Source organism: Stenella coeruleoalba (genome assembly GCF_951394435.1).
Source record: "Stenella coeruleoalba genome assembly, chromosome: 17".
In the NCBI taxonomy this organism is placed as follows: domain Eukaryota; kingdom Metazoa; phylum Chordata; class Mammalia; order Artiodactyla; family Delphinidae; genus Stenella; species Stenella coeruleoalba.
Genome location: NC_137163.1, coordinates 5,103,809 through 5,247,987, shown reverse-complemented (window position 1 = coordinate 5,247,987; position 144,179 = coordinate 5,103,809). Strand labels below are relative to the sequence as shown.

The following is a 144,179-nucleotide window of genomic DNA, read 5'->3' as shown; positions in this document are numbered from 1 at the left end:
ACTAGAGAAAAGCACGTTTCTGCCTGTGCCTCTGCCTCTCCTGACTGTGCACATATGCTCTGATTGCTGCTCTCTAGGATTATTTACTTATTTGCTCAATTGGAGGACATATAGGTTACTCCATCAAACATAGATTTTTTTTTTCAAAAAAGTGATTTAAACTATAGGAAAGTGCTTTGCAAACCATAAATGGTAACTTTTTTTCCCTTAATGTATAACCTAAGCATAATGAAAGCACAGTTTTGCTTTAAATATTAAAAATAATAAATGTGAAAAACCTAGCAGAGTGCCTGAGACACATACATGCTTTCTGTTTTTCTTACTATCATCGCCATCATTATGATTTATTATTATTACTGTTTTTATTACTACTAAGCCCAGTGACTTCCCAAGCCCTTGGTGAAGGACTCCAGGTATTGAGAAGTAGACATTTATTAGGCGGTGGTGGTGAGCCTGTCCATTCTGACTGAAAACACCCCACACACTGTGCCCAGTTCAGTCTGAGGCCATGGCTGTGGGCTTTGAGTTACCAGAGTCTGTGGGCTTTGAGTTACCTCTGGGTGGTGAACAATGTTGTTCGATGGATGGCTCTCTGAAAAGCCAGCTATCCGTCATGCTCGGAGCTATTAAACCTGAAAGCTCATTACAACAATAATGACTGTTTTGATGTTTCCAACTGCCTTCAGTGAAGTGGTCACTGGAGGGACCTCAGTGAGGCGGCAAGCACTGGCCGTGCAGTAGGTACGAGGTCCTACTGGCCCCTGGTTTTCATAGGTCTTACCTTCTAGGGATAATGCAGGTGCAGCGTGACGTGGCACTCGGGGGCCTAATTCAAAGTCACCGCGTTCTTTCCACTGCTCACACTGTGAGGGCTTGTTCTCAGATTCCCAATACCTCTTATACTACAAAGCACCACATCATAGTTATTATTATTATTTATATAACTCTCTAGAGTTTAAAACACTCCACCAAGCCCATTTTGTCATACAATCCTCAAAATAAGCCTCTAAGCACAGAATAGTTTATTATTTTTTTTTTTGCAATTTCTGTTTGGTCCTTCTTTTATAGTTTTCATTTCTCTGATGAGATTTGCACCTGTTTGTGCATTACACCCATTTTCTGCTTTAAAGGACAGAACAGCTCACATTTAACCACTACTATTCAAAGGATGTTTCTGAATCTCAAAAAGTTATGTGACTCATCACAGATAAGCCTCTAGTAAGAGGCTTCAGGAAGACGCATCCATGCCTGTGCTGGCTGCCCTGGTATTTTATTTTGTCTTTGTGACCAATAAAGGGCCAAAAAGAGAGAGGCAGCCAAGAGAAACTGCCCAAGATTGGCCATGACAGGAAAGCTCAGAGGGACGGAAATGAAAATGTCTGTATTTCTTCCTGGGATGCCTGTTCTCCTTCATCTCGGAAAGGTAGCGGAGGGCCTGAATTCGGACAGAACACCTTTAGGCTTCCCCACTCTGCGACTCTTGAGTTCTTGTACATAGAATTGCATAGGGAAGAAAACTTAAAAGTCAGCAGCAACTACTCTTATGCTTTGGGAAGGATAGGATGGGTACAGACTCCCTAAATGCTCATCATTGAGACTGTGCACTTACTTCATGGTGAGAACACTGATCCTTAGGGTTGGGAAGTAAATGCGTAAGCCACATAGAGGGCGGTGCTAGAAATGTGATTAGAATAGTTTCCAACAAGTCCATGAACTCTTCTAAAAGTCTTCTAGAGAAAGGAACAGGATAGTATTGAGTTGCATGATGAATGATTCCCATAAATGTACTGGCAGAGCTGGAGGAATCGGATCCCTGGCCTCCTAGCGCACTCCTCTTTGCATTATAGCACATTGAATGGCTTCCAAGGCTTGTGGAAGGGTGTAGGAAAACTGAAGTGCAGTCAGCCTCCGGTGATTAGGTAGGATGAGATAGGAAATAGGTAGCAGGACAAAGTGTAGAAGGAACTGGGGCTGCTCAGCCAGGGAAGAAAAGACTCTATGTATGGGGAAATACATGACTTGTCTTGAGAAAGGCTGAAGATACTTGGATGGAGGAGTTTCAAAGTTAATCAGTCCAGCTAGTGGTTATGATCATGGCCTATGCAGCCAAATTGACTGAGGTTGGAGACCAGCCCTTTCTCTTACTACTTAATCATTTAATTTCTTGGAGTCTAGTTTTCCAGTCTATAATAGGGAGAATTAAAGTACCAATCTCATACTCTTGATGTAAGGATTGCATGAGTTTCTACCTGTAAAACATCTAGCACAGGGCTTGGTAAATAGAAACCAGTCCATGTTTAAAATATCATTACTATTACTTCCCTCAAGATGTAGAACCAGGACCAATGTGGGGAAAATGAAAGAAACTGAATTCAGCTCCAGCTCAGAGCATGCTGAGAGTCAGAAGTATCAGGAGATAGAAGAGATTGACCCAGAAAGAGGGAATCTCTGATACCGGACTTACGCAAGTAGAGAAATCCATTTAGCATTTAATGACATCAAAGCAATAGATTAGAATGAGTCAGAAATTCTTTTTGAAATGTAAGGATATGTGAAGATGCCATGGTGTGGAATCAACATTTTGAGGAGCCATTCCACATGACCATTTATTATATAATAGCTTTATTAGATAATATTTTGGAAAACATTTTCAGCCTTATATTATCAATGGTAGACTGATTGTATAATATGTTGTTCAGATAAGGACGATTTTGAGAGTGAAATGATGATGTCATTAATAATTGATGCTGGCACTGTCCTGGGTAAACACAGGCTTATGATAACCTTAGTTTCTGAATATTTATTGCATTTATATATAATGAAAAGCATAGCTATGTATATGATGCAAGAACTCAGTGTAAGAAAAATTCTGCTTTGAACCCATCATGAGCTAGGACTTAAGACCAACCTTTTTTTTTTAATTTGAAAGGAAGTATTTATCTAATTATTTTTATTGAGGTGAAATCTGCGTAACATTAACTAGCCATTTCACAGTCTACAGTTCGGTACCATTAACTACATGAACAGTACATTTAAAGAGTACCTCTGGGGCTTCCCTGGTGGCGCAGTGGTTGAGAGTCCGCCTGCCGATGCAGGGGACGCGGGTTCGTGCCCCGGTCCGGGAGGATCCCACATGCCGCGGAGCGGCTGGGCCCGTGAGCCGTGACCGCTGAGCCTGCGCGTCCGGAGCCTGTGCTCCGCAACGGGAGAGACCACAGCGGTGAGAGGCCCGCGTACCGCAAAAAAAAAAAAAAAGAAAGTACCTCTGTATAGTTCCAACACATCTCTATCACCTCATAAGTATTCCTTCACATTCATTAAGCAGTCACTCTCCATTCATCTCTCCCGTGACTCCTAATCTTCTTTTGCTCTCTATAGAGTTAAAATTATTCCAAATATTTTATATAAATGGAATCATAAAATATATAATTTTTTGTGTTTTGTTTCATTCACTTAGCATAATGTTTTCATGGTTCATCCACATAGAAAGTATTACACCGTATTCGTTTCTGTAGTTGAATAATGTTCCACTGTATAGATATACATATTCTGATTTTCCATTCATCTGTTGATGGAAATTTGAGTTATTGACATACTTTGGCTATTATGAATATCGTTGCTATGAACATAACCGCACAGTATTTGTTTGAATTTCTGTTTCTGTTCTTTTGGGTACCTAACTAGGAGTGGAGTTGCTGGATTGTATAGTATTCTATGATTAGAAATTTGAGCCAAACTATTTTTTACAGAGGTTACACCATTTCATATTCCCACCAGCATGTGCTAGTGTCCCAATTTTCCCAATTGTCCCAATCAGTGTCCCAATTTTCCCATACACCCACTATATTTGTGCTTTTCCACTTATTTTATCATCACCATCATAGTAGGTATGAACCAGTATCACCTTTATTGCGTTTTTAATTTAATTAACAATTGTACATGCTCTTAACTTCATTTCCTTAATTACTAATGACTCTAAACATGTTTTCAGGTCCTTTTTGGCCCTTTGTTTATCTTTTTTGGCCCTTTTTTGGCCCTTTGTTTATCTTTTTTGGAGAAATATCTATTCGAGGCTTTTGCTAATTTCAGTAGGATTGTTTGGTTTTTTTGTGGTTGAGTTGTATGAGTTTTTTTCTGGATAATTGGCCCTTATCAAATACGTGATTTGCAAATACTCTCTCCCACTTTTTAGGTTTTTTTTTTCCCTTTCTTGATAGTGTCCTTTGGTGGACAAAATATTTATTGTACTTTTGATGAAATCCCACCAAATGTTCTTAATGCCCTTGCTGAAAATCAGTTGACCATAGATGTATATCTATGAAAACTCAATTGTATTTCAATAATATAGATGCTTTTTTTATGTTGGTACCACACTGTTTGTATTACAGTAGCTTTGTAGTAAATGTGTTTAAGCTATAAGGAAATATCTAATGAAAGAGGTCTGCTGCACTGCTTTAACGCAGGACCAGTTTTGACCACTTAGGCATTGATTCTTAAAGTGGAATGCAGAATAGTCCAGTTCCAAATGGTATCACTGCTAAAATACTCCAACATTATCTCATAAAATCTAAATCTAGTTCATTATAACATGTGAAGTTGTGCAATTGGATTTAGATTTTAGAAGATAATGTTAGAATATTTTAGGAGTGGCCTCATTTGGAACTGGGACTGGCCTTTCTATTCTGCACTCCGCCTTTAAGAATCCTTATCTATATAGTCAAAATTGGTCCTGGATAAGTAACGTCACAGACCACTTTCATTAGGTATTTCTTTGTATTATAAACACAGACACCTGGTAGTAATATGTAGTCCTTTATTGTCTTGATCAGCTTTTCCTCTTTATATTATTTGAGATATAGAGTCTATGATCAGATGATCATGGAACATGGGAAGATACAAAGGCCAAGATGTTGATCTGAGATATCTCAGGATGCTGAGAACAAAGATGATAGAGGATTCATTTTAGGACAGCCACCTCCACATAATAATGAAGGCCCCAGTGCAAGGCTCACTCTTTCCATGACTATATGGCCTAGGTGATCATAATGGCAGAAGAGAGTAGAAAAAGGCAGGACATGGAGAACTACTGTCTCCCGTTTCTTCTGGGAGAGGCATTGGGACCAGTTAAAATGTGCAAGAAATGCATAGTGCATAATGCAAGAAAGGCATAATCATAGGTGGTGTCTTCCTTGTGCCTCGCGCTGTTTACGTGCTGATTCTACCTGGGACTATCCAGGATGACACAGACATTCTCTGTCCATTGTAAGTTCCCTGTCCCTGGAGTGTGCTCATGTGGCCTAAACGAATACCTGGAGGGCATGTCGCAGAGAGGACTGAGTGCCTGACCAGGAAGGACTAGATTACCTTTAACATCTCTGAGAGTTACAGGATCGTAAGATCTGTACCTACAAGAAATCTTCCATGATACTCGTCAACCTAAATGGAAAAAAGAGCCATCTCCAGATTATATATCTGTGCCTGTATCATATCCTCATATCCATCTCTATCTATAGACATACGTGTGTGTGTGTGTATACATATATACACACGTATATACATATATGTGTATATATATATATATATGTATATACAGTCCACAAATACATATTTGTAACCATACTTTGGAATTTAACTTGAGCTTATTTAGATCTGTTAGATATGTTTTTCTCTTTACCTCTATGGAGTGCATCTTCTCTAATAAGAGTGGTAATAATTATTATGTCTCAAATTCTTCTGTATCTTATATACACCTTTTTCATTTCAGATGTGTCTTACAATAACTAAATTATGGAAGGACATTCGTTCTGCAGTTGGCAATTTTCAGAATAAAGCTCAGTTTTACCCTTAGAGTGGATTAAAAAAACCTGAACTCAAAATCCTATTCAATTCCGTTTTCTGACACTTTTTTCCAGATACAGCCACCACATTTTCTCTCCAGAATTACTGACGTAGAACCAGTAAACATGTCCCCTTAAGGAAAAAAAAAAAAAACAAAAAACTCACTGTGAATAACTTCTCTTTCAAAAGAAAGGCTTATTGGATTTTTATACCAGACAACACAAGCACTAGTTAAATACAGAATGATGTTCACGTCCCTTCTGGCGCTCGAAAGGCCGGTGTCAAGGTTTCTTAAGTCCAAAGGTAAGCCAGAAAAAAAAATCTGCTTTCATCTTATTGGGATGGAATTCTGGCTGCAACTAGAAATTAACAAAGTACCTAAGCAAGAAGCATGTCTTTATTTCTAAGGTTATAATCTGGTTGTACCCATCTGGAGGTAATGAAGGAAAAGTTGCAGTTTATTAATTTTAAATTGGCACTCATTACTTTTGCAATCAGAACCCTTTCTTTTTTGCAATAAAGAAAACTTTTTTTGGTGTTTGACTTTAAAAAATGTTAAAATCTCTGCTGACTAAATGATTTTAAATGTTTGGAAATTCTCCTGTGGTAAACAGCAATGCAGATAGAAATACATCCTAATGTCACCTTGAAACAGGTGCTCCTTGTCTGGCTGTGCCCTTTCCCCCCATCAGAACCATGGTTCGGATATTTAGGGATCTTCTTCTTGTTGGGGTGTTTGAAGGTACACAGTAAGCACCACACGTTTCTCTGCCTGTATTCTGAAACAAGTGAAAAATAACACTTAGAAGGCACTCAGCAGCCAGAAAATGAACAGTCTACATTGATCACTGATGAGGAGGTCGGTTGGAGGACACAGTGTACCTGAGAGCTAAGATGAACGGGGTCTCTCCCAGCAAATTCCTCCGCAGTCCATCTAGGTGTGGGACGGCCCACCTAACTGAACACTTGTATTCTGCTTTTCCATTTCAGTGGCCTGCTGTGCAAAGCAGATGGAATTAGAGTCTGTTTTCCATATACATGCTCCATGTCTATGTTTATATTTTTCTTTGAGAAGTTTGGGAATTCTCAGCCAGCTGGTCCTCTAGCACTTCTGAGAGTGCTATAGCCTATACACTTAAAATCAGAAGTTGGCAAACTTTTCCTTTAAAGGATCAAATAGTAAATATTTTAGGCTTTGTGGCCATACAGTCTCTGCTGGAACTACTCCAGCCTGCTCCTGGGGCTCAAAAGCAACGTTAGACAATCCATAAATCAAAAGCAGCACCCCAATAAAAATGCACTTGCATAAGCAGGTGCTGGTCATTTGCCAACCTCTACTTTAAACTGTCCCAAACAACCACGTTAAAAATGCCAGTTCAGTAATCTGCACTATGACATGAAAATGCATATAAGGATATGGATTCAGGAAAGAACGAGGTGGCTCTGAGTAGCCTCAAAGGTTTTAGTCCAAACATAACAAGATTTTCCTTTCCTTTCCTTTTTTTAAACTGCCTGTCAGATTGTGAGCATCGCTGAGACTCTAAGAACAATAAAGGGATTCAGTGCCATTACTGGGAAAATGAGTGAGAGCCAATGGATGGGAATCCCGACATGCCGTTGACCTAGATAGTCTAATACTGATGCGTGGAATTAGAGCGAGATTCTTTCCCAGAAAGAAATTTTAGTTTGAAACAAATTTAAAATTCCTTCTAAAAGCCAAGCTTTCAAACTAGTATTAATTTTATTTATCAAAGAAGCCTTTTCAGAATAATAGAAAGGCATAAATGTTGGAGAAAGGTGGATTTGTGTTTTTACACAAATTTTCCAGAAATTCATTCCACACTTTTTAAAATTCCTAGGCCATATTCAAGACAGTATTCACAATACTGGGAATATAAAATTATCAACAAAAAGCAATACATGGCCTGTGCTCTCACGCCACTTGTAGCGTACACACTTTGTGCTTTGGATAAAATTAATTGACTTTTTCTAGGTTCAGCTTCTTCAACTGCAAATTGTGAAAAAATAGCTCATATTTTTTCTAGATGATAGGGATTTAGCAGTGATAGGGATTTAATGCATTTACTATTTGAAGTGCTTCACATAAATGAGGGTAATTATTATTTTTTAACTAAATGTATTTATTTTTATTTATTTTTGGCTGCATTGGGTCTTCGTTGCGGTGCGTGGGCTTCTCATTGCAGTGGCTTCTCTTGCTGTGGATCATGGGCTATAGGCATGTGGGCTCAGTAGTTGTGGCACACAGGCTTAGTTGTGGCACGCAGGCTCAGTAGTTGCGGCACGTGGGGTCTTCCCGGACCAGGGCTCGAACCCATGTCCCCGACATTGGCAGGCAGATTCTTAACCACTGTGCCACCAGGGAAGCCCGATGGTAATTATTTGATGCCTAAAAAATAGTGGTTCCCTTCCCTAACACCTGCACCTGGACGCATATCCTCTTAACTGTTACTAATTGGAAATCCTCATAGATCCTAGGCATATGACATGTTGTGTTCAGTATAGGTTAAAAGCTTAGTACATTAATTAAATCTATATAAGAAAAATCACAAATTTGTTTTTGATTTTTAAAATGTAAAGGATGTAATTACATTTTGAGAGTCTTAGTTACATATAATTTATAGGCTAATGTAATGAATGATTACAAATTTATATAAGAGGTACATTTTTTGTGAGATAACCACTACAGAAATGGTAAAAAAAAAAAAAAAAAAAAGCCTTGAAATTTGATGATAAGTATTGTAAACAGGCCCATGACAATGCAGGAAGATGCCAGATGGGTGGAACAGAGAGAGCTCTGACCATAATATGGTCATCTCTCCCATTCTGCAGGTTTAAGTGGGGGCGGGAAGGGGGACTAGATCCAGTGAAAATGGAGTTTTTGTGGTTTATTAAAGGGTGTGAGCCATAGATTCTGAGTTTAGGAAGATAAGCCCTGCTCATCTCTCTTGTCCAAATAATGCTTCCAGGTGCTGCCAATCAGAATTTAAAAGAAAATTCCAAAATCTTTTTTGTATTCCTTCAACATTATGATGTTTGGTCATCATTGCCTTAATATCATTCTCTGAACAAAACCTCTTCAGAATGAGTTTCAGTCTTAGAAAGTCCCATAATCACAGAAAAGGACCTGTACCTTTTAGATACACACAACTCGCTCACAGTTACATTTTCATTTACCCTATTTATTTTTAGACCCCAATAATTTCCAATGTAGTGAAACAATAACCACAAGAGATAATTTTTAATTAATAAATTTTTTAAATGACTAACATTATCATATATATTTACTAGTAAGCACACTCATGGCTATTCGTAAGTCAGTAGATTGTGGTCATGGAAGGAGCATTGCAGGCAGAGAAGGTAAATACCTATCAATAATATGTGTTTCTTCCAGTGAGAAAATTTGCTGCCTTCATCATGATGAAGGAGGTACAAAGTTATCAACTTGGTACCACGGGATGCTGCCATACTGAGGACTTACCATTGGTCTATGCCATTGGCAAGTTAGGCACTCATTTGTGATGGGGCCAACCCAACCTTGTTAGTGGAAGTTCAGGTTCTTAAGTCCATGGCTAGCAAGTCTGACACCAGGACCATTTTGTATGTGTTCCTGCTGACCAAAAAAAAATGATGGCTAGAAAAGAACATCTCAGAACATCCCACTTTGTATACCTACTTACTGAGAGCATTCTGAATTCGCTGAGAAGTCATATCAAATAGAAATATGTGTAATCTCTGTGTCTCTTCCAATAGATTCATCTACATACCTCTTCTTTAGACCTCTTTGTACCAGAATTCTAACCAACTCATGAACCAATGAAGGTATGCACATCTGACCAACTTTAAGTCTCACAAAGTGGACTTATTAGGCTGCTCAAAGTTCTGCCTACTGTGAGCATTTTCCATCATGCCAGTTTTTCAAGAACATTCCTGATTGGCTCTCCAAGACTATAGTATTCTTCTTTTGGTGGATGCCAGCAGAGCTGTTGGAGCCATCTGTAAAGTAGACCTGAGAAACATGTTATTGTTTATTTATTCATTTCTTAGGTAACTGGTCATAAGGAGCTTTCATAAAGTCACAAATGTGAATTGAAGGAAAGAAAGCAATGTCATAGGATGGGTGTCAGTAGGATCATGAACCAACTTGGTCATACAAATATGCAACTTACTTCTGACGTCCAGCCTGGCTTGGATGTGATCTCTTACATACCAGTTGATGAAGAATCACTGCTGAGCATGCACTAACTTGATGGACACTCAGCTGAGGAAAGGCAGATCAGATCATATTGACATCCCATGGTCAGAAATTCAGTCTCTTCAGGATACAGTAGCAAGTCAGAAACTCTTTTATTAAAAAGAGAGTAGTTATCTTCAAAACAAAGGGTTTGGCTTTGTGCAGAAACCCTCAGCATGTTCTGTGATCTTCTGATTGGGACATATCAAAAGGACAATTTTACAGTGATACTCTGAATTTTATTGAATCTATTGAATCGTAGTGCCCAAGTGGAAGAGATGCTTAAACTGAAGCCTGGGCCTGATACAGATTCTTTTCTTTTTCCATAATCGAAAGTTGTCAGTCCCATGGATTACTTAGAAAAGAAGTTAGACTAGCAGATTCAATGAGTCATATATTATCTCCAAAATTCAAAAAGACCCATTCCATGTTGTCCTACTTTTTGTTTTAGTTGTAAAGAGTTCATTGTACAGTACATTTTCTTTGACTTCAGAGGGAAGGTGCCAACATCCTCCCATTCACTAGACTCCCAAGATCTTCAGTAAGACGTGGGACACTGAATTTTCCCATGGTTTATTACCCTCTTTGCAGATCCCCATGCATTGTACTGAGGCATCTATGTTTCCTAGTGGTTCTTCTTCATCAAGTTTAATCAGCCCGATGATTCAATGCAGTATAGCAGTGAAATGTTTCATGGAAAGTCAAGGTTATCAAGATTCCTATGGACATTTACCAAAAGAATAAAGATAATTGGCATAATCCTGGATCAGATGGGAAAGGTGACCTGTTCTTTCTACCAGGTGAAAATTATTCTTTTTGATAATTTTTCAAATTGACGTCGAGGAAGAGGCATTTTAAGAGTCAGTAGCTGCAGACCAGGTGTCAGGGGCTGTGTTGTCTCCTTGCAGTAAATACACAACATCTTGATTAGCCACTGAAACTGATGTCACCAGTTATTAAGTTTATGACAATCTACAGCCATACTCCAAGATTCATCTGCCTTATGTACTGGCTAAATAGAGTTAAATGTGGATGTAATAGAAATAAATGACCCTACAGTTTTCAAGGCTTTGATGGTGGTCCTAATTTCCTCAGGGATGTAGTATTGCTTTCCCTTTTCTATCTTGGTGGGAAGAGCAAATCCCTAGTACTTCCACTTGTCTCTTTTGGCAGAACTGACTTGACTCAGGAGGTCAGAAAGCCTATGGGGGATTTTGACAATTGCAGATTGTTGGCTGGGTCTTCAGCTACAGTGGGTCCACTGTCAGAAGGAGTTGGACCAAACTCCGTATATCACCTGATAAACATATAGCCTCATTGCTTTGATTGCCGTAAAATCAGAGCCAGTATCTAATAATCTCTGAAAAGTCTGGGCATATTTCTTTTCCCATTGTGCAGCCACTATGGTTAGGAAGCAAAGAAGCAAACAACAGCAGCAGCAACAAACCACATACGTGTGATTAAACAGCTATTTGAGGAGTGTTTGCCCAAAGCTCATTCAGAGAATAAAAGAGGAAAAATTCCCAGCTCATTTTGTGAAGCCAGTACAATGCTAACAACAAGACCTGGAAGTAGCTTCAGGAAGATTACAGGCCCATCTTCCTTGTAATCAGAGGCAGAACACTCTCTCTCTCTCACATTCTCTCTTTCTCCCTCTCCCTCTCCCTCTTCCTATCTATCTATCTATCTATCTATCTATCTATCTATCATCTGTCTATCATCTATCAGTTACATCAATTACAATTCTAGGAATGCAGTGTTGGTTTAATAGTTGATAATCAGTTTTATCATATAGTAAAATAAAGGACAAAATCATGTAATTAGATTAATAGATTCAGAATGCACCTTAGATAAAAACTCAGCAACCGTTTTCAATAAGAAATAATCTTAATAAACTAAAAGTAAATTATTTCTTAATTCAAAAATTTACAAACATCTCCCTTGATAGTAAAAAGTGGGAACTTTTTTTTCTGAAGCTGGGAATGAGACAAGCATGTCCATTAACACAGTATCCATCCAAATTTATGTTGGAGATCCCAGGAAGTACAGCAAGGCAAAAAAAAAAAAAAAGCATAATGTTTGTAGGGGGAAAAGAAAGAATACTTATATTAGTCCCAGATGAAAGAATTGTGTACATAGAAAATCCAAATGGAGTTACACATAAATTTTTAGAATTAATAAGTGAATTTTGTAAGATTATCGTATAGAATACAGTATACAAAAATCAGTGTATTTCCGTATACCAGCACCAAACAGTTAGAAATTGAAATTTAAAAAATTACTATCCTAAAACTCATATGGGAAAAAAAGGGTTAAGAACAGTAAAATAATGTTTGGGGAAGAACACAGTGGGGAGACTTGCTCTCCCAGATATTAATACTAAGCATAAAAGCCATGATAAAGATAGCATGCTATCTGCACGATGAAAGGCAGACAGACAATTGGGATTACAGAAAGAACTCAGGTAGAGACTCAGGCATATTTGGACACTTGATTTATGGCAAAGATGTCATTTGAGAACAATAAGTAAGAAATGTTTTCATTTAAAACATTGGAAAAGTTCGTTATCAATATTGGGAAAAAATTGAAAATTTACCTCTACCTTACTCTGTAGGTTAAATTATTTTCCAAGTGTATTATAAATTAAAATGTTAATAATAAAGTTTCTATATTATATAGCAGCATACCTTCAATACATCAAGGTATTAAAACAATTTTTTAAACAGAATACAAAAAACACTAAAAATAGAATGTGTATGCTGATAAAATTCACCACCTTGAAACTAAGAATTTCTGGAAAGGTGTGTAGTAGTCAATGTTCTCCAGAGAAACAAAACCAAAACCAGCAGGGTGTGTGTGTGTGTATGGTCACATTAATTGTAATATCTTCATGCTATAAAAAATGTAAGTATCCATTGATAGGTTGGATCAGTAGAACGGATTAATACATTTTAGCCAATGTACGCAGAGAAATTGTATGTGGCAATGGAGAGGAATGAAGTCAGTCATCTCAAAAGTTTATGGCCAAATTTCAAAGCACAACATGGAACAAAAGAAACCATACATATAAAGCACTTATATGTTGTAATTCCATATACAGAGAGTTCCTGACACAGAAAAATCAAAATCATAGTGTTTGCGGTTATATGCTAAGGTGATAGAACTGTATAGAAAATGAATGAGAAGCTTATACTAAGTGTCAGTTACCTTTGAAGAGGGAAGTAGGAGATAATCTTGGAAATGAAAGGCTTTAAATCTTGGAAATGAAATGCTTTACGGGTGCTGGTGATAGTCTATGTCTTCACCTGAATGGTAATTACACAGGTATCCTTTTATAATGAATCACTGAGCTTGGAATCACACAGATCTCGTTTTGAATTCTGGCTTTCTTAAACTTAGGCTGATAACATCACTTCTGAGTGTCCCTTATCTATTTAAACTGTGGGGAGTGTAGGGGGTGCCTTACAGGGAGGTGAGGGACGGCCACATTTGTAAGGCTCCCCCACCCAAATGTTCCCCCAGATATAGGATTTCTTCTACGCACTTCCACCGCCTTCCCATCAAGGCACAAGCACAACTGGTACCCTTATTTGGAATGCAGTGTGTGGGGATTGGGACTACTGATGTTTCAAAGGGAAGCACGTGAAGCGAGGGCCTGCCTTTGTAGAAAGATTGCTTTATTTCCAGAAAGTTTTCCACAGGGGAGCACTGACTCCACGTACTTGCAGGAATCCAGAATCCCATCTCTAACTTTCAAGATCAGACCTCAGAGTTTTGTTCTTAGAGACAGAAGCGGTGGATTGCACGTTTTTAAACTTTTAGTTGGTGATATACAAATTGAGTAATAATGTTAAGAAACATTAAGTATTTTGATGGAAAATGAAGTATGAAAGGCGACAGAGCTAAATACAGAGTATGGAGCACGATCTTAAGTTGGGAGCACGTATCAGGGAAATCCTCTAGTCGTGGGATGTCTGATCTGAGACCTGACTTTTCTGAGGAGTGAGTCTTGCAGATACAAGGAGGAAAGGAATTCCAGGCAGAGGGGGGAAAAAAAAAGACTTAGTGTGTTTTGAGGACAGTAGAGAACCCAGTAGGTAGACAGAATGAGTGGGGGTGTGTGAGGAGGAGTGGAGAGTAGGAGGCAGATTGCCTGGCTCCCCAGATTCTCCACTAAAATGTAGACTCCAGCATCACGTAGTAATTGTCCTTACCTTACTTCAGTCTCTGTGACAGCACTTTACTTACAGTCTCTAACTGCAGTTGCCTTAAAATTTTTTCTTAATGTACCTTTTGCAAATATTTTCTCCCAGTTTGCGGCTTGCCTTCTCATTTTCTTGACATTGTTCTTCCCAAGTCTTCTTTCTTTTTTTTAATTTTAATGAGGTCCAGCTTACCCATTATTTCTTTCATGGTGTTGTACCTAAAAAGTCATTGTCATACCCCAAATCATCCTATGCTATCTCTTAGGAATTTTGTAGTTTTGCATTTTACATTTAAGTCCATGATCTGCTTTGAGTTAATTTTTGTGAAGGGTGTAAGATATGTGTCTAGGTTCATTTTTTCACATGTGAATGTCCAGTTGTTCCAGCACCATTTGTTGAAAAACTATCTTTGCTCCATTGCATTGCCTTTGCTCCTTTGTCATCGATCAGTTGACTAAGTCTATGTTGTTTTATTTATTGGTTCTATTTTCTGTCTCTTTGACCTGTCTATTCTTTCACCAATACCACATTGTCTTAATTATTGTAGCTTTATAATAAGTCTTGAAGTAGAACAGTGTCAGTTCTTGGACTATGTTCTTCTTCTTTAATATTATATTAGCTATTCTGGCTCTAATTTTTTTTCAAAGTATTTGTTAGAGAGATCTTGCTGAAGCCACTGAATGTTGCCTTATGTCTTCTACCCTACAGCCTTGCTTAGTATTTCTTAGGCTACCATTGATAAAAACAGTTTGAGTAGCTTATTCCAGATGGTCTCAGCACTGACCCTTCTCTCTCAACTTGACTTGTATAATGCAAGCCAAGTGAGTATATCACCATATATTCTACTTTTATCATCAACGGATAGATTGATTAATTCATTCATCATTCAACAATCATTATTGTTTGTCAAAAAAAATTCCAGGCTCTGTTGTAGGTTCTGCGTCACTGAACACAAATGTCAAGTTTCCTGCCATCATGGAACTTTTATTTTAATGGGGGAGAATATCATAAAGATGTATAGTGTATTATAAATAATATTATTTGGGGAAGGTATTTCCTAAAATTTCCAATACATAGGATAATATGTTGAGAGTTGGTAGAATAAGTCATTCTGCAATTATTTTCTCAAAGAAGTGGCTTACATTTAGGAAAATGTCTGCTTTCTTATACCAGTGTGTTAAGTGACCATAATTTCTAGTTTGCCAAGGACAGTCCTGGTTTATACTGCTATCTCATTGCTATTAATAAGAATGCCCCTTCATTATAGAGCTTGGAAAATAAATTACAAAGTTATTCTAACAATATGGTTCTTTTTGTAGCCCCAAACCTAATTTCATCATTGATTAAATGCAATTTATAAAGAAACTTCCGCTGAACCAAGCCCCGTAGAAATACAGAGAATGTGCACATTTCAAACATCAGTGCTCACTTTACCACCTGGGTTATAAACCACACCCATCCCAGATGAGAGGTAGGATTATCTGTCTGATTTCAGATACCCCCCTCCCCCCACTTCACAATGGCTCATAAACCAGAGCCCTTTTGAAGCCTCAAACTGTAAGTAATCTCCAGGGTTTTTTCAAAGTAAAATACCGTATTTTTCGTAATATTTATGGCTTTCTTTGCATTTTAACATGTGTAAAACTGTGTTATCTTTTTTATTAGACCCGATCTTCTTTTTATTTTATGTCACTCTTTATTATTTTTGTGATGAAGCTTTCAAGTCCTGTACATCCCCAAGCACATTTTTCCTGTAAATTCTGTGGTGTTTATTACACAGTTTTGCATAATGCGGTGATTTTGAGGTACCCACGTGCCTCGTTATAGCAGAACTGGCTATATTTCATTATTGAGTCAGCAGTACATTCTTTTGTTCAGCAACAAATATTTATAAACACCTCCTTGACTCAAATCCATGAGTTTGAATATGTTGTTTGTGTCTAACTAATGAGTTTCATGATTAACTCCTCTGGTTTTCCCGGACAGCAATTAAACTGCGAACTCAGTTCTTAGCCCAGGAATGGGATCAAGAAACTGAAAAATGAGCACTGCAGACATAATTTTTAAATTCCCACTATGCTTTAGCTACTTTACTTAATCAACTTAGCATTTAATTGAACCTCATAAGATGGGTTTATAACCCCATTTTTACAACTGAAAAAACAAAGCCTTGTCTTAGTGTTTTACAGTGTACCCATTCACGCATTTACGTACAGTGTACATGTTCTTACATTTATGACCTGGTGAGATCAGAATTTCAGCTATGGTCTATCACTCTATGTCCATAGTGGCTCATATATTTGTTTTTTTGCACAATTTTGCACAATGTGTTTGGATTCTCAGTAATTAACACAACTTTCTATAAGGAAAAAATGTTTTTAAAATAAATTTTGTGAATGAGTAGATAATTTGTCATTTTAACTCTGTGGCTGGTTGTTACAAGTATGAATCACTTTGATAGTTTGAAAAAATAAATCCAACAACTCCCAAGTTTAAGTCATCTTGATATTCTGGTGTCTGTTACAAAGTTTGATTGCAGAGAAGAAGAGAGGGAAGGAGCAAAGGAGGATGATTAAAAGAGAAACAAAGGCATAAAGAAGGAGGGAAGTGGATTAATAAATAAATACCATTTATCTGTAGTTGATATTTCGTTTCTAAATTCCTCCCTATCTGGGTCATCTGCATGTAGAAAGCAATGTACTTTCCTTGTCAGAATAAATTACCTTGATTATTCATGCTGATGAATCCCAGGACTCACTCCCTGTAATACAAAGGATTTTATGGTCTTCAGCTCGTCCTTCAGATCTAGAAAAGCATGCAGACCACGAAGGTCAATTACAATACGCGACTAATTATGTTTCCTTGTCCTGTACCACATGGAAGCAATGGAATGAATGTGCCTGTAATTAAGGCTTGAAAACCCACTACTGAATAGCCAATGGAAGCCTCATGATGCAGGAGGCCTCAGATGAGATCATTCTTTTCATCTTTCAAAAAATTATATATGTGTGTGTGTGTGTGTGTGTGTGTGTGTGTGTGTGTGTGTGTGTGTGTGTGTGTGTGTGTGTATATATATACACACACACACACAAATAGCTGTTAACAACCGGTATATTCCTAAGATTCTAGATCACACATGTAACTTGAGTTGCTTATAGAACAGTCATTGTTGGACTTGGCAATAGTTAGAAGTATGAGAAATTTGGTTTCTTAAATAATAATAATAATGACATCACGATAATTTAGAGTGAAATCGGGTCTCTTGGAGAGTATACCTTGACACATCAATTAATTCATCCTTTATTCATAATTATCGTGTCATCTTGCATTACCAAAGTGAAGCTGCGGACTTATGCAGCTCCATCGTGGAACAAAGTGTGCATTAAAATTAAAGAAATACAAAATATGTGTACAGAAATGAAAAGGAGACTGATTTTTTCATTAAATCCAATTGCATTCAGGGTCACTAAGCCTCAACAATCTCTCTCCCCATTAATGTGCAAGAAAACAGCATTGGAACTAAAGCCAGCTGAGTATCTATTGTATCCTCCTGGAGATGTCTGTTATAAACAAAAGGAGAAATGAATTTGTCCACTTAAAGAAGCCAATTATTTTTGGAGGCTCATCGGGTGAATGGAAGCCGTTTTAGCTTTATCCTAGTACTTATGTAAAGCAGCTTCGAGGCTTAAAAGAACCAACTTTACAAGTGTCCTCAAGCGAAGTGGCTAAATGCTGTGATTTCAAAAATAAAAGACTGACTATTTGATTAGCTGGCTGTTTCTCATGGAGTCATTTGCTCTATCTAGCTGTGAATTCACCTGACTTCCTCTGTGAATATATGTGTTCCGTATCCATAAATAGCAATGCATAGCATTTTCAAGGTTCTTCAAGTAGTGAATCTGTGACCATTTTTGTTCTTACCAATTGGTTGCTTGATCTAAATACATTCAGTGGTGGGTTCTGCTAAGCTAAGAAAAGTGCAATTCCAGGAGCTGTAAGAGATACCGATTGAATTACATTTCCACACCACGTATATGTATTAACTCTCCCTCTCCCTCTCGCTGAGCCGACTTGGAGCGGTGCATACTAACTGGTGAGCCGCATAATGCATTCGTGTGGTCAGAGCTGGAATCGCAACTTGTTACGATTGCATTTGACTCGGGTCTGATCCTGTGCAACAGGTAGAGTGAGTAATCGTTCCCGGTTTGCACGTTGGAAAGGAGGCTCTGAGAGCTTAAATAGTCATGATAAGTTTACATACCATTTTCCAGCAGACCCAGAGTTCAAATCCGTAACTGTCTGAGTTCAGATCATAAGAAAGCAAAGTGGTTAGAGACAGCGCTCCTGAAGTCAGATTTCCTGGTTTTGAAACCTGGCTGCAGTGCTTACTGACTCTTAGCCTTGGACAAGTCCCCTGACATCTTAGATCACAGTTTTCAATCCGTCAAATGGATTTATGAGTCTTACCTGGTAGGGATGGTGTGAGGAGTCACTGAATTTAGGCAGGTTGAGATCCAGTACAGTGTCCATACTTAGCACAATAGACTACATAGTCTATCTAGCTAAAAAGGCCTCTATTCACACAACGAGCCTCCAAAAATAATTGGCTTCTTTAAGTGGACAATTTCATTTCTGCTTTTGTTTATAACAGACATCTCCAGGAGGATAAAATGTAAGCATTCAGTAAACATTGATATTTTTTAAAAATTTTGCATTCCGCATTGTATTTTAGAACTTTCAAAGGAATTTCATTTAACCCTTAAGGCAAATTTGAAATCAGTTAATATTCTTACCCCAGTTTTATACATCGCTACAGAGGGAGGAAAGTGGAGGAAGGAGGGAAGATATTCATTTTCTATCTGAAAATAACAGGTCACTGTCCCTTCTAGGTCCTTTGTGTGTTTTAATTCCCTAATCAGCTCAGCGTCTGTATTTGCTAAGAAAACACCTTGAAGGTGGGAAACAAAGTCCCTTTGCTAAGGTCTCATGGCTGTATGTGCCACACAACCAGAATCTGAAACCAGTTTTGAATGATTTCAAATTCTCTACTCCTTTGGCCCATGGACCGAATTTGGCCCACTGCATGTTTTTGTATGACCTGCGACCTAACGATGGCTTTACATTTTAAAATGGTTGAAAAACGCATCGAGAGAAGAATATTTCATGACCTGTGAAAACTATCTGAAATTTAAATTTTGGTGTCTATAAATAAAGTTTTATTGGAACACAGCCAGGGTCCTTCATTTATATGTTGTCCGTGGCTGCCTTTGCTCTATAACTGTAGAGTTGAGAAATTGCAACACAGGTCTTATGATCTCCCTTATAACGACCAAATAATATTGCATTGTATGTTTGTCTCACATTCTGTTCAGCCACTTATCATTTCCACTTACAGAGCTGTGGACATGGGGACTTTACATAGATGGCAGGTGAAGGAAGAAGGATTCAAGCCCAGGTCCTGTCACCCAGAGGCCTGCTGTTTCCCAGATGGCTCACCATCTCCCTGCAGAGGGAAAGACTCAAAGCTTATGATCTCTCCAGGACAGTCGGAATCATGAGGCACATTTCGTCCCTTACGCCCCTTGCTTGAACTACGTTCTTTTCCCTGGCCTCTAAAACCTTCTCTCGGAGTCAGCTGAGGATCACTGCTTCTAATGGGTCTTCCACCACTGACTTATCCCTGACGGGAGTCATTGACTGGACAAGGGTCAGTGATGGGTTCCCCAGAGAGTCAATGTTCTGTTAAAATCATGAGAGAATAGAACTCCAAGGGACATCTGACCCCAGTCCTCATTTTACAGATGAGAAAACTGAGGCACAAAATGAGAAAATAATTCCCCGTAGACACACAGAAAAAGCCAGAACTCTAAGCCAGAGCTCCTGATGGCCAGGCCTGTGCATTTCCCTCTAGATCCTCCTGTGCAGAAGAGATTCCAGGGTCAGCCAGAGGTGGTGGAAACAATAGCATGTCCGCAGGACTTACTGTCACAACATCTGCCTACTTGGATGTTTAACTAATAAGCAGTACCTACAGACCATAGAGGAGAGGCTTAAATGAAGATATAAATTCTTTATCTTCATTTCTGGCAAGATTAGCTACACCTCCCACTACCCACCTCTCTAAAGAAGAGAGAGGAGGATTCAGAACACTTCTCTTGACATTCTTCCCACACTTAATTTAGTTTTCTTTCCAAACTATCAGCATCCTCTAGACATCTCTATTTCCCCTGCCATGTGCGATTACATCAGAAACTGCCTTTTCTTCTATCTACTTGCAGCCACAAAGCACAACTCAGGAACTGTGCTCTGTCTGCCTACATAAAGCGTTACCTTCATCATTAGATCATCTGCAAGTGCTTTGATTGGTTGGTTTATTGTTATTATTGCTATTTTCTTTTCTGTCCTCCCTCCCTCCCCTCCCTTTCTCTCTCTCTGCCTTTCTTTCCTTCTCTCTGTCTCTCTCTTTCTTTCTTTCTCTCTTCCTTCCTTCTTCCCTTCCTTCCTTTCTCTTAGCCTCCCTTGTATATTGTAGATTTTCTATAACAAATTTTAGTAGATTTCCAATAGGGGAACACCCTCTAAATTTTAAGTGCCCTTTGTCTAAGAAAGGGTCACTGGTAATTCTCTACAGAAAGGCAATATATGTGTATGGGGGTATGGGGTGGGATAGCACAGAGAGTAATTTCAGCTAAGCAAGGAAAACTAGCACTGGAAACAGGCCGAGCGAAGGGTCAGTGTGGATGATGGAGTCTGCTAATAGTTAAGTTGCGCGACTTTTAATTGCTAGCACACAGTGGTAATTTAGCCTGCCTGCTGGCAGCCGATGCAAGAAGCTTCTCCTCCACCTCCTTCTCTTCTTCCTCCTTCTTTTCTCTTTCTTTTTCTCCTTTTTTTTTTGGGTGGGGGCTGCTTTTTTCTCACCCTCCCACACGTCCTTTGTGGCTGAGACTAGACCTTATTCATCTCAGCCCTCAAGATCTACCCAGGATCTTGTTGGTTGAAGGAGGACCCTGTGCCCAGTATTGGTGTCTGTACCACCCAGTGCCTCTCCGGACCCCCTTTTCCCTCTCTCGCTTCCACTGTAGAGGTAGAGGTAGACACATCTTCCTTCCGCAGGTAGGGGTAGCATGTGGCACAAGTTAGGGGAAAGAGACATAAGTAGGAATTCACTGCAGGATGTCTGGAGGCTAAATTAATCCATCTTCTTTCTGCTTCTACATAAACATTATGGCTGACACATGCAGAACGACTTATGTTCGTGGCAGAAACCCCTTTGTACCACACACAAAGGTCCTGATTTTGTTCAATCACAGCCTCTCTACCACTGTCCATCTGCCATCAGACTTTCTGGCTTGTGAGGAGGATAATAAGTCTTTGCTCCAGTAAAATTTTGGGCGCTTTCTATGTGCCAAGCGCTCTCCTAAGCAAGACAAGGAGATATTTTACCACATGCAGCTATGAACTGCAGGTTATCCTGACTCTATTTGAAAGAACCTGCTGGCCCTGAAGCAGTCTGTGATTGGTGAGCATGACGGTGAAAATACTACCGTCTGTAAAAATGTCTCCACAGAGTACAATACACCCATGGTGCGGTAGCATCTTCATATTCACAAACTATGGCCACAGCCTTAATCTTATATGAGCTCCACAGTCCTGAGGCTGACAGGGTGGGTAACTATTTGCTCAATTAACAGATAAAGACCATAATGGAAACAAAACAAATATAAATGACATTTCCCTAGTTGTGAAGACAGTGCTGGAAAAATTCAAGAGCTTCTCTCTTCTTGTGCTAAATGTTTAGTCAGACACTGAGCATGACAGGAAGGAAGCATGAGTGCCATCTGGCATAAGTGACACTGCTGGTGTCCCCTGACTTGAACGATCTGATTTTTAGCAGGAACATCTGATTCACAACCATTCAATTTCAGCTCCTGTGTTTAACACCCTTTGACAAGTATGTGTATTTTCAGTCGGTGCCGTTTGAATGAATCTCTTTGCTTTCAAACTAGGGTGTCTACAGGTTCAGTCTGTGAGAGTCCAAGTAGTTCATTTCACACTCACTCAAGGTCAATAGAAGAAAGTGGGGTATTCATTTCTCATTGAATATCTGCAAGCTTAAAGTCATGTTAAGCTCTGTTCTAGAAGCTGTGTTCTCCCATCAGAGGTCTTTGCTAAAAAAAGTTCTCTGGGTAGCCACCTGTACCCTGCCATCATTGAGTATTTGTGGCATCTGAAACTCTACCAGCAGTGATCATTTCTCTCCCTCCCCCTGACATAACCTTAGCTCTTATGAAATATCCTGTATTCAAATCATAATATTTTCCTCTACAATGATAATCCACTTTATATCAACCCAACTCCCAGGAAATCTCAGTTCCAGAGTTTAAAGGGTGGGTTAGAACAGAATGGGGAAGATATACCATGTATCTTGCCCTGGAATGTAGGCAAAGGTTATGAGTAATAACAAAGGTGAATGTCAAAATGAAAAAAAAGAAAAAAAAAAAAAACCGAATGAGAAGCACAGACAGTAACCTTGATGAGAGTACAGAGAAAGCAAGAGATTATTGAAACTTCAAAAATTGAGAAAAATCTAAAATAAGATTATAACATATATATATATAGATGTGTGTGTGTGAGAACATTACAGGCTTGTGAAAAAGTGTAAGCAAAGGCCCAGTGGTACGAAAGTGCATGGTGTATTTGGAGGAATTGACATGACCCACCGAACCTCAATAGTTAATATGAAAGAATATTGTAAAATCAGATTTAAAAGATGAGTGGCAACTACAGGATGAAAGCCTTTGAATGACAGAGCTAGGTGTTGGGCACGAGTGCTGTGGGCAGTGGAGGATCTTGGGAGTGTTTGGGCATGGCGGTAAATTGCACTTAGCAGAGAGCTGGAAGCCAAGTATCAATACAACGGCCTAGGTAGGAAGCGGTGGGAGAAGACTAGAAATACACGGATCTCCCCCGAGCCAGAATACATTTGATTAAAAACGTCTTCTTTGTCCAATAAAAACTAACGCATCCCATAGAGGGTCTCAAGGGTCCTGACAATGGCTCCCATTTTCAGTCCCTTTCTTCTGGGATGCAGCATGCCTCCAACTCACTGACCTCTTACGTAACTTTGAACTTGCAATTCAGAGTGAAACCCAGTGATGGGGCTATTAAAGAAAAATAAAGGAGTGTTAATGGTTCCCAACCTGCATAATGAGCTCCATAAATGAGAGGGAGGGGCAAAGGCAGCAGGAGCAACTGAGAGAAGAAAGAAGGCTCTGTACCAGCCCTAGTGAAATTCCTGGAGGATGACTCTAATGGAAACTTAAAGACCCTAAAAGGACTTGAGAGATTCAGTTTTAGCATAACAATGAGCGGGCTCTTCATAACAGATATTGGTGTTATTCAGGATCATAATCTTTAATTTTCCTTAATGGACTTCAAATAGTATGGAAAAACGCAAACTTTGCAGTTTTGAATTTTTATCAGAGTTTCTGTGACTATTAAAAATGCACTCTGGGGCTTCCCTGGTGGCGCAGTGGTTGAGAGTCCGCCTGCCGACGCAGGGGACAGGGGTTCGTGCCCCAGTCCGGGAGGATCCCACATGCCGTGGAGCGGCTGGGCCCGTGAGCCATGGCCGCTGAGCCTGGGTGTCCGTAGCCTGTGCTCCGCAACGGGAGAGGCCACAACAGTGAGAGGCCCACGTACCACAAAAAAAAAAAAAAGAAATGCACTCTGAATCTCTGGCCTGGCAATGGTACCGTAACATTTATTGTAATTGGTGCTCAGGCGATTCTAATCGAATCAGAATCGAATCCATACAGATCATACTCAGAGAAATTCTGCTCTGCCCGCCACTTATTGACGTTGATCCTCACCAAGACCATTTTACAGATATTTCATGTACAAGGAAACTCGAGGGGTTCAAAGACAACCTCAGAGAAACACATCTTGAGAGTGGTACAGTTGTTTCTTTCTATTTTTATTTTATTTATTTATTTTTGGCTGCATTGGGTCTTTGCTGTTGAGTGCAGGTTTCTCTAGTTGCGGCGAGCAGGGGCTACTCTTCGTTGCGGTGCGCGGGCTTCTCATTGCAGTGGCTTCTCTTGGTGCGGAGCACGGACTCTAGGCACGCGGGGCTTCAGTAGTTGTGGCTCATGGGCTCTAGAGCACAGGCTCAGTAGTTGTGGTGCATGGGCTTAGTTGCTCCACGGCATGTGAGATCTTCCCGGACCAGGGCTCGTACCTGTGTCCCCTGCATTGGCAGGCGAATTCTTAACCACTGCACCACCATGGAAGTCCAGTTGTTTCTTTTTATATTGTTTCCTTTCATTTTTTATTCGAAGTATAGGTGATCTTCAATATTATATATTACAGGTGTACAATATAATTATTCACTATTTTTGAAGGTTATACTCCACTTATAGTTATTTTAAAATATTGGCTATCTTCCCTGTGTTGTACAGTATATCCTTGTACCTAATTTTATACCTAATAGCTTGTACCGCTTAATCCCCTACCCCTCTACTGCCCCTCCCCCCCTTCTCTCTCCCTACTGGTAACCACTAGTTTGTTTTCTATATTTGTGAGTCTGTTTCTTTTTCTTTATATTCACTGGTTTGTTGTATATTTTAGAATCCACATATAAGTGATATCATATAGTATTTGTCTTTCTCTGTCTGACTTATTTTCCTTAGCATAATAGCCTCCAAGTCTATCCATGTTGCTGCAAATGGCAAAATTTCATTCTTTTTTTATGGCTGAGTCATATTCCATTGCATAAATGTATACTACAGCTTCTTTATCCATTCAGCTTTGGCTGGACACTTAGGTTTGCTTCTGTATTTTGGCAATTGTAAATAATGCCACTATGAACGTTGGGGTGCCTGTATCTTTTCGAATTAGTGTTTTTGTTGGCTTCTAACCCAAGTGCTACTTCTCCGTCTACTCTCCCCTGGTTTATAGATGATGAAACTAAACCCATAATGCCAACAGTTGGATTAGTGTCTATTCCAGAATTCAAACAGATGTTTCTTGCTTCACAAGTCCTTTCTACTTCGATCAGCAGTTCTCTTATGAATTTCCCCAGACTTGTAATTTTTCACTTACCATTGTTCGGCATTGCGTTATATATTCTCGCCTGAGTTTTGCACTTGTATAAAAAAGTCCACTCCTACTGCCCCCTGAAGCCCTTGCAGGGAATCAAATGTGGCATTTGGCTTAGTATTTCCGTTATGATTTCAGGCACATGATAGGTGTATGTACAGGTGAAGGTGAAAGTACAGGAACTGAAGACAAGATGAGGGGGATATATTCTGGTCTCTCTTCATTGGGGGAGTGACCCCAGCCCCCAGCCCCCCGCCCCGTCCAGCACAAGCAACTCCTCTGTGGAAGGAGATGATCATGTGTGGGGCAAGGAACCTAAGTGAGGAATTGGAGGTAATTTGAACTCTCACCTCATCTTTTCTTCCTTCTTCAAACTGTAGGTTTTGAAGACATACTTTAGCAAACACCAGAGCTCTGCCTTCAAAAAAAGGGATCTTTGAATAACACAGATAGCAGTGGAGCTGCTCCAGGTGCAGCTGAACCTCAACACAGATCCTGCGGTGGCTGCAGGGGTCACCTTCCAGAATGTTGACAGCTCTGAGAAGCACATGGGAAGAACCTGCAGGGCCTCAAGTTCCTGGGGTGAGTAGGAAATAGAAAGAGCAAGAAGTCTGGTCCCCGTAGGATCTGGGAGAGGGTTAGTTTCTGTTCCTTTTGGACTAAAGTCACTTTTCACACTTCAAGTCACTTTGCTGAAGCTGAGTTTAACATATAATAGTCCTACTGTCAGTGATCTCTAAGGTGTCCTCTGGCTTTTCTAGTCTATGTTATAAATTATAATGCGGAGATGAGGTTAGTACTAAGGCTTAAAATTTTCTCAGTAGACTGTGAGCCTCATGAGAGCATCCACCCATGGTAGACAGTCAAGAAACGCAACAAGAAAGAATCTGAGTGGCTTTAATTTTGTAAAATGCAGATGACCCCCAGATCGTTCACACTTGGTTTGGGAATGTTTCTTATCGCTGGCTTCGTTATGTCAGAGAATGTTTTAATATGTGTGTCATAAAACACTTAAATCATTGGTATGGATATTAGATTTACATTCCTTCGTGTTTAAAATTTACCATTTATAATCTGTCAGTTTCTGTAATTAAAGTAGCACAATGCCTCACGCATGACAACTGCTCAATGAATAGTTGATAGACATAAGTAGATGTATATACTTATATTGACATTAAGATAGGCTAACATGTGGATGTAGCTATGTGTGTGTGCATGTGTGTGTGTGTGTCTGTGTAATGATTCAACTCCCAAGCATGACTATATATGGTTAGTTAAGGAACAAGCCCAATTAACTGATCCATGTTACAATAAATCTTTTATTCAAGGCCTAGCTGACATCTCTTAGAAAGCCATGAGAAATGATTAATGAAGGCTTAAAAGGCAAATGCATGCTTTGTTCCATGCTATTTTTTTAAGTAGCCCACTTTAGCTTCCAATCAAGGTGTAAATTAGTGCACCAGACATTGAGAGCTCACACGCTGAAAGCATTAGAAGGCGTGTGCACTCAAGCACACATGCTCTTACTCACAGACACAAACAGCCTGTTGTCTGACCTTCACATCCACATATCCATAGCCTATTTTGTTTTCAGAATAAAAAGCACATGATGTATTGTCAAAGTAATTGCTGAATGTGCCCATAATCATTCACCCTGAATTAATGTTCGGGCTCCACGGGCAGAGATATTTGTGTTGATGTCTCAGTGGTGTGGACATGCCAGGACAGGGCTTCAGCAATGGGCTCTAGATTCCCAGCTCAGGACTTTTCTAGTACAACTTGTAGAGTTCTGGGCATATGTAACATCTGTCTAAGTTGCTGGGTAGGCTACCCCAGAGGGCTGTGGTCCAGCCTTCGGTGAGCTGGGAATGCAGCCCTCTTCCACCTGAAGAGACCCTGACTTTTCATCACCTCTTGTGCCCCACACTTCGCTCTAGAAGTTCCAGGAAGGGATCTCCTTTAGGTCCGACTTCAGCTTTCCCTTAGTGAACATGATACACACTTCCATTTTTAGTTCAGTGGCTTTATGCCTCTCCAGGTCAATGCATCTTCTGATTCAGCTCACTTGTAGCACCCTGTTCTCTGGCAGAAGCCATGATTCCAGTCATGACCTGGAATCCTCACTCTGGCCCAGAAAATTGAACCCAAACACCTAAAAGGTCAGGGTGTGGCCTATCAAGGAACTCAGTGTGACACAGTGAATAGCAGGAACTTCAAAGACTAAGACTAAAGCCCAGAAAGGGAGGAGACGCCCAAGTCCATACAGTGAAATGAATTCAAGGGCCCGGGTCTTCTCTCTCCTATTGACAGTGAGTTGTATTTTGGAGTTTCTTTTCTTTTTTCTTTTTTTAAGCCTGCAAATATGCTTGTATAGAAAATCCAATTTCCCTCCAGGTAAGAATAAAAGGGTAGTTCCCTGTACTCACCTAGCTGGACACTCCAATGATTATTCCACAAAGAAAGCTAAAAGCTACTGCTATTTGCAAGAAAGAGGAGCTGCTAATTTCTAACTGACTCTCTCCGTCTCTCTCTGTCTGTGTCTCTCTCTCTCTCTTTCTCCCACCCTCCCTGCCTCCCTTTCTCTTTTACTCTCTTTTCAATAAAGAGGATCTAATTACTGCAAAATGCTAGATTCCATTCTCATTGACAAGTTTGAGAAAATGGGGCAAAACATCTGATTCAACCCCCAGCCTTTCTCATGGTCTGTGAGTAGCATTCCACCACCCAGATGTGTTCCTAGAGCTTTATAATCAGGAGCCTGTTAACTCTGTTCATGCTGAATTCTTTTTAGAGTCTCTCTGGCAAAAAGGGAAAGGAAGCAAGTCACCCAACTAAAGAATGTGGCTTAGCTCGCCATCTGGTTCTACAAAAACTAAGTCATTAGCCGCTACAGGCATGACCTTTGTCATAGCCTGAAAGGAATTCAGGGCAGGGATCAAGAATTAGATGCTCTGTGCTCTGGGAAAGTGGACAGAAGGGGCCTTCAGATAGATATTTTCAGGAGAAAATTTGATGAACCCAAATTCTTGCATCTTCCTATACATAGAAAAGCAGTAAAATCATTAAATAATATATCTGTTCCTCATGACAAGCAACAGCTAAGACCCTGCCTCCTGCTGAGAGATGCTGCTATGCTACTAAATTTTTGAACTTCCAAACAATTTCAAGCTCTAGATGCCAGATTTTCCTAAAAGGCAATTTTTCAAAAGCAAATCTCTCTTGATTTCTTGTTATATATTTGCAGTTGTGCTAGATGCCTTTGGTCAGCTCAAGGACTGGTTCAGAAAACTCTAGTCAACAAGTAGCTAGGGTATAATAAGCCAAGTTCAGCAGCCATGGAAGGTACAAAGTGCCAAGGAGGCCAGGAGCAGAGGGGTATTCATTCCATCTGTAACTGTGAAGGGAAAGCTCAAAAAAGACTAGAGAAGAGGAATTAATATTAGAGATGAAAGTGAAAGAAGTAAGTCTTATCCTAGGAAGGGGAGAAAAAGCCTTCCAGGTTGAAATAACAGCAAGTGAAAAGGTACAGGGGGATGATAGCGCATGATTTGATAGAAAAAATGATGAGGAATCAGACGTAACTGGAAACAAACCCTAACTTGGTTTCGTTCAGCTGCTTTCCCAGTGACTCAGGCTCTGCAGACATTCTACATTGTTAGAACCATCCCACTTGGGCTTCTAACACTTTCCTGATAAAAGGGAGTAAATGTGAGATGAGATTTAAAAATAGCCACTCTCCAAGACTCAGCACCTGGTGGACTGGTCATAACAGCAAGATTCCCAGAAGGTCCCTCTCTGCTCAACTCCTTGGTCTCCAGCCCTAGCCATACCTAACACTCCAGAATTTGCTGTATCTCTCCCTTTCTCTCCATTTCACATGGTTCAGTCTCTGGAACTGAAGTTCTGCCTGTCTCCTTCTCTCTGACCTATGTTTTTCTTCCTTCATGTCTTAGTCTCCATGGTAGGTTTTTTGGTTAGTTTGTTTTGCTTTTTTTAAAATTTTTTTTTCCAAGCTCCGTAAGCCTCATAGCCATGTCTCTGTTCTCTTTTTTAATTAACATCAATTCTGGAACTTGGAATAGATTCTATTTGGGGAGAAACATTGATATTTGAATATCTATTGCACAGTGGAATTTGGTGAAACCTCTCTGTTTCTGTCTCCCCTCTTCCTTCCCTCTTGCTATTCTCTATTTTATTATATTTGAAAGTCACCACAGGTTCACTCATACTTTTGGATGTTTAAGGTTGTTTTCAGCAGATTCCCCCAAGAAGGCCCACCTGAGGGAACATATGGAATTTATGAAGAGACTTGGAGTTGACCTAGATGAACCCTTTGCCCTTGTATCAACCTGATGTCTCCTTATCCTTACAGGTTATTCCTACTTTCTCAATAGGATTCAGAGGGATTTAGATGGCTTGTAAATTCAATCAATACATTTAAGTCCATGGAGATTGATCTATCTGTATTTTTTTAGATAGTAATAATAACAATACAGAAAAAAAAAACACCATGCTGGTTTTCTGTTACAAAATATAATGCAAGTATTTCTTTAGGGTTTAAGTTCTCTCAAACAATCTCTGTAAATCTTTTTCTTGTATCTCAGTGGTCAAACGAATGAAATGATTCCTCTTATAAACTGTGCTGGGCTTTAATTACAGCTGGATTGGTGTAGATTGGAACTAAATGCCTTTCACAATCAGACAGTGTGTCAGAGCTGGCAGGCACTCGACGCAGGTTACCCTGCATCCCTTGCAGTCTGTGCCATGTTGGCCAAAGGCCTGTTCTTGAGCTTGAAACATGTATTTTGGCTGCCCGTCCATGGCTGCGTGAAACATAACACGTGTAAGCAGTCTCCCAAGGAATGCAAATCTATATTCATGGAGAAAATGCAGTTGTCTGCCTGAATTCCACACTGAACTTTCTTAGGTTCCCTAATTGTACATATCAATGGGGCCTCACCTATAGGTTCAAGTTCAAGTTCATTCTAGTTCCTGGCCCTAGTACAAAGTATACCAAGAGCTGGAATTAATAGAGATCTATCATCCCAGAGTTTTGGTATCTCCTATGCCTTGGCTAAGCCACACATAAAAGAGAACAAAGAAACTACCATTTCTTGAAGTTACTCAGATATATATATATACATATACATATACATATAAGTATATATATAGCCGCTAATTCTCATATTAGCCAGAGAAGAGTGTATTTGTATTTGTATTTGTATTCTCATGTAAAGAAACTTCATGTTAGGTTAAAGCTTAGCGAGATTAGGAGAAATGCCAAATCACATCACCAGTAAGAAAGGACTAAGGATTTAAATCTGTGTCTGATTCCAAGCCTGTACTTCTCCCAGCAGAGAGCTCTGACCTGAGGCTCAGAATCCTCATTCCTCTTCAGCTTGGCCAAGTTCAAAGACAGTGGTGTTTCTCTCGGAAGGACAGTTTAAAGTCCTTGCTTTAGAAGTGACTGGAGCTTTGCTAAGTACTTGGTGTACACTGTCCTGGAGGAAGAAAATTTTCTCTGCCCTTCTAGGTCCTTCTGGCTGGTCTGAGAATTAAATCGACATGAGACAGATTAACAGGAGAAAATCAAACACAAGTTTAATAACAGGTACACTTGGGAGAGACCCAGGAAAACTGAGTAACTCACCGAAAAGGCTGAAACCCTCATGTTAAAGACCATCCTCAACTAAAGACAAAAGAGACTGTTGGGGGTAGTGGGCCTAGTGGTTTGGGACTTTGACGGGGAATCAGGCAACTCACATGGAGATAGAGAAGCAAATGTTGGGTGATGCAGAGACAGGGGAACCCAGAGTGGACTCTGATCTCTAGGCCCTGACTAGTTCTCCCACCACACTTAGCCCATATCCCTTGCAGATATCTTAGTGATAGCTCTATTCCTGAACAGACAGACCCTCTATCCAAATTCTTTTAAGCAGTTAAGGGGAAGATCAAAGCTTCTTCCTGAGTCTTTTGTGTTCAGCTCAAAATAATCTGAATGTCAAAAAGACATGGGGGGTGGCAAATTTTCTCCCCTACAGCACAATCTCGTAGAACTGTCAGCACAGATTTATTTGAATAGCACTGCTATTCCCATTTCACAGATGAAGGGATTGAGGCTCTAGCTACAGCATATCCCAGAGAATCACAGTCAGAGGAGGTTGCTGAACTTCATTTAATATTTCTATTTCCAATGCTATTTTGACCGTTTCCATCCCACCACTTACTGCACCTCATCAGGCATGTACTATTATTAAAGCTTTTTGAAGAGGCTGTTACCTGATCTGATTTTTTTTTTAAGTTTTTACCTGAAAGTAAAAAAATGACTCAATTCAAGGACAGTTATGCCACCTCCGAGACACAGTCTTTGTTCTGAAAAATCAAGGCCATATTCAGCTTGCTTTCCTCGGAGGACAGAAGTCTCAGAGCCCATTGCCGGTACCATCACAGCAGGAGGAATTTATAGCATTAAGTGTAAGGAAGGGTAATTAAAATGTTGTCGGTACTCATTTTTTTTTCTCTCCCGGAGTTTGTTTTATGCGTGCTGTGCCTTAGGCATCATCTGTTGCCCTGCAGGATGTAGGAGCTTCCTAATTTGGGCTCCTGTTTCATTTTGGAATCTTGATGAACTACAACAGAATCCTTGGGCTCTGTGCCCTGCTTGGAGGCTGTGGGCACAGCTCCTCCAGAAATTTTCCAGCCAACCCACTGAACATCCAATGGGTGACAACTCACTTTTACTCAACTCTTCTGTGCTTCTTGGCAAAACTCTAAAATAGCTGAGACCTCTGGTTATTCAGGCCCCCAAATTTTGTTCTATTTTCTAAACCTAAGTTTCTGTTACGAACTGAATTGTGTCCCCCCCCCAATTTCACATGTGGAAACCTAACCCCCGATGTGACGACAATGAGGAGATAGGGCCTTCAGGGAGGTAATTAAGTTTACATGAGGTCATAAGGGTGGGACTTTAACCCAATAAGATCGGTGTCCTTATAAAAAGGGGGATAGACACTAGAGAACTCTCTCTCTGTCCACGTGTGCACAGAAGAAAGGACAGGCAAGGACGAAGCAAGAAGGTAACCATCTGCGAGGCAGGAAGAGACTTCACATCAAAAGCCGAATTCTCTAGCACCTTGATTTTGGACTTCCAGCCTCCAGAATTATGAGAAAATGAACTTTCTGCTGTTTCAGTCCCCCGGTCTGTGGTATTCTGTTGTGGCGGCCCTAGCAGACTAGTACGGTATCTACACACTTTCCCCACAAAGAAGCTGTTTTCACTTCCTCATTAGTACTAACTCACTGTCCTCTGTGAAGCATGTTTTCACACCTTGAGGACTCAGCCCAGGAAGACCTGCTGGTTGTGTGTGTGGCCTCCTTTGTGTCCCAACCACGCCTGGCATGACATCTTCACAGTCACCACGACGGACAGTAGTCTATAAATTATCTGCTTTCACGTCTCCCAGAGCCAATGGTGACCTCTCAAAGGCCTACATGAGTGTCTGTTCATTTTTAAATTCCCAGTGTGAAAAGTGCTGCTTGACACATTACAGCACTCAATCAGATCTGCATAAATAAACAGCTTTACCGTATTTCATTGAATCTGCACAATGAAAAATATTGGGTGGAGGAAGTAAAGACCATATTGTCTTAAGAAACTTATTTGTAGAAGAGATTAGATATTGCTGGCTCAACACTACAGGAAAATAAATAACCACACGGAAATGTGAAGACAGGGCCCTCCGTGGACTCCAGCGTCTTGTATCTTTCTGCATCCCTCACTGTGAGCTGTTTTCAGTAAGATTTCCGAAACTCATTCCTACTGTGCTGCGAATGACTCATAACCACTGGGTGAAGGTGGTGCCTCAGTAGCAACTGAGAGGTTGATGACGTAACAAATTGCAATCAGTCGCGGAAGCCCTACATCTGTGTTTTTGTTTTCTGCCCGTGAAGTGGTGAAAATAACCTCACCTCTGCAGAGCTCACGAGTGTGTTGTATGAGCAACTGACATAAGAATGGGGAGTAGTTTTATTTTCTGAAATATGTCAGACAATCATAAAATGTAACATGGGGAGGGAGTTAGCTTAGATAGTCTCTAGGCTATCTTGGAAAATTCCAAGATCCAGTACTCATCTATAAAAATAATTTGTTGATACACCCGGAATGTTTGATATGTTTTTTCCTTAAGAAAGGAGAAATAACTGTAAGCATTGCTCTAAGTTCAACCTTAAAATCATTGTTATTATTAAACTCTCAGAGGTTTCCACTGCCCCACCACAGTGTCCGTGGTCCAGCAAACACTTCATCTAAAACTACATCTCCCAAAACACTTGTCACCCATCACTTAGTTTACAACCCCCGCAATACTCAAGCTCTTGGAGATTCACTGGACACAGCATGCTATCCTATGACAAATTTATACACCCACTCTCACTTCTTTGTAATATTCTCCCACAGGTGGTTTGATTAAGAACCTATACATCCTTTATATCTCATCTCACATATCATTACTCAGGGCAATCAAAGAATGTTCTCCCTCTGTAAATTATACATATTACCATCATAACAATTATAGCTTTATATGAATCTCTTTTCCTGCCACTACCTGTTTATCTAAAGGAGTGTTTCTCTTCCTTCGAACTCTTTAGCTTTGGGGCTTGACAGTTCTTTGCTGTGCTGGGCTGTCCTGTGCATTGTAGGGTGTTTAGCAGCATTCCTGCTCTTTACCCACTGAATTCTAGTAGCATCCCTAGTTGTGACAACTAAAGACGTATCCAGATTTTGCTGATGTCCCTTGTGGGAGCAAAACCACTCTGATCGAGAGCCACTGATCTAGAACCTTCTAAGAACAGGCATAAACCCTTGAACATGACCTTGCAGAAGACAGTGTAGGCTAAACAGTGGGCCACAAAAGATGTCCACATTCTAGTGTTCACAAACTACGGATGCTACTTGACACGGCGAAAGCGACTTGTAGATGTGTTGGGGATATTAAGATGGGGAGATTATCCTGGTGGGGCTGGTGCAATCGATGATCCTTGTAAGAAGGTGGCACGGAGGTCAAGGGTAGAAAGAGAAGATCAGGGAAGGAGGCAGTAGCCAAAGCGCCCAGGTGGCTCTGGAAATTAGAAAAGGCAAGGAGACGAATAATCCCCGAGCGCCTCCCAAAGGAATTGTGACCTGCTGCAACTGTGATTTTATTCCAGTGAAGTTGATTTCAGACTTCTGATCTCCTGAAGAGCTGAGATGCATTTGTAATCATAAAGTCTTCGTGTGATTGCCCAGTTAATGTCACACACCCTTAGTCTTTGAGCTCTCAGGAGAGCAGGCTCCTTGACTGTCTCCACTTACCCTTAGACCCTTAGCTTCTAACAGAGCATGTGAACAGGGGTAGGTGCTGAATGCATATTTGCCGAATGAATAAACTACCATCAAGGAACATGGTACCTTACATTTTGTTGCGTTCCAAAATACAGAGCGGGGACTTCTTTGGTCCAGTGGTTAAGCTCTGCACTTCTACTGCAGGGGGCGCAGGTTCGATCCCTGGTCGGGGAACTAAGATCCCGCATGTTGCGTGGCCAAAAAAAAAAAAAAAGAAAGAAAATTTCTTGAACTGAATAAAAAGGAAAATACAACATATCAACTTAAAAATATTATATGGAGAAAGTAACAAATTTTTAAAAAGCAAAACAAAAGCAAAAATATAGAGCCGAACACATCATACACTCCCAGGAATCAAAAATTTTGTTTAATTCTTTTAAAGTGTTTTTAGGTCAACTACTTATCCCATGGGCTTTCACAGGTAGGATATTATAATGTTAAAACATGGGGATTCCGGAGCCAAACAGGCATGGGTTTGAAACATTATTCACTAACTGGGATATTTTGTCATATCACTAAATCTTTCTTGACCTCAATTTTTATGTCTATAGAAAAAGGACAAAAATACTTGGGGGCATGCATCTTATCTTGCCAGGAAGTAAGTGCTAAAAAAAATTAACACTCACACTGATGTACATGCTAATTCCTGTGAAAGGGACACAGAAACTGAATGAAAAAGCTCCCAACGTTAGAAATCTAACAATTTCAGCACCAAAAGAAAAGTATTATTAACTCAGAGTATAAAGCCAATATGCCTGAGTCCATACTAATATAAATAAGTGATTCAATAAATAAATGAACGGAGGAGAAGAGACAAATCTCCCAGGCAGAAGAAGTTCAAATAATATATGCAGATACATTACTCTCAGGAGGTAGAGCATAACCCCTGACTCCTAAAATGTGGGCTGTGCACAGTGAGCTCTTCCCAAAGAGTACAGTATGAAAGAGGAAGAAAAGAGTGACTTCATAGTGGAGAAACCCGATGAAAAATACCTCAGCCAGGGGATCAAGGTCAACGTCAACAGTGACGGCCATGGTGAGAAAATGTACCATTAACTTAATATGATGAAAATGATTTTGCCTCTGTGGTCTTCCTCCCCCAAACCCGTAACTAATTATGAGAAAAGCCTTAGACTAATCCCAATTAAGGGACAATCTACAAGGTAGTTGACCAGTAGTCCTCAAAACTGTCAAGGTCAGCAAAAAAGGAAAGTCTGAGAAATAGTTATAGTCAAGAGGAGCCTAAGAAGACATGGTGGCTAAATGTAATTTAATATCCTGGATGGGATCCTGGAGCAGAAAATGGACAGTAGGTAAAAACTAAAGAAATCTGAAAAAAAAGAAAATGATGAACTTTGGATAATAATAACGTTCCCATATATTTTTATGAATTGCAACAGATGTACCATTCTAGTGTAAGATGTTAGTAATAGAGGGAACTGTGTGCAGAATATATAAGAGCTTTTTGTATGCTCCACAATTATTTGTAAATCTAAAATTGGTCTGAAATAAAAAGTTTTTTTAAAAAGAGGTCTGGCAGATAAAGTTTCAGAGTGCCAGTTAAAAAAATAAGGACTAAACAAAAGACTTCATTTATAACACTTGACATATAGGAAATGCCCAATAAATATAGTGGTGTAAGGTGCTCATGACAGAGTGAGCACTTACCACGTGGGTGGACTGATTCCCAGAACTGTGAGCCCCTGGAATAAGGAACGGTGAGCTCTTTCTCTCCGTGATCCTCAAAGCCCCAAGGACTGTTTTTCCTTAATTAGATTATTATCAAGTATATTTCTTATTTCTGTTGTCTTTAAAATAAGTGGCCCTATATATATACCAAGTGTTTTCTTTAAAACTTTGATGATGCTTTACCACCTGTCAGAACCCAATTCATATGTGAATCTCCTCATCACATCCATATAAACAGGAATGATTCATGTGTTATCCCAACTCTCACTTCTTGTTTTCACTTTGTACTTATTGCTGTTATAAGATTCTTGAGTATTTATGCATTTTCTAAACCAAAAACTCGGTATAATATTTGAACATAGCTTATAAAAGATGAAGGGAAAAATTGATATGTGATTGGAGAAAATAATCAAACAGATGAAATCAACAGCTGTACAACCAATATGGCAAATGCATCTATCAAAGCATGCTATTAGTTTAAACTCTGTCACTGCAAGTCCCAAAGAAACATGCAAAACATAATACATGCTAGTTCTCCACAGATGGATCATAAAAGCTTTTAGGTGACACTGCCTGGGTTGTCTAAGAATGACTTGTCTAATCAAAAGAGGCATCTTCTATTAGAATTAATGACTCAGCACATGGATTAGAGATTCCATTTAAATTCTCTCCTCTCTTCTTATCCATTCAAGAGATATCTTTAATTTTAGGGCTGAAAATTTATGAATTGAATCTCTGGTTCATAGGTAAGCATTCTACAGTGTTCACAAGTAATATCTTTCTGTGCTATAATGTATTTATTTAAAATCACAAAACAGTCTACCACAAGATGTTTACTGCCTGTGGAATCAAAGAATTTCAAAGCTGGTGAATGAAGTGAGTTCACTCAAGTGGTTGTTTTAGAGTCAGATTATTAAGCAAATCTCTTCCTTTCCTTGTACTGTGACATTGATTCTAGAAACCTCTGGTCTTTCTAAATTCTTTGGAGGAAGTGCTATGAATAAGTCATTTGAGATATTCAGTATTTGTGTTATAATATAGTAAAGTCATAGTAATATGAGCTTAAAGATGGAATGAACTCCAAGCCGTGACAAATACATGCCAAGAATGACTCCGCCCTAGACACCCTTCCAAGACAGATGGTGCTGGTGCAAATGACAGTGAGGACACCTGGAGCCCATTTAAGTCCTGTCAGGGGCAGGCATCATGTTAGATACTCATATAAAGTATTTCCTTAGACCCTCACAGCAGTTGGGAGTGGTGGGTTTCATTGTTGCCACTTTACAGATGAAGAAACACAATCAGCAATATTAAGTCGCCTAACCAAATCACACAGCTCATAAGAGGAGGGATCAGGGTTTTCTGGGGAAGGATGACCCCAAAACGTTTGCTCTCATGTTGACGATACCTCTTGAATCTATGTAAGTTCCATATTTATATGTGTTGCACATAGGCAGATGCTTCTTTAGGAGACAATGAAGCAATTCAAAAAGTTTACCATTTAAGGGTCAGGTTTACTCCACAGATTTGCATGAACAAATTTAATAAATTTGCCTGTGAACAAATAGTGTCATATAATGACATTTTGAGAATACCAGGGAACTCATTTAGTGCAACTGACTCAGTTTACAAATGGGGAAATCAAGACTGAAAGAGGACACGTTGTCTGTGTGTTATTATCTCTACACAATTTTTGGTGGAGTTGAAAAAGGGCAGGAAAGGTTCTATTTGTGTTACTTCATGGTTGTGTTAGTTTGATAGGGATGGCATACAAAGTACCACAGACTGGTTGGCCTGAACAAGAGAAGTTTATTTTCTCACAGCTCTGGAGGCCTGAAGTCTGAGATCAAGGTGTTGGCAGGGTTGTGAGGGAAGGATGTGTTCCAGGCCTCTCTCCTTAGTTTGTAGATGGCCACCTGCCCCCATGTCTTCCCACCACCTTATCTCTGTGTCTGCATCCCAGTTTCCCTAAAGACCTCATCTTAATTTAATGATTTCTGTCAAGACCCTGTCTCCAGATACAGTCACCCTGTGAGGTACTGAGGTTAGGACCTCAGCGTACGAACTTTGGAGGCAGGATGTGGGCGGGGACAGGCACACAGTTCAGCCTTAGCAGTGTTTTTTATCCCCACAGAGTTAAATGGGCAGAACTTTGAACTTCGAGGCTTTCAACTTCTTCAGAAAACTAAAACATGATCCACAACTCAACAGAAATATTAAAAAACAAAACCCTCTGCTTTTTAATAAAACAAGAGGATGAGTCGTGCCAGGCACCACGTACGACAAATCATAGAGAATTTGAAAAATACAAGCTTTGGGCATGAAAATTCACAGAAAATTTAACTTCCATCTTTCTCAGGGCTCCTTTCTTAAGTACACCTCCACCTCCTTTTCTTCTTTTCAGTGTCTCAGACAGTATACTTTTCCCCACTTTATTTTATTTTTTAATTTATTTATTTATTTTTGGCTGTGTTGGGTCTTTGTTGCTGCACGCGGGCTTTCTCTAGTTGCGGCGAGCGGGGGCTACTCTTCGTTGCGGTGCGCGGGCTTCTCATTGTGGTGACTTCTCTTGTTGTGGAGCACGGGCTCAGTAGTTGTGGCTCGCGGGCCCTAGAGTGCAGGCTCAGTAGTTGTGGGGCACGGGCTTAGTTGCTCCGTGGCATGTCGGATCTTCCCGGACCAGGGCTTGAACCCATGTCCACTGCATTGGCAGGCAGATTCTTAACTACTGAGCCATCAGGGAAGTCCCCCCACTTTATTTCAGAGTCAATTCAAATTCCTTATGATATTAAGAACCCCTTATGATATCAGAACTCCTTATTATATCAGAACTTTGGCTCCCCATGTTGGGCTGGGTATACTATGAAAATGATTCATGCAATTAAAATTGCCCTTCAAGGGTAACTTTTAAAACAATAGAGTATTGGGATGTGCAAACAGATTCCTAGTTCTCTAAACAGTTGTGTTCTTTCTTTCACATCTTGGACAAATAAAAACATACCACTGACAGACAATTATTTTTTAGCCACATATATTTCTCAATTCATGATAATGGCTCTGAGAGTGAGAGTTTAAATGCCCACGTGTAGATGAGCACACAGAGCCTGAGATGCGTGTGGAATATATTCAGTCACACGTTTAGTAAGAGGAACATCTTGAAGGATATAAAGTATCCGTCTGACTAGCTTCAAAGCCAGGTTCAAGTTTTACACCATTGCTTGTAGAACCTAAATTATCAGCTGCGATTTGAAAAGCCATTGACCTGTGAGTAACATTTCTTCCTTCTCTGTCTCCCAGCCTTCAAAGTCCTCCCTAAAATTGTTGGATGTGCTCAAGGATGACAACCCCATGGTTCCCCCTCCTGTCCTCCGGGATCATGTGTTTACTTCCGCTATCTCTGTCCCTCACCACAAAGACAGAGGACCAAACCCAGCCCTCCACTGGGTTTCTCCCAAGAAAACACAGCACAGACTTCCTGTCTGTTGTGGAATGTGGTGAAAAATGGGGAGGGCCCATCATGAACCATAAAAGAAATAATCCAACAAACGCACAAGAAAGGAAACAGGATAACGAAGGCACAATTTATATTAATTTGAAGATATTCTTGAATTCTTAACTCCTTTCTCACCACCATTCCCCTTGTAGTTCCTCCACCCGGGATCTTTGATTTGCCTCAGAGACAACCAACGCTAGTTTATTCTCCCTCCATCTCTTTTTTCTGCTCACCCATCCCCGCTTTTCTCTTGTACCCTCCCTTCTTGGAAGAATAAGCCTATTTCTTACTGTGTCTCCCATAAAGAAATTATCTCCTTTTCCTAAACCTTTGGTAAGAGATTGGGGTGAAGATCTTACGAGCAAGAAAACATGAGGCTCAGCAATGCTGTGAAGGGGTTTATCAAGATGGCAGGACTTCCTGGGGAGGGAGGGGTGGTTATGTGGTTGGGATAATGATGACGTTTTCCCTTAAAGGAAAAGTAGGAATTGACCCAGTGAGGCTCGGGGGAGGGGAGGAAGTTGGGGGAAGACAGGGCATTTTAGGCACAAGAGACCATCTTCCAGAGAAAGTAAAACTTTTCCCTAAGGCATCTTTTGCTAAGTTAGTGCTGAATCTCTAGGAAAACAAGTTGAAAAAAAAATGCAAACAAAACAAAAAATGTTCTTACTCCCATAAAAATTCAGGGGCACCTATGACCAAAGTAGTTTTTTATGAAAAATCTGGGCACACCTTCTTTTCCATCACTGTGCCCGAGTACCTGTGTATTGGGGGGGGCGGTGGAGCCCGAGGGCATTTCCTCTTTCTTCCCCCTTCAGCCAGCGCACTATGACTTCTGCCCCAGCATGCATGGTGCATCCTTTCTCTAAACAAGCTCTCTTTGTAGCAGGGATACTTGAGAGTGCGTTGCCAGGTGCTTATTTTTCTGGGACCTGTGAAAACCAGCGGAATTGTCTCGTACTCAACAATTTAGTGTGAAAGACATGGGTGCTATTATCTCTAAGGCCTCTGAAAGATTATAACTAAGGGTGATGGCGTTGAAAGAGAATTTCAGATTTTCTCTAGCAGCAAGGCCATAAGTTGAGGACAGTACAGCATTCTGGACAATTGAACCTCCACATAGGCACTCAGTCATAATTGGCATTGATTTAACAGTCCACACCTCGCCCCCTGCATCATAAATTGTTTGGAAATGACAGGGGACTAAAATGAACACCTTTTAGGGACAGCATTCTCCCCAAATAAATATCAAAAAAGATAAATGGCCAATTTTATTGCACTTCGTACCTCCCTCTGTCCCATGGAAATCCCATCAGGTGGTGGTAAACTAGAAAATCTTTCTCAAAGCAAAGCCAGGTAACCCAGGACAATCCAGATAGGATCCATCTCTGGTTGAGTGCCATCCTGGAAGATCCTGTGTAAACCATGGCAAATCCCAGCTGTCGTTGATTGAGGGCTGCTCTGAGAGATGTTAACTGCCCAGAACTTCTGGTCCTTCCTCTCCACCCACAAGCAACCAAAACCAGGACTGACAGCTGGAGAGAAAGCCCTTGGACAGAGAGGGGCTGGCTCCTGGAATGAAAAGCTGTAGGCAGACACAAGATCTAGGAGGACGGTGATATGGCTGGGGCACCCCGTGGAGCTGTTGTGGAACTCAGATGAGAAACTGGATGTGAACTCAGGGTGTGGATGCCAGGTCGGCATCAAAGGAATCTCTGTGCGTTATTCTTATTAGTACTAGTGATAACAGAAGTGATTTTCCTAAGCAATCAGGAATGAGCCACTGGCAAAAACAAACGAAATAATTCTTTGATGTACCTACAAGCAGCATAAGCCTTCCCACAATTGTAACTTATTAATGCAGGAGTCACTGCAATGCAAGGGCTTCCTTTTCATCCTTTGTTGACTGTGTGTTGTGGAATGTGGCCACTCAAGTCCAAGAGTGTTTGCTGAGGCACTTGGCCATCTTTCCCTGTGGGTGCTTTGTGCCCAGGACTTAGTAGGAAGAATGGGCTATTTATTGAATGAATGAACACCTTCACACTGCACCTCACTGTCTTCTAATACTCTGCAAATTCCTATTCTTTATTCATTTAAGCAATGGAACTGTTGTTTCTTAAAATATATCTGCCTCTTCCTTTCCAAGAACTGGCACCTACAACCAAACTGATTTATGCAGAAGCATACTTTTGTATATTCTGTGAATAATGGTGTAAGCAATTATTAAGCTTCAGGTTTTTCAACCCTTGGGAATGATTGATTTTTACGACTGTTTCCATCTGAGTTAGTTTTAGTCTGCTCCATGATGTAAACAGACTGAGAGCCCAGGGCATATTAATCCACGTGGCCCATCATTCCCCAGGGCTGTGTAATTCCTTCAGTTGGAAGACAAAAATAAGTCTCATGTTTTCCCTACTAAATCACTTAATAGATATCACAAAAAAGGGAAGATGGGGTTAAGTGGTATTTATTACGGGGCAAATATAGTCAGGTGCACTCCTGGGTGACTGTAATTTGCAGCGATGACAAGCATAGTGAAGAAGCAGCTCACTGCCCCTCAGTAGAGATTTGTGCAGAGTTGAGACAGTCCTGGTCATCTCCACAGGCGGGCAGCACCCTTTTGAGTAAAGGGCTCCAGGGAGAGAGGGAGCCTCTGGAAACTTAGCTCAGAAATAGAAAGTACTATCCTAGCAAACTGGTTCTAAAAATACACCTGGTCCTCTTAGGGAAAAACAAAGTTACCAGTAAGATACTGTACTGTGAATAGACTAATGGTTGCATTTTTTTTACCTCTTTGCTGTGCGTGCTATTCATTACCTTATATTATGCTCCTGAAAAATGAAATTCTATTTAAAACGTGATTATAAGTCTTCCTTGGTTCTTTTACAGTTTTGAGCTTATCGCTGTTCTTTTTAGTTATCCAGAAGGTACTGATTTTGGGCTTTTATTACTCCTGAGGCCTTTTGAATTTTTTGGATATGTGATTTCGACTTCTAGTTCATGGGGACAAATATATTTAACATGCTTGATGGAATCTTATCTACCATGTTTCCTTAAAAGTATCTGAAAACTATTGGAAAACTGGCTTATTCCTATATATGAAATTATGTATCCTCACATGTTCAATACGTATCAGGTGTCCCTTTTTAACACTTTGGTACATTTAAAAATACATAGACATATGCTCCTCAGACTAGCATATGCCTAAGGATAATAAAGATATTGTTAAGACATAGCTTACTCCATTCTTGTCCAACAGAATCTCCTCCAACCAAAGCAAAACTCCCCATGAAAGTCCTATGTATACTCTTTTTGATGTGTTTTGGGTCCTGTAGGTTGTCATTGATCATTTCCAGGGCCCTCCCTACGAGGAGTTAAACTTTTCTTCTTTCTAAATGCAATGCTTTATGTGCCAATTTCTATCATTAGATGGTGATGTGCTTGTTCTTGCATATCACTGAGTTGTATTCTCCTAACCCATTCTCTTAGGAGAAAAAATAAGACCATTTATTGAGCACCAGCTGGATGTCAAAAGTTGGCTTTATTCTCGAGTAAAAGGCAGTTACGTTGACCTCCAGAGAATGCACCTGGCCGATTTCCAGGGGACATGATTGGTGGAGGGTCCCTGCTGCTGTGCTTGGAAGCCAGTCACTGTGTTTGCTGTCAGACCACACTTCCCATGACTGCACCCCACCTGTGATGCGTGGAGTGTGCGTGGGAAGGCAGACTCCTTTCTGGGAACCCTTTGTCAGCCGACCTTGGCTCAAGTGCGTGATGGCTTTGCTAACCCTTCTCTAGATGACACGGATGTCTAGGATGCTTCTACCCAACCCTCTCTCTTCCTTCTTCACTGGGAGTCAGGCTCCTATCACCATCTGGGAGTCTCCTGGTCTCTCTAGCTGTCTCCCTACTTCCTTACACAGTATCTCCCCTAATAAGATCTAGATACAAAGCCCTGGCGTTGGCTTTGTGGGTGCCCTGGACTGACACAGCAGCCAAAGAGACGCTTGACACTTCTACTCCTCTGGAGCTTTCGTGGGAAGGGAGGAAAGAAAGTAGGATAAAAAGGAAGGAAAGATGGAGGAAGGGAAGGAAGGGATTTAAGGCACTAATACATAAATCATTGGAGGAAGGGGTTACTGTTCTACTACAGCTGGAAAAGATCTTCTGAGGAGGTGTCTGATTTCAATAATGAGAAGGAGAGTTCCATGCTAATATAAAAAAATTACCATGAGAAAAAATAAGAACAAGTTCAACAGTCTTAGGTAGGAAGTTTTACGTTATCTGAGATACAAGATGAAGGCTGGTGATGTTTAAGGAAAGTATAGAAAGGGCTGAGGTAGAGGAGTAGGCAGAAGCTAGATTATGGGGAACTTGTGAAGCCATTTTAGGCAAGTGCTATCATGTGCTCTATGATCTTGGAAAGTCCCTCAGGCCACCTGTGCAGAAGACAAGCATGGAGCAGAGAGAGGAGTTTGGAGGCTCTTGTATTCTCACAGCTAAGACATGAATGTGCTGGGACTTAGTTTTTAGTAGCAGAAATGGTGTGAACTGATGAGAGTTGGAATATATTTTGGAGACTTACGATTAATTGAATATGAGGAAACTGCATGCCTGATGGTGACATTTATTAAGATGAGAAAAGCTGTAGGGAGTAGATTATATGCAGAGAATAGAATCAGTGTTTTAATTTAACATATTAAGTTTGAGGTTCTTAATATAATATTGTAAGTCAACATACCTCAATTAAAAATTTTTTGATGTTCTTGTTATTAATCCAAGCAGAGGTTTGGAGAAGACATTTGGGTATATGCCTCTGGATCTCAAGGGAGAATTCTGAGACGGGGATACAGATTTGAGTCTTAAAACTATTTGTAGTATTTTAAACCAAGGAAATGTATAGAATCACCTAGAGAGACAATGTAGTAAAAAGTGAAAAAAAAAAAAAAGTGGACAGCACAGCACAGAGATATCGTAGTGTTTAGGTCTTTGGGGAAAGAAGAAGATCCAGGATAAGATACCAAGGAATTGCCAAGAGGCTGGAACAAAACCAGGCAAGTACAGAGTAAAATAAAATAATAAAATAGAGTTTCAAAGAGGAGAAAGTGATCAGCTCCACAAACACTGCTGAGAGGCCTAGAAGCAGGAAAACAGAGAACTGATCATTGATTTTGCAAGTAGTGACGTGACTGATGATCTGAACATGAGCCATTTCAGTGGAGAATAAAAGCGGAGTGTCTACCCTCTCCCCTAAGAAGAACGAGATAATATTGAAATGTCAACCTTCAACTTCCTCTCTCCAGACCGCCGCCTTTCTGTATTTACACGGGCCTCGAAGGCCAGAGGGGCAGCGTCAGGTCAAACACATGCTTACTGCATGCCTTAACCTGATGGTGTACTTTTCCATTTGTGACCACTTTTCACTATGGAGACAGGTCAATTTGATTACATTTGTGTGTGGTTATGGGAAGAGCCCCAGCGTATGGTTTCAGGCTGCCTTGGATTCCGAATCTCAGGGAAGAACTGTGTACACCCACCAGATTCTGGCGTATCACTTGGCATTGCAGGTGTATGGCTGTTCTGTTTCCACTTAACGCACAGCTATGTCTCCCCCGACGAAGGAAAAATACCCCGAAACCAGGCTGGAGCCTCCAGCTCCCCTTCCTCCTCTCAGTCACAGGTTCCTGAAAAGCCCTGAGAAAATCAGAAGCTTCCATAATAACTGTAAAAGTTTACATGCTGATAGGCAAGAAATCTTACCCAAATATGGTTTTGAAGATGTCGTCAATAAAAGCTTCAACATTTCTTCATCTACCGAACACCCTACCACTGTCCTTAGGCTACTTTACTAGCGAAGGATGAACACCAAGGCCACCGAAAGGAGAAGGGGCAAGGACGTTTTCTTCCTCCTGGTTTGTTCCCTGGGTTAAAGGGTCATCCCACATGGGAAACAATGGACTAGCTGGAAAGAACTCTGGCTTTGACGAGTCCCTGCTCTGCTCCGGGTCACGTTAGTTGATTTGTTGTCCATTTTATGTTAAATAGCAACAGATATTTGGGCAGGTTAACCTCTTTATCCTCATATCTAAGGTGGGCATAATCAGAGATAAAACCGTAGGCTTGTTGAAAGAGTTCAATAAGAAAATATGATACATCACCAGGAAGAGATCTGACTGACTGAAAGTACACAGTTCAAAAGGCAGTGATTTTGATGAACTTGTCCCTCATTTTTCTCAGACTAACAAGACTCTGAAATATCTCAGCCCTTGATTTCACATCCATAAAATATCTAATTTAGGCTCAGAATCTGTCAGTGTCCCAGCAAGAAGCATTTGGTACCCCAAAAGGGGCTATGGGTGAGAATTCAATAAAGGACCTTGTGTAAAGGTGTGAGCAGAGATAAACAGGTAAAGGGGGCAGTGAAGATGAGATCTTAGATTTAACACCCCCAAGCTGTTGGCGAGGGAAGAGAGTAAATACCAGACTGGAGAGAGCTATGACAAATGAGATAGGGGGAAGACAGCAGTACCTGAAGCTGAGGGAAAGGAGGACAGTTCCCAGGAAACACAGCTAAGAGTGGATGAGGCAAGGTCGAGGGGGGCGTTGAATAACTATGCTGATCTCCCTTTTTTCCCCCCACCCTGTCTCCTACTGGTGCCTTCCATTGGCCCAAACCATCTGGAAGCCGAAGGCAAGGGGTCAGCTTAAACCTCACTTACTCTTCATCTTTGCATCAATGAAATGGTTCTAAAGCATAGATTCGAGACCTCTCTCTCAAGGCTCTTGAGAAGATTAAGTCAAATGCTTTGTAAACTCTAAAGATTTCCACAGAAATAAAGGGTGATTCCTGGCCTTCACTTAGGAGACAGTCCTTACAGTTTCCCTTTGTTTCAATAAATAAGATGCTTCATAAGTTATGGCCGTGATTTTCTCTTTACCCAGGAAACCACGTTCCTTGATTGTTTTTGTCTTTTGTATGGCTACTCTTCCTTAAAAGCCCAGCTCACGGGCTTCCCTGGTGGCGCAGTGGTTGAGAGTCCGCCTGCCGGTGCAGGGGATGCAGGTTTGTGCCCCAGTCCGGGAAGATCCCACATTCTGTGGAACAGCTGGGCCCGTGAGCCATGGCCGCTGAGCCTGCGCGTCTGGAGCCTGTGCTCCGCGACGGGAGAGGCCACAACAGTGAGAGGCCCGCGTACCACAAAAAAAAAAAAAAAAAAATCCACCAGCTGAAGGTGTCTCTTGGTATAATCCTATATCCTATCCCAGTGTGCCTTCTGAAACATTTCTATGTTGGAGTGGTACCCACAACACCAAAAACTGTATTGATAATTACTCTTGTTCTCCAATTTATTTTAATAGAAAACAGACCTGCGCAACATGAAATATCCTATTGGTGTGAAACAGTTAATTCCCTAGGCTCCCAACTTGCTCACGGGAAATGAATTAGGCTCTGGAATGAGTCCAGCTCATGTATTCTTTTACTCAGGATTCATTCATTGGCCTCAGGCTTATGATTACTGGTGAAAAATAAATATAAAACATTTAAATTCAATGTGGAAGTTAAATAAGGAAGCAGGGACGTATCCCTGTAGGTAAATCACCAATAAAATAGATTCTTGTACCATTTACTGAAGGCTGACAGTGAAGTTCCAGAGAGCAGAAAAGTGTGGTATATTTAGAAAAAGACACAAACCGTTTAGAGTTGTGCAGTCGCTGGGTCAGACTTTCTGGAGAGTAGTCAGTGGCGGTATTGGTGAGTCCAAAATAGACATTCCTATTCATGACCCATGATGGCAGCCCTGCATTGTCTCATGGGGTTTCCTCCCAGAAAGCATGCAGAATGAATGTGCGTACAGAAATGTGACCCTGCCTCTGTGATAAAATGAGTTTATCCCTTATTTTACTAAATGGCCTAACAAATTATAGGAAAGTTTAGCATACACAATAGTCCCTGTGAAGACTGTCTGCTTTCTGGTTTTCACACGTGTAAGAATCGGATATGTTCACATTTTTATGCCAGGTGCATTACATTCCAATCTTATGCCCATTTCTTCTTGTTTGCAGTTTACATTCTAACCTCGGCCTCACAGCCTTTCACAGTGTGCCCTGTAGACTGCCTTCTCGGTGGCTGTGCCCTGTCATCCCCTCTACTTTAAAAAGCCTTCATATAAATTGCCCTTCAGAAGTCCTACCAGCGTTCAGAAACCAGCTGAAATCTCACATTCTCCAGAAATCTTTCCCAAATCCTTCTTACCTAGTGTTTCCTCCCTATAGATTCTACACTAAATTGCTGCATTGGGCTCTTTCTATAAAGGAGGGCATGAGAAAATACTATTTTTAACAAAGGCTCCCGTGATTTTTATCATCAAGAAACCTGGCAAAGCAGTTCTCTAGTCAAAATCCATTGTCCAAGCACTTTATCTTTTTCCCAAATGCTGAGAAAAACTTTGCAAAATAAGGATTATTAACTCAATAAGGGGAAACTTGTTCAGCAAGGTTAAGAGGCTTGTGTAAAGCCACAGAGCTAGTAACTAGTGTACATTCAAGGCTTGCTCTGCCCTGTGTTAAAGCTAGAACTCTTTCCATTAACATCACTCTGGTGCCCCCAAAATATTTGTGTTATGTGGTGCTATTTTATTTTATGTTACTTCATTTCATTTGAAATTGGCACACAATGATTTTTAGGGATGAGCATCTCTGAATTTTCCAGGAAAGATACCTGAGGCTTCTCGAAGCTAAAAGAAGTGCTGAGATCACATTGCGTGTGTTACCTCTCACCCCTAGTAAAAACCCTACAGTTAGTACTTCTTTTCAGGATGCACTCCAGGCAACTAATTTCATGATTCATACCCAATCAGACCCTGTCACATTCCTGGCTGAGATGGTGGAAATCTAACATTAGGGCAAGCAGATTGATTAAGCACTTGAACATTGATGTACTACTTAATAATAAGGCCCAGAAAGGAGGTCTAAAGTTGTTAAACTGCAGCGAGGGTATTCTGTGGAAGGTGTTTTTCTGCAGCCATTCCCTCTGCCCTCTGGTCCTTCCTGAATCACTCTCCTTTTGTTGTCAGAGACACCCAGTTGATTACCTTTTTGTGTCTCCCTTTTCAAGCTCATTCGCAAAGTCAGGAGTAATTGTGCGTTCAGCTTTGGTGTGAAAACCCACGATCCCGTAAAAGTAATTGTTGCTTTTCATTCCCTGGCAAACAAGCTTTAAAGAAACAAGAGAACATTTCATGTCAGCTCTTAACAGCTTTCCTTTTCAACCTAAAACATTTATCAGTGTTTAATTTTTGAAGAGCCGCATAGCCACAAAAGGTGGTGTATACAATCATGGCAAGAGAAAGAACCCCAGGAGAAGCAAGACAAATAAATGTCAAAGAGAATGGCTATAGTACTGATGGTGACTGAGCTTCTGCAGCCTAAATTAGCAGGGAACGCAGGGACCTGTTGTTGCTGACAATGCTGGGATCCAACTAGCCTGAGGTTGCCGAGGCAGGGACCGGAACTGATTATCTGGTCAAGCTCCCTTGATGATGGACACTGGGATGTCTGCCCTTGGCTTCCTACATTGGAATTGCCTCTCTTTCTGACAGCACTCTATCAATGAGAGAAATTGGAAGGTGTAAACAAGCTCCCAGAGTAGCCAGATCAAGGGATTCTGCTGGCTTGACTGTACACTACAAATTTCACTCTCCTGTAGTGTATTCATCTAAAGTAATACAAAAGAGGAAGAAACTACCCGTTCTGTGTCCAGAGAAGTGATCTTTTTTTTTTTTTTTTTTGCGGTACGCGGGCCTCTCACTGTTGTGGCCTCTCCCGTTGCGGAGCACAGGCTCCGGACGCGCAGGCTCAGCGGCCACGGCTCACGGGCCCAGCCGCTCCACGGCATGTGGGATCTTCCCGGACCGGGGCACGAACCCATGTCCCCTGTATCGGCAGGCGGACTCTCAACCACTGCGCCACCAGGGAAGCCCCAGAGAAGTGATCTTTAAGATGCTCCTGTGAGCTCTTTCAAGCCAATCAATCAGCAGCCTCTTAGCAGGCCTTCAGTTAGAGTTGAATGAATATGAATGAAACAAATAAATGAATGGGGAAATTTACATTTGTACTTCATTAAAAAGATTGTTGTCATACATAATATTGGATTCTAAAAATTAAGACTGAATATCAAGAAATGTGATTAGACAAAGTATTCTTTAATGTCTAACTTTCCTTTATCCATCCACTCATTTAAAAATATTTAGCAATTGAATTCCAGATGTTAGAAACTGTAGAATTAGGCATTGGAGATACATTAACCAAAAACACCCACGTGGCCTTGGTAAGATTTCCCTGTTTCTATCCAGCCAGCTTTATCAGCACAGGAGAGCAGTCTCCAGAGCTCTGTGTCCTCCTGCAGACCTCTGCTCTCACCTCCCTGCTGATGCTCAGAGCTGGGGTAACACAGTCCTATTCTGGTCCATGATGTTGACGTCATCTGCAACCGTAAGGTCAATAACCCGGCATCCCTTGAACTTCAGTGATGGTGTGTAACTCATCTTTCAATGAAAACCATCCACATAGATACCCTCGACCTCATCCTGACCAACAGTTACATACTGCTTTCCAAACTTTCCGTCTTCTAACCAGCACCTCCTATTATTTCAACTTATGTCCTCTGGTATCCAATTTCAACAATTCTTTCATCCCACAGAAGCCCATACTGTATTACCTTACCATTATTGCTTCTGTCACTGCTCATGACCCGACTTTGATATTTAGTTCCACTCAGAGTCCACAGTCCATCACTATTATCATCCTTTTAAATCACATTTCAATATGCTATCCTCTCTTTCTCCTGAAATCACAAAATAAAGCATTGCCCTAGTGAAAGGAAAGTCTTTACACTACTCTCTGCCAGCACCTGTAGGTCTGGACAGGGCTGAAGAAAAGTGGAATTAAGCTCGTGGTTTCATGTCAGTTCTGTAATTTCTAAACTGAAGTTGGCTGTTAGTGCTGCTGTCAACCCTATGTTATTTCATCAGTCTATTGAATCTTCCACCTCCCTAGATAGTTATCATACAATTGATTCTCTCCCCTAAACCCTCAAATGCCACCTCCAATTTTCCCTCTTAGGTAGTAAGCTTCTACCTGTTACATCGAGAAGACAAAACCATGATTCCATCACCATATTTATCTACCTGCTCTCTTTCCTGCTCCAGTGCTGAAGCAACCCAGCCTATGACCTCTTCAGTCCTTTACGAATACTTACTCCTTAGAGATTTCATCCCTTCTTGTCTCTTTTCTTTTGAAAATACCCGATGTCAAATTATTCAATTCAATTGTCCTGTGATGGTGTTAGCTAAAATTGGAAGTAAATGTGTGTTTTTTTCTCCCTAAACCTTAATTCTTCTCACTAATTGAGGCCTTGAGAATTCTTCTCTGAATAAAAAAAGAAAACAAGTAGAAAGAAGATTGGAGGTAACAAATAATGTTTAGGCCCTGTTGAAATTAGCTCCCGGGCTGGACATAACACAGGTAAAGAGACGAGTACCCTTGGGACTTGATGCTGCCTGGAATGGTCATCCTCACAGCAATTACAGAGACATGCGGGACACCACTGGACCCGCTCTGCTTGAGATCTAAGCGACAGGATCTTGCACTGCAGCCTGGACTTGCTACACAACTTTGGTTTTTGACACTCCTGACGGAAGAAATTCTCATTTGAGCACTGGCTTCTAGGAAATCAAGTGGAAGGACTTTAAAAATGTACAGAAGCAGAGGAAGAGCCTTGAGAAGGCATTGCTTCTGAGACAAGGTGGAAGGGGGCAGGGCACAACCATTAAAGAATGAAACAACAATTAAGAAGAACAAGGTATGACAGAAACTGGTTAGAACCTACTAGGTTCAAGATGGTGAAAGATTCGACTTCCAGGAGACCTTGAGCCTCATTTTTTTTTTTTTTGAACTCTAGTTAGAATCATTCATTTTTATGATTTTAAATGTCTTATGAATTCTGAGAACTCTCAAATGTATATCTATAATCCAAACCTCACTCCCAATTTTAGGGTCACCATCCCAACCACCAGTCCAGCATCCCTAGTTTATATGCCCCCCCAAAGACCTCTAGACTTATTACTCCTACTATTTACTTGGCCTCTCATCTGACCACCTACTAGATATCTCTAGACAACACATCTTCCAGCCTTCTTTACTTCAGTTAATCACGTAACCAGACACCCCATTTGGGGGCCTTCTCTTACAACCCACATTCGATACATCATCAAATTCTGTAGCTTCTACCTTTGAAACAGTTGGAATACATCCAGCACTTGACCACTGCTTACTTGCTCCACTGTCACCATCCTGACGCAGCCCCATTCTTCTCACCTTTAATTCATCATTTCATCAACCTCCCAGCTGGTCTCTCTGTTTCCTCTCTTACTCTCCCCTCCCCCCGTTCATACTCAATACAGAAGATAAAACAGCCAGTATAGAAATCCAGTTAAGTCTTAAATCAGATCATGTTATTTAGCTTCTGAAAATTCTCCCATATCGTCGCATCTGTACATCTCTGTAGTTGTCTACAAAATCCCACGGGATCTGCCCCCTGTAATTCTCTGTGAACTCACCTCCTTGGTTTACCCTGTCAACCCTCTATTCCAACCTTGCTTGCCCCAAGCATGCGTGCTTCCTCCTGTCTTCACACTACTATGACCTTGACCTCAACCTTGCATCTTCTGGGCTTGCTCTTTTCTTTCCTTTAGGTCTCTGATCAAATGTGGCCTATCTGATGAGGCTTTTGCTGACATTTCTATATACAATTGTTGCTCATCCCTGACACTTTTTAGCACCTTTTCCTGAGCCTTTTTTATTTTTCTTCATGGCAGTTATCATAGTATGTTCACATAAATCCATCTGCCAACACATAGAGACATAAGTTTATTATATGTACCTTCCCACAGAATGTAAGCTGTTTGAGAACAATGATTTTATCTGTTTTGATTGCATCTTAAATATCAAAGCTTAGAATAAAAAAAAAAACAAATAGTGTAGAAGATTCATAAATACATCTTTTTGTAAAAATGAATAAATGAATGAATTGTTTCTATTCTCATTGAGTCAGAGTTTAGGAGGGAAGATGAACATCATAATCCCATAAACTTCCTCACGAACAATTTAACATTTGCAATTCAGTTGCTTTAAATTAGTCTTACAAAAATTACAAAACTTAAGTATCTGTTAAGGCTATATTTAATAAAATATCTTAAATGTAAACAAGAGAATTTCCTGAGACACTCTGTAGAAGCAATATGCACGTTCACATCCAGTGTACATATAGCAAATATGTACATATGACTTAAAACTTATGATCTCTGTTATTTATTAAAACTTATCACCTCTAGCTCAAAACTCAGTGAGTGAAATTTGTGTGCTACTAATTTGAAGGATCTCCAGCTCCTTCAAATTCTGCTCTAAAAGTTTGAGTTCCCTTGTATGTGTTATTCCCTTGTGTTTTTTTCCTCCCCTTCATGGGCTTCTGCCTGAATCCTGGATTAAGATACAAAATATAAGAAGTAAAAATGGGGGAGTTGATAATTGGCCCAGCAGCAGCCCACACTTAATTACGATTATGAGTCACATCTTAACATAGACAAAGTTGTCCTTTGCAGAACTCTAGGCATCCACGCTGTCACAGGCAAGGCAAAATAGGGGGAAAGGAAATGGGCAAATACCTTAAAATAGTTAAGAGGATTGCCAACCCTGCAACTTAGCCTTAAAGAAATTCTCCAGCTGCACCAAAAATGAGGTGTTTCTCTTTGGTTTTCAAAGCATAGAGTTAGATCAACTGCTGAGAGTGAACACGGGAATTACAGTGTGAAGTTTGGGGAAAAAAGAGAAGGTGTGAAACACCCATCTTGGAGAGTAGGAGACCAAGATGATGAGAGTAGGGTAATATGTATTCTGTGCTACTTGGAGAGTCTGTTAGAAGTGTGAAATCACAAAATTAAAGCAAAACCAATCTTCTAGGCTGTGTGATTTTCTCCAGTCATGTTCACAAGTACAAGCACACAGGTTTATTTTATCTAGGATTGGGATTTTGTGAAGAAGGAAGAAAAGGGCAAGTGGGTTGAAGTAGGCCATATTAGAATGATTTGAATGATGAGACCCGGGATTCAAGCAGAACAAGGAGACAAGTAAGGGCAGACATGAGGGTCAGCAGTATTTTTGGGTAGGTCACAGAGCTGCCGCGGCAAGAGTCCTTGAGCAAGCAACCTGAAAGGATAATTACGGCGACATATCCCTGGCACAGGTCTGCTTTTGAAAATGCTATCCTTTTAGGTAGTTATGACAATCAAAATACTATTGTACTCAATATAAAAGAAGGAAAGTGCCCGGTTCCCATTAGCAGCAAAGCAGTCCTAGAGCCTTGCTTTTCTCTGAACCGGCTGTTGGTGTCTTAATCGGCTTGCTTCTACTGCTAGTTGGAATCCTGGAGAGCTAATAATCCAAAGTCTCTCCCCTCAACACTTAATGCTGGCATGACCTCACCTCCAACAACACCCCAGCTCCTTTTACCCAAAATCTTAGCTCAGGAGAGTGTTGGGAAAAAGACTTTCAATGATTAAGCACCAACGACATGCTGGGTTTTGTGTCGGAATACACACAGACATGTATCTACACACACAGCACAGTAACTTACACGCAACAGATATTGAAGACTTTGTTGACAACAAAATGAATGGATGCTATTTTATATGCCAACAGGTAGAGATTTTCATTTGTTGTTTGCTCACCAGAGCATGCATTGAACTCAAAATTAGTGACTACTTTTCTTTCCAGAAACTCTTTGAAGAAATATAGTAGTTGCTATCACTTTTGGTGTTCAGTTTAAAAAAATTAAATTAGAAATACATTTTAAACCTCTGCAGGTTAAAATGAATAACAAAAAGCATTCTAATCAAAAGCCCCATGATAAAATATTTAAGCTCACGACTGGCTTCACTCAAGCTTAGAAATAAAATAACCTAATGGAAGAGGTGGTACCGTATAATCCCCTTCCTGGGATTCATCGCGTCTTGCCTCTCAGAGAGGACAGCTGGTAGAGAGAAAATGGAAGTATTTCAACAGCAGATTTGTCATCTCATAAGCCAGCATTATTTACTTTAAACCTTGCACTAAGAACACAACCACAGAGAATTGTCAATGAATAGTTCATTGGTATGCAAAGGAGATTGTCAACAATTTGCTAATATTTAAATGGAAGATTATCCTGAAAATAATTATAGGGACAGACTCTTCAAAGAATATTTTATTGGCAGGTTTAAAAATTAGCATTCAGTAATGAGATTTGCTTGTAGACTGGGGGAGAAAATATTAATTGAAAGAAAACAAGAGTGATTAGTGTGTTTGGGGCCTAGAGAAGGGCTGGAGAAATTTGAACATTTTTATAAAGGATGAGAGCAAATGCATTACATATACTTGCTACTTTTTGCTAAAATTAAATAAACTAATATTTTTTAAAAAAAGATAACCTAAGCTGTGGCTGTCTTTTGGGGCAAAGCTAAAGAAACAGAGTCCTAGTTTCTGTATAAACTCAGTTCTCATTGTGGCCAAAGTGTATATTCTTGTATCTGCATCACTGGTTTCCTGAGTGTGTCCCATGCAACACCCATATCAAGAGACAGGATGATGGACCATGTTGAAGACCCCGTACGTTTTAACCTTCATTTGAATATTTATATAATGCATCTAAAAGGCTCTGAGATTTCCTGTAATAAACACATCTGATGACTTTTATTTTAACACACACACCTGCAAAGAAAACATTCAATTCTTTTCTTCACTCTCACACTACCCTGCCACACTCACACTTCTGACACCAGGCAGGTGGGTTTACTCCCCACACCAAGCAGTTCTCTGCAACACCAGCTGGCTGTCCCACAATTCATTTCAATTCTGACACTAATCCAGGAGCCCACCAAGAGTCACCTCATTATAACAAAAGACAGTACCATTGCCCAGAAAATTCCAACGGTTTTAGGACCCCTGTGCCAGGAACCAGGAGCAGAGACAAATATATATATGTTCCTATTATTGCACAATATGATTCCCATCTTATTTGACAATGCATTTATGCATCTATCCATTCATTCATTCATTTATTCACTGTATAAAACCTTTTAAATTGTGAAAACAGTGCTCCCTGTAACATACCACAGATAAGAATGGACTGGAACATGCTGGGATTTTCCCTTGAGACACTTTGTTATAACTTCCAGGCCACATCATACCATTTAACCTTCCATCTTATGGACCTGTGGAAAAGTAAAGTAAGAGAGAGCAAATGTGGCTGGTGAATCTCAGCAAACCTTTTTAGTCACTTGAACCACCATGTGCCGTTAGAGTAATGTCTTACTTCTGATCGGATGCAGTTATTCTCACAAGCATTTTAAGATCCTAAATTAGAATAGTTTTCAAACCTTCCTACTCATCACATCTCCCTCCTAATGTGGCCTCTTCACCTTGCCCATCCATACCCATGTAATGGGATAGAGGGTATTGGGGTGTTGGGGGAAGCAGCCCCTACCTGGGAGGAAGCTGACTGAGGCAGCCTTTGACCTAGGAGGTCTCACTCTGTCCTTGGATAAACCAGACAAGCCTTGTTGGGTTCTTATGTTGTTCTCTGATTAATTTCAGTTTTGTTGGGGGGAGTCTGGATTTTGCCTTACGCTAGAGGGAAACAATGAGTGAAGCTACTCTTCACTGTCAACAGCCACATTGGCTGTAGGTGGGTCTACATCCGGAGGCCTGTTTGTTGAACAGAGATGTTCTTAGTGTGCTGTGAAGAAAAGGAAAGAAAGAAAGAAAGGAAGGTGGCCAGAATTGGGATTTAGGACTTGGCAGATGTTACCTTACCTACAGCTCGGTTCACAGTGAGATAACAGAAGGTCCTATAATGAGGATAATGCTTTGCAAATGGGAAACCGATCCACTTTCATTTACTCCCGAGGCACGCTCCTACGCAGTGATCCACCTCCTGGGGCCCCTATTGCTTTGTGAAACGTGTGTGTGTATTTTAGGGTGAGAGAAGGATGACAGCAGTGGAAAGGCCTAGAGAGGGGAGAGGGAAAGGGATACTGGAGACGATGATGAAAGCACCAGGGCTGAGGGCACTTTAGGGCACTCTGGAAGGAGGTGTCTAACAAATCACCCCCACTTGCACCTGGGCAGCCACGTCCCATGAACTGGACAGCAAGGCTTGGTTAGGCAGAGGGAGGGCCTCTTTTGCCTTCTCAGAGCGAGCCCTTGTTCCTCACCACCAGAGTGTGCCAGCTACCCTGGTTTCTCTCCTGCAGTGTGGAAACTCTTGTAAGCTAGAAGAAAATGCTGAGAGGACCAGATACTGCAGATGTTGCCAAGCATTTGGAGCCAAGCTCCTTCTCACGTGGTCATCATATTTAGGGGTGAAGGGTTTTTTCTCACCCAACTGTTATGGATGTTTTCCTTCCTAGCGTTTTCAAGCTGCATGATCACACCAGAAGTGACCTCACCAACAGGCCTCAGCAGTAAACACCAGCAGAACATCTGAAAAGGACACACTTCACTGTCCTTCAGTTCACTGGGTAGCCCACAAACAGAAGCTCCCTGGGAGCAAAGACCTGGGAGGATGCAGGATGCTTCCGGTATCACAGAACCACAGCTCTCTCTTCTCCATCAACACAAGATCAGGTAACTCACACCTTCTCTCATGCCTCATTGGGGGATGGAGGGCTGGCAGGCAAAGCTCTGAATGACAGTGCTTCTAAACGGATACTATTACCTAAAAGACGTTCCTACTCTCAGTATCTCCACCACACCAACAGAAAATCCGATCTGTTAGCGTAGATCCCACTCAACGCTGCCTCAGACCTGGGGACCCAGTTTATTACAAAGGAGAGGCAACAATGAACACGATTATCATGTACTTCAAATCAATGGCAAGTGACCAGCTGAAATACAGGACATTAGAACGTTGGGCTGGTGTGTTCCAGGATGCTGTATATGCACACCAACGGCATCTACTTTAGGCAGTGCCCCAAGAGTCAGCACACATGCGTCTGTGTTCCAAGCGGTCACAGTAAATTGGCCCTTCTCAAAAAACAAACACCAATATCTCGTTTCTGGAGCTTGTGCTTCCCAACCTTGCAACCTTAGGCTTAGCTGACAGAGGTCTTAGTTTTTAATAAGAGACAGCCCCTACTAGGCTCCAGGGTAAGAGAACCACTGAACTGAAAGCTACAAGCCATACCCTGTCATTTAGGGTATGTGAAAGACACAGCAGACAAAGCTGGTGTTACTTTATTGGTGGTCACGGACCCTGATGACTTTGATTCTCTAGGGTCATTGCTTAACCAGTGTGTCTGTAACCCAGGAAAGCCACTGGAGTAGCTCTCATTCTGTTATATCCAAGGACAAATAAAACTGAGTAATTACAGCCACCGTGGCTCCCCATGAGATGACAATGACAGCCTCAGAGAATCATGCTCAGATCAGCCCACTAAATACACTTCCTAGACAGCCAAAGTGCTGGATGAGGACATTTGGAATGGTTGATGGAGGAGGAGATGTTGAGAAACAATTGCAAGTTTGGGGATAGAGGTAGAAAGGGGGTAGTTTGCTCCACTTCACCTAAATTAAATCTTATTTGGAGGTTGAGGCTGACCATGACCTTGAAGCTGACCTTTGGGGCTAAAGAGGTACAGTGAATCTGAGGCTGTGGAAGGGAAGGTCATAGGGCATGATCCCTGCCTCACACCTTCCCAGGTAAAATTTTAGGGTTTTGGTGACCCCCTGGTTTCTGTTTTATTCTCCCTTTTCCAGCAGAATCCTGGTCTGGACTGAGAAGACTAAAGAGGCTGGTTGTCACCTGACTTAGTTGAATTAGTTGTCCTGACTTAGTTGAATTCACACTGATGGGCCGTCAGAGTCCAAGGCCTCCCCTTTGCTTGTCTTTTTGCAGGGGAGACAAAGCAGCCCCAGTCAGGACGCAAGTTCGACGTTTTGTTTCAGAAAATTGAAAATAAGGCGGAGGATTCTAATGAGTGGCTGGAGTCTAGATACTCAAAAGTCTGAGCCCCAAAACCAAATTCAGGGCACAGAAATGACATTCTGGTAAATGGCATTGATTCCAGAGGTCAGATCTGTGCAAAAATGTAATCTAAATGGAAATAGGCCAAGTCAAGAAAAGTACAGAGGCCAAAAAATTAAAATGAACATCAGAATATATTATTTATATTATATATATATATATATATATATATATATATATATATATATTATAACAGAAAACCTCAAAATCTCAGTGACCTACAACAATGCATGTTTTTTTCCCTTGTTTGGCAGGGACTAGTCTGATCTCATCTGAGTCCCATGAACTTGTCTATAGGCTACAGGTAAGACCTGGTTTTATTCCACACGTCTCTTTCTGAAGTCCAGCCTGCAGAGGCAGTGACCACGTGAAGCTTGTCCTTTGGGGGGATCATAGCAACATAAGAGGACCCAAGAAACCATACAAATGTTTATAGTCTCTACCCATGTCATGTTCCTTCACATTCCATTGCCCAAAGCAAGTCATGGCCAAGCTCAAAGTCAGTGGGACAGGGATATATATTCCACCCCAATTGGCGAGAGAGAGAAGTATTTGCTGAGTAATAATAATCTAACCTATCACTGCTGGGCAAATGGTGGCTTTCTTGACCAATCCTTAAGAAAAGATGGGCACATGGTATTTGTGTTTGTGCAATTGACTTAAAAAACTATTGCCCATGCTAGATCCATCCTCAGAGCTGGAGATCCAGCAACTCAACTTGGTCACTTCAACAAAAATGAATCAAACTTTCTGTGACTCAGCTCAACCGAGACCAATATACACATCAGGATGCCAGTTTATTAACTTATTAGGAATTGACTATTTTTGCTAAGTAACCTGGACATTTGTTTTGATTGATCAGAACCTTTTCTTCTTAAAAGCAAATCTATTAGGGTGTCATTTTAATAACAGCTTCTGGCTTGGCAAGTGTGTGAATTCAGAGTAGAATTCAGTGGGATGGTGCCTCACCACTCACGACCTTCGCCTATAGATCCCCGATATAGAGAGAAGCTGCCCCTGGCTAAACAGGCTTGTGGGGTGTTCCCTGTCTCAGCCTCAGAACACACAGCACCAACTGGATTCTGTCACTTGGACTCACGTTTACCGCCCTGCTCCTTATTGAAATGATCTTTCATTATATATCTAAAACAACTCATTAAGCCGGAGGTCATATTCCCAGCTCAAGGGCTGGTTTGTCTATTTCTAAGAACACTTTCTGTATATCAGAGCATCCACGTGAGTTGCTTTCATTTGTCAAACTCTCTGAATTATAAAGGTGTCCGTTTTCATCCTCCATGGTAGCTCTGCATATTAGTTAATGATTTCTATTTCTGGTATATTCTGGATCATTGAGATTTCAAATATTCTGTCTCATTGTTCTATTGTATACTTCTATTTTGGGTTTGGTAAATATGGTTCCTCAACATGGAAAGATAACTGATTTGGGGGCAGTGATGATCTTTTCAGTTCTGACTTTTGTATGATGTCTATACTGATATCATAAAATAGTCATTGAAATATTACTTGACATCTGGCTTAATGCTACTGTTCCGTAATATGGTACAAATAAGTCTTTGGCATTTGAGAAAGCTGAGTGAACATTTTGAGGATCTGTTTTCTAATTTGTAAATTGGGGGGAGAAATACCTGCTTTGCTTGCTGTATAGAAATATTGAAAAGGAAATTAGATAATGTATGAAACACAGTTACTTGGTCCATGAGAGGACTCAATAAAAGATTGATGAATCTGATTATGATTTTGCAGTGTTCCTATGAACTTTCAAGCAATGTATATTATGAAGTAAAATGATTAAACTCTGTTAGGTATTGAGTGTTGTTGTTTTACATGATCCCTCTGTTTCAAAGGCCTGTTTGTCAGGAGATCAAATTAGGTTTTTTCTCTGTTTCAAAGGACTTTTTGTCAGGAGATCAAATTAGGTTTTTTCTCCTTCCCTGTCCTTTGTTTTCTAGACCTTTTGTACTTATATATAGAAAAATCTTGATTGATTTATACCTATTGTTTCATTCATCAACAAATGACAATTCAAGCCAGCAAAGAAAAGGAAAAGAAAATATCAAAGAATTGAACAATAGACCCAATTTTAATTTTACTGCAAAATCTCCCAAAGGGAGGTAGCAACAAAAATGCCACTCTGGGCATCAGCAATGTGCATTTTTCTAATTCCTTCTTCCATCATGATCTTCCCTGGTTCATTTTAATCCTGATGGAATTCTCTATAATGGTCACTAAATTTCAAAGTACTGCACAATTAAGGATTAGTTAACTATTAGACCATATAACGCCACTCTGATTTATGTAAGCTTCATTAAAATCTTTTTCAGCTAAGATCTGAGGGGAATATGAAATGCATCAAATTTAAGAATCTAAATCAGTTTAATGAGATCTTTTCCTTTCTTGACTTCCAGTTATGTGCTTGTGTGGTGCTAGATACTTCAGAGAATGCAAAGAACTATAAATGGTTGTTAATGATGACAAAAGGAGGGAATTTGGTATTTAGACAAGAGAAAGGAGTTTAAATGTATGGCAAGAAAGGGGAAAGGTATTTTTTACATTAGCATAGTGGTAGAATGTAAAAGTTTTTGAGTCAGACTGAACTGGGAAGTTGTGCAATCTTTCTATTTTAACCATGTATTAGTTTTCTCTTGATGGGTAGCAAATTACCACAAGCTTAGCAGCTTAAAGCAATATCTATTTATTAAATCTCAGTTCTGTAGATGAGCTGGGACTTCCCTGGTGGTGTAGTGGTTAAGAATCTGCCTGCCAATGCAGGGGGCATGGGTTCGAGCCCTGGTCCAGGAAGATCCCACATGCCACGGAGCAACTAAGCCCGTGCGCCACAACTTCTGAGCGTGCTCTCTAGAGCCCATGAGACACAACTACTGAGCCTGCATGCCACAACTACTGAAGCCCGCGTGCCTACAGCCCGTGCTCAGCAAGAGGAGAAGCCACCGCAATGAGGAGCCCACGCACCCTAACCCCACTCGCCGCAACTAGAGAGGGCCTGCGCACAGCAACGAAGACCCAATGCAGCCAGAAATAAATTAATTAATTAGAAAAAGAAAAAAAAAGAGTCAGTTCAACTGGACTCTGCTTGGAGTCTTGAAAAGCCAAAAACAGGATATTGAATGACTAAGCTCTTATCTGGAGCCTCTGGGGAACAACCCACTTCCAAGCTCATTCAGGGTATTGACAGAAGTCAGATCCTCATGGTTGTAGGACTGAAGCCTCTTTTTCCTGAGGTCACTGGCTGTCAACTGAAGGTTCCTCTTTTTTCCTAAAGACCATTCACTTTCCTTCTCACAAACCGGCCATGGCACATCCAGTCCTCTCCTGTTTCAAATCTCTCTGACTTCCCTTTATGCCTCTTCTTCTACCACAACCAAAGAAAATCCCATGATTTTAGGGCTCATATGATTAGGTCAGGCCTGCCTGAAAATTCCTCTATCTTTATGTCAACTGATGAATAATCTTAATTACATCTGTAAAATCTCTTCACAGCAGTATCTCATTTTTGGTTTGATTGGGTAATCAGAAAAATAGATTCTTGGTGGTGGGCATTATTGGAATTTTGCCTACCACAAGCTATGAAATGGGGTTAATAGAAGAATGTAACTCAGAGGATTCTTACAATGATTAAATTACATTACATAGGTAAAGAACTTATTATTAAGACTTAGTAAATTTAAGAAAATTTGGCCATTATCAGCATTATTATTGTCATTGTTATTATCACCATTACATTATGATTATTATTAAATTCCTATTTGAAAGTTTGGAGAAATCCTAAATAGGCCTTCAAAGTATATTGCTATTTTATGCTATGGTTTGATTACTCTAGCAGGGAGTTATTACAGATAGAACCAAAGCTACACCATCCTATATGTATACTGAGGATATATACATACACATATACATTTATGTTATATTATATTATATGCCAGTTTGTACCCTATCTTTTCAGCTTTTTTAAGTTTTCTGATGAACGGAATATTTTTCATTTTTTTAAGTGAAACATACATTAAAATAAAATGATGAAGAATTATATAACATGCAAATAATAATCAAAAGAAAGCTAGAATGGCTATATAAATTTGAAAAAGAGACTCCTGAAGCAGTATTATTACCACAATAAGGAAGGACTTTCATAATAATAATAACCAAATGATAAATGGGTAAATAAGCAAAAAATGAAAAATAATCCTAAACATATATGAACCTAAAAGCAGAGCTTCCTTAAACATGACGCATAGAACTGAGAAGAGCAAAGGACGAGTGTCCAAAATTACATATGAGCACTGCTACCACTCATGTCTGCAACTGATAGAACATGTTGGTGGAAATCAGTAAAAAAAGAGAAAGCTGAGAAACAGGACCAACTAAATTGACCTAATGTGTATTTATAGAAAACTGGACCCAACAATAGCAGAATACTCATTATTTAATTGCATGTGAGACATCCATCGACAGAGACAATACTGAGGGCCATGAAACAAACTTGCGAAAATTTAAAATATTTGAAATCATACAAAGTGTGCTCTCTGACCCTAATGGAATGAAACTAGAAATCAATAACAGAAAGAGAGCTGCAAAAAATCCTAAGTTTGCAAATTAAACAGGAAACTTAAAAAATAACACGAGTCAAAGAAGTCACATGGGAAATTAGAAAATATTTTTAACTGAACAAAAGTGAAAATCTAAGAAAGCAAAATTTGTTGAAAACAGCTAAAGCAGGTAAAACTTCAGTTCCAGCTCCAACAAGTAAAGTGCGTGGCAGCGACTGCTCCTGTCCCCCAGACAGCAACATCTTAAAGAAACTGAAAATCAGAAACTTAGCTTGGACCCATCAGGGACTGAGGCTGCAGAGCAAATGACCACCATGAACTCTGGAAAGATAAGTGAATTCAGATTCACAACTGAGATTTGCTTAATCAGAGCGGAAGCTAGTGGAGCTGAAACTCGTAGGAATTCTTAAATGGTAATTTCAATGAACTCCTGGCTATAGAAAAAATCGATACACCTAGCCAGGCTTAACCAAGGGAAAAAAAAAAGAGAAAATAAAAATTGCTAATATCAGAAGTTTGAAAAGGCATTCATCACCACCGATCCCATGGACAATAGAAGGATAGTGAAGGAATACTGTAAGTGCCTCTGATACCCATAACTTGAAAACTTAGATGAAATGGGCTAATTCTTTGAAAGATGCAAACTACTAAAACTCACACAAGGAGAAATAGCTGATATTAATAGTCCTATATTATTAAATAAATTGAATTGATAATGTCATTTTTTTTTTCAAGAAGAAAGCACCAGGCCCAGATGATTTCACTGGTGAATTTTACCAAACATTTAAGAAAGAAATTGTACCAATTCTTCACAATCTCTTCAGATATTAGAAGCAGAGGGGCCATTTTCTAACTTAATATCTGAGGCCAGCACCACCCTAATACCAGAAACAGATAAAGGCATCCTAATGTTTTCAAGTAAGTTAATGTGCATAAACCACTCAGAACACTGGCACAGAATTAGCTCTTCACTGTTTGCTACTAATGTCCTTATTAATCTAGAATTTACTTATATCGGCAGGTATTTGGAGGACTCCTAAAGGCAAGTTGGAGTCACTGAAGTATTTTAAGCAAAGACATTGTGCAGGGCTATGTTTTCATTTCAGGAATAAACACAATCCGTCTAGCAGCAGTGATTAGCGGCAGTAGAGAGGCGCAAGGTGAATTACCTTAGGGCTTAGACTCCTTAGACGGTCCAGGACGGGCTTAGACTCCTTAGTCGTGGTCCAGGACGGAAAGAATGAAGGCTGGCGTCAAAACCGCACCCTTGGGAGAGGGGTTGTAGCGAGGAGACAGCTCTGAGAGATGTTCTGCCCTAGGAAAGAGTAAATATTCTGCAAAGAATGAACACGCCTCCAAGGCAATTCTGTACAGCTGCAAACATCGCTGTGGAGCGACAGCTTTGTAACTCACTGCAGTGAGGCGCTGCAGGAGCGTGAATGTCAACCTCGGTGATCCCTGACGTAGGCATCCGAAATCTTTGGCATGAGACTCGAAGGTTGGCCAGGGAACACACAGAAACAGAGAAGAGAGGGACAGAGCTGCTTTCCATAGCCACGTGATTTTTGCAAATCTCAGCAACGTGCAAACAGAGACCCATGGCAATCCCTAGTGTGCCCCTCTATCCTGGGCACATGGTCTAATCAGCCAGGATGGAGGTGCGAAGCGAGGAGATAGTAAACACACACAACTATACTTCAATCGAGAAGAAAATAAAAAGTAAACACATATTGACGCTTTCTCTAATGCCCACTGTAGGGCTGAAGATTTCCCCCCAATATCCAGCACTGCTTAACAAGATACTCTCTTTATCAGATACACAGTGACTAATCTGAAAGGAAGCATTTGGTTCAATGCTCTCATTTTTGCGGGGAGAAGAAGTGAAGGGTCTAGACATGACTTATCCGGACTCATCCACCCTCCAGAGGCGGAGCTGGGAACCCACCATGTTGATGCTCTTTCTGCTGTTCCTCCTGAGCTCCTTTTTCCCTCCCTTGGCCGTTTTGCTCCTCTCCTTTCCGTCCCTTCCATCCATCCTTCCCGGAACGTCTGATAAACATTACACAACGGAAGGTGTCATTCTACATGCAAGTCTTTCTGAAGTTATTTCAGACAGGATGTTGGCAGCTGAGTCACAAAAGGGACAGTCAGTGAAGACCCCTCAGGCATGAATGGCATGTGTGAGTTTCCCCTACAGGTAAAGAAACATGGATCTCAAGCCAATCAGCATCCCCCATCACAATTCCCTGAGTATCCACTTTGGGTACCAGGAGCCTGTCTTCCCTGTATACCTCATCAGGCACTTCCTCACGAAATGCCTGGGAGATGGGGCCTGCGACTGAGCGTTCCTTCCTGCCCTGTTTCTGCCTAGCAGTCCCCCTGCATGGTGTTTGCTGCCTTTGTGAACAGAGGCACATTGGCCATGTAACGTTACCCCCTGCCGGGTGCTGTCAGCACTGCCATTCCCGTCCTCAGGCCCCCAGCGGCTGTCCCTCATGCCATGATCCCCCCAGACCAGCAATCTTCACTCTTCTCTTCCAGACGCAGGAGAAGCCTTTTCTCATCAGCATGTATCTCACAGGCAGTTTTCACAACGGACCTTGGGAGGCCCCGAAACAGCAGGCTTCTCTTTCCCTGGACAAGCAGGCTGAGCTCTGTGCGCACAGGAGGCCGGGCTCAGCAATGGCCCAGGACAGCCCGATAGCAAATCCTTGAGAACAGCCCCTTTTGGGGCAGTTTAAAACATTTTCTACTTTTTCACCATTATAACTCTTCAGGTCTTATTTATTATGTTTATTTTCTTTGTGTTCATCTCGTCATTTCAGAAATGATGTCCGGTTATTTATCATTCTTTCGTGAGTTCTGTCACCTAATTTCTGAGGTTTTCATAAATTCTGACATACATTGCCCTGCACTCTTGTATGCATTTCTTGATGTGTTTTAGCCTGTTTTGAAACAGTGTTACAGTTTTGATCTTTCTGACACATTGGCTTTGTCTGTGGAATGCTATCCTGCTCCCTTTTCTTCTGTATCTTATAGTACTACAGGGATGTGAGTTTCAGATTGTTTATTTTGAAGTAAATTTCGTTCTTCTGAAGTTTAAAAGTTCAGATAGATACTCTCATTTCTCGAGCCTCTCTCTTCGGTAGTTTCCCTGTAATATTAAAAATGCAAAGTTTGCTTTCTGATCACCCAGAGAGGTCTTTGATTTTATGACTCCCCATTGTAAAAGCTTAAACTCAGTGACCCCCTCAAATGAGCCTTTTCTACATCTCTCTCCCCACCGACCTTCTCTTTTTCATCTCGCTCTCATGCCAGGCCTCTTGTGAGTGCCTTGGATGCTAAAAGAAAAACGCCGGGATGATTTTGTTCTCAACTAACCAAATGAAGGATTTTCGTCAACATATCCAATTATTTTCTTTTAGTCCTAGCTTTCCTACTTCCATATACTATTAGAGAGAGAGAGAGAGAAGGCAAGTAGGAAACTAGGCATTTAGAAAAGAACTTGGGCAGCATCTCCAGGGGAAGGAAGATGAGGGTCTGGGCTGAGACGTAGCAGGAGAGCATTTGCTGAATCCACAAGGCGTTGAATCAGGGTGATTAGTCCCAGGTTCAGTGGCTCCTTCCTCCTCCCGGGCCTCCCTTCTCCTTTACATCCTGCTCTCCTTCTTTGGGTGTCCACTGCCGAAGTCTCTCCTCACTCACCCCAGTGATGATGTAATTTCTTGCCCTGGCTTAGACTTTATTCTCTTCATTGTCCTTGTGTTTTTATCTCTTCGGCTCTCCAACCATTCAGGCAAGGGCTCCAAAGCATGGTTTGTTCTGCTTTCTGGTTTTATGTCTTTTCGTTACACCACTGGGCAGACTTAAAAACCCAATTCTTTAACATCTCTAAAACAATCTGCAATACCAGCTAACCGATTCTCACCTTGGCCCTGGGAGGCTGGGCGAGTGTGATTGTTTCCGAGAGCACTGGACTGGGAAGGTTTAAGGCACGTGCTTGAGTTTGCAAGATAAAGCAGAGAACAAATGCATCATTCACAGTGGGACCGTTCCTGACAGATCGCTACCCTTGAAAGCAACCGGTGGAAAAGAGGAGGGTGGAGGTGGGTCCGGGGAAGTCAGAGGACAGTTTCATGGTCTTGGGCAAAGTACATCAGGGACATGGGTGTAATTATATGTTCATGTATCTTTCACCTGTTGGGTGATCCTCGAGGACATGGGTGGAGATGTACTCATGTTACCATCATCATAGTATGTATTTAGTAATAATATATGTGTCTGAAATGTAGATGGTGCTAGAAATACAGATTTCTTAACCTTCCTAAACTCCACCTGACTAGAGCATAATGGGTAGCACTAGGTACATTTAATTTTCATGTTTATTTGTGAGCTCTGGAGTCGGCCTGATTCCACGTCTTGGCTTCATCATTTATATGCCTTGCAATCTTGGACAGATCACTGAGCCTTACTAAGCTTTATTTTCCATCATTTGTAGAACAAAAGAAAACAACAAAAATATATTAATAGTACCTATTCATGGGGTTGCTCTATAAGGGGAACTGAAATTATTAGACCAGAAACTGGTATGAGGTAAGTACTCAGTTCTTCCCTGTCTTGAGTACATGCACACAAGAAAGCATTATTCTTTTTATTTCCCCTCCCTGTGTCTAGTACAGAGAGTCATCAAATACTGAACGTGAAGCTTTTGGAAGCTTACTGCCTCCATCAGACAGTTAAAAATAACTGATTTGTGACCACCTAGAGGGGTGGGTTAGGGAGGGTGGGAGGGAGATGCAAGAGGGAGGGGATATGGGGATATATGTATATGTATAGCTGATTCACTTTGTTATACAGCAGAAACTAACACACCATTGTAGAGCAATTATACTCCAATAAAGATGTTTAAAAAAATAAAATAAATAAAAATAACTGAGTGCTACTAAGGTAAACCATACAACAAACTTCAGGGGACAAATTTAAATTGTTTCGACTAATAAAATTCTTATAAATAAATACAAAATATTTTTGGCTGGTCGGACAAATGCTTTTTGTTGCCACAAAAGTTCTTAGGATAGGATTTGCCTTATGCAAACCTTAGAACAATGTGTGTAGCAGCAGTTTGTTGATACCTAGTAGGGGACTCTCGCCGTAGATGTTCATTAAATGTTTACCAACCATTAGGGATATTCATTTGGCAGTAGTTTTCACTAATAGCCACTTGAGAATACTAGAAGAGAAAAAACATATGCTCAGTGTTTCACATGGAGGCGGTCAGAATGTTTACATCCTATTCAGACTTGCTGAAATCTTGAGTCAAACTTTTACACTCATAGATACACGAGTTGTCCTACTGATCTGAAGATTACTTTGAATACATCAAAAGCCAATTGTACCTATTCTTTTATTCTAAAATGTATTCTTTATTTTGAAATCCACAGAATTTAAAATGTTTTATTAGGTGTCGCACATACTATCTGATTTGTGACCAGGTGTCGCATATACTATCTTATTTTTAATTTAATTTGTTTTCTTTTTTTGTGGCACCGTTTCTCCTAGAGATCCAGATGGCATTCTCCTCACAGGGTTTAAAGAGCCTAAGCATTTGGTTCAGGTGTATTTGGAGACACATGTAACACTCCTTGGAGAATGGAGGGAACTTACACTGTTGCATAACCAGAATTGCAGCTTCACTGGCAAAAGAAAAAAAAAAATCAAGTGGAAAGTAGAAAACAGAGTGTATTTCTAGTACCTATATTCTAGGCTGTCACTTTGATAATTCTGATTCAGACTTCTGATACATTGCAGGGAATATACAAGAGGGCAGAAAAAACAGAGTTTTAAAGAAAACGTCAATAGTGTATTTCTCAGAAGCAGATTATGCAGGAAGTATGCAAATTACTTCTTGGATTCCTTGCTGAAGCAGGAACTGAGAATAGCAAAGGCCATGTGAAGGAGGAACAATCTCTCGATTATCTCATCCTTAAAGAAGAAGGAGGAGAAAAAGGAATCTGAACATTTAGCAAAGAGAACCTGAAATCTTTGCTAGAAGGGTCATTTATGTGGGTGTGTTCCTCTGAAACTATTGAAACAAAGCTCTTACATCTTAAATTTGAGTGCCGTGATAAGATTTTACGTTGGATGGAGGGAAGTTTAATCTCTTAGATTGTTTTATCCCATTCTTGGTTTTGACATATGAGGGGTCTCATAAACTTTTAAGGGTTGCTTACTTATACTTTGGGGGTACACTGCCACCAGGACGAGCCTTGTTTTGACTACATTTCCTTGATCTTGGTATTACTGCTTAAATAGGCAGGCTTCCCATAGGTAATATCAAATGTTAAAAAGAAAATACATTGTTTTTATTATTCCATGTATTTATAGTTTAAAGACTCAGATTCAATATTCTCTGTGTTTCTGTTATTAACTTGTACATATCTCTGTTGTGCAAACACATTTTAATTATATTTTCTGCCTAATGAATTTCCAATTCCCTGTCTTTTATTCTAGGTAACCCTTGGATTTAGAAGAGGGACTGAGTCATGGAAGAATCTCAAATGGTGAGTAACTTGGTGGGAAAATAAAAATGGAATGACTTATTTAAATATCTAAAACCGTACTATTCCACAATCATCATTGCAACAATTTTACTTAACTAGACCCTCAAACACCTTAAGTCAATACTTTTTTCAGAGATGTACCCAGAGCCTCGGAATGTTCATTGATTGAGACTTTAATTTTGCTTTTTAGTGAAAGAGAGGCCATGCTCTTCCAAGCTTAGTTAGATTAACTGTCATGCTTTTCCTCGTGCATGCCTCAGACTGGCGCTGATTGAATACTGTTTCAGAGGTGGATGGTGGGTGTACACCGCAAACCATATTCTCTATCAGGTTCCTCTGATAAGAGGCTGAATAAGACTAGCCTCTGATATTGAGACCTTTCAGTTTAGCTTGGGAATGGCTTTCACCAAAAATCTCACAATGGAAGTATGATTATTGCCCAATGGAATGTAAGGATGGAACTAATTAATTAAATGGAGCTTGGATGGCAGCTGGATGGAATCCAAGAATACAAAAACGAAAACAAAACAACCAAAAACAACCAAGAACATAATTAAGCTGGTCCTAACAACTAGGAGAGAAGCAAGGGCTTTTTCAATAAGAGACAAGAGTATGATCAAAGGTTAGGAAGTGTTGATTTCAACCCAAATGACTTATCAAGAAGAGGTTTTTTGTTTTGTTTTGTTTTTTAAACAGAAGGAAAAATCCAGAGTTTGAGCACTTCCTATTTAGATTAAAATCAAGAAGTTTGGCTTTTGACCTTGGGCCCTTCCTCCCTCATTTACTGGACACTGCAGTAGTTCCTAGCCTCATATCATTACACAAATACACCTGAATGCCTGGGGAGTAAAATCATAGCCTTGAGCCTTCTTTAAAGATCAAGGAAAGTGCTTCATGTCTATTGGTTGGATTTCTGCCATATGCCCATTTTTAAATCAAATGCAGGAAGTGGAAATGGAGCTGTTATCATTGACTCTAAGATTTCCCACCGGGGCTGGGTACGTCTCCTATAAAGAACACGGTACCCGAACAAGAAGCGGGTTCTGTCAGCACAGAAGGAGTAGGTGTTAGGGTGACATGGGACTAGCTACTCGGGAGCATTCAAGAATGGATGACTGAAGGGAAGGAGCAAAAGCCACGATAGGGGCATTTAAGGAGCTCTGAGCAATTCAACGTGTATAAATGATAGGATCTGGTCCAAGGGCCACACGTAAAGCGTTTGCATTCTGGGTTAAATAATGTGGGTCCCTAAATTACTTTCTCTTCCACTGGTAAGAAAAATGTGGAAGTGGTGAGAATACGATTTTAATGACCTCCTTACAGTGTGGTTGATGCCTGAGATCTGCGATTGTATGTATTCTCACAAATATTAAGAGTTAAGTATTATATTCACTTTTCACAGATGAAGAAAATGATACTCAGATGCAAAACCTCATCAGCTAATAAGGAGCAGAACCGAGGTTTAAAGTGAGGTTGGTTTGGCTCCAAAGCCTGGGTGGGTTCTAGTTCTGTGTAAGCCTAGTTACCTGTGCACACTCCGTTAGAGTTTTATCAAACCTAGGAGTAATGTATTGTCTGAAATTGAGATATTGCATTTTTCATGGCTCTCCTTGCCTCCGTGTAGGTGTTGACATAGAGCTATGAAGCCCTCAAAAGGGGCTTTAACCAAAGGAAGGAGGGTGGACTCCTAGTGACAGAATGTTCTCCCTACCTCCCAGGAGTCTCCTTCTTGCCCATCATGGTGATGAAATTTACATTTGTCTCTGTCTTCTATTTTAAGATCATCAGAGTATAAGAGTCTAGAAGGAATTAGGAAGGTGATATTCCTCAGACGTGACTATTCGAGGCACTTGTAGTCCTGGCAATCGGGGCTCTCCTCTGGGCCCCCTCTATCCTTCAGCAGCTGTGCTGCACCCACAAGGCGAGAGGTCCACGGAGCCATGGGGTGCATGTCCACACCTACTGAGAACTCACTTCCTCCTTTTGAATCACTGTCCGGAGACCCAGGTCTCTGAAATCCCTAACAGCTACATGCCCACTCCTAGGCCTGTGTGCGTCACCTTCTAAAACTCTTTTCTTCAAAAGACAGACTACCCCATAGGTGTATGTACTTTTTAGCTTGAGGGGTAGAAAAAGGTGTTCGCTTTCAAATACTGGAGTGCTGAGAGTGGAGCTCGGGTTGGATAGACGTGATCGCTTGTCAGTGACTACGCTCACTGACATGAGATAGGATGGTACCCGGAGTCAAAGAAAAGGCAGTAGTCTGAGACCTCTCTTGGCACCTTTGTTCCATGCCCTCTGAATGCCAGGGGTGGGCCTAAGGCTATGGTCATAAAAGTGTAAGGCCAGCAGGTCCGGGGAAGGGCCCAGGGAGCCAGACGGAACCCCCGCCAAAGTGGCTGATGCAACCGACACCTGACATTGCCACACCTCTCGGCCCCGGTCTTCCCGCTCCCCGAGGGGCGGAACCAATGGCTCTGAGGCTGATGCAACCGACACCTGACATTGCCACGACACCCGAGAGATTACCAAAAAAGGGCTGCTTCACACAGCAAGCACCTCTCCTGCATCCGCCCCTATAAATTTTGTTCACGCCCGCACCCGGGCGCGACTTCTCTGGCACCTTTCTCTCGAACCAGTGCACCTCGCCCGGGAGCGTTCCCAAATTAAGCTTGTTTAAGCTCTCCTCCGTTTTTGGTGCCGTTCGTTACAAAAAGTTATGTTGATTAAGGCCTAGTACCTTAGTCGTGATAAATAGCTAGCACTTACCTATCACTCCCTGTGGGCCAGGCTCTGATCTAAGCCCATGCAATATACCGACCCACTTAATCCTTATATCAACTCAGTCATCAAGTTTGTGAGGTGAATAAAACCCCTTGAGTTGTGCAAATTACAGCATGACTTGACAGTCCTGGAATTTTATGAATTAGGGCACTATTAAACACCCTCTTTTACAAATGAAGACACTGGGGCAGTGAGATAAAGCAACTCACCCACAGACACACGGTAAGATTTGTTCCCAGGCCGTCTGCCTACGGGTCTGTGCTTCAACCATCTCACCATCCTCCCATGCTAGGAGGAGGTGCATGTTTTTCTACCCATTGCCTTCTGTGTCATATTTTCAGGACCCTTGACATTAAGTATCAAGACCTAGAATTGGCGCGACAAAGGAACTTCATAGCAGAGGAACTCTTGTACAAGGCCTCTCACCCTTTGCTTAAAAACCCTCAGGGGTTCCGTAGTGCTCTCCGATGATAGAATCCCAGCCATTTAAACTGGCTCACAAGACCTTTTAATCTCTGGTAACCTGTTTCACATTTGAAAATTCAGCCACTGCTTGTCAGTCTGTTTTTTTCACTTCCTCACATAGAGCCTCATCTCCATTCCCTTTGGACGTTTGCACACAGGGTTCTTTCTGCACAGATCTTCCCACACTTCCCAACTCCCTCCCCTCGCCGCAGTTAAATCCCAGTCATTTTTCAATTTTCAGCTTCATGTCACTTCCTCCAAGGAAAGTACGTCCATCAACAGCCCCCTAAATATTTGTTGACAAGTTCCATATTGTAGCACACATCAAACTTTGTTGGCATTGCCTGTTTATTGTCTGTGTCTCCCATGGAATTATAAACATCTTCAGAGGAGAGATTGTGCCTGATTGACCACTGAGCCCTCCAGAGCCTAGCACAGAGACAGCAAGCAATTCAGAGTTGAACAGAAAAACCCTGAAAACTCTCATTATTGAGTTTATAAGTTAATAAAATCTCAACAGCTTCCAAATCATTAAGTATAATTTTAGTAATAATTAGCATTATGTTTTCTTCCTCTTTCTATTTCTCTTGCCAGTTTGTAATGGTAAGGATTATGGTGAAGCTTAAAAGAAGAAAAATTAGTAGGAAAAGGAACCGGGTGCTTCTCTACGTTTAGAGGATATGAAGTGTAGAATTTTAAAATTCAGGATTCGATATAACAAATTCCAACTTGTTCAGAGTTTTTCTGAAACCAGATGCTTATCACCATATTTTTTCTGCCTTTTCCTTCCCTTTTCTATTTCATTTTAATGGACACATACAGCTCACATTCCATTTTAAGTATGGGTACAAGAAATTCAACATATTTTTCAAAAACAAATATATAAAGGATAATTAAATTTATTATATCTCACTGACTTTTAGCATAAAACTCCATATCCCTCACAAAAACAAAAAATAAACAAAATAAAACCATACATACACACACAGTCTCAATTAGATTGAATGGACCAGAACAAAGCCTAGGTTAGATCTTTTAAGAAAAGGTCCCTAAACAACCACAATTTCATTTCCAATTTGTAATGAGTATGGAGTGATATTACATGCAATCCTAAAGAAGGTAGATGGAAAGAGTGCCAAAAATTGTAAAGTGTTTCCAAATATTTACATTTGCTTAGAGTTTCCCAAAGAAATCACTGATTTGAGGATTAGAAAATGAATGAGCACTTTTAATAACAATGCAATATTGATACAAAGACAAACACTTTGGGAGACAGCTGCCTCCATTCTGAAAAGCATGTGAAAGGTACACATTTGGCTTCCAAGAATAAAAGAAAATGCTTAGTGAAAAAAAACAGCCCAGGAAAGAAAAGCAGTAAGATGTGGAGACTGGTGGGTAGAATAGAAAGAGGACAATTGATGAACATTTCTATAGTAGTAATACCACAGAATACCGGGCCCTGGGAGCCGCCATCAGCCCAAACCCAAGGTTGGCTATCCCACTCTCATTTTCCTATAAAATTTGTACAAACATTTTAAAGCTCTAAAAATTGCTCTCAGGCATAGTAAGTAGGCTGTACTGCTATCTCTATTTCCTAAGTGCAGTGTGTTATGAGAAAGTTATTATGCAGAATAAGAAAAGAAAGAAAAAAACTTACAGAAACATGCTGGGAATTGGAATGAGCCGTGCCACAGGGGTGGAATCCCAGGCCCTTTTCAGGATGAATATTCAGGATAGCCATCTGACCATCTGTAAGATGGGGTGGTTTGGCTGCATGAATCTGTATGGTCCTGTTCAGATTCGCTTATTCATTCAACAGAGTGTTGAATGAGTCTTTCCTGCTGGAACATACACTGTTCTAGGTACCGATATACAGTCTAGATGCTAGTGGCAAGGAAAAGATACCAATCTTCAATCAATCCATCAATCGATCAATGAGTTAATACGGAAATTAGCAGTTATAATAAAAATGCAATATGGTCATGTGATAGAGAGTCACTGGTTGTGTAGGGAGAGGGTGGATTGATAAGAGAAATCTCAATTAAGAGGTAACATTTAAACAATACATGTGTGATGGCAAGGATATATCGATATTCAAATGTTTGGGAAGAATATTGTAAAAAGGTAGGGCATTATGTGAAACAAACTATGAGATCAGAAAAAGCATAGATTGTTCAACAAAAAGAAAAGACAGAAAGACAAATATTATATGATTCAAGCTTTATGAAGTATCTAAAATAGTCCAACTCATGGAAGCAGAAACTAGAATGGTGGTTGCCAGGGGCTGAGAGGAGGGAAGAAATGGGTATAAAGTTTCTGTTATGCAGGATGAATAAGTTCTAGAGATCTGTGAACACAGGACTACAGTTACCAGTATGGTATTATGCACTTCAAAATATGTTAATAGGATAGGTCTCATGTTGTGTTCTTACCAAAACACACACACTTACACACACACACACACACACACACACACACACACACACACGTGTAATCACAAGAACACAAGAAAAATTTTAAATGCACTATGTTTAGTATCTTGGTTGTGGTGATGATATAACAAGTGTACACATGTGTCCAAACTTATCAAGATGTACATATTAAATATATGCAATTATTAGTGTATTAATTATACCTCATTAAAGCTGAAAGAGAGAAAGAAAGAAAGAAAGAAAGAAAGAAAGAAAGAAAGAAAGAAAAAGAAAGAAAGAAAAAGAAAGAAAGAAAGAAAGAAAAAGAGAAATAAGGAAAAAAGAAAGAGAGAAACAAAGAAAGACAGGAAGAAAAGAAACTAATTGTGTATATTGAATGTGGGAGAAAATGGTAGAAAGGAAGTCCGGCCAGATGCAAAGGACCATGCTGTGTAGACTCTTTCAAGCCAGGGTAAGTAAAGTAGATTTCCACTTCCTGTTAGGAGAAGCCACTGAAGGGTTTTGCATTGGCAAGCATTAATTTGACTTAGGTTATTAAAATACCACTCTGGCCACTGCATGGGAAATCAATGTTAGAGAGGCAAGAACAAGAGCCGGCAGTCAAGGAGGGCACAATTTCAGTGGCCAGATGAGATATGAGGAAAGAGGATGCAGAGGAAGTGGTCGAAATAAATCCTAATCAGATATGGAAGATATTCTAAACACAGAGCAGATCAGAAATGTTCATGGATGGGAGGTGGATGCAGGTAATGTGAGAAATCAAGAGTAGCTACAGAATTGGGGGCCTGAGGTGTGAAAGACTTGGGAATAAGCCAGTTTGAGGTAAAGAAAGCAAAGAGTTCACTGTGGTCCATGTTTGGTTGAAGCCTCCATTTGACATCAAACTGGAAATGTGGACCAGGCTGCTGGATGTGTGAGTCTGGAGAAAGTTGGAGGTTGATATAGATGTGGAGTCATCAACACCTGTGAGGTATTTAAAGACATTGCCTTAGTGTTTGGGCTGCTATAACAAAAATACCAAAGACTGGGTGGCTTGAACAACAGAAATTTATTTCTCACTGTTCTGGAAACTGAAAGTCTGAGATTCCATGTCTGGTGAGGAACCACTCACTCCCTGGTTCTTAGACGGTCGTCTTCTCCCTGTGTCCTCAGATGGTGGAGGGGGCAAGGGAGCTCTCAGTGGTCTCTTTTATAAGGGCACTAATCCCATTCCTTAGGGCCCCACCCTCATGATCTAATCACCCCCCAAAGGCTCCCATCTTTAAATACCATCACATTGAAGATTAGATTTCAACATATGAATTTTGAGGGGACACAAGGTTCAGTCTATAGCAGACATGCACTGGGCAATACTCAAAAAGGGAGTAGAGAGGGTTTCAGGGGTCATGAACATAAGCCTGAAACACTGGCCTCTAGAAGTTGGGAAGGGAGAAAAACAGCATACAAAGGGAATGGAGAAAATTTGAACATTCTCTAATTCTGGGACCGTCAGGAGGTAATTTTTTTCTGACCTCAGTCTCACACACCAAGAACATTTATTCAAATGGCCCCCACTCCATCTGAACAGTGCTAAACACTGAAAATGCTAAAATAAAAGAAACTCCATTTTTTTTTCTCAATAATTGTTGGGAAAAGTTATGAAAAATCAGTATGCTAAGTACAACATAAGATGCAGGGATGAGGTACTGAGATCACAGAAGAGAGATTGGCTATTTGTAGAGAGGAAGTCAGGGAAGCCTTCTTGGATGAGGAGTACTGAGTAGGTGGTGTTCAGAAATAAACCCTAGGATGATGTCCTAGGTGCCCTCGATGTATAGTTCAGGATGTCCAAGTGGGGATTCACATGTTAATCATCTGAACCAGGGGTTCCCTAGGCCACCTGTGTGCTGTCTGTACCCTAGACAGGTACTGAGACAAACATTCTGCATGGTGTGCTAACCTGCTCGCTTGTGAAAGTATATGTGTGTGTGTTTGTCATGTGTTTTTCCTTTCTCTAAATTAAAAGGGTAAAATATAAACATCGATCGTCTAAGGTCATTCAGATTGATGTGTCTTAGCTAAAAGATTTCCTCCTGGGGATCAGCCTAAATAACTCATCTCTTTGCTTCCCAATCTCAGTGCACTTCATCTCCCTGGATGGCCCAGGGTGAGGGTGTGATGGTGTCAGCTCTGCACTTGGGTAATGGTACCCGAGAGCATCTGCCCAAATCCTGAGTTAATATCTCTACAGAGCCACTGTGCCCCCATTCCCAATGATAAACAGCGAAGGCATTTAATTCCATAAGAAGTAATTAGCTACCACGAACTACCGTACAAGGATATAGGAATAGTAATTAGTATTTTCAGATGGTAATTCTAAATACAGTTTGCAGAATGAATCTGAGACAAGAGGGAAGAGAGGAGAAGATTCGTTTGTTGTTTCAGAACAAAGAGCTGAGGTTGTGATATGGAACCGCTGGGTTGCCATGGGAATCAAGGAAATGAACACAAAAGGTGCAGAACTAATATCTGTTAAGTGCACCCTATGCGTGAAGCATTCAGCTCAGCACAAGAGCCCTTTAAGGTTGGGATTTCAGATGACTGAAATTGAGACTGAGAGAGAGTGAGCAAGTTACTCAAAGTCACACAGCAAGGAGTTGGTGGAGCCAAGCTCCCTACGCGATCTGTCTAAATGTTAAACCTGCGCTTGTTTTACTGTCCAAGACTGCCTCCCAGTGGCCTCTTTTACTTCCACATCAATCCACCCACACGCCTTATTGGTTATGGCTTCTGATTCTGTCTTCATTCACTCTGAGTCTCCCTCGGTATTGCCCTAATACAGATCCGCATCATCTCTCGCTTGGTACAGGGGGCTGGCAGTTCCATTTCCTAAAACCTAAGTGAGAGTAAAATACTCAGCTTCAAATGCCCAAGCCTGCAGGAGAAAACAATGAAGGTAAGCTTTCATATTTTGAACCCAAGCCCATGAGGCCTTGTTTGTACCTTCCATAGCATTCCGTGCGGCCCTCATACAAGAGAAACATGATTATTTAAGAGTCTATTTTGCATAATAACTGAGTTAGAAATCTGGTAGCACTTTTGCATATTTGAGCCAAGAATGCAACCGTCCCGATAAATGTTTCTTTTCTACAAACATTGGCGGTAACCGGGAGATCAGAAGGTGCCTGAAATTTTGCCAGACACACACCACTCGGCTTGTTCTTCGCTTTCTATGAGTTGTAGAGAAAAGTGAGTCTGAACTCTTTTTTCAATCAGATAAATCCCTTCATACTTACAGTTTCCTGGTGTCTGTGTATGTTATCTGTGCAGTTAGTTGGAAAGCACCTGTAACTGGGTTTATGGAAGTTTTGGTCTATTTGCTTCTTCAGAAAGCAGAGAGGTGGAGCTGAGGTGGGGTCGCCTGGGAGCCATGGAGCTCTGACTGGTGTCAATCCAAATAAATCTCTCTGACACTAAACAAATGAATTCAGTGAGTCACGTGGCTGACCGAGAGTTCCTGAAGTAATCAGGACATCCTGAAGTTTCCTGGAGCATCTTGCTAAGTTCAGTCTAAGCTTCCAGTTCACTCATCAGCACACTTTATTTTCTAAGTGTCGGTATGGATGACACCTTCATTAAAACCATTATGATTTTAATAATGATGATAATTCCAGAAAGTGACAGCTTAGTGGCATTAGGAAAAGATGGACTGTGGCTGATTTACATATCTTGGTGTTCTGTCAAAATGGAAGGCTGCCCAGTCCACTCTGCTTCAGCCCCTTCCCGGCGTCCAGTTCTTCAGCTTGACCAATGTCATATCAAGACGTAAGGTAGAGCCCAGACTCATCTTGCTCTGCATCTTCCCTCTCCCCTCCATCCACCAGTTATCATTTTCCATTATTTATCACTTGGAGAGATCTCCTCAACAATCCACTTTTCCAGTTTCCCTGGAACTGGAAACTTGGTAAGCAGACATCAAATCCCACCAAATGAGGCATAGTCCTGTCAGCTGCCCCATGTTTTTTAAGTCACCTTTAAACTCATGCTATTTACAAAACAGACAGTAAACAAGCAACAATGAAACAACTTTAAAGGCTCTCCCAAATAGTAAAAGCCTAAGTGTCTACAAGAGCAGGATAATTGCTTCAAAATGGGATATAACAAAGGGACAAATTTGGAAATGCAGAAACACCTCACAGTGTGTGTGCGTGTGTGTGTGTGTGTGTGTGTGTGTGTGTGTGTGTGTATCATAGTGTTTTCTATGATAAAAGATGGCATGTCAAATCTGAGAAATGGGATGGATTTATTGATAAATAATGCTAGGGAAACTGGTAAATTATTTAGAAAACATCAGGTACTTAATTCAAGTATCTACTAATGTAATTTCAAGTTTAAAATATTACCAATAAAAATTTTAAAAGAGCTATGAGGAAGATAAATAACCTTAACCACAGAATGGGAAATGCCTTTCTAAGAAAAATACCATGGGGGAAAATCATAAAGAAAAATGTACATAGGATTGATCTAATAAAACTATAAAATTGGTATATATAAAAGGACATAAAATATTTAAAACCAACAACAGATTAAGAGAAATATATTTTCAAGGAAAGATATAGAATTGATATTTTTAAAGGGCTTTAATAAATCAGAAAAACAGTATGCCAATAATAAAATGAGCAAAGAAGAAATCCACGCACACACAATTAAAATTTCATGGCACAAAATCTTATATTAAAAGTAGTAAAAATTCTCAATTTAACTAGTAAAAGTAAACATAACTTACATTTGAAAAATGTATTTTTATTCCCTACCAAATAGGCAACATTGAGAAAAAATAACTAGTGCTTGTTGACCTGAAACACATTGACTTCTAGATATTTACTCTGCAAAGATGGGTTTATTGGGGATCAGCAGAGAATTTAAATTCAGGGTCTGCAACCACGGTTAGCCATGTGCAGTTCCCCACACGGCAAGGGAAGGAGAACGCTTTTATAGAGGGATATCCAGGGCTGGAGCACCTCGTCCAGATTGTAAGCCTGGATCAGATGGAGGGTTTCAGTTCCATCTCCTAGCCTCTCAGTTCTGTATTTCCCCTTTTCCCTATTACATTGCCTTAATCACATCACAATGAACTTTATGAGGGTAGAGCCTGAATCTGTCTTGGTCACTAGTGAATGCCCAGCACAGAGTGTATGATGAGTTCACAACTAGCTTTGGCCCTTCCTGAGTATATTTGCAAACTAGCTGAGCGATCAGGCATTTTCTAAAGCAGATTCACAGAGAATCAATGTCTCACGGGTGTGATGGAGGGAAAATCATAGCCAAAGCATCGTTCCACCTAGACTCTCCCTGTGGCTCATAACTGGGTAAAGACAAATCATAGGCATTAAGAAAAAAAAATATCCAAACATGCTTAATCCTTTTCCAGAGCTAGGGAGGCTCAACTGGAGAACACTGTGGCCGCATCATGACCAAACAGTATGAGTGGTCTGTCCCAGCACCATCTTTGTTGTCTTAGAAGGATATGCTCATGAGGTCAGAGGATTTGCAGTTGGCATTTGTTCCATGATATTCAGAAGACACGCCGTCGTAATTGCTGTTAGAAAGTAAAATGGCCAGTGAAGTAAAATGCAAATGAGAAATTTTATCCTGGGAAGGGCCTCGAGAAGCCTTCATTAAAACTGTCCTCACTCTTCTAATTAATATAAAGGGAAACTAATAACTGCAGAGGGAGTGTGTCTTGACTAATGTCACAGAGAAAGTTGGTTTAACAACAGAAAAAGCATCTTCTGAACAAGTGTCAGACTGATGATAAAAATATTTCGTCTTCCTCCCACTCTCCTCCCTCCCTTCCTTCTTTTCTTTTTTTAAAATAAAATATCTGTGTAATGAAGGGGAGGCTCACAGAAGTTCCAGCCTCCTCAGGGCTGGGTGGGGACAGTGAAGGAAAGCAGATATTGACATAAGCTTTTCACGAGCAAATGACATCACTTCCTCAGACTCATGGACACCTGCTATTTGGACATGAGAGAAATGCTGTCTGTACCCTAATTTTGCAGCCTCAATGTTGGGAAAATAAAGGAAGCCAAATTGGACTATAGTAGAGGCATCTCTTAAGTCATTTTTACCTCTTGTAACGTAGGTTCCAATGGGAAAATCATTTTTTATGGAGGAGAGGTAGGGACCACAACTCCCTTTAAAATGATTTAACCTTAAAAAAATCCAACATGTTTAGGAATGTTTGAAATAATACAGATAGCAAAACCACCAGGGCAACCACCGATCAGATTAGAAAATCCACCTGGGAAAGAATTCATCTTGAGTGGATTAATAAACTGCGGGCCAGTATTAAACAGAAATGGAAATCCTGCCACTGAGTCATGGCAACTCATCACCATGGACTCAAATTATGAATCCTTGGGAAAGAGGCTGACATTAAAACTGAAAGTAAAAACTAAAAGTGTCCTTCCTCTAAAATTTGAAGGCGTGTCAGAGATAACAACCTTTAGATGCAGAATAGAGTCCAAGGCTTTAATGCCAATGGAAGAAAATGTCAATGGCTTGAAAAGTTCTGAGGCATTACCTCCTGTACTGTAAATCCCAGAGCCCTCCAGTCAACGGTAATTATCCTTGACATAGACACTGGGCAAACAACAGCAGGGACTTTAAAGACCTTGATAAAACACTTGATGATTTTAGAGTTTTTAGTAACAGAAGTTATCACTATGGCCGTGCCTAGCATGGAAAGGAGAACATGGCAGGTACCGTGAAGATTCCTGGGCCGGACACTCCAGTTACAAAACCAGACCTTGTAGGTGGAGAGGCGCAAGAATCTGCTTTTTAATGAAATCTGCGGTGTTGCTTATGTACACAAAAATGTTTAACTTGTAGCTTTCCACAACAATCCAGACTTAGAAAATTTTAATTTTTTAACTTCAAGTGATTTGTTAAATGCATATTTATAATTTAGGCATTTCAAAATCTTTTATTTAGACTCTCCTTAAAGTGAACATTAAGTAAAATGTTACAGGAAGTCGGAGGAAAATGCAGCCAACTCAGCTGGGGAATGTTGCCAAAGATTTCATGTCCTCAATTATCACAAACATGCTATCAAGAAAAACTGCAGCGATGAAGCAGTAACACAGAAAAACTAATGGAAAACATGCTATTTATCTAGAATGTTTAGGTGAGAGGTTTCTTTTTCCTTTTCTTGCTTTTTTTCTTTCCTCAATTAACTGATTCACAGGCAGAAATCCCAACCTTGGTTTGTCACATGATGTTCAATGTGAGAAGTTTTGTCTGAGGCAAATCCCCAAATGAGGTACTAGACAAATGCAATTTTCTTTTTCAAATGATGTTTCTGAGAACTGGTTAGATGCTGTTAAATGATCCTCCCCCACGAGAGTGTCAAAGTGATGGAAACTGGATGCAAGGGATGGATTCTGAAGAATCATTCTGGGGAGGGAGCTGTAGTGTGACTGTTGCTCACTCACCACAGAGGAAGGTGCTCCTTTCTCCCAAGTCAAGTTAAAAAGCCTTACTTGGAGCCAGGGACCACTGGTGTCTGAGTGTCGCCGGAGAGAATGAACAGTGGGGAGCTGGATGGAGCAGCAAGAGGAAGGGCTGGTTTTGGAAGAAAGTCTACCACCGAGTTTTTGAAGCTAAAAAGCATCATGATTGGGCTTCCCTGGTGGCGCAGTGGTTAAGAGTCCGCCTGCCAATGCAGGGGACGCGGGTTCGTGCCCCGGTCCGGGAAGATCCCACGTGCCGCGGAGCCGCTGGGCCCGTGAGCCATGGCCGCTGAGCCTGCGCGTCAGGAGCCTGTGCTCCGCAACGGGAAGGGCCACAGCAGTGAGAGGCCCGCGTACCGCAAAAAAAAAAGTCAGCAAAGCCAAATCAAATCTCTCCTAACCTCCCGTCTCTCTGGTTCTGCCCTTGTGCCTCCCTCTTTGACTTTTAAGGACCCACGTGATTACACTGGGCTCACCCAGATTCTTCAGGGTAATCTCCCTACTTTAAGGTCTGATGCTTAGCAACTTTAATTCTCCTTTGCCATGTAACCTAACGTATTCACAGGTTCTGGGGATCAGGACGTAGACATCTTTCGGGGATCATGATTCCACCAACCACAGGATCAAACACTGGTTACCAAAAGGAGGAAGAAGCAGCTCCAGATTAGGGAAGTAAGAAGGTGGTACCTCACTCACCATCTCAACGTAGGCATCCTTCCAGCTGGAGGCAGAGCTGTGTGGGGGAGTGAGGGCTCTTTAGGGGAAGTCTCAGCTGCAAAATGTATTCTGAGTACTGAGTATTACATAGGCCTCGATATTTCAGTTTGTGGATTTTATACCTTAAAACGACCTAGGAGTTCTTTTTTTTTTTTTAAAGAAGTGACTAAAGCAGTCATATAACTAGTCAAAATTTCATCTGCGGGCAGTGGAAAAATTCAACCCATGAACACATGTACAGGAATAATAGGAACCACAAACAATAAAGTTGTTCTACGATTGTATCCCGCCACTTGTGTTTGTGTCATTTAATAGTTTCATATAGGTTCCACACAGCTCCATACAAAGTAAAACATGACCCTGTTCGAATTAGTGAGGACGCATTTCTGTATCGGAGTTTGCAAACTGACAGCATGAGGTCACTGGCTGTGTTTTGTCTGGGGACATACCGTATTTATTTTAAAAAATTTGTTGCCAACATTTTAAAATTAGAGAGTTAATTAAAAGAAATTAAATCCAGTGTTCTGATTTCTCAGTACAATTGGAAGATCTGGGAAAAGTGAACCCTGATTCCCCCTGGCAGCCGTTTCTGGAAGACAGTGGCAGACTCTGATGTCTCCAAGGGCAGATGTCCTGGGAAGTCTTTACTTATGTGGGTCACCCGTCTGGCCTCTGCAGACATTTGACCTTGGGATGCATGTAGACCAATACAGTGCTTTGTCGAATTTAATTTGTCAAGTGAATATATATTTAGTGTGTTGACTTAGAAAATCAGGATCCTGGAAAGTTAGAATATTTGGTTTAGCTCCTAGCTCTGTAATTTAAAACTCATGTAAAATTAGTCAGTCTGGTTGATTCCTCTGCAGCTGAATTATTCATCCATTAACTGGAAAAAAATCATACCTACCCCGACAGGTTGCAGTGAACACTAAGAGATTCGTGTCATATAAATCCTATGGCCTATGGCCAGGCAAGGTAATAGAATAGCAATAAATAGCGGACAATTTTAGCAACAACCTGAATTTTCAATAGAATTATCCAAGATATATTTAAAGCTATGTGGAACTGATGATATAGTTATCTTTTATCACATAAACATATGTATTTCTTCCACCCGAGAAAACTCAAATCTAGCCTATCGTGAAATGAAAGCTAGGAAGACCCCTGAAAATCACTCATTTTACAAACACAAAACAGAGGCTTGCAAAGATAATGTGCTTATTTATGAACACCTCTCACCTATGATGTGAGAGGCGTGCCTGGAATCTGCACCTCCTCCTACCCTGTCAACTATTCTACGTGAGAGAAATAAGGCTGATATACAAATAATAGGAGAGATGGTTGTCCTAGTGAGAGGTTGACGCGAGAAACCACAAGAGAATAAGGGTCTTTAGGTGCAAGTATGATTTGTATTTACTGCTGAACTAAGCCTGAGATCTCACTTTTAAAGGATTATATTACAATCCTGTTTGTTGTTATTATTCACTACAAAGTCCCATAAACTTTACAGTTTATAAAATATTTTCCCATACGTGACCTTATTTGATTCCTCATAATGCAGTGAGATTCGCTTTATTATCCTTATTCTACAGATGATAGAAAATGAAAGCTGAGGACCTAAAGGGATTTCGGAAATACATAACTCCTTTTAGATATTAGAAAAATACTGTGTGAAAAACAAATAACACAGGGGAAGTAAGAGACACATGTGGCAGAATCTGGACTAGAAAACCAGTCTTCTACGTCTGAGCCTTGGCCCAGATGTTCCTCTCTACACCTGACCCTCTGCTGCCATTGAATTCATCAGGGGGGTCAGGGTGATAAGAGGTGAAATACAGACAATAATACTAAATCTCTGTTTGCAAAGGTACTTGTCATTTACTGACCCTTGTGGTGGTTATATATCATCATGCTAATCCACTATTCCATTTAATGGTGCAAATATAATAACTGTCGATTTACAAAAAAGGCAAAGTCAGACTCAACTTCATGTAGCCACAAAATGGCAGGCTCAGCACTAAGGCCCAACCTCTCTGACTCGAAAGGACTCGGCTTGAATTAGTTGCCAGCTTTTGCTCTGTGATTCCTCTAAAGAGACTCTGTTTATCAACCGCCTATCAGAACATGGTCAGGGCATTTTTATGGACAGTCTTTCCCAGGACCATATGGTAGTGCTTTCTCCAGTCATTTCCCAAAGGGATCTCTAGTCACTTACAGAAATGTACATGTAGAAGAAATTCATCTCCAGACATGTGAGGTTGATGGAGACAGTATCCTTGTTGACACTCATCCCTAGAAACTCAAAGTGTCCTCAGGTCCCCTGTTTGAAGGGGAGTGGACGCAGGCCAGGTAATAAACAGAATTCTGACCAAGTTGTGGCTCACAGGGGACACACTCGGTCCATGAACCAACCCAGTGATCGTTCTCCTGTCCCTAAAAATATAACAAACTGGATAGGACACGTTTGATAGTTGGCAGAAGCCCAACCTCATTACCTTAGCCTCTGGTATCTAATAACTGTTGTCCTGGGAAATGCCAGGTGAGACCCTCTGACACTGTCCTGCTTGGGTCAAGATAGTACAAAAAAAATAAAATAACATCATAGGAGGAATGGTGGAAATTAGTGCTACTCCCAAAACCAAAAGTGCAGGGGTTGTGGCCTTTATCATACTCCCATTTAATAAACAAACAGTGGGATCCTGCAGGACTACAGAGACTGATGCAAACTCACACAAGAAGTAGATTCAAGTGTAGTTTCTCTTCCAATATGGTATCTTGGCTATAGACCATGCAAACCCAGATCAGGTACATGGTATGAAGGTATTGATCTCAAATTAAGTTTTCCCATCCCTACAATGAAGGAGACCCAGAAATATTTCATATTCATATGGAGCCAGCAATTGTATATAGTTATGGTCTTGCCCTAGGAAATGTTAACTCTCACCTTCTCTGTCATAATACACTCTCAAGGGACTTGGGTCACCTACATATTTTGCAAAACATCACATTTGTCTACTACATCAAAGACATCATGTTAATCGGGATAAATGAGCAAAAGAAGTGACAAGTTTATTGGAGGTCTTGGTGACACACGTGAGCTCCCAAGAGTGGAGAGAAATGCTACAGAAATTCTTGGACCTACTGCACCAGTGAAGTTTAATCACTCCGGTGAGATCCAATTATCCAATGTAGAGATCAAATCATTGTATTTCATACCTCTCACCATGAAAAAGAAAGCACAATGCCTGGTCCACATTGAGTTCCCAGGCCCCAGGGGATTCTGAGAATACTGCTCAGGCCCGTTCTCTGAATGGTTTAGAAGGATGGAAGGCTAAAAGCTTCACATGGGGCTAAGAGTAGTAAAGGGCTTTGCAGCAGATCAAAGCCTGGCCATTTGAGTCATGTGGCCCTGCAGACACTGTGATATCTATCGGTGGGAAAAGATGCCCTGTGCATTTTATGGATAACCTCAAGAGGTTATTCATAAAATAAAACTCCGTGATTCTAAAGCAAAGCCACGCCAGCAGCAGCAGAACAGTTTACACCAGAGTGATGCCTATCCAGGGTGTCTCATGACTCCGAGTCAAGTTGTCAGCTGAAGCTGCAGTCCCACCAAGGTTTGGCTGGGGCTTGAGAATTCACCTCAAAGCTGGTTCGCAGGGTTTTAGCAAGTCCCAGCTCCTCATGGGCTGTTAGAACAGGGTCCCCATATCTCACCACATAGCCCTCTCTGCAGGGCTGCTAGAGCATCATCAAGACAGGGCAGCTCTCTTCCCTCAGAGTGTGTGGTTCAGTAGAAAGGGTGTGCAGCCGAGACAGAAGCCACGGTCTTTTTATAACCTAATCTCAGAAATAACGTTTCATTCGTTCAACCATATTCTTCTGTATATGAAAGTTAAGTCAGGAGGCCCAGCCCACATTCAAGGGGAGAGGATTACAAGGGCATGGATGCCAGAAGGTGGAGGTTTTGAGAACAGGCTGCCCACGACAGGTCCATGTTTTTGTCATACTCTCCACATCTCTTTTTCTCCCAGAAATTAGAGGTCAGGACTGTTAAAGGGTATGACTAGTTATTCACTGGTTATTGTTTCAGATCTTTGGGAGTTGTTTCTCTGCTCTCTAAGCTGACTGTAATATACCTACATGACATAGGTTTTAAAACATTAATAATAGCTAACACTTAAATAGTACTTACTGCATGCCAGGCTCTGTATTCAAGGCTTTCCATATTATAACTCACCTGATTCTTATAAGAATCAAGGTAGGTACTTTTATTCACCATTTTACAGGTAAGGAGACTGTGTTTTAGAGGGCTAAGTATACATGATAATAATAATAACGTCATGCAATGTGTTTGCTATTATACAGACACCAAGTAGGCATCTTATATATATGCTTAAAGGTCATGTCCACCATATGACTCAGGTATCATAATTGTCTGAGAGATGAAAAACTGATACTAAAAGAAATTAATGAGACTGCACAAGTTCACACAATTGGAATCTGATTCTGAAAACAGGTCTCGAAAAGTCCAAGGCCGGTATGAATTGTGCTACATCAATTTCTGTAATATGAGGTATGTAGTTTGTCTGCCTGCAGACATAGCAGGCACTCTACAGTCATTCATTTTCACCTCTCCTCCACGACAGCCCCCATTAGCAGACTCACATCTCAAGAGGAGCTCCTGACAGATATTCGAGACAAGATACGGAAATGCGAGTATGTAGGATCTCAGTCATCCATGGGTTCAAGGGCAGCTTGCCAACTCAGGGCAGGTATCTTACCTTGCAAAGTTATAAAGGTTTATTTTTTTGCATTCATTGCAGAATATTATTTAGTTTTTTTTTTTTTTTTTTGCGGTATGCGGGCCTCTCACGGCTGTGGCCTCTCCCGTTGCAGAGCACAGGCTCCGGACGCACAGGCCCAGTGGCCATGGCTCACGAGCCCAGCTGCCCCGCGGCACGTGGGATCTTCCCAGACCGGGGCACGAACCAGCGTCCCCTGCATCGGCAGGCGGACTCCCAACCACTGCGCCACCAGGGAAGCCCTTAGTTAGTTTCTTTTTGTTTTTTTGTTTTTTTTTTCTTTTCAGAAGAGGCATGACAGCAAGTAAGAAGGCATTCCTAAATCCATTGGCAAGGCTGGAGTGAACAGCCTTCATCTAGCCCACAAGGGTAGATGTTTTGATTGGAAAGAGATTGGAACAGAGAAAGAATGGGTCCTTCTGCCTCTGCTCTAACCCCTTCAAATGAGAGCTGCTGCTATTGGAAAGGTCATTGAACCTTGAGCAACTTTACATTTTCTGTGTAGCTCATTTAGTATCTATAAAGCGCCCCTGCCTTCTAAAATATACTTCTTGTTGTTGATAAACAGGTATTTCCTTATCTCTAAATTAGTCTTGCCTTGTTAAATTTGTCTATAGATTACACTCAATCTTCAGGCCCACTAGCCAATCAAAAACCCTTCCCTCTGTCTGATCCTAGGACGCGTTTTACCTGTGGCAATTTCTTCCTGGAAAATCTTTCATGGTCTCCAGATATTGTGCTTGTGACTATAGTTCGTGAAAAATAAATGTAGAAATGAACGTGACCTTTCATTGGCACAGTTTTCTTTATTTTCCCTTTCTTTCCTCCCCTATGTAATTACCTTTAGAGAACTGTGCCCATAGATGCCAGGCATGCTGTTAATTAACTTCTGCCGAAAGCTGTCCCTAGAAGGAATATATGAATGAGCCAACGTTTTAATTCAGTAGTTTCACACTGCCCGTGTTAGGGTAAAGTGGAAATAGCACAGACTTTGGAATTAAGCAAATTTAAGGCTAAATTCTAGAGTGACTTAGGGAGAAAAACTGTACCTTTTGAGACCGCAAATCTCTAGGACAAATACAAAATCTTCTAGGATTGTATTTAGATGAAAATTGGTCTAGATTTGCATAGTTGTACAAGTGAAATATTTCAAATATGTTTAGTCCTGCTTCCTGAGAGCATGATCAAATCTCAAAGGTACATCTTAGCAGAAATCTATCCTTCTTAGGCACCTAGTACCCAATCCTCAGCTTAAAGATTTTCTGTTTTGTGTGTATGTCTGTCCTGTAAGTTACATCATAAATATTGATCTGCTCTATTGACTACCTTTTACAGCTAACATGTTGCTGTGTTAAATAAAGCCATCAGGAAGAGTAGCGTAATAACTATACCCTACTCAAGCAGAGAACAATATCGCCAGTGATTAAACGGGCAATTGCTTTCAGGAAAAAACAGTTTTAGGCATGGACTTCAGCCCGAGAGTATGTATTGTAGCCCTGCCGGAAAAAAAAATGCAAAGAGAATAACTTATCGTTAACTAATATTGACTTTGAGTGGAATGATATTTCACGAAAGCAGAAAGTTCAAAGCCCCATGTCACAGTGTTTGAAAATTAGTGTTGACAGGCTCAGATGTCTGCATTTACATCACATGCCCTGCTGCAGAAAATACCTGTAGAAATCGCTACCGAAGTAGTGTCATTTCTATCATCCCTTGGGCCGTGTGCTCTTAATAAACAGTACATGTGTTCAGAGTGGTAAAGATGATGCATTTTTAATGACATAAGAGTTACGCCTTTTCAGAGTTTAACTTTAGGGCTATAGATGATAGACATCATTTACATTCCTGCTTCATGAAAAGATAAAAAGTCACATGTAACTATTTCCCTCAATTCCTCCCCTTTTTTTACTGCAGTATCTTCACCCACCACCCACTCTTCCCATCTGTCTCTTTCATGGGTATCTTGTGAAAGTCAGTGTAAGTAGTCAAAAGAGTATAAACTAGGGTATCAAGCAGACCTGTATTCTCATGGTGGCCCTTCCCTATACAAGCTGAATACATTTGGGTATGTTATCTAAATTGGTGAATCTCATTTTGCTTCTCTCTCAACTGGAAATTATAATAAATATGTGATAGTCTGAAGACACTCGGATATACTACCAAGGAAAACCACCTGACTTATACAAAGTGCTCAATAGTAGTGGTAAAAGTAGTAACACTAAGAATATATTAGGAGTGATGGCTGTCCGATTCAAAGGCTCATTTGTGAGCAAGCCTCTAGCTTGCATGACTAAGCATAATTACAATTTCAAGACAGAAACCCATGAAATGCTTCATGAATTATTTTACTGACATTGATAATTTTTAAGTCTTTAAACACATACTCTTTCAGATCCTTCAGGGTTTCACAGTATTCATTATTTTTCCCTTTCCTGTGACTTCCACCTCATTCTTGCTCGGAATTCTTTGCATTCCATTTCAGTTGATATCTTATATTGCTTCTTACTAACAGCAACGAAGTCTTTGAAAAAGCTGTCCACCCTACTGCCTTCTCTTTGAATCCCATTTACATTTATTTGTTCAGAAAGATTTTATCGCCTCCCAAATACCACCCAATTGCCCAGACGAATCTGTATCTTCATGTTCCAATCTTCTACTCTTTTCTAGTAAGTGCTTTCTAGTTAACAATAAATCAACAAATTGGTGTCCTATAGGTACTTCCAACTCTCCATTAAATACAGAATAAGCTATTACCCATGAGGATGATTCCTAGTATGACTGTCATCCAAACAAGAAATTCTAGAGAGTTTAGCCTTGTTTTCTCAGCTTCACAATTAGGGTCAATAAGTTCTCGTGACTGGAGTTCCCTGGTTGCTCAGTGGTTAAGAATCTGCCTGCCAATGCAGGGGATACGGGTTCGAGCCCTGGTCCGGGAAGATCCCACATGCTGCGGAGGAACCAAGCCCGTGCCCCACAACTACTGAGCCTGCGTTCTAGAGCCCAGGAACCACAACTACTGAGCCCACATGCCGCAACTACTAAAGCCCATGCTCCGCAGCAAGAGAAGCCACCGCAATGAGAAGCCCGCACACCGCAACGAAGAGTAGCCCCCGCTCGCCACAACCAGAGAAAGCCCGCGCACAGCAATGAAGACCCAACGCAGCCAAAAAAAAAAAAAAAAAAAAATTCACTCTTGGTCATTTTGAACACCTGAAATGTGATTTGGCCTGTGGATAGAGCTTGAAGAACTGTGGGGTTACATTAAATGGAATCTCTGCTCCATACACCCCATATATCCCCATCCCTGACTGTTTTCCTTTATCCATTTTTACTTCTATTGTTCCACAACCAAGTTTATTAAGTGAAGGCTTTAAATGTACACTATAAATACTTATTTGTTTATATTTTCATTCTTAAGGTGAATCAATATTAAAATTGTATGATTTCCCCATGGGGCATATGGATAATCCAAAGAGGAAGCCAATCTACTTATGGAGAAATGCCAGAATTCCAGAATTCTCTAGGAGCTGAAGGACCCATGAGAATGAAGAATCGTTAAAGGTCCTCATAAATATTGCCAACCCCCCCACAAGTCAACCTATACATGCAGGGGGACAGGGAAACTCCCTCCCAGAGTGTTCACGTGACCTCCCTCTAGACATTGCTCCTAGCCTCGCCTCCACTTACTGCATGCATTTTTTTTGTTTTTTCCTAGGGTTCCTAGAGTTGTAGTTATTTTGCAAAACATCTATTATTGTTTTGCTACATAACTGGCTTATTCAAGGAAAAACAAACAAACAAAAAGATGCTGGATTCTGTCTTAAATTGAAAGAGGTAGCTATTAAGCTGTACAGAGAAATCTGTTCTTAGGGTACTATCTAGAAATAGCTCTTCGTTCATGCATTCATTCACTCAAAAATATATATAATTAACACGTTCTATGTTTCACCCTTCGCACTGTTCAAAGGATCAGTTTGTAGAAAAATCAAATCCATTGGCCATGTATACTGTAAATATCAAGAAGAAAGAACAACATGGCAGGCATCCCTATTTGAAATTATATATATTTTTCCCTTTACTTGAATGCAGTCTCTCTTCTCCACTAGATAATTAGTCCATGAGAAAAGAGATTTTGTTTCTATTTTATTCATCTCTGTACCCACTGAATAGACCAGTGTCTGAAGGATAGATGCTTCAACATGTCTGGCAAATGCTGAATAATTGTACCCCATGGGAAGTTACTTGCTTTAGTTACCTCTTTACCAGATATAGTTACCAAATACTTCTGCTTTTTTTGGAAATCGTTAACCAGGTACACTCCTAACTCAATCCTTCAGTAAACATTGATCTTGTTCAATCAGTGGCTTATCTAATTCTGCCATAGGGTCCTGGATCTGATTTTAGGATAGATACACCACTACATCCTCTTCTAACTGGAGATAGTATTAAAGGTGTCAGCACCAGATATGCTTCTTAGTTCTTTCTTACAATACCATGAACCCATGAGAAAGTGTCACATGACGGCTTCATTGGCAGATGTAGGTCAAGTTTATAGCTGTTAGGACAAGAGCTGGGATTGCAGATTACGTTGGTAAACATGAGATACAACCAATCATCCTCCTAGACTGAGGTTAATGTCCTCTACCGTATTTGTTGCTAGGACACAAAAAAGAACAAGTGTGCTCACCCACACCTGGCAGCAATTTTTAAATGGATATAATAATAAGAAGAAGAATGATAATACCTACACTGGATGGATGTGCAAAGGATTGTCAAATCACAATCTCTACAATTTCCAAGCCATTGAATTTCCTGGTTGAATGGCACACAAAAACACAGCAGCCTTTTCAAATGTTGTTAAACTTAATACCTATTTGCACCATTGATTAATAGCATATTGTACAAAATAAAATAGCAACTGGAGATTTACACAGAGAAAATTGTTTTAAAAAATCAGGTTCGATTGTGACCTAAACATCATCTCACCCAACCTTCAGTGACAGGCCATTCGATCTCCCAAGGGACTCTTTATCCTTGGTAGGAATCAGCAGAGTCATGAATACTATTCATTGCACTGACAGTGCTGCAAATATTGTAAAAAACCCATCAGAGTGATTTCAGAACTCATACTTTAGCCCCATGCTCTGATATGTTATCGAACAATAACAGAAGCAATGGATTACAAGTACAGAAGAAAGGAAAATCAAGCCTCAAAGTCTATGTATCGTTAACAATTTCCCTGGATGAATTAGCTAAATGCACTGTGGCAGACTTTAAAGAGTAGAGAGGAACAGAAGCAGGTGGGCACCAGAGCAAAACTCGAGATGTGCTATTTAGGGAGCAGTGACAAATCCACAGGTGTGTAAGGAAGTCAGCCTAAGGATACTGAGAGACGACCCAGTGGGAAAATGCAGTGGTGTAAATGCGGGTTGCTACTTGCTAAAAGCCTCTTGAGAGCTATGTGGAGCACGCCTCCTTCGCCACATGCACTGCTAAGTCAAATCAAGAGAGCACTGACATATACACACTACCAAACGCAAAATAGAGAGCTAGTGGGAAGCAGCTTCATAGCACAGGGAGATCAGCTCGGTGCTTTGTGACCACCTAGAGGGGTGGGATAGGGAGGGTGGGAGGGAGACGCAAGAGGGAGGAGATATGGGGACATATGTATATGTATAGCTGATTCACTTTGTGATACAGCAGAAACTAACACACCATTGTAAAGCAATTGTACTCCAATAAAGATGTTAAAAAATAATTTAAAAAAACAAAAAAATACATTTAACAAAAAAGAGAGAGCATCATGGGCTCTCCCATTCTCTTCCACTGTGCTCTGGGCCCACCTCTGGGTCACTGCCATTATGATATTCCGGAGATGAATTCTGAAAACTCCTAACTGGGTGAATTGGGTGCTGGTGTGTATTAGAATACTTTGCATTGGACAGCCCCAGAGCTGCACAACAAAGCCTGCAGTTTTCTGAGTACCAGCAGGCTGTGTCCCTGCGCTGGAATTGGCCACCTGTGTGAGTTCACCTACCTCCCCCTTGGTCACAGCTACAAATGGCTATCACAAGACTCACTCCCCAGTTGCCATATTTTGGCAGGCCTTATTTTTAGAGGGACATCAGGTTTCAGAGCTATGACACACTGTTATTGGATTTGATGAGAATGAGCTTGTCAGCTTTTGTAGCTTCTAGAATTTAGGTTCTTCGTCCTGAGCGCTGGGCATGAACTTCACGTTGCTGTGCTTTAGCCCAACACTCGTACAGCATGGTTTGCCTCATGATGTCATGAAGCTCACCTGAACTTGACACATGGGCCTCCATGTTGATTCTGGGTCCATGTGTGTTCTCATCACTGAACATGGAACTCCAGTTTCATCTTCTAGTCAAAGAAGATAAGCACGTAGGTAGGATTATCATTGGTACAACAGTTCCTTCAAGATTCTGGTTGTAATGGTAAGTTTCTTTAGCCCGTATTTTATAGGCAAGAACCAAATTGAGTCATTTAACTATTGCTACATGTCATACCCTCAGACTCTCAAAATAGAACTTGGAATTAAATTTTCTAACTGAGAAGGGAAAAAAGAGTAACTCTCATTTCCATAACTTTATATCCTTAAAAGAATTGTGTATTCATTTATTAACAGATGTTAATCTAGGCCCTAGATTTTACACATGTGCAAGTATACAGACATATACATATAAATATTTTATGTATACACACTTATACCTGTGTGCTCATATATGCAAATAATGTGTTTTTACACATATATACATATTTATACATAAATAAATGTGTGTGTGTGAGAGAGAGGTTTAACATGAGGCCCTCAACAGAACAAACACTCACACATAATTTTTTCCTTGAGTTTTGGAGGAGTTTAAAGTTTAATTGATTTTTATGACATAGGGTTATAGTAAAGTCTCCTATAAATACAGAGACACCAAGGACGATGTGACTTGTAGCATGGGTGTGTGGTGAGGTACATCTTCACAAAAGTTGGTATCAATGACCCATATTTTGAAAGTTAAGTAAGAATTTGCCTCCTTGTGGAGAGTGGGGAGAGTAAGAAGGGATATTCTGGCATCAAGAATAGCCCATTTACGCAGTGGTTGAGAGTCCGCCTGCCGGTGCAGGGGACGCGGGTTCGTGCCCCGGTCCGGGAAGATCCCACATGCTGCGGAGCGGCTGGGCCCGTGAGCCATGGCCGCTGAGCCTGCGCGTCCGGAGCCTGTGCTCCGCAACGGGAGAGGCCACAACAGTGAGAGGCCCGCATACCGCAAAAAAAAAAAAAAAAAAAAAAAGAATAGCCTATTTAAAGGCACAGAGACAGGAAACAATAAGATTTTATTTTTTCAGTTTACACTGAGAAATTCAGTGAAATTGGGCATATTTGGTTTGGTGTAGTGATGGAAACGGAGTAACACTCTCAGTTCTGCATCAGGAACCTAACATTATGGGACTTAAGTCCCGTATAAACCTTAGTTAGGATCTAGGAAGCCTAGGGATGATATGATAGCTTTGCAGTCTTCGAGGATGGAGGTCATTTTTCCTTTGTGTTTCTAAATGACTGTTAGAAATCCAGTCATCACCTACGTGTTTCAGAAAGGAGAAAAGAGAGCAGAAGTGTGTGAGCTGATCCTCTCTCAGGTCAGTGGCTTTTAAGGAGCTTCCAGGTTGTTCTCCACATCATGTTTTACCTATATCTCAGCGGATGCACCCAACTACAAGGCAGAAATATGTGTTTTTTAACTGGGATTATTACAGCCCTGGATAAAACTATGAATCTGTCAGTAAGAAAGAAGTTAGAATAGAAGCTCTTTAGGCAATTTCCAGTCTCTGGAACAAATACCTTCTGGAATGGTTTTATCTCTAACAGGCACCTACTGTGTGCCATGGTCTAAGTGGAAAGCCTTAGCTGCCACACCAGCTATATGATATACCTTCATTACTAAAAAGAAATCTAAATTCTTTTAAAGTTTGAATATTTGCCCATGATTATATCGACTGTAAGCGATAACATCAAATTTGAACCCGGATCTGTCTGGAGCCAAACCAATTCCCTACCACATGCTACAGGCCCGGGAAGTTAATGAAAAGAAGACCTTCTGTGCCCCATGAAAGGGACAATGCTTTATAAAATGGTTGCATAGGTAATAAATTCAACATCCTGCTCTGGCGGACGGATCACTGAACAATTTAGCTAGAGGATAATGATGTATGCCTGCATTAAAAAAAAGTTTGGTATAATTATACTTTTGTTTACAGGCCACTTAGCTCATGTTCACTGGAGCATCTTTTCCTTCGCTAATTGCCACTCTGTGTTTTCACAATACTCATTTGGAAGGTTTTAGTGGCCACGAGGGCTGAAGAGTTTCCTGGGGAAGCTGGGGTGATGGCAACCCTGGTACCCCACAGAGTTTCTGGCAGAGAGGTGTGACAGAGAGCGGTGTCGATGGGGTTGTCTCCTTCAGGCTGGGGCTGAACTGGGCCAAGATTTCAGATTGGGACTGAGGTTTCATTTCAGAGAGAGCAGACCATCTTTTCTATTTCTAGGAAATATTTGCAATCCCTCTTAGCTACCCCCTACATAGCAGAGGGTCTGGCTCTTCCATTACAGGGGGGCAAGCTTCTACCTATGCTCTGGAGTTTCTCCTCTGTCAGCCTTCACAGAAACACTGCCGGTATTCTCTCGATTGTATTCAGCCCTTCCCTCGAACCTCCGCCTCTCCCTCCCAGCTTTAACGTGCTGAAACCTCCCCACTTTAAAAACAAACATCCGTAAATGCTTTTTCTTGGGGGGAGGTTAATTTGTGCTTTTATTTGCCAGTGTGACTTAACTACAGTGACCTGCAAACCTTTTTGATCTAAAAAATGCATTTTACATCACAATCCAACAAACACCCACGTATATAATATGTCTACATATATACGAGTGAAACAAAAGTTTTGCCAAAAATGTCTACCCTGAGTGTTAATTCTTTTGGGAAACTTTTTTAAAAAATCAGTTTTCGGTTTACAACAAAATAGACAGGAAGGTACAGACATGTCCCATGTACCCCGTCCCCTCACATGCATAGCCATTATCAACAGAATGGTACCTTTTTATTTTTATTTTTTTAACAAAACCAAGGATGAACTGCACTGACACATCATAATCACCAAAGTCCACAGTTCACCTTAGGGTTCACTTTAATGAAATGACTAGTGGTGTACATTCTGTGGGTTTGGACAAAAGTATGATGACATATATCCATCATTATAATGTCATTCAAAGTATTTTCACTGCTCATAAAAACTTCTGTTCTCTGTGTATTCATCTCCCCTCTCCCCGCCACACTCCAAGTAACCATTGATCTTTTGATTGTCTCCATAGTTTTGCCTTTTCCAGAATGCCATATAGTTGGAATCTATTTTTCTTTTTCTTTTTTTTCCCTTGGAAAGAGAGGTTCAAAGCCTCATAAAGCCTTTTTTTTTTTTTTTTTTTTTTGATGCCACATAAACCTCCAGTGAGAACCTCTCTCCTCTGCCTCTCAGCCCAAGGCTATTTTAAAGAGTTGCCTACACTCGGATACCCGACTGCTTCCCTCCCACTCTGATTCCAATGGGCGTTTCTTCGCATCACTCGTAAACATGGCTCCGCTGCTCAGTGTGTTCGCACTCAAAGTTACCAGTGGCTGGTGTGTCATTACATTCAGCCCAAACTGTTCAGTCCTTATGCTTCCTGGGACCTGAGCAGAACTTGCCCCAATTGATCACTTCCTCCACTGGAAATATCGATTCCCTCTGCTGTTATCACACCCCAGTTTTCAGATTTTTCTCCTAGTTCTTAAGCTGCTTCTATGTTTGCCTCAGTCTTATCCATCCCCCACTGCTGATTATTTACTGGGGCCTCGGGGACTCTATCCTAGGTTCTCTCCTTTTGAGGGTGACAGCGGTTAGCATCTGTGCCACAGGGAAAAGCCACATTTTTTTTTTTTCTTTTTCTTTTTTTTTTTTTTTTTTTGCGGTACGCGGGCCTCTCACTGTTGTGGCCTCTCCCGTTGCGGAGCACAGGCTCCAGACGCGCAGGCTCAGCGGCCACGGCTCACGGACCCAGCCGCTCCGCGGCATGTGGGATCCTCCCGGACCGGGGCACGAACCCGTGTCCCCTGCATCGGCAGGCGGACTCTCAACCACTGTGCCACCAGGGAAGGCCAAAGCCACATTTTTAAGTAGAGCCAAGACCCCATTCTGCACTTCCGGCACGCAGTGCTAATTTCCTCATGATGTCCTTGTGGATTGTGTCAACGTCATCCAGAATTGAAAATGTTGAACGAACTCAACATCCTTCATACTAAACTTGGCCCTCTCCATGTCTGAGGAATGACGCCACCTCCATCCATCCAGTTAAGCAAACAGGTACAATGGCATCGCCTCTTCTCACCTCTCGCCCAATCGCTCAAGCAGTTTTATTAAGTTTACCTTCTCAATACTTCCCATGATTTTTTTTCCATCACGAAAGCACCCTGGTCTATGTAATCATCTTCTCTCATCTGGTTGCCTGCAATTTTCTCCTAATTGGACTAGCTGCACTTTGTTCTCCATTTGCTAGCCCTCCCTCCCCCTCGCCCTTGCCTCATTTCCATCTGTTCTACATGATCCAGCCAAGAGAATTTAATCATGTCACAAACCCACACACTGGCTTAAGCCACTGCAATGGTTTCACAATGCCCTGGGGTAAAGATGCTCACACCAGCTTCCCCGCTACTGGGTCTATCACAGCCATTTTGAACTCTTGCCCAGGATCCCTTCTGCTGCAGAGCTTGTAAACCATACGATGTATCCTTCGCCTTAGAATCTATCTTTCCCACCCGCCTCCAGCTCCACCTCGCCTGCTCACTCTGCTTTTACCTGAAAGACCTTTGTTAAACCCAGGTGGTTTTCATGAACTTCACCACTGAGCAGATCTCACTATTACATGATAATAGCAAGTGACGTGTGTCTCCTCTTCACAACTCAGACTGTAGATGAGGGAAACTTAGAGGCAGCTGATCCTAACCGACATTGCACTATTCACAGTGTGCAGATTTCAGTGATATAAAATTCTCATGGAGAACAGGCTCCATTCCTATTTACCAGTGTAGGATGGACAGCTCTTCCTCCCCTACGTTGCCTGAGGAGATGGCATCCTATATATTCCCTCTTCCTGAATGAAATGACTTTATAGAATTCAGAGCCTTCCAAAACGGAAGGGCTGCCTTCCTCTGTAGTGAATTCCCCATCAATGGCCCCCATTGATGGGGAACCCCAGTGGTACTGGATCCAATGAGTGGCCTCTTCTCTCCCTCCAGATCCAGTGAGTACATGCTGTGATCGCACCTTCTAAACAGGAGCAATGTCACCCCCAGGAGGGCAAATATTGGTCCTGGGTTGGGGACCAAAAAATCTCTCCCTTTTAATGTATAAAGAACAGATATACACATACGGCATAGCTTGAGATATAGCATATTTGTGGTATTAAAATTTCACGGGGGAGGGCGAGTAAGGAAAACAATGTCTTAAAAGCCTCCTTAGGAGAAGTGATAATGAAAAAAGTTTTATATATACACTGAATTAGATCCTCTGATCACCCCCCTTTTCCCATCCCCTGCGTTCGGCAAAAGGAATACAACTGTTGTTAAAGAAATGATTTGCCAAGACCCAAACATGCAATGTGAAAATGTTAAAAACATGATCCTAGGCAGACAAAGTCTGACGTAATCCATCTTTGAGAGTCGGGGGCACATTTTTGTGATGGGAACCAGGCAACATCCAGTCCCAAAGAAGCTTCTGAAGTCTTCTAGACCTAGATCTGGAACACCACCTTAAATTATATCTGATGTAATGGGAATTTACCAAGCCTGCCAATAATCCGGATATTAAGCTTCATGTCCACCTTTTTACTCACGTTTCTTAGCATAGCACCTGACACCTGGCAGGGGTGGGCACCTGACACCTGGCAGGGGTGGGCACCTAACACCTGGCAGGGGTGGGCACCTGACACCTGGCAGGGGTGGGCACCTGACAGTAAATAAAATGGTAGCTACGACTTATTGAACACCTGTTATGTGCAGACATTGGGGTTGTATTTTAATCTTCTAGACTTAAAATAACTCTTCTGTGTTGGTTTTATTACTACCATGTTATCGATGAGGTTTACGAAGTCAAGGTGACACACCTAGAACACGGCAGACCCAGGATTAGGACTAAGGTGTGTTTGTGGCCAAGTCTTGCCACTTTGCACTTCAGTACCAAACCCTGTCACCTGAGGATGCAGTCATTCTATGAGAATAGCGCCATCTCTTACCTGTTTTGTGTGCTATCCTCAGCATGCTGTCGTTTATGAAAAGCCACCTGGAAATCCAGCTCTTATGAAGGAAACTGATACCTGCACTTTAACTGCCTTCAGAGGGTTAAAACTCTTCAGTCAATGAATCAAGCATCAGTTTTTAGTACTCTGGAAGGCTGAAAGAACAAAGTGCAGTAAAACTCTTGAAAGTTAGTTCCTGTCAATCCCATGTGTCTGGTTGTGAAGGGCAGGGTGAAATGATGTTGAAAGACGGGCATGTAAGGCGAGGGAGCTGGGATGGTGGAGGGAGTTTTGTCAAGCCAGCCAGGATACTTTTCTGACTCATTCTTCCAAAATAAGGTCAAAGAGAGGGACACAGACATACCAAGAGAATTTTGGAATTTCTGCTGCTCTCTTAGAAAACCCAGCTCTATTTATGTTCCCATCCATATTAAGTCAATGTATTCAACACCAGGAGGATTTTAATTGAGAAGCAAACCTTCAGAACTCTATTCTAGACAATTGCACGGAATCTCACCCGTCTAATTATTAACATCAAAATCACGCTAGTTAATTTTATGTGTCAACTTGACGGGGCCATTAGACATCCAGATTATTCTAGGTGTTCCGGTGAGGATGTTTGGGGATTAGATTAGCATTTAACTCAGTGGATCGAGTAAAGCAGATGGCCCACTCTAATGTGAGTGGGCCTCGTACAATCAGTTGAAGGCCTAAATAAGACAAAAAGACTGACCCTTGCCCAACCCTTTGCCCAAGAAAAATGGGATTCCTCCTGCGTGACCGCCTTTGAACTGGGATATAGGTTTCTTCCTGCCTTAAGACTCAAACTGAAACATCGGTTTTTCTGGAACCTATTAGTCTTCAGATGGGCACAAAACCATTGGCTTTCGTGGGTCTCCAGCTTGCCAGCACTATGCAGATCCTGGGGCTTGTCAGTCCATAGCTGTGTGAGCCAATTTCCTATAATAAATCTCTCTCTCTCTTTCTCTCTCTCTCTCGATACGTATACACACACACAGGCACACACACACACATACATCACATTGGTTCTAGCTCTCTGTAGAACCCTGACTAATACAGCTACTCTGTATTACTTTGTGTGTGTGTTTTGTGTTTTCCTAATAGTATGATTTCAAGAATTTACTGTATTCTTTCCAAAAGGCTATTTAGTCCCATTCAACAGCATGGTTTTGGTCACTGTCACTTAAACAGCAGTGTCTGCAGTAGTAGCCATTACCTAGGAGCTTATTTTAAATGCAGATTCTAAGGTCCTTTCCTAGGCCTATTGCATCAGAACCTGCATTGTAGCACAATGTGCAGGTGATTTGTGTGTACATTCTCATCTCAGAAGGCACTCTTGGAGGGCACTTGAACTTTAGCCCAGTTATATACTCTGTGACATAGGTCAGTTTAGCCATCTGCACTTCACTTTCTTCATATATGAGTGTTTGATCAGTCAAGGTCTCGGGACAGGTTTTAACATAGTATAGAAAAGCATTGTGATATAGCTGCTAGTAATAGAAGGCACAGCGTTAATAGTATTAGAAGAAACAACCACAACAAAACATGAGAATAACAGTATACGGGAGAGAATTTTCATTGAGTTAAGGAAGGGTCATACATCTGGGTTCAAACTCTATGCTAGCTGGTTGAACGACTTTAAGTTAATCACTTTAGCTCTTTTTTTTTTTTTTTTTTTTGCGGTACGCGGACCTCTCACTGCCGTGGCCTCTCCCATTGCGGAGCACAGGCTCCGGACGCGCAGGCCCAGCGGCCATGGCTCACAGGCCCAGCCGCTCCGCGGCACGTGGGATCTTCCTGGACCGGGGCACGAACCTGCGTCCCGTGCATCGGCAGGCGGACTCTCAACCACTGTGCCACCAGGGAAGCCCAATCATTTTAGCTCTTAATCCTCACGTTCCTCGTTTCTAAATTTGTGCCAGTGAACTAAGTACTTGTGTGTTTCCCTCATACTCTATTTATGGAGCAGTGGTATTCCCTTCGTCACGGACTTACTGTATCCTTCCTAGGTTTACTGCTTTTGACAGTGTCCACTGGGCTGGCCTGTAAGCTGCAGAAAATAATAACGGACTTGGCTTACGTATGATTCACACCAACAGGAAGAAAGGCAGTCATCTACATCTTCAGGGCTCCCTTGCTCTGGTTCCCCCCTAACCTGTGACAAAGAACAGCTAAGAGGACCCTCACTCATCCTAGCTAACGTGCTGTAACATCACACTATTTAAATGAATTGTATCTGAGACTTCATCCGCTAAATTCTATGTCAGGTTCACATCAAGAATACCCCAGAGGCATTGTCTTACTTGAAAAATGTTATTTCAATTAGTTGGATATCATTTTTTACAGGATTTAGGTCAAATGAGGGCCCGTAGTAAATCCAAACCAAACAACATGTGTCTGCAATAAATTTCTGTTTCTGCATTATTCATACATAATGGCATAGGTGACTCTTCAAGCGTTCTGAATTAAGTAGAATTGATTTCTCACTTTTTTTATGCTCTGCTGTACAAGCCTTTTTGTACTTTTACTTCTCCTTAACAAATAAAGTATTGATTCATCTCCACCGAACATGTTTTATTTAAACTTTGCTCTTTGTCAGCAACTCGTCCTTCGTACCCGCAATCCCCGCTCCTAACTCTCCAATTGTCTTTTGATCTTGAAGGTGAAATCCTTCCACCAGGCTGCTTAGCATGAAGAAACTGCAGATGGGTTAAGGTCTTATCAAGAGCAATAAAACAGAGCCCTTTTGCCCTTCCTTTGAGTTTTCGCTCCATTGGTACATATTCCACTTGGGTGATCTAGACATTAGCATTGCACTTGAATTGCGTTGTCCCTGTGTTTGTATCGAAACATCATCACATCTTTTACGAAATCCATGAGCGAGTATGCTTAATGATAGCTTGGGCGAGGGGAGGGCTGGCCTCAGTAGTAATCCCGGCATGAAGCCCAGAGCTTGAATCCAAGTTGCAGCTCAATCAATATGTATCAAAGAAATGAGTGAATCACACTTTGATTGGAATTTATTTACCTCTTTAAAAAACATTTGGCAGAACATGAGACCGAAAGGGGAGCCTGTAACTTTCATCCTTAGTTCACTTGGTAGCACTCAAGTTTCATATACGAATAAAAACGAATTGAATGGATTAAGGAATAACCAGGATGATAATCTCCAGGTCCATCCACGTTGCTGCAAGTAAGTCAGACAGAGAAAGACAAATACCATGTGATACCGCTTGTACGAGGAATCTAAAAAAGAGATGATGCAAACGAATTTATTTACAAAACAGAAACAGACTCACAGACACACAGAACAAATTTATGGTTACCAGAGGGGAAAGGTAGGGGGGAGGGACAGATTGAGAGTTTGGGATTGACATGTACACACTGCTATATTTAAAATAGATAGTGAACAAGGACCTACTCCAAAGCACGGGGAACTCTGCTCAAAATTCTGTAATAACCTAAATGGGAAAAGAATTTGAAAAAGAATAGATACATGTATATGTAAAAAAAAAAAATCAGGAAACATGGTTTGCAACCGCAGCTGTGTGATGTGCGACAGAGCCCCCAGCGTCAGTGGCCACAGGCTCTCATCCTTGCAGCCCACTGCCAACTGCCCACAGCACGTGGCCTTCCAAGCTCATCTCCTTCCCTTGTCAATCTGTCTACTGCAGAGGCCCACTGAGGCACCCCCAACAGCTATGCCGTGTCTGTCAAAACACCCAACCATCCTCCTTTTTGTAGAGGACAACCAGCAAGATCAATTCTCTGTCCGTCTGTCCTGCTCTGAATATATCCAGCACGTGGAATTAACATTTCCCAGGAAACCAACCCCTGAGCCGCTTTACAAGTCCACCTCCGCTCCCTGGTTCTTTCCTTCAGCAAATGATTCAGTGCCTATTTCCCGAACGTGTGCTCTGTGCGATACAGAGATGAACCGGGCACAGCTCCTACTCCAACGTTTCTTGTCTGATGAGGAAGATGTATAAACACAGATGATTCCCACACAAACAGGTGATTGCTATTTCCATGAATGTTCCCCATACAAACAAGCCATTTCTCCAGGCATCTGTCTGGCAGCAGCTTGAAGTGGAAAGCCAAGGTCCTCTTCCGTTTTGTGTTTTGTCTGGAAAGAAATATCACCAAGGCCATGTACCCATGACCCCAGTACTTTTTAATAAAACAACTTACTTTTATTCTCTTACTGCTCTCTGTTTCCACATGAATGCCCTTGAGGCTGAGTCCATACCTAGGCCGGACAATATGTTTTTCTCAAAAGTCTTTCCTCTGGTGCCCGAGGCTGTGCATTGAGTCAAGAGTCCAGCGGCCTCTGATTCTTTCTCATGGGATGAGTTTTCTCCCTGGTGGACCCACAGCTTTCTTAGAAAAATCACTGACTTCCTTTTCTTGTCCACGTTCCACTGAGGAACGTTTACAAACACTCACCTTTCCTTCTAAAGTTTATCCTTGCCCTCACTACGTCCTTCCACTTTACACTGGGATTGTCCCTTTTGTCCCCTAGTTTGAATGCTTTGGTCACACTACCTGCTTCTTAAAAATGATTTTCTCCACAAAATAACATTTCTAGAACGACTTTCCTTCGTGTTCCCTCTAAACTCCTCACCTTCACATACCACTTGTGCAAGGGGGTGCTTTGGTCCCCAAGCCATCCTTGAAAACACACCTCTGACCCCTTTTATTACAGGGTTCACTCTAATTCCCTTTGCTTGGCCTGTTTCTTCTAGACAAAACAAACAAAAAACTGCTGTAAAGGGATCTCGGAACATACGTTTACATGATAACTCCTAAAATCTAGGAAACATATCACCTACACACAAATAATTCAAACCCGATTTCTGATGCCTCAGAAGAGATGAGGTTCAGGCCCACCAGGCATGGGCTTAGATTTTTTTGCAGAACGCATGCGCTCGTCAGGTCTTACGGACTTTCTCTGCGTTTGTATTGTGATTCTGAAAAAGCTGCAGAAGACTAAGCTGTGGTCCGTGGGCAAATCAACTGCTCCCTCAAGAGGTGAGAGATGTGAATGAGAAAAGCGATAAAAGAAAGTAAAATAAAATAAAATAAAAATTGGCAGGCTTTCAGGATTTACAGTCACTGTCTTCGGCCTAGTAAACCTAATCACGCTGGTTACTGTTTCACTATATTCGCCGCTGGAGTCCGTTAGAACAGTCTAATTTACACTGCAGTGTAATTCATCTGCTTTATTAAGGTTTTTCTTGTATTTAGGTTAGGAGTAAAAGCGGCCTCTGGCTCAGTGTTATACAGTCATTCTGAGAAAATGCCACAGGGTACAGCAGTTAATAAACCCGGGAACTAGATTCCAGCTCCCGTATTGTTGACATCTGACAAGTTTACTATGAGTGTAGTTAGGGTGATACAGGATCTTATAAAAATAGACATTAGCAAACTCATTACAGGCCCATTTCAAAATAATTGTGGATCCCATTGATGGAGGTAGTTAAAGGTTTTTGCATAGACATTACTGAAAATGTGCGCGTTTAATCTCCCACCCTCCCCGCCCCGTCTCCTTCCCGGGAAAACCTACTTAGGGTTAGCTTATGTTGGTGGTAAGAAAATGACCTCGTCAAAACGTGATGATGAATGAGAGTTTGGGAGATTGCTTGGTGAAGGCATGCCTCAATTCCAACAAGATTGGAAATTTCCGTAAACATCAGCTCTGGCTGCGAGAAGGCCCTCTGTTCTGTGGAGGGCCAGGTGGCCAGCTCTCCTTGGATGACAAGGCGCCATCCATGTCACTCCCTCTGTGATGCTCACAGACAAGGTATCCTTTATTGCAGGATGCTAGTCACTCCTCGAGTGGCTACCAGGAACTGTGCTTCCAAGAACTCATTATCTGTGCTGGTATATGGATAAAAAAAAAAAAAAAAAAATCCTCTTTTCTGGAAGGAAAAGATAAGGAAGCGTGGTAGAGAATAACCTAATGCCAGCTATGATTCATAAGATATGGAAGCGGCAGAAGAAACAGGGGAGCAAGTCATTACTGGAAAAAAGAAACCGAAGACAGTTTCCAGCCTAATATCTCTGCCTGGTGGAAAGAACACGGACTTTGGCATAAAACTGAATTCAGGTATTAAAACTTACACCGATAACTAAGGGCCTACTGTACAGCACAGGGAACTCTACTCGATACTCTGTAATGACCTATATGGGGAAAGAATCTAAAAAAGAGTGGATATATGTATATGTATAACTGACTCACTTTGCTGTACAGCGGAAACTAACACAACATTGTAAATCAACTATACTTCAATTTAAAAAATAGTATCAGGGCCATAGAGGGTGACCTAAGGACCTAGCACAGCGCCTGCCATATAGTTGATAACCATCAACAATTGTAGAATTGTTGAATGAATTTTTTTCAGCATTATTTTATCAGGACATTCAAATGAACTTCAGGGCACCAAAGAAGGAAAAGATGTCAGAAAAAATCTGGTGTCAGATGTCAGATAAAAGTCTGAAATGCATGACTACTTAGATTTCCTCATAATGTAGGGACCACGAAAGGAGACCCAGGTCCCAGCATTGAATCTCTCCCCATATGGTAAGTGACTTCAGGTCAATAACTCTTCCTATCTGGGTCTCTATCTCTTCATCTTTAAATAAGGATATAGGGTAATGGGATTGGCATTATTTCTTCTAAAACTAAAATTCTATGACTTCAACATTTACTGAAATGTCAGGCATTTCAGATTTGGGGCTTCCCAATTTGGGGAAGAGTCAGAAAGGACATTGCAGTATTTCAATCTGCCAAGACTTTGAAAAAACTCTTCCTTTACCATAATCCTTATCACCCGTATCCAACAAATCATCATTTCTTGTAAGTTCCTAAGCATTTCTCATCATTGCCTCTCACTTCCTAAAGCTACTTCCTTGGTTCGTCCCATATCGTTTTTTTGCCAGGATTCCCTAAATTGATTCTCTGCCTCTAATTTCACCCTCTTCCAACTCATACCCTGCATTTTCTACAATCCAGATAACTCGTCTTGTTTACAAAAATTTATGGTTTTGGTATTGCCTCTTCTGACTATACTTTCATTTCTTGAACTAATATTTTCTACCTGTCTGACCTTGAGAAAATCATCAATACTCTCTGTGCCTCAGTTTAAACATCTGTAAAATGAGAAAAATAATGACAATACCCATGTCATCGGGTTGTTGTGATTATTAAATGTGTTCATATATGAAAGGAGCTTAACACGGTGTCCGGTTTATAGTCGCCGTTCAGGGTGATGGTTTTATGTGTTATCGATATCGTCACTCATAAATCTTGCCAGGCAGAGACCCTCTCAGCCCTTTTGTATATGACGCCCCTTCTGCCTGGAGTTTTCTTTTTTCTAGATGTCTCCATGTCACCTTCTCTGCCTTTATTCAGGTCTCTATTCAGAAAACACCTGAAAAGGAATCCTTTGAAAGGTTTTCCCATGGAAAAATAGTTCCTCGTCACCTTCTGTCTTCTTCATCCTGGTTTATATTTCTTCATGGCACAGACTGCTTCTTGAGCTTAGATCATGTGTTATTATTTATATTATCTCACTTCTGCTTTAGAATATATATGCAGGGATTTTGCTTGTTCATATCTATATACTCACAACAGAGAAGTACTTGACGCATAGCAGGTACTCAATAAATATTGGGTGAATCAGTCAATGAGTTGAAGGAATATTTAAATGATTATTTGATGTTGAGTGTAATGAACACCTTAGAAAAACCAAAATTAGCCTCTAGCCTATAATAAAAGAAAGATCAGGAAAACCTCCTCTCCTGTGCTTGGGTCCCCCTTCCCTGTACAAGCTGTGTTGGGTCCTACGGAAATGCATTCAGAGAGTCTTAACCCTTTCCACACTGTGCTTCAACTAGCTCCCCGACTAGAATACGAAATTCAGTGGGACTTTGAGTTATTTCTATGGGTCCATAGGTACTATATTGCTATATATACACAGAAGAGTGTCTGGAATTATGAGAAACTTAATTTTTATCCCCCAATGGTGTGTAATCTTCAAATTTGATAACGCTTGACTTTCGTACCTTTTCCCAATTTAGTATCTTTTGTTGTCTTTGTGTGCTTTGGCCTTGAAGTCACAACTACGTCATTTGTCGAAGGTAGTGGCCATGCTCTAGTTACCATAAATCATTAAAAAAAAAAGGAGCTAAGCAACATCACAGATTTGAAGTGTGAAAGAAAGAGGGGAGTCAAGATTGACTTTAATGCGTTTGTTCCAAACACTTGTGAAGCAGGGTGAGTTTGTTTGTTTTTAAATGATAACTCCATTGACAATAGTGCTGTTTGTATTATTAAGAGTAAGTGATTAACACATAATAATGAATAGATGATTTTTAACAGCTGAAGATTGTTGAATGCTCACATGAATTCAAAACACTGAAATGTGATGTGGTGAAAGAGGCGTTGATTCTGGAGTATAGAAAATTAGGTTTTGTTCCGAGCTCTGTCTCTAGACAATTTACCTCTCGCTTGGGCAAGATATTTTCTCCCTTAAAATATCTGTATTTTTATAGGAAAAAAAGGGAGCTGGACTAGATAAAATTAAAGATCCTTTCTCACTATAGCAGTCTATGATTCTAGGCTGAATCTATTCAGATACATCAATTCAAAACAATTAAGTGGCAAAATCAACCAAAGGAACATTTCTAGCTTTAACAAATCCAGACTTCCACATTTCTAAGGAGAACACAGAGCCTGCTTTTCAGAGGGCATGAGGTTAAACCTGCTCCATGATGGTGTGATTTTTTTAAGGCTTGAGTGCCCTTTCTGGGATTCCCAGCTTGGCACTGTATCTAAGTCTAATTAAACCCCTTTGTGAGAACCTTAAATATACTTAATTAAAACAGGTAGACTTGGGGTGATCAATTTCAAAAGTGAGTAGGTTAACGTGCAGTCTCGTTTCTTCTGCTAATTGGTTGAAAGATGATCTTCCTTGCCAGGAGACCAAAAGGCAGGAGATTCATTTCTTCAATTCAAATCTGTTTGTAAATGTCTTTTCAAAGGCTTTAGGCTTTAGAATTTGAGTTTTATAAAATTTGAATGTCGAGGATTATTTCTCCTTATTTTATACTTAGTTAAACCCAAAGCAGGGCTCACTAGAGATCCAAGGGTTATAGAGTAACCAATGGTTGATGAATCCAGACCCACTGTCAGCAAAACCAGCCACATGGTAACTTTATTATCACTTCTTCACTCTTGAGAGACAGGGTTAACTTCATCTTTTATGAAAGGTTTTCAGAAACTGTTACTTATACATTAAATATTTGATTCTTTGAATTACTCAGTGTGGCACTGAAGTGTCAGATGTCTCCAGTACTGAGGCCGTAGCCAACGTGGTGTAGTTAAAACTGCTCCCATTAGACCTAATCAAATTCAAAATCTTTAGCACAGCAAAGGAAACCATAAACAAAATGAAAAGACAACCCACAGAATGGGAGAAAATATTTGCAAATGATGTGACTGCCAAGGGATTAATCTCCAAATTTTACAAACAGCTCATACAGCTCAATATCAAAAAAAAAAAGAACAACCCAATCAAAGATGGGCAGAAGACCTAAATATTTCTCCAAAGAAGACTTACAGATGACCAAGAGGCACATGAAAAGATGCTCAACATCGCTAATTGTTAGAGAAATGCAAATCAAACCCACAATGATGTGAGGAGAAGGTGTTTTCAGTGTCCCCTCTAGTTACATATCTTCCAATATTTACCGTTAATAATAAATGAGAAATATTCATTTACAATTTATATGACAAATATAGTATGCGACGTACGTTACTTTAGCGAGTGCCAATTTGGCGTCGTTGTGACTAATTTAGATTTCTGTACTAGAGTTGTTGACATCAGAGGGGATCTTAATGCACCTCTGTACTGATTTGTGTGTCAGGCCTGTAACTTAAGACAGAATGATGAGTGGTTGAAATGTGATTACCCATAATTTTATTAGTCTGGGTTCAATGAGAAAAACAGAAGTAGCCCCGAGTTTTGAGCAGTAAGACATTTCATACATAAACGAGAAGAGTTGGAGGAACAGAGCTTGGTGAAGCCTCTGCTGGCCTCGAGACATCAATTGATGTCTCATCGATGAGGAAATTCTTCGACTGCGGGACCCAGTGAGCTCGGCTGCCCGGACACCACATAATGACCCTCAGGAGCACACCTGGGAGCTGCTGAGAAGCCAGGGCCACCGTCTGCCTGTGTCTGCCTGCAGCTGCCGCCGGAGAATAATGGGTCGGCCTTCCCTTTCCACTCACATCTCTCTGAATGGCCTTTCATTAGAAGAATCAAAACCAAACCCGTTTGGAGGATGACAAGAAAATTTATTTTACAAGATTTATATATACATGTATTTATATATATATATATATATAAACACAGGTATATATATTTATAAATACATGCATATATATATATGTATACACACATATATAAATATAAAGAGGGAGAGTCTTCTCTTGGTATTCCAGGGTGACTGGTGCCAGAAGCAACCTTAAAAGTGAATAAGCATAAGTGGTTTAGTTCTGCTATCATTTTGCCCAAAGAAGAACTGAAGGCTTTAGGATTTGAATAACCCACTAAAGGTGAACATTTGTCTGTGGCTGAACTGATGCTAATATCTATGCCTCCTGATCTGCTGCTCTTCTCACTGCACTGCTGGCATCATTGATGGGAGCTGATTGTGTGCTCAGTTAATCAGAGGGGAAAGTGAATGCAGTGTGGAGTATTTTGGAGATTAGTTAAGGAGTACAGAAAGTTAGCAACTGAACTAGACATTTTACTGATTTGTTGTGAAAGGAGGCTGAGTAAGAAAAGTGGTGATTGCACCATGGATTCAACAGGATAGGGCATTAGGGAGGCAATGAAGATAGATTCAATTCCAGTTATAATGTGGTTGAGTGGCTGATAGAACACCCTGATATTAAGGCCCCTCAGGAAGTTAAAAAAACACAGGATGAAAATTTCTGGAGAGATATTGAAGCCTAATGCAAAGATGTAGCAGTCAGTTTCACAGATCTTTTAGGTGGGAAGATCTGAGTACAGTGGGCCCTCCATATCCATGGGTTTTGCATTTGTGGTTGACTGAATCCACAGATGTAGGACTGTGGACATGTAGGGACCCCTGTACTACTCCATTGTACATAAGGGACTTGAGCATCCTTGGATTTTGATATCCACTGGTGGGGGTGTCCTAGAACGAATCCCTTGCCGATACCAACAGACACCTGTATGGGAATCTGTTCACTTAAGCCCAGGACAGCTTTGGAATGTTGCAGATAGCACTTCAACATTTGACGGCACTTACATTCTGGCAGGAAACTATGTCTTACTTACCGTGAGCAGAATGTGATGAGCAATGATGACGTTATCTCAGAAGCAAAGGTGTTGAGGAGAGTAAAGGGTTCCCATAGCAATGAATAATGATGACATTTTTTTCTAAGTATAGCATTTGTCTGCTGTTCACCTGAAGAACTAAGGTAGTCCTGGCGCTCAGTTATAGCTGAGTAATTCCTCCCTAGTAAATGGTAAAACAAAGTGTGTTGTTTTTCATGTATTCTAATGAATACTTCTTAAATAGCATGTTGTTTACTTTGAAATTCTTGATGCATATAAATATATACATATACATACACCTAGATTCCCCACTAGAACTAAGCCATTATTAAGAAAGCTTACACATTATACATATACATATGTGGGCAATAGATAAACATAGTTTATATGTCTATATGTACATATGATATTTATCTAAATATTAGTAATATGGACATATGTCACTATAGAGAGAAGAGATGACCTGTGGGATGATATGAAGCTTCAACATATATATAATTGGAGTCCTAGAAGGAGAATAAACAATAGGAAATGAGAACGATGAATCAATTAATTACCAAAACCACCAAAAATTTGTTTTAAAAACTTAACCTACAGGTTCAGGAAGAATCCAATCTACACAGCAGCAAAAACAAAAGCAGTCAAACCACACTTAGGCATATATTCAAGTAAAAATGCTCAGAACCGCTGAAAAACACACCACTTTAAAATGAGTCAGAAAATAAAAAGACACATAATGTGCAAGGGATAATGAAACAAAAAACAGTTATCATTTTATCTGAAACAATGAACAACAAAAAACAATGGAATACTATCCATAAAGTGATTAAAACAACAACCCCACATAATCTATCATCTGTCCAGTAGAAATATTACTTAAAATGTAAAAAGAAAAAAAGACATGTCTAGCTAAACTCTAAGAGAATTTATCATCAACTGAACAACATTATATAAAATGCTAAAGGAAGTTCTCTTTGACTGGAAATGACACTGGGATAGGAGATTGCATCTACAAGGAGGGATTAAATGTATGATAAATGGTAGATATGTGGACACATATAAAAGCCTAGGGTATCAGAGGAACTCTGTACTATATAACTTTTCTGTAAATCTAAAACTAAATTCAAATGTTCATCATCTTTTAAAGTGTTACTGTTAGAGTAGTTCACATCTCTACTCCACCAAATTACTGAATGTGTAATATTGAGAAATCAAAATTGTTCTGAGACTCAATCGTCATGTTTGAAAATTGGAAATAATGACAAGATGCACCTGAGGGGTTCTTGGGAGGGTTAAATGAGATGATGCATGTGAGTACAGATGTTTATCAAGGCAAGCTCTCCATTGTTATTTGTTATTCATTTTATTGTCAGTATTTTACTCTTATTTTCTTATCATCATCATCCTTATTATCTCTCAATGTTCCTTGCATAACTTGGAAGAGGCTGCCTGGCGCACAGTCTTGAGAAAGGCTCCCAGGTGACACTGAGACTAACTATTGTGATGGAGTCAAGGCTCCCGCCTAACGGTGGCTTGAGGGAATGAAGGGCACAAGTTCCCATGTCAAAGATTTTTCATCTCAGACTTGGAAGCTGACTGGTCTGAGAACATGGAGTGTCAAGGAAATTTAAGACACCGCAGGAGCACATTATCTCTGGGAAAAGTTCCTGAGTGACAATGCAGGATTACATTCCCAATGGTCATAACCATCTTGGTGAATCCATGCTTTGGAAATTAAATGTCTCTTCTAGTGATAAGATTTGCTTCCAGGATGGGAGATAGGGAACCTATTGCTCTAATAATCACGAGCCTGGACCTCAGGATCAATCCTCCACCGTGGCTCACAAAAATCCTCCTTGACCACCAAACTGGTTTTTTTTTTTTTTTGCTGTTCCTCTCTGCTTCAAGCCACTCGGGCCCTAATCCCTATCTCGATATTTCCTGACCCCTCCCTGGCTGCCTCTGCTGCCCCACACTGCCCTGCTCACAGCTCACAAATGCAGATGCTTCCTCACTCTCGCAGCTCTGGGAATTTCACCTCTGCCCAAAATGCTCCCCTTTATTCTGTACATATTTCTTAAATCTTTTTTTTTTTTTAGCGTTTTTTATTGTGGTAAAAATCACATAATATAAAGCATACTATTTTAACCATCTTTAACTATACAGTTCAGTGGCACTAAGTACGTTCACATTGTTGTGCAACTCTTACCATCATCCCTCTCCTGAATTTTTCACCTTCCTAACCTGAAACTCTGTTCCCATTAAATATTAACTCTCCATCCCATCCCCCCACCCCCCAGCCCCTGGCATCTACCAATGTATTATCCAACTTTATGAATTTGACTATTCTAGGTACCTTGTATAAGTGGAATCAAACAGTATTTGTCTGCACCTAATGTATACTGGAATGCATTTTTAAGGTTAACATATGTCCTACAAACAGATTGTACTTTTTTTTGTTGTTTCTTAAATCTTAAATCAAACTCTCACTAATACTTCTGGGCTCCGTTAAAATCTTCCTGCTGATGTTAATCTTGACCATCTGGTTGAGGCAGTGTTTGTCAGCTGTATCCCCTGTAAACTTACTCATTGGTTTCTCCTTTTCCGGCAGTACTTTTCGGAGGAAAGTCGCTATGTGTGGCTCACACTTAATGGTCTGTGGTTTTTGCCACCCTTGTGTACACCCATACAGCTTCAGGGATCTCCCTTCTCCATATGTCACGGAGCTCAGGCTCTCCTGAGAACTGCCAACTCTCACCTGTTTTAATTTGTTTGTCTTCTACTTGCATTTTTTTTTACCAGAAGCATTGTCAAACCACATTTACCTTTCTCGAACTAAGGCTTCTGCCTGCCTAATCTAAAATATAATGCCCAGTTTTGTTCTGTATTGGAGTATCATAGTGCAATGCCATACATTTCTGTAAATCAACTTTATTGACATATAATTTACGTACAACAAAATGAACACATTTTAAGTGCACATTTCAATGAGTTATGACAAATGTATACACCTGCGTAACTGTCACCATGATCAAGATCCAGAACATTCCCGTCACTCATCAAAGTTGCCTTGTGCCCATTGTTGCACCATCCCGAACTCCACGCTGATTTACATTCTCCCACTAGAGGATAGATCTTCATTTCCCAGATTTTCATATAAATGTCATCATAGAGGATGCACTATTTTATATAAGCGCCATTTGCTCAAAATAATGTTTTTGAGATTCATCCATGTTGTGTATCTATTGGTAGCCCATTTATTTTATTGGCAAATAGTATTGTGTTGTATGGACATACCCCACTTTATTTTTTCAGCTTTACTGAGGTATAATTGACACATAAAATTGGAAGATACTTAAAGTGTACATTGTGGTCATCTAATTAGTGTATATGTCACCCCTTTATTTATACACCTTCTTAATGGACAGTGGTGTCTTCTCCAGGTTTTGGTTAATATGGGTGAAGCTGCCATGGACATTCGTATACAAGTCTTTGTGTAGACATGTATTTTTACTTATCTTGTGTAAAATACGTAGGAGCGGAATTGCTGGCTTGTATGTATGTTTAACTTTAAAAGAAAATACCAAACTATTATCCGAAATTGTATCATTTTGCATATTCCCTCCAGCAAGTTATGAAATTTCCAGTTGCTCCACATCTTCAACACTGTGTATTATGGGTTTTTAAAAAAAATTTTTTTTTAAAGTTTACCCATTCTAATGGGTGTGTAGTGGTACCTCATTGTGGCTTTAATTTGCATTCCCTGGCTGACTAATGAAGTTGAACATCTCGTGTCTAGTGGTTATTTGCTTCACCTAAGTATAAACTGACTCTTCAAATAGTTTTCACTTTTAGTGGGTTGTCTGTCTTTTTATTGTAGAATTGTGAGAGTTATTTATATATTATGGATGCAAGCCCTTTGTCAAATATATATATATTGTGAATAATGTCCCAGCCTGTGACTTGCCAATTCATTTTCCTAAGATGTCTTTTGATGGGGCTGGGAAGATTTTAATTTTCATGTGGTCTAATTTATCCTTGGTTATTGTATGTTTATTGCATTCTATATCCCATCTAAAAAATTGTTACCTACTCCCACATTGCAAAGATATTGTCCTAAGTTTTCTTCCAAAAGCTTTACACATTTATTTTTCATGCACACCACAGAAACTAGTGAGTCTTAATAGCTAGAAATTAAGAGAGAGAGAGAGAGATGCTCATGTATTAGCTGGGAAGCCTTGGGAAAGTCATTTAATATTCTGAGAGGAAGAAAATTGATCTGTATGACCGATATTATGTCCACACCTGCTTTGAAGAGTTCGGGGGAAATTCAACATTATTCAGAACTTGCAAGTTTTGGTAACGTATACAGGCTATACCTGGATGATATTAAAATAAGCAGTATCGATAACCAGAAAATGTTATTGACTAATTACAACATAAACAACGTTTCTCCCCTATGGCCATTTCTGGTTTTTTCTTAACTGTTTACTGTATATGTGTTTCATCTTTTACTATTTAATTCTTAATTAACCAAGTAAGGAGTATGAGGTAAAGAGCTTCTGTACTGCACACATTTTGTTATATATACCACACAGCCGTAAGAAAGTCAGCAATCATTTCTTGTGTAGTTCTTGTGTATAAGACCCACAGTGAGTGATACGCCTTAATACTTTCTTCTAGTATGCTCTAGAGGCAAATATACAAAACTATGTGACATTAATAAAAAATAACGGAATAATTGACAATGTTAAATGATCTTTCATAATGATGTTATTTTGGCTTAAAAATGAAAGAAAGTGATTCTGTCTCTGAAAAGTGAAGAATGTGAGTTTAGAACTTGAGCTCTGTAACAACATCTTCTTTCTGCTCTAGGATTTATGCTTATGCTTCCCCAATCTTTCCAATTCTTCTATTCTTTGAAGCCTGAAGTTTCTGAATTTGCAATCAATTTTTCTATTCTCAAGGCAAATTTCATCTATTTTATAAAATTTATTAAATCTTTTAGACCTTATCAAGAAAATGAAATTCTTCCCCCAAATTTCACTATAACTTCATGTTGCTCATTATGCCTTTTAATCACCTTATATTTGTTACGGGGAAATGAAAATTTAATATCCTCACATATAGTTCTCCACTGTTTCAAGTAGTCTTTCATATACTCTAGAATATCGTTGATAAATTGAGTAAACTAAGGCTGTTAGATCCCAAAGGATCCTTTGCCAATTCATTCATTGAAAAGAAAAAAAAGAGAAAATGTTTGCTGAAAATCAAAAATAAGTAAAAAAAGAAAAACTCTTTCAGATTAACATTCAGAGATTGAGTTTCTCCTGATAACACTGAATCCGTGATTAATAGAAAAATGCCAAAGCTGCAGTAAAATGTTCTTTGTCTATTTTGTACTCACTCCTTAATAAACTATATCTCTTCTATCAGCTCAATAGAATCAAGGCGTCCTTTGATCAGACTTCCATGTAAATGTATCTTAAGTAACCATAACTCTGGTTTCTTGGCCAGCTCCCTAATTACTGCAACTAACTTAGCTCTCTATTTCCTTTTTTTATGTTCCACTCCATAAGGAAAAGAGATCATATTTTCTGAACTGATGAAATTAAACTCACCCATATTTTCCCAGTCATCATAATTTTTACAAAGAGCTCATCTAATCAATTTTTGGCAAGAGAATGACAATGCTACACTAGATAGTGCCATTAAGATGAAATAGTCATGCTGTTGAATTAGAGATACTTAAATTAGGTAGACTAAAATTTAGTTTGACTTTTATTGTCCTCATTCTTCCAAGTCTTAAATACATGTTTTGCAAGGCTGGTCATTTAACTTCCATCCATATTTCTCCCGGTGCAGAAAGGAAATATCACTTCCCAGGCTTTTGCAAACAGAGATGTTACATGGAAACTGAATTTATAAGCTTAATGTTAGGTTGCCAAAGGATGCAGTGGCAACCCCCTACTCAACCTAGCTTACAGAATTCCAACTGCAATAGTTAAGCACTAGCAGTCTAACTCAGTGATATATATCTGATATCTTCAGAACCCAAAACATGCCCAGGATAGCTTCTGCGGCTCCAGTCCCAGCGTGTGCCATGCTGCTCCCATGGTTACTGTGCTCTTGACCATTTGATCTCCTTCTGCCTCTACTGCTCCATGAAAATTATTTGATTGTTTTTCACTTTGGTCATTAGCTCAGCTCTCCAAATTACTTTTGTGCTTCCTCTCAGGGGAAATCTGCAGACTGTACCTTCCCCAGCTAATATGATTTGAACTTTGAGATCAGATTGACCAGTGAGACTGAGCTCACCTTTCTTTCCACATGGACTCGCTAGGGTTTCATGATAATAGATAGCATCCAACGGACCCTTGTTCTTACAGACTATGGTCTTCCCTTAAGTTCCACGACGGGAATTCTTCTGCTTTGGCTCCATACTTTTACTCCAGTTTTCCCCTTGAAGATACATTACTTGGAGTCCTGAAACAAATCCTGCCCATCCTCTTGTGTCATGACCAAACCCTGTTGCCCCTCTGAGGTTATTGGCTTGGAGTATGGTTAAACTGTAAAAGGGGAACCGTAGCATTACCAGCAACCTCATTTAGAGTATAAGCATTGCTTGGAAATCTCCACTTCTATTTTCTATCCAAAAAAATCAGATCCCTGAGATAGTTACTCTAGCCTTAATCCAACTGAAGTTTAGGAAACCCCTGTCTTTGGGCACTTTGAGAAACTCTCAGACTTTCTAACATCCTCAAATTATACTAATACAATGACCCTCTGTTGGATTTGGACAAATGCTATTTCTCTCCTTAAAAGTTGAGAAAATGGATTCAGAAAAATCAAATAACCAGCTCAGGGTAACACGGCTAATAAGAACAGCAGGAAATTGGACAAGAATTTTGATGTACTCTTCTAAGGCAAATCAAGTGCTGCAAATATTTCTGCCTGAATTCTTATAAAAATACTTAAATACCCCCGGTCTGATTAGCAATGTGAGTATGTGGAACGGGAGTTTCAAGTCAGAGTTTATCTGCATGAAGACACAATACAAAAGCACAAGCTTTTTGCTTTAATTGCCACCATATCTATGGGAACAGTGTACACTGTTTTCTACACACGAGTATTACTGAGTTTGCATAGAATGCACATTTTTATAAAGTGTTGTGAAAAATCAAATAGTGCTGACATTCTAACTAAACTGAAGAATATTTCAAAAACAATACCTATTTTGATCAATGCTAAAGCACCTGTCTTTATTTTCCTCCACCTTACCTTGAGAATCTCCTCCTGCATGAGCTATTTCAGTAACTATTCTAGAAATTCAGATCTGTGTGTCAAAGCTATTGACCTGGTGTTCTGTTTCCCAGAAACGTGCTTACAAAGAAGTGTGAGAAGCCAAGCACTAGAAGGCAGGGGATTGCTTCCTGGTACCCAGTCTGTCATGCAAATGAACATCAGGAAATAGGTCAATTCTATTTTGTGGTCTCAGGCGAATACAATCGATGAGTAGACCTACCCAAGTAACACATTTACGGTTTATATAGCGATGAGGTGAGGCTGATCTCAATAACACAGTGTGGACCAGAAACATCAAAGCTAGATAACAACTCTGGGTTATCTGAATTCAGGGCGAAATCTGTTCACCCTCCAGGCTGAATCCATTGGCAGATTTCTACAATTCATTTTTCGGTCATCTCAGCAGTCATCATGTTTCTTTAGCTTTTGGACTGAAGATAAGCTAGTTAATTGTTATGTCCCTTTCAAATGTAACTTGGCATTCATTTCATGTCAGGGTCAGTGAGGTCTATTGGCAAGAATGCCAAGTTTAGAATAAGTGAAAGAGAGCCTCCCATCTGACCTTGCCACTAACTAGAAGTCTGTCCTTCCATTAGTCTCTGTCTCTCTGAGCCTCAGACTTTTTAATGTGTTAAATAAGGAACATGATAAGTACCGTGCCTATTTGAACAAGTATATTGTGCAAATCAAAATGATTTATGTGCCAATCATTTGTAAGCCATAAGGGCTTACACATGTAAAAGGATGGTAAAGGAGGAAAAAGCAGCTAAGTAGGAAACAGAAAACCTGGCTTCCAGGATTTGCTCTGTAACCATCTGGCGTGTGCCCTCTACCAGGTCCCTTAGGGCTTGTTCACCTGTCTATGAAAAGAGAAGAACACATTTCAGAATCCCCAGAGTGGCTGTCAGGTCCGACACTCTAACGTTCTAGTATATACACTATTATTTTTTGTTGTAAATGTAAGCGCTGCATTATCTATTAACATTTCTCCCATTTTCCTCTAAATAACTATTTTCCCATTATCTCACACCTTCAATGCACATATGTTTCATCTGTTTTTCCCAAGCATATTTTTCCTTGATGAATAACTCTTTATAAGCATCTCTGAGTTTTTTTCCTCCAAATCTATTCAATCCTCTTCTATTATTTTTCTCCCTTTGTATTCATAACCCTTCCAAATTAAATACCATTGGCACATTTAATTTAGTAGACATCTACTTTATTCTTGGTGATAAGCTACAAGGAAGGAGGTAGAGTATATGAGATTTCAAAGTGAGAGTAAATAGCATGTTAATGAAATTCACAAATTACACTAAATCGAAGACATAGCAAGCAACAGAGTGAATAGAGACATAATGCAAATGGACTTGGAGGAGTTAGAGACCCAGGCAGACAACAGAAAAATTGGCTTTGGTTAAACACAAATTCAAGACACAAATGTCCTAAGAATACTGACTGAAGGGGAAGATAGGGTGAAAGGGTGAGGTAGGACAAGTACATTAATATTCTGGGAAGATATTAGCTAATTCCAAGGGTCTGGGGGAAAATTGAAATGCACCGCTATGTATCTCCCACGGCATGCTTAAAATTCATTTAGTGGTGCTTCCAGAGACCATCCGTTGAACGGCCACACCAGGCCTAGCACGCAAACTACTCTAGGTTCTGGGAGTGTGAGTTAAATAGGACATGAGCCTTCCTTTCCTAAGTAGCTCACAGTGCAGAGGGGCTGGTGGGTGGGTGCACACCAGTTGTTCTGGGGGATAAAGGCAAAAGCAGAGGTACCTGTAACATACAGCAGAAACATGGGCAAAGTAGTAAATGTTTAGTATTCACATAATGAGTTGAAGTTCACCAGGTGGACAAATTGCAGAGCAAGGTGGAAAACATTTCAGATGGAGCATTTCAGTAAAAATAAGGAATAAGACATGAACCAGCCCCATCTTCTCCCATTCTCAGCTCTCACCCCACTACTCACCCACCCCTTGGTAACTCTGGGCTAATAACCGAACTCCACTAAAATAGACAAGTTCCTGAATCAGCAGCACCCACCTCTCCTGTATGACTGGCCAACCTTGTCTGAGAACCTCCCGTTCCCACCTGTCTGGAAAGCTCTATTTTTATGTAAGGAATGGCCCCGGCATACATGCCAGAGAAGATCTATCTCTCCACCTCCACCATCGCATCTGTAAATCAGTCTGGATTAAGTTTCTCGCCGTTTTGCTCCCATGATATCTGACACTTCCTTTTACTGAAGCACCTCTCACACACTCCCGGCAAATGATTATTTCCTTTCCTCCATTTTCTACTTGTTCGTGAGATTTTGTAGTGTGCAGAGCTTGGATGTATTCACCATGCTCCCTGTGGTATGCAGCCTCATGCATAGCCCAGGGGGATCTCAATCAATGTTTTGAATAAGAGAGTCAAGGAACAGGCCTATTCCTCCTGGCAGAAACGAGAGGTGTGTAGGAGCGACTCTGGGAGGAAACATGGCCTAGTGCCTACACTCTGGGCAGGGCGTGTGTCTATGAAGGTTTGTGTGTAAATCAGGTGAAACTGAGATCCAGGTCTGCCATTCACTAACTGTGTGACTTTAAGCAACTCACTTTACCTCACTAATGAAAAATAAAATAACAGCCCCTCAGAGTTTAAAGACTAAAAGGGGCACTGCATTTTAATTTACATGTGTTACAGGTGTTCCATAAATTTGATTTCCTTCTCTCCTTAAGTCTTTTTTTAAAATTTATTGATTTATTTTTGGCTGCGTTGGGTCTTCGTTGCTGCGAGTGGGCTTTCTCTAGTTGCGGCGCGCGGGCTTCTCATTGCGGTGGCTTCTCTCGTTGTGGAGCACGGGCTCTAGGCGCACGGGCTTCAGTAGTTGCGGCTCGTGGGCTCTAGAGCGTAGGCTCAGTAGTTGAGGCACACGGGCTTAGTTGCTCTGCAGCATGTGGCATCTTCCCGGACCAGGGCTCGAACCCGTGTCCCCTGCATTGGCAGGTGGATTCTTAACCACTGCGCCACCACGGAAGCCCCTGTCTTTAAGTCTTGACTCCAAAAAGGCCAGGCTTTCTGAGCTTTCATTTTTAGGTGACTGAGCCTAGGCTTGTCTACAGCAACCGTGTGGAGACAGTGTAGGAGCTAAGAAAGCAATCAAGACAGTGAGGCAGGATGCTGTGAGAAGTGTGTAACAGATACTCAGCTATGGTGGGATGAGAAAGCTACTATCTGGGACATGGAATGGGTTAGTATCGTTTGTATTTTCTGTGATAATGTCATGTTTTTTTCCCTCTTCACATTTCTTTTTGGAAATGGCTATATGTCTGAGCTGCTGTAAAAAGAGTTGAGGGCTTCCCTGGTGGCGCAGTGGTTGAGAGTCCACCTGCCGATGCAGGGGACACGGGTTCGTGCCCCAGTCCGGGAAGATCCCACATGCCGCGGAGCGGCTGGGCCCGTGAGCCATGGCCGCTGAGCCTGCGCGTCAGGAGCCTGTGCTCCGCAACGGGAGAGGCCACAACAGTGAGAGGCCCGCGTACTGCAAAATACAAAACAAAACAAAAAAAAGAATTGAGAGAAGAGCCATCTGTACCATTCACGGGCACAGGTTATATCAAGTGTCTGCTCTGCTCACGGATGAGGCGGGGGCTCTGAGAGCTCCCAAGAGAAAGAAATTCTGATGAAGGTAGATCAAAATCCAGGTCATTTGATCAGTTTTCTCCACCTATAAGGAGAATCCTTTTCCAGAAAGCCATACATAGAGTTGCAATTGGAATCTATTTTTATTTAGTTACCAGTAGGATGAGAAAACTACAGTTAATGGTTCCTGTTGTGGTATCCAGTAAATTCAATTTTGAAATAAAAAAGAGAGAGAATTGAAGCATTTTGTAGGGCTAATCAAATGGATGTAGTATCCTCATTTAGAAAGTATGTGATTAAAAGAATAAAACTCATATTTTATGGCTTCCTTTATTTTATTATGACTATTTTATTAGAAGAAGCATTAGCTATTCCTCTATGAGTGATAGATGCCAAACACACTGAATTAGGGCTGTTATTAAGGCTTCACTAAGTCAAGCAGTCGCAATCACTCATTTGTGCTCTCCTCAAACTCAGCACGTGCTAATTAAACTAAAGGAGTGTTAATATTTGGAAACTCATCAGGCTTCGGGGAACCAGCTCAAGCCCCACCTCTTCCAAGAAGTCTTCCTTGTGTGCTTCAACCTCTTCAGACTGGGGGAGGACTTCTATTGTATATTCTCTGCCCCTATGCAAGGGACTTGACACCCTCTAGGGGGATATTACAGGTACCATCTCATGAGAAATTCATAATATTAGTGCATTTCAACTTCTGCCAATGAGTGAGTGAGAATTACCCTGCTGTAAACTGCAGGACAGAAAATAGGACAATAAAGTACAAGAAACAAATATATTCAGATATTGGAGGACAGCGGGCACAAGTTTGCAATTTCTGAGAAAAGAAACACAAGCAAGGGGAACCGAACCATCACCCAAGCTTTCTGTCCCAGGAAATAACCTATGGACTTGGACACAGACGGGAACATTGGAATAAAGTCCAGCCATCTTGCTGAGCTGAGGAAACAGAGAGGAAAGTTTGAGGAAGCCAGGACAGCTAAAACCTGTGGATTCTACAAAGATCCCTTTAGTCTTTGGCTGAATGCCAACTTATTCATACGTAGAGAGAAACCTTACTCTGTCCTTTTTTCTTTTCCAGCTGCAGTAGAAAGATCTTGTTGAATACATGGGACTTTCAACAGAGACCCCAGTATGACCTTATAAGCGTGGCTCAAATAGCTCTAGAATAAAGGCGAATCTGACCTGCCCTAAAACAGCTTAAAAGGAAAATTCAAAAGGATCAAATAAATCCACAAGTAACTCAACTTCCTGTCAGTAAAAATCCAATACTCTTTAAAGGAATGCAGTGGAATGCTTCACAATATAAAATATGCAATGCCTATACGTCCAACTAAAAGTTACTAAACAGTAAAAGAATTAGGAAAACAGAACCCAGAATGCAGAGATGACGGAATTTGCAGAAAACAGCCTTTATAAATACGCCACGAATGCTCAGGTGTATAATAGAAAACATGAATATGATGAGGATATAATGGAAGGTATTGAAAAAATACCCAAGTGTAACATCTAAAGGAGGGAAATAATATTTTTAACGCCAATAACTGCTATTATAATTTATTATCTGTTATTTTCCACCAATTCATCCAGAAGGATGTTAAGAAGCTGGGCTCTGGAATCAGATGTCTGAGTTTGGGTACTGAACCCACCACTCAGTGACTATGTGACCTTGAGCAAGAAACTTATTATCTCTGTCTTCAAACCTTTCACGTGTAAATTAGGAATAAAATAGTCTCTGTGCCATTGGTTTGTTGTGAAGTTTAAATAAAGAAGCACATTTAAGATATTGTAAAGAAACAGAAACAGACTCACAGACATAGAGATCAGACTTGTGGCTGCTAAGGGGGAGAGGGGGAGGGAGAGGGATGGACTGGGAATTTGGGGTTGGTAGATGCAAACTATTACATTTAGAATGGATAAACAACAAGGTCCTACTGTAGAGCACAGGGAACTCTATTCAATCTCCTGGGATAAACCATAATGGAAAAGAATATTAAAAAAAAGAATGTCTCTCTGTGTATAACAGAGTCACTGTGCTGGACAGCAGAGATGGGCACAGCATTGTAAATCAACTATACTTCAGTAAAAAAAATAAAATATTGTAAAGAGTGATCACATGGTTAAGTAAGCACCAGGGCTGGGGTGGAAGTGAGGTGTGGTGGGTAACTGTCTTTCCAAGGGAACGGGTCTAGAAGAGGCAGAGGATGGTCTAGCATCTGGTCTGCTTGACCCAGCATCCCATGCTCATGTCAGAGGTTTCAGCTCCTCATGCTATGTTTCTGCCTCTCCCTGGTCCTGGGTTCTTGGCTTTTGCCACATCCCCCCAGGATTTTCTTTCTGCCCAGCTTCTTCACTTTGACCGTTTCTTTTCAAAGATTTCAGGAAAGATGTTATCCAAACTCGACTTCCAGAATTGCTCTTTCTGGCTTCCCATGTTAAGGTTGGAAATGAAGTTAGAGCACCCCTTACTCTCTCTCAATATTTATACTTGTATTGTGTGTGTTTCTTTTCTTGTTAACTTTTTGTTTTCACACTATAAACGAAGGCTGTATGATAAGAAGAAACGTGTCAATGGTCTGTTTATGCCTGTGCCCAGGTGGCATCTGGCTCAGAAAAGGGGATCAATAATATTTGTCACATAGAACCCTGAAAAAAGAAGGTCCAGGGGGAGGACATGGGCTCGGAGGCCAGCATACAAAGGCCAGATCTCTCATTCTTTTACTGATGAGCTGAGTGACTTCATTTTCTTCATCTGTTAAATGGAGCCAATAGCTCACAGGGTTATGGTAGACACTCAGTGAAGGGTCGCTGTTATTGTTATTAATTTTACTTCCCCAGTTCTTTTTAGGGATGAGATGAATTAGAATCTGATTCATTTCTTACAGTAAACTGGGACAAAAATTCCGAAATGTGATCAGTTAGACTCTAAAATGTGATTGATTCCTGTGGTTTCACAAACAACAGAAACATCAAGCAGTAGAGAATAATATGGTTCTGGCAAGTCTGAATAAAATATCTCCTGATCTCAATCCATGTAGGGCAATCGAGAATTATATCGATTAACATATTGCTTTCATATTCATGTGAAATGATGGTCATGCGATTGCCTTCAAAATGGAAAAGCATGAGTCAGAAGCACCATGCCATCGGTTTTAAATATACCAAAGGGTGAGGGGAATGAACATGATTTCTCAAAACCCATATCCCCGGTAAGAAACAAGATACCCCAAACCAGACATTTTTTTCACTTCATTCAAAGATTCTCTAGGAAAACTCAAAATAAGTCCATGTTTCTGTCAATCTCGAATTTTGTCAGCAACAGGCATGTCTCAGCTGCAAGACAGTGTTCGGTGGGAGAAATCTCTCCACTTTGGGAAATGACTTTATTGGATTTATTGGCTGGACAGCTCATCTAGACAGTGCCTGGTAAAAGCTCAGTGCTGAAATGGATACGATTATGGCTCAAATTAATGAACCGAGGAGGAAATAGGAAGGTTGCATATTAAATGCTTTTCCGTGAAGGTTCTGGAGATCAAAACCAAGTGCAGTGAAACTAATGAGCAAGCCTACAAGGCTTCAGCCTTGATAATGATTTTCCTCTTGAAAAACATATTCTACTCAAACCGTAGACCACAAACACCCTGTCATAGAAAAAAAAATATTTTTTAACATGCAGATTCCACAATACAGATAGATTAAGAACACAGCAAAAGGGTAGAGAAACAAAGATAGTAAATAACAAATTTCTTAAGCACACCATTACGGGCTTCATAGAAAGGAAGTAATTATTTCAATAAACTCATCAAGAATCAGAGCTCTTAACAACAGAGGGCAAGACAGGGTTTTACTTGTTTTCAGAGAATATTGAAAAGCCCCCTTCAGTCATCAAGATATCTCACTTTCCTTTTTATTTTATTTATTTTTGGCTGCGTTGGGTCTTCGTTGCTCGCGGGCTTTCTCTAGTTGCCGTGAGCGGGAGCTACTCTTCGTTGCGGTGCGCGGGCTTCTCATTGTGGTGGCTTCTCTTGTTGCAGAGTATGGGCTCTAGGCACGTGGGCTCAGTAGTTGTGGCTCGCGGGCTCTAGAGTACAGGCTCAGTAGTTGTGGCGCATGGGCTTAGTTGCTCTGGGGCATGTGGGATCTTCCTGGACCAGGGCTTGAACCCTTGTCCCCTGCATTGGCAGGCGGATTCTTAACCACTGCGCCACCAGGGAAGTCGTAAGATATCTCACTTTCATTGTTTCCAATTCAAGATTGTTTCACAGGTACAGTTGCCAGATCAAATGTGTGATGATCAGTTACATTTGAACTTAAAATAAAAATGTATGTGTTTAATGTAAATATGACCTAAATAAATGTATAGGTTATACTTATGGTAAAATACTATTTATTATTTATTTGAAATTAAAGCTAACTGGGCAACCTATATGTTATATTTGATGAATGTGGTATCACTCTTCATAGGTGATGAACAGAAATACTACTGTGAAATAAAAGTACCAAGCAAAATAGTTTAATTGTTATTTGCTGTTAACATGTTTTACAAAGTGCTTTCCCAAAGTTTGTAGACTCATTTTTAAATTAAAGTAATCCCATTTAGGCCAATATTTGAAAAAATGTAATATTAAAGTTGTTGCTACAATGTGTGTATATGTGTGAGAGACAGAAAGGGAAAGATGCCAGAGAGCGTTATTAGTGTACAAATATATTATTTACAATAAAAAATGAAAAGTAGCTACACATATTTGGTTATATATTTATACATGTACATATACATGCATACCTATATAAATTTATATCTGTATATATTGTATATACTTATGTGTATAACTATAAATTGTTATAATATATAGTTATATATGTATATACATTTATATGATAAAGAAAAAGATTGAGAGAGAGAGAGAGAGAGAGAAAGAAATCTTAAGGTGGAGAGAGACAGATGCACCTAAGACCTGGGATGAATGAACTTTCTAGTTTAGAGTATTGCATTTAGCTCTGGGTTTCCAGGTAACCTAGAGCGCGGTATGGTGTGCCGTTGATTCTATTGCTTTGTGCTTAAAGGACTCCTGCAAGTAAACCTAGAAAGAAAATATTTTATCTGTTTTCCTGACCTCCTACTTTTAGAAAAAGCCCATTAAAATACATATGCCTGTGTATAAGGAAATTCAACCTGATTCATACGCCTTGTTTCTTTGCTTTTCTAACATACTCTGTTTCCCACAACATAGCTGGCCCCAATCATTCTTCACTTCTCCCACGAATGGTGGCTTTTGTGGTCTTTGTCACCTGCCTGCCCAGCATAGTCCCTGAAACATAGAGGGAACTCCGCTAATATATTTGGAATGAAAATATCAGATTTGTAGAAGCTGGCAATGTTCCTTAGTCAAAGCTATCTTCATAGCAATATGGGAGCCTAAAATCCCACAAGAAGAGATAAAATTCTTTGGATGATGAATTGTAACATATTTCCTATAAAAGAAAGTGATTTTTGTTTAAAAAATGTATTAAATTATCCATTGACTAAGCCATTATTTTGGGGATTCTAATGACATGTCCAGATCTGATTTTTTGCCCCCTTTCATCTATTGTTGCTCCATGTAATTCCTGATTCTCCCAAGAAATTGCTGTGATCCAGTTTTTTTAATCTTCATAATATTTTGCGTTATTCAAACTGCACATTAGATTTTGAAGTCAATTTAATGGTGCAGGACGAGCACTTTTTCTCTCGATAAAATAAAACACAAAATAAATGATTAATGTGTATCAGGTGTAGGACTGAAATGTTTTCTGAGAACCTCTGTTATTAATTATGCATGACACAGATGCATATAAGTGATGTTCCACAGTAGCTCTCAGTATGGCCAAAATAGCTTAGAAAAGCACTGCCTTGAAAGATTCCTACACCAACCTGCACAGGCCAAATCCAGCCTGCTGCCTGTTTTTACAAATACATTTTTATTAGAACAAAGTCACCCTCATTTATTTACATCTTGTCTGTGGCAGCTTTCTCGCAGCGACTCTGTGGCCCAAGAAGCCTAAAATATTTACTATTCTGGCTTCTCGCAAAAGTATTTTCCGACCTTTGGTGCAGAGTATAGGGTCATAGTAAGAGGAGGTTCTCTGTAGCCACAAGTGAGAGTAGGATTCTCTGGCCATTACCAGAGGAATAATAAGACACAGAGCACAGATTGGACACTACTCCACAATTTGGGGCCTTTCGTGTCATGGTTTAGAATTAATAACTGTGGATACTTCGGACCAACCATCCACCATAGAAAATATGACCCTCCAAGGCTCTCAAAGCCAAGGTTAAGGACACAGACAAGAGGCAGACAGATGGGACTGGAATCTTTGACTTAGTGTAAAAATTTGGAAGGTTGATTAACATTTCTGAGTGACAGTTTCCTCATCTCTAGATTGAGGATAATAATTTAAAGTGACAAAAAGTAAAGAAATAACGTGAAAAAACTTACCGGACCAAATGATAAACATTAAACATGGCAGCTTCTTGGAGCCTCCGGTTCATGGCTTATTTGCTTATTCCATCACTACCTCCTGGCTTCCTCACGCTGTGCCCTGTGCCTGGTTTCTCTGAACTCAGCTGCATCTGTACGCAGCTTTGCCTTGCCATGTGTCTGGCTCAAATTCATGGCATATTTTCACTTTTGTCTCCTCCACCCATTTGTTCAAGCCGTCTGTTTTATTTTCTAAGATACAATATTTAATAAAATTTAGGACAAAGGAAACGTACTCCTGGCAGATGAATGAATATTATTAAGTCTAATGTTCTGCCTTCAATATTATACAATGTGGAGATAAGATTGTTACAGCACAAGAGTGAGTTTAATAATCAAAAGGCATCTTTAATTTTATACTATCAGATCACTGAAAATGACAAAAGATGTAAAGTGTGTCTTAAAGTCCCTAGAAAAAGGATATGATTGGTCTAGCTTATTGTTTCCTATCAAGCCGTGTGTCATAGGTCAAGGGTAAATAGAGGTGAGGAACAGAAGGTGCTTCTTTTAATCGTAGAGTTGGAAGGGCATCTGCAAGACACGTCTATGCACTGTCATTTGTAGAGTTATTTTACAATATATATTACCCTTATCTCCTTTTATTCCCTGGTGTTCATCTCACAACTATCCAGCAAAGCAAAGCAAAAACTAATGTTCTCTTTTGGAAAGTAGATGATTATGTTAAGTCCGAAAACTGTTGTGAGTTGCCCTACTTAATACAGTTATTAGTGAACTGGGGTCCAGGTAGCAGTTAGGTGCCACATAGCTCAGTCTGTAGCTGGAGATTTGAGCTGGGGATTTTAGGTCAATCCTATCTGAGGAATTCCACACTATGAATCCCGGCAGCCAAATGTGGTTCCACTCTTTAAGGACTCCAAACATGTCCTGGGAGAAAATGAAAGAGAGTTGCATTTATCCAATTAACAACAACAACAACAAAAATGATTATCTACTGTTGGCCAGTTACCCTGTTAGGCAATGGAACATATAAGAATAAGTGAGACTTAGCCCCTACTCTTAAGAATTTCACAGTTAAGAAGCATCTTATTAAAATACAGTGATATAAATGCAGAAATAAAGGTAATCAGGGCACATATCTGGAGCAGAAAGTGTGCCTGTTTAAAATAAGTTTAAACCTTTACTTAGCCACCTAGTCTCCACTAATGTGACCTGGAGCAGTATTAAGCGCAGGGAGGACTTCCTGGCAGAGGGGGCCTCTAAGCCTAAACCAGAGGGATGACTGAGACAAATAAAGAACAGGTGGCAGTGCCTTCCACCCAGAGGGAGCAACACATAAAAAGTCTAAAAGTCATAGAATTGTACAGCTCAAGAATGAAGGGTAATGTAAACTATGGACTTTAGTTAATAATAGTGCATCAATATCGGTTCAGTTGTAAAGTCCCCCACTAGTGCAAAATGTTAATAATACGGGAGACTCTGGGGACTGGGGGTTTGGGGAGAAGGGTGTAAGGAAACTCTCTGTACTTTCTGCTAATTTTTCTGTAAACCTCAAACTACCCTAAAAAATAGTATTAGTTTTTCTAAAAAGGTTAAAGTTACAGATGACGCTGTTTAGAGAATACAAAGTAATAATGTATAACTAGAATGTGTCACACTGATAGGGAGGATGAAGAGATGGGGGCTTGGAGGTGAACAGCAGCTGGATCACGAACATCTTTAAGAGATGGTTAAATGATTTAGATTTTTATTCTAGGAGACATTAAATCACTTCAACAGCGGAAGTAATAAAGTCAAATATGTTTGCTTATTTGGGTTTTGTTCTTTTTTTTTGAGATCCTTTTAGTAACTCTTGGGAGAATAAATGTAAGGGATTCAAATATGTGACATGGAACAAATTACTGAACTTCCGAATAATTTTATCTGTAAAATGTGATTAGTAACACCTGACTCTCAAGTTGTTGTGGAAATAAAAAACAAAAAAAATGAATGAGATACTTATGAAAGCGTCTGACCCCAAACAGTCCTTGAATTTTTCTTGTTCCACACTTTCTTATCAAGGAACATGTCTCCTTTATGTTCAAGTCCTCGTTTTCAAGAACAGTAAACAGCTTACCGAGTGGGTTTTTTAAAAATTCTTTTTCTCTAGCTTTATTGAGGCATAGCTGAAATATAACACTGTGTAAGTTTAAGGTGTAAAACGTGATGATGTGATACACATATATATTGCTAATGATTACTGGAGTGAACGTTAAGTGTACAGTTGTTAACTAAATGAATGAATGAATCTGAGCGTTATCTTGAAGGGAGTGACTTTTGCGTGAGAAGGCCTTGGTTTTCCCCAGTTTGAATGTCCTTCTCTTGACATTCCAACCGAGTTTTAAAATTCCTCAGATGCTCGCTTATTCACACTGTCACTTCATTAGCATCGTATCTGTTTGTGAGGAAATCTGGCAAAGTTGATTCCTCTAGGCAACTCATTTGTACTTTTGGTCTTTGATTGCGATTAGTGAGAGTAATTGTTTATCTGCTTCTCCATTATGCTTTGATGAGGCCCACACGAGTGCATTTTCCAGGAATATAAGTATTTAGTATTAGTGTGTTGTCTTACTGGGAGAACGACGTTATTATACTGCTTCATTAATGCCTGTACATGTGGTTCAATTAAGATTTACAAATTGGGTTTAATTAAGGTTTATAAGCAGTGAAGTGAACTCCTGGCTGGATTCAAACTGCTGATTCCTCTTCTTATTCTTCTTTCATTTTTTTCCCCTCTTATATAGTCTTAATTGTTAGAAAAATCAAGTGGGCACTGGAGCTCGAAGATGAAGGATCTTCTCTGGACATGTGATGTCTCCTACTGTCCCCACGCTCCTTCTATTGGTGAGATTCAGAACACAGGTGCCAGAAAACCCATTACATTTGGATCACAACCCATTTGCATTACCAGGAAGAGTCCAGGGGCATTGGAATCAAACTACTCACATCAGCGATGTGACATTGGGTTAGTTACTCACTTCTATCACCCTCAATTTCCTGATCTGAAACCAGAGATAATAACCTCTTCCCTGATATATTATTACAGAGATTATATGAAGTGATTTTGGTAAAGCGTCTGGCATGGGAGTTTAATAAATGATAGCTATCATTAATAAACATATATAGATAGATTTATTAATAAAGGAATATGGCAAATGGAAGCTTGGCCAATCTTTGAACAGTAACATGATACGGTTGTAATGCTTCAGGGTGTCAACCAGGACTTCCTGTTGCTTAATATCTCTCTCTCTGTGTCTCAGCCTCTGTTTTTCTGTCTCTCTCTCATCTTGGTTCTCAGTTCTGTTCAAATTCAACAGGTCCAAGTACATAATGAATACTTATAAGGTGTCAGACACTGAACAGAGAGGAAATGAAAACAAAAATTATAACTCCCTGTCTAGAAAGAGGATAAGGCCGGGTATGGGAAATAAAAGTCAGTGCAATTTGTGATAGAACTAGGGACAAGTTTCAGCGACGGTAGAGAGGAAGGACGGATCCTGCCCCCTGGGTAACTCAGTGCTCAGTTCACTTGCTGTTCTTATGGGGGGGGTGGGGTGGGGGGGGTGAGGGTAGGCGTGGTGCCGGCTCATACCTTGTTGTCAGAATCCTGGCTTCCAAGCTATCTATGTCTTTATACTAGATTTACAAGGCTTTTTTTGGTTTGTTTTTTGTTTGTTTTAATATCCTTCATGACTGTTTCCAGACCTGTGCTGCCCTGCCTGACTCATTGGTTGACCTGACAGCACCTCTTTGCTGCGGGACACTCACTGTATTCTGTCCTGGGATGTGAACACACAGTGGAGAGGCAAAGTGGTAGTGAAAGATGACCCAGGACAGAGCAGTTCAGACAACACTGCCTGCCTAACTGTGGTGGCAGTGCTACCAAAGTGACAAAGCAGCACCAAACTTTTCCAAAACTATGTAAGACAGAGACAGAGGATGAGGACACTAAGGGCACAGAGACCAATGGCCATTTGTTTTTGCACACTTGGCCACACAATATTGTTTGAGATCATCGGATTGTTATTTGAGGGACAACAAAATCAAAATACTAATCCTATATTAGACATATTTAATTAAACTTTGCTAGGTGCTTAAATGGAGTTACTGAATTTAACTCTTCACAACCAGACATTCAAGTGGTGTTGTTAACTCTTTTTTTAATCAATACTTCTCAAAGAAATTATATACATTCAATTTGATAGAAAAGGTAAAGCCAAGGTTCCCTAATATGTCCATCTGGTTGTGCACTCTTCTAATTTCTGCTTACAAAATCGTCTATACAATATAAGATAATGACTCCAAGGACCTGGCAGGGATCTCAAATCTCGAGTTATTTAAATCACACTGTAATATTTATTAAGTGTGTCTCTGAAGAGTCCCCCTTTGTGTGTAGAGTTACATAAAGGAATTATACCCCTTATTTTGTTTAAATACATTAGGAGAGTTTGGCTGACATTTGAACTGTCTTTCAAATTATATCTAAGACTTACCTAGTCATGAACTTCTCAGTAAGAAAGAAAAGTGATGTTGATATTAAAAATTGCACTCAATGACAAGTAGAACGGCATCAAGAATGAAACTTTTTTTTGAGGGAAATGACCTTCACGTGGCTTTGTCTAACTCACAACCTAGTAGACTAGGAAACTAGGGACCTAATCCAAGATCTAGTTATGCCTCTCTCTGAATCTTTATTTCCCCATCTTAAAAAAAAAAAAAAGTGGAGGCATACCTCTCTGCCCTGCCTTCCCCTAAGAATCATTAACAAAATCCAGAGAGACGGCGGATATAACATTATAAAGGATGGGAATATGCTTGGTAAATTCTATATGGCTATATAAACAGAAGGGGTTATTATGATGTTGATTATCATGTAGGACAGCACCGACAAATGTGCTAATTATACTCATAAAATGAAGATGCAAATGCTTTACTCTGGACTTTCAAGAGAGGCTTATTCTTCTCCTAAAAAGAGAGAGAGATTATAAGCACAAAATATTCCTTTTTATTAGCACTCACTGCAATAACTGTTCCATGTAATATTAATAAGAATAATAAAATGTAAGCCACTTCTACATTATTTTCAGGGAGAAAAGAACACAAGAGCTAGAAAGTTGAGTGAGCAGGAACTTGTCTCTTTTAATGATATCTGTAAAAAGGCAATGGATGTTCTAATACATCAGTGTTTCTCTCCAACACCCTCTATTTTGCATTTACCATAATTCATGTTTTCATCCCTTTCTCGTTTGGCATCATTTGTGACCTTGGTGGATGTATTAATAAAAATGACCATGACGAGCCCTAGAGCTGATTTTCTCTGTTGTCCAACGGACACATATTTCCCAAACCGTCCCAGACCTGTCCAGTGGTATTTATCAGTACATGTGGCCAGAATCCTTGGATAAATTCTGATTGCATGTGACAAGGTTTACTTCAAGGGCTCTTGTTTAGCTTGGGTTGCACATACATGGTGAAGCTGCTTCCCTGAAAAACTGTGACAACTCAGTTTTTCTACATCATTTGGCACAAGCTGTGCTTGTACAGCTGCGTAAGGTTTGACTAAAGAAAAGCATATCTGCCTCGATCTTCTGTCACTGGTTCTGAGGGACACTTGGGCATTATATCCTTCAGTCCACCTCACAGTCATAGTCTAAATTGGACCATGCAGTAGTCTAGGTCCTATCAAGGATATAGGAAGAAAGATCTTGGATTCTCACCAAATAACTTCTAGTTTAGTGGAGTGATAGTTGTAACAAATTACTACAAAATGAGTGCCTTAAGGCAACACAAATTTATTATCTTACAGTTCTGGTGATCAGAGTCTGAAATGGGTTTCACTGGGCTAATGTCAAGGTATCAACAGGGCTGTGTTCCCTCTTCAGCCTCTAGAGGAGAATCTTCATCTTTCCCAGCTCTTGGAAGCTGCCTCTACTCCTTGGATCATGGCCCCTTCCGCCATCTTCAGAGCCAGTGGTGCAGCATTTTCAAATCTCTGACTCTGACTCTGACTGTCCTGCAGCCCTCTCATAAAGACCCTTGTGATGACATTGAGCCCACACAGATAATCCAACATAATCTCCCCATCTCAAAGTCAGCTGATTAGCAACATTAACGTCCATCTATGATTTCAATTTCCCCCTCCCACATAATCTGACATATTCTTAAATTCCTGGGATTAGGACATGGCTATCTTCTGCCTTACCACAGTGAGATCACCTAAACTATGAAACAACTAGTACATAGCACTAGAAATTCTACAATGATATTCAATATTGTGTGATTTGTGCCATTATGTAAAGGAAAAGTCACAAAGTACAACCCAGAAGGGAAAAGAAGAAGGCTCACAATGGTCACAAAAGGATTAGAACATCGATGTTGAAAAAGAAAGAAGAAAAACATAGAATCCAGTTACCTATCCTAGAGACTCAGTCTTATTCACAGCATCAGCCAGAGGAAAGAGAGAGAGAGGCCATGGAGGAGACACCTTCACTGCTAAAAGCTTTGGTCCCTAAGCAGCACATGTAATTTCTGTAACTTCACGTGTTACAGAGCACATGTAACTTCTGTAACATGTAACTTCAGTGAATTAGGTACATGACTACACAAAAGTGCATGGAAAGATGTGGAATGAAGTCTAGCCAGGCTTTGCCATGACCCAACGATGGAAAATGAAGGGATAGATTTTGGTACAGGGCTAGACATCTCCATCACCGATTGGCAAGCCTGAACACTACGGCTCCATTTTGAGCACCCTCTCTCTGACTTCTGAACTAGCTTTTCCCCCATTGCTTGTGTGTCCAGTTTAACAAATGTGCATTCTTTCTACTCTTGCTTATGTAAAGCCCACTTATATTGTATGGTGTTCTTGGACCCAGGATCATGGAACACATCAGTCTTATCATAGTAGACACTTAGAAGAAAGAGCAGGGGTAATGTTAAGGAAATAATATATGGAAAAAATCATGATTTCAACCACAAGGAACAATGGAAAGAAGTAAAGCACTGGAATCTGATTAAGCACCACTCTGTCACTTTCTAGTAAAAAAAAAATAGAAAGCTTAAAGAAGTTCACCTGTAAAACAAGCATAATCAAACCTTCCTTGAGGGATATATTGGATGGATTACGATAGAGTATACAAAAATGTTTAGTCCTTTGCTTGGCACGTGGTAAGTTTTAAATAAAAGATGCTATTAACACACTCAATGTGTATATTGTTTGGCTAAAGTGGTAATCCATTCCTTATATCCTCCCATTTAAAGGAAGAGAAATTAAATTTGAAAGATTAACGAGATCTAGCTACATTTATTTTTCCTCGAGTTAAACCGTGAGTTTTATCTGCAACTTTGCTGCTTATATTTCTGAGTGGATTTTGGTCACTTGGACTATGAGAAAACAAATCAATGCAGCATCAATAATTAAGCAGAGGATATTAGTTTCTCAACCATCTTCTTAGCAAAGTAAGAGATCGAGAAATAGCTCCTCACATAATCCTTTAAGCAGTGGACATGAAAACATACGTTTCTACATGCATATGCCACACTTTCTAAATAAACCTCTTGCTAATGTGTAAATTATATCAATATTATACTATTTTATTACTTCAGAGACAAATGGAATCACCTTTCTAAAAGAATCTCAAATGATGCTGAAATTAATTTGCAGCTCATAGAATGACAGACACAAAGGTTTGGGCAGGATTGAATCTATACTTTCACAAACTATCATTTGGTGTATGAATATTTTGTTACATACCTACCAGGTGGGTGTCTAGTCTCTCCCCTATTACTGATAGGATATTTGCTATTTCACAGGAAGTGGTTTTATCTATGGACAGCTCTGGGCAACATCAATCTATTACTTAATCAATTAACTAATTAAAACGAATGGTTTTGCATATCAGGCTAGGTGTTGGTTACAAACATACAGATAATAATAGTCTGTATATTCTAAGTTCCTTCTATAAGTCAGGCCCTGTATGCCGTCTCTTTTAACCTTCCCAAGAAACTTGTAATTCAACTTTATTGTTAGTCCCATCTTAATATGAGAAAACTTATATTTAAAAAGATAATTTGCCTATAGTCATACAGATACCTGGCTTCAGGGGTGAGGACAGTGTCTTAACTGCCATCTTCTGCGAACACCTAAAATGCATAATGATCCCAGTTCTTGAAAATTCTAGAGTCAAGAGTAAGACACGGAAATAAATAAATTAGGAGGAGCTTCAAGATGGCGGAAGAGTAAGACGCGGAGATCACCTTCCTCCCACAAATACACCAGAAATACATCTACACGTGGAACAACTCCTACAGAACACCTACTGAACGCTGGCGGAAGACCTCAGACCTCCCAAAAGGTAAGAAACTCCCCACGTACCTGCGTAGGGCAAAAGAAAAAAGAATAAACAGAGACAAAAGGATAGGGACGGGCCCTGCACCAGTGGGAGGGAGCCGTGAAGGAGGAAAGGTTTTTACACACCGGAAGCCCCTTCGCGGGCGGAGACTACGGGTGGCGAAGCGGGAACTTCGGGGCTGCGGAGGAGAGCACAGCCACAGGGGTGCGGAGGGCAAAGTGGGGAGATTCCCGCACAGAGGCTCAGGGCCGACCGGCACTCACCAGTCCGAGAGGCTTGTCTGCTCACCTGCCGGGGCGGGCGGGCCTGGGAGCTGAGGCTCAGGCTTCGGTCGGAGCGCAGGGAGAGGCCTGGGGTTGGCGGCGTGAACACAGCCTGCAGGGGGTTAGTGCGCCGCGGCTGGCCGGGAGGGAGTCCGGGACAAGCCTGGAGCTGCCGAAGAGGTAAGAGACTTTTTCTTCCCTCTTTGTTTCCTGGTGCGCGAGGGGAGGGGATTAAGAGCCGCTTAAAGGAGCTCCACAGACGGGCGCGAGCCGCAGCTAATAGCGCGGATCCCAGAGACGGGCGTGAGAGGCTAAGGCTGCTGCTGCCGCCACCAAGAAGCCTGTGTGCGAGCACAGGTCACTCTCCACACCTCCCTCCGGGGAGCCTGTGTAGCCCGCCACCGCCAGGGTCCCGGGATCCAGGGACAACTTCCCCGGGAGAATGCACGGCGCGCCTCAGGCTGGTGCAACGTGACACCGGCCTCTGCCTCCGCAGGCCCGCCCCGCACTCCGTGCCCCTCCCTCCCCCCCGGCCTGAGTGAGCCAGAGCCCCCGTATTAGCGGCTCCTTTAACCTCGCCCTGTCTGAGCGAAGAACAGACGCCCTACAGCGACCTATAGGCAGAGGCGGGGCCAAATCCAAAGCTGAGCCCCGGGAGCTGTGAGAACAAAGAAGAGAAAGGGAAATCTCTCCCAGCAGCCTCAGGAGCAGCGGATTAAATCTCCACAATCAACTTGATGTACCCTGCATCTGTGGAATACCTGAATAGACAACGAATCATCCCAAATTGAGGCTGTGGACTTTGGGAGCAACGATATATATATTTTTTTCCCTTTTTCTCTTTTTGTGAATGTGCATGTGTATGCTTCTGTGTGTGATTTTCTGTATAGCTTTGCTTTTACCATTTCTAGGATTCTGTCTGGGTTTTTTGTTTGTTTGTTTGTTTTTATTAAAAAAATTTTTTTCTTAATAATTATTTTTTATTTTAATAACTTTATTTTATTTCATTTCATTTTATCTTCTTCTTTCTTTCATTCTTTTTTTTCCTCCCTTTTATTCTGAGCTGTGTGGAGGACAGGCTCTTGGTGCTCCAGCCAGGTGTCAGGGCTGTGCCACTGAGGTGGGAGAGCCAAGTTCAGGAAACTGGCCCACAAGAGACCTCCCAGCTCCACGTAATATCAAACGGCGAAAATCTCCCAGAGATCTCCATCTCAACACCAACACCCAGCTTCACTCAATGACCAGCAAGCTACAGTGCTGGACACCCTATGCCAAACAACTAGCAAGACAGGAACACAGCCCCATCCATTAGCAGAGAGGCTGCCTAAAATCATAATAAGCCAAAGACACCCAAAAACACACCACTGGACGCAGTCCTGCCCACTAGAAAGACAAGATCCAGCCTCATCCACCAGAACACAGGCACCAGTCCCTTCCACCAGGAAGTCTACACAACACACTGAACTAACCTTAGCCACTGGGGGCAGACACCACCACCAATAGGAACTACAAACCTGCAGCCTGTGAAAAGGAGATCCCAAACACAGTAAGTTAAGCAAAATGAGAAGACACAGAAATACACAGCAGATGAAGGAGCAAGACAAAAACCCACCAGACCTAAGAAATGAAGAGGAAATAGGCAGTCTACCTGAAAAAGAATTCGAATAATATTAGTAAAGATGATCCAAAATCTTGGAAATAGAATGGAGAAAATACAAGAAACGTTTAACAAGGACCTAGAAGAACTAAAGAGCAAACAGTGATGAACAACACAATAAATGAAATTAAAAATTCTCTAGAAGGGATCAATGGCAGAATAGCTGAGGCAGAATAATGGATAAGTGACCTGGAAGATAAAATAGTGGAAATAACTACTGCAGAGCAGAATAAAAAAAAAAGAATGAAAAGTATTGAGGACAGTCTCAGAGACCTCTGGGACAACAATAAATGCACCAACATTCTAATTATAGGGGTCCCAGAAGAAGAAGAGACTGAGAAAATATTTGAAGAGATTATAGTTGAAAACTTCCCTAATATGGGAAAGGAAATAGTTAATCAAGTCCAGGAAGGTCAGAGAGTCTCATACAGGGTAAATCCAAGGAGAAACACGCCAAGACACATACTAATCAAACTATCAAAAATTAAATACAAAGAACAAATATTAGAAGCAGCAAGGGAAAAACAACAAATAACACATAATGGAATCCCCATAAGGTTAACAGCTGAACTTTCAGCAGAAACTCTGCAAGCCAGAAGGCAGTGGCAGGACATATTTAAAGTGATGAAGGAGAAAAATCTACAACCAAGATTACTCTACCCAGCAAGGATCTCATTCAGATTTGATGGAGAAATTAAAACCTTTTCAGACAAGCAAAAGCTAAGAGAACTCAGCACCACCAAACCAGGTTTACAACAAATGCTAAAGGAACTTCTCTAGGAAGGAAACACAAGAGAAGGAAAAGACCTACAATAACAAACCCAAAACAATTAAGAAAATGGGAGTAGGAACATACATATCGATAATTACCTTAAATGTAAATGGATTAAATGCTTCAACCAAAAGACGTAGACTGGCTGAATGGATACAAAAACAAGACCCATATATATGCTGTCTACAAGAGACCCACTTCAGACCTAGGGACACATACAGACTGAAAGTGAGGGGATAGAAAAAGATATTCCATGCAAATGGATATCAAAAGAAAGTTGGAGAAGCAATTCTCATATCAGACAAAATAGACTTTAAAACAAAGACTATTACAAGAGACAAAGAAGGACACTACATAATGATCAAGGGATCAATCCAAGAAGAAGATATAACAATTGTAAATATTTATGCACCCAACATAGAAGCACCTCAATACATAAGGCAAATGCTAACAGCCATAAAAGGGGATATTGACAGTAACACAGTCATAGTAGGGGAATTTAACACCCCACGTTCACCAAGGGAGTGATCATCCAAAATGAAAATCAATAAGGAAACACAAGCTTTAAATGATACATTAAATAAGATGGACTTTGTTGATATTTATAGAACATTCCATCCTAAAACAACAGAATACACTTTCTTCTCAAGTGCTCATGGAACATTCTCCAAGATAGATCATATTTTGGGTCACAAATCAAGCCTTGGTAAATTTAAGAAAATTGAAATTGTATCAAGTATCTTTTCTGACAACACTATTGGACTAGTTATCAATTACAGGAAAAAATCTGTAAGAAATACAAACGCCTGGAGGCTAAACAACACACTACTTAATAACCAAGAGATCACTGAAGAAATCAAAGAGGAAATCAAAAAATACCTAGAAAAAAATAACAATTAAAACACGATGACCCAAAACCTATGGGAAACAGCAAAAGCAGTTCTAAGAGGGAAGTTTATAGCAATACAATCCTACCTTAAGAAATAAGAAATATCTCAAATAAACAACCTAATCTTACACCTAAAGCAATTAGAGAAAGAAGAACCAGAAAACCCCAAAGTTAGCAGAAGGAAAGAAATCATGAAGATCAGATCAGAAATAAATGAAAAAGAAATGAAAGAATTGATAGCAAAGATCAATAATACAATAAGCTGGTTCTTTGAGAAGATAAATGACATTGATAAACCATTAGCCAGACTTATCAAGAAAAAACGGAAGACTCAAATCAATAGAATTAGAAATGAAAAAGGAGAATTAACAACTGACACTGCAGAAATACAAAGGATCATGAGAGATGACTACAAGCAACTATGTGCCAATAAAACGGACAGCCTGGAAGATATGGACAAATTCTTAGAAATACACAACCTTCCGTGACTGAACCAGGAAGAAATAGAAAATATGAACAGACCAATCACAAGCACTGAAATTGTGATTAAAAAATCTTCCAACAAACCAAAGCCCAGGACCAGATGGCTTCACAGGCGAATTCTATCAAACATTTAGAGAAGAGCTAACACCTGTCCTTCTCAAACTCTTCCAAAGTATAGCAGAGGGAGGGACACTCCCAAACTAATTCTACGAGGCCACCATCACTCTGATACCAAAACTAGACAAAGATATCACAAAGAAAGAAAACTACAGGCCAATATCACTGATGAACATAGATGCAAAAATCCTCAACAAAATACTAGCAAACAGAATCCAACAGCACATTAAAAGGTTCATACACTGTGACCAAGTGGGGTTTATCCTAGGAATACAAGGATTCTTCAATGTATGCAAGTCAATCAACATGATACACCATATTAACAAATTGAAGGAGAAAAACCATATGATCATCTGAATAGATGCAGAGAAAGCTTTTGACAAAATTCAACACCCATTTATGATAAAAACCCTGCAGAAAGTAGGCATAGAGGGAACTTTCCTCAACATAATAAAGGCCATATATGACAGACCCACAGCCAACATCGTTCTCAATGGTGAAAAACTGAAAGCATTTCCACTAAGATCAGGAAAAAGACAAGGTTGCCCACTCTCACCACTCTTATTCAACATAGTTTTGGAAGTTTTAGCCACAGCAATCAGAGAAGAAGGGAAAATAAAAGGAATCCAAATCGGAAAAGAAGAAGTAAAGCTGTCACTCTTTGCAGATGACATGATACTATACATAGAGAATCCTAAAGATGCTACCAGAAAACTACTAGAGCTAATCAATGAATTTGGTAAAGTAGCAGGATACAAAATTAACGCACAGAAATCTCTGGCATTCCTATACAGTAATGATGAAAAATCTGAAAGTGAAATTAAGAAAACACTCCCATTTACCATTGCAACAAAAGGAATAAAATATGTAGGAATAAACCTACCTAAGGAGACAAAAGACCTGTATGTAGAAAATTATAAGACACTGATGAAAGAAATTACAGATGATACAAACAGATGGAGAGATACACCATGTTCTTGGATTGGAAGAATCAACATTGTGAAAATGACTCTACTACCCAAAGCAATCTACAGATTCAATGCAATCCTTGTCAAACTACCACTGGCATTTTTCAGAGAACTAGAATAAAAAATTTCACAATTTGTATGGAAACACAAAAGACCCTGAATAGCCAAAGCAATCTTGAGAAAGAAAAACGGAGCTGGAGGAATCAGGCTCCCTGACTTCAGGCTATACTGCAAAGCTACAGTAATCAAGACAGTATGGTACTGGCACAGAAACAGAAATATAGATCAATTGAACAGGATAGAAAGTCCAGAGATAACCCCATGCACATATGGTCACCTTATCTTTGATAAAGGAGGCAAGAATATACAGTGGAGAAAAGACAGCCTCTTCAATAAGTGGTGCTGGGAAAACTGGACAGCTACATGTAAAAGAATGAAATTAGAACACTCCCTAACACCATACACAAAAAATAAACTCAAAATGGATTAAAGACCTAAATGTAAGGCCAGACACCATCAAACTCTTAGAGGAAAACATAGGCAGAACACTCTATGACATAATCACAGCA

General features: G+C 40.5%; 1 long non-coding RNA gene across 1 annotated transcript; it reads left to right on the top strand.

The window, feature by feature from the left end:
* Window positions 1–59,339: 59,339 nt before the first annotated feature.
* LOC307176210 lies at window positions 59,340–133,607 on the top strand. The gene is made up of 3 exons (XR_013824644.1): window positions 59,340–59,380; window positions 70,170–70,219; window positions 132,855–133,607. It is a non-coding gene; the product is annotated as an uncharacterized lncRNA (long non-coding RNA).
* Window positions 133,608–144,179: the final 10,572 nt, after the last annotated feature.